This window comes from Nesoenas mayeri (genome assembly GCF_963082525.1).
Source record: "Nesoenas mayeri genome assembly, chromosome: 3".
Lineage (NCBI taxonomy): Eukaryota > Metazoa > Chordata > Aves > Columbiformes > Columbidae > Nesoenas > Nesoenas mayeri.
The window spans coordinates 39,246,278-39,390,456 of record NC_137544.1 but is presented as its reverse complement, the minus strand read 5'-3'; the positions used below and the strand labels follow the sequence as shown (position 1 = coordinate 39,390,456).

The following is a 144,179-nucleotide window of genomic DNA, read 5'->3' as shown; positions in this document are numbered from 1 at the left end:
ACTTCATATACTGTTTTACTGCAATTCTGATTAGCTAGGTACACTGTATTTCCTTTGCCTTGGAAGTAATTCAATATACTGAAGAAGAATGTGAGAGGGTAGGCTTACAGGGTTCTATTTTAGTACTATTTTATGACATTTTTATCTAGTTTCTCCTTTGTTTTAATGTCATTTACTATTCTTTTTCTCAAAACGTGTATTCAGCTAACAGATAGTTTTCCTCCAAAGCAGATACTATACCCGTTATAGAACTACTTGAATATGAAGAAAACCATTGAAAAATTTTATATTGGATTTGTGATTCTGTGGGGTGATCTTTTCACATTTCTGCAATAACAATTATATGCTGCTTTGAAATTATCCATTTCTTTCACTTTCATATCCAGCTACTCTTAGTTACCCAGCTCTGTAGTCATGCTAGGTTATCTTTGTTAACCAAAAAAAAAAAAAATCATAATAATAATAATAATTTGGGAGTATAGCAGTAGATTTGGTGATCTTCATGTCCTCATTGTGCCTGGTGAGCCTCGATTCTGTTTTTCTTGTTCATCTCCATACACAGTTAAATTAATAACCTCTGACTATTTTCTATAATATACTTTGCAAGGTTTACTTCAGCTAGATGTTCTGAAATTCATGGTTAATTCCTATGTTTTTTGAGCTCCAAGATCTCTTTCTTTGCAGATGACCTTTTTTTAGTCATCTGGATGACACGATGTAGGAGAAGAGAGGGAGAAGTGGGTTCGTTTAGCCTTAAGAGAAGGCTGAGGGAGAGAATCTTATTGCTAGGAGAGTTACCCAGATTGGTTATGGGATCTCTGTTCCTGGAGATATTCAAACTCAACTGCACAAGGTCCTGAGCAACCTCCTCTAGCTGATCATGCTCTGAGAGAGGGCTGGACTAGGTGACCTCTAGAAGTCATGGCACTATGAGTCCATTGTTCCTTAGAAGATATTTGACATTCCTAGGGTACCCCTTACAGTGAATAACACAGCTGCGCTTGCAATGTATTTTCCCCTCTTGTGTGGGACTGACATTCTAAACTTATTTTCCGTGCTCAACCTATTTCCAAGTTTCCTCCACAGACAAGTCTATGAATATCTTACTCTGCTGCTCTCCCTGACCAAATCCCTTTTATTGAAAGAGCTTTTCTCTCATTCAGACTGAGAAACCTACAGGTTTTCTTTTGTCTGTCCTTTTATTCAGACTGAAAGACAGCAGAGCTCTTCAATTCAAAGTAATTTTCTATTAAACTTCTTTCTCAATCATTTTCCCTTCATGCAAAATCAAGCTTAAAATAGTATCAGCATTTGCTGGTTCAGTGATGATTTGGGAATAAATTAGGAAGACCACTCAGAAATAAGGTAGTGATTGACTTTTTCACAGCTTTTGTTCTCTAATTTATCCTGGAGAAGTTAAGATTTAGTTAAATAAATACATTTCCCGTGCTATTTATCTTTCCAAAATCAATACTGAATCCGCAGCTACCACCACATCCAGCCCTGAGGGTCCTTTTCCAATATTATAGCTTTTTTCTTTTTTCTTCAAAATAATTTTGTCTCCGAGATTGCTTTATCCATTTTATTTTGGTTTGGTTTGTTTTTTTCTTTATTTAGAGTTGATCACGTGGGTAAATACTAAGTGAAGGTAATTTCTTTAAATCTAACTTTTCTGATAATTTAGACCTTTCTTATCTTTCACTAGTCCAGCCATGGCCACCACTTTCCTTTCTATGATATGCAATTTCATTCTGTATATTAGCAGCTCTAACGCCTCCATTTTTTGGCCCACATTCCTTGTATACCAATTTCACTTATTTCCTTGTGGTCAGCCCCAAGCCAGTGCCTATCTCCTCAAAGTTCCTTTTCCTTTTCTTTGTTTTCACACTTAATGATATCCATTTATCCATATAGAAAACTTGTAACATTATTCTAGTTACAATAATCTTGTATAAAGTTTATACAAGTTTCTTGGAATCATCTTCATCCATCATTTTAAAGTTTCAAAATCCTTTCTACCATTTTTGCAGGTCAGAAGCTAAGTACTCCAGTCGCTCATGTGAAATCCATCTACAAAGAAAAGTATTTTTCTGTGAATGTCTTCTTGGGGCTGAGCTTAACAAAGCTTCTTAAAACACCTACCTTTGATCCATGACTTGATATTTGTTACCTTGTCATGCTTTGAGCTCCTTTCAGGGAAATGAAACATTTCACTGAACATCACCCATGTCTTCTCTTTTTTATAGTTTTGATCCATTCCAGCCTGAATTTGGATACACCATACTGTGGTAGTAGATTCTGCCCTACTTCTGTGTGGAGGCTGTTCAGCATGGTGTGGAGAGCTTAAGCCAGATTTTCAGAAGAGCTTGAAATTGTAGCTTCGACCATGTTTGAAAACTGTCCAGAAGAACCATATGTGACACTGTTGAACGCAGTTTCAAAAATTTGTCCCTTACTTTAATATCTAGACAGAAGTTGGCTTATTTTTAAAATCTGCCTTTTTTTTTTTTTTTATGGTGTCTGCTGAACACTATAAAACTTGAAAATCCTGACGCAATTACTAGCGTTCATCTATAATGATAAAAATAAACCTCTCCAGTATACTCACTTCTCTGTGGCTTTATATTTTTCCAGCAAGCATTCGCTTCAGTAAGTCTCACATTATTTAATATTGCAGTTTCAGAGGCATTCCCATCCTGTTCATGTGACCAACAGATACAGTAAGTGGATACATCTGTAGTTTTAACGAAAAATTCCAGAGTTCCATGAAAGTGTCTGAAGTGCAAATGGCAAAATCTTTTGCAAGAGTCAACAAATTATAGCCAGTTTTACATTTATAAAAATACATATAAGAACTAAAAGGTTATGCACTAAGACTTAGTAATTAGCTCCAATCCATCAGTATTCATTGCCAATGACATCTCCACCAAGGGACCCACTTAAAACAAACAGCCTTTCTTCTGGCAGACACTTCTGCAGAACCACCAGCCTTAGCAGCCAACATATTCAGGTTTCACCAGACCAGAGCCAGGGGGAATATGACACAGGAGTTCTTCACTGAGAATGAGTTTTCACAAGAGTGCTGAGCTGGCCTAACAGCTTCCTACCACTAAAAATATGGTTCAGCTTTCCCCTTTTTCTCCTTCCCAGCTGTGTGTACTTACCACTTCCTTTGTGCTAGCTCCAACAGTTTGATGAGTCAATTCAGCTCACTCAGCAAGCCAAAAAGGGAAATAATTTTCTGCCTGTCGAATAAGCCAAAATGTCTCATCAAGGGGTCAGACTGGCTTCAGAGGCAGCAGAAGAAAACAGGCAGGATCATACAGCCAGAGTGCAATGGGAAAAGCAGGCACAGGATCTCCTGTGCTGACAAATGAACACAACCGTCTTCTGAAACGCACATTTCTTGTCATCCACATCCCGACATTAAAAAAGGGACTGATAAAAGAGGCATCTTCAGATATGTTCCAGGTACTCCACTCTCCAGACACCACCTTGCTAAACTCAGGCAGACACCTCAAGAGCTTGATTATCTGAATGCAAACAAAACTCTATTGTCTAATTAGTAACTGAGATACTCATAATTCTCACATCTCTGTTTCAGACAGGATAGTCAGATATAAGCGTTCACTTAATAATTTTCTTTCAGTTGAAATCCACAATCTCTGATGGTCTGTGAAGAATTTGACTAATCCCATCACACAAGACCCTCTTTCTTAGCTGCACAGATCATTAGAAATATTTGAAATGTCTGCCTAATGTTGTCTTATCTGTGTAAGCAATGGATGTATTTGTCACAAGGACAGCACAGATCGCACCTTGCAGTGCAGATATTAAGCTAGTATCCTCTTTGAAATGTGTACCCCACACAAAAACATCAAGAAATCTAGTGAGTTAGTTTGAAAAAACAGTATTTTCAAAATACATCCTTTGATCCTTACTGCAGCATCTATTACACAAAACAGGAAAGCTGGTCCCAATATTTGAGGCCACACCTTGAACACTCATTCAGTTTTGATATACTGGTTCAGTTTTGAGCCCCTCACTACAAGAAAGACATTGAGGCACTGGAGCATGTACGAAGAAGAGCAGTGAAGCTGGTGAGGGATCTGGAGAACAAGTCTGATGAGGAACAGCTGAGGGAACTAGAGCTGTTCAGCCTGGAGAAAAGAAGGCTCAAGGTAGACCTTATCACTATGTATAACCATGTGAAAGGAGGCTGTAACAAGGTGGATGTTGGTCTTTTCTCCCAAGTAACAAGTGATGAGAATAGAGGAAATGGCCTCAAGTTGCACCAGGGAAGGTACAGATTGGATATTAGGAAACATTTCTCCACAGAAAGGGTTGTCTCGCACTGGAACAGGCTGCCCAGGGAAGTGGTTGAGTCACCATCCCTGGAGGTGTTTAAAAGACATGAAGATGTGGTGCATGGGGGAGTGGTGGACTTGGCAGTGCTAGATGAATGGTTGGACTTGATGATCTTAAAGGTATTTTCCAACCTAAATGATTCTGTGATTCTATTTTATCTGTTGTTCCACAGCTTACTGACTGTTTCCAGCTTTGCTTATTAGCAAGCTGGAGGGGAAGGCTGTCCACTTGGTTTGTGTGAGGAGGTGCTCTTTGGGTCAAACAAAACCCTCTCAAAGGAGTGGGGGTCTGTCCCTGAGCACACTGAGCTGGGAAAACTTTCTAGATCTCAGGATGGAGAAAACAGGGACCCTGAAGAGCAGGGGCAGGCACATGACCAGGGGTCAGGCTGAAGACCAGACTTTTTATATAGTGTTTGCTGTGACCTGTGAAGCCACTAAAACTGAGAGCAGAGCCAGAGGAAAAGACCCATCCTCCAAGGAACAATGGTTAAGAGAAATAGTAGTTCTCAAAGCTTTTCATTTTTGTTATGTATCAGACTGGAATTATCTCAGTTTCAAAACTATTATAACTGAAGCAGTGTTCCAGTAAACTGAAACTGATACTCTATGCCCTTTTGCGCTCACTGGAGGAGAAAGATGCAGGCAGGTCTACCTCAGTGCTCTGGCTCTGAATCCCGTAACACTTAAATCAGCAGGCTGTGCCTGTCACTAACCACCCATGCTATCCTCACCCTAAATCCTGATATGCGATCCTTGCCCCTGCAGACCAGCTTCTGCCATGTCTCACTACCACCGCAAGCGGTCAGCTTCCTCCAGCAAAAAACCTACCTATGAGGAGTAACTTTGTCCTTATTCCCTGGAAGCAGTTCTAGTGTTGTCCTGCATTCTGCAGGTAAATCACCAGCCTCTCTGCACGAAATAATCTGATATTTCATTCCAGTCTGGGAAGCAGACATAGCATTTATCTCTGCATTAAACACAACAGCTTTATTTTTTTTTAAATAAAGAATCCTAAAATATTGATTCACTTCAAACAAAACTGCAACAGGCACATTTTAAAATTAATTAAAATATTATTAGAAGAGTAAAAACTTTTTTCATGAATAAGCTTTCTGTACACTTGAGAGCAAAATATGACATACTGAATGGGAAAATAATACTAATCTTTGAGAAAGACAGTTTTCCTAGTCAGCAAAAATTTGCTGAAGTTGTATACTTTTACAAAGAAATTAATTAATTGAGCTACTTGGAATCCTTTATAGCTAATAATTAAAAATCTAAGATCTTATTTTCATTCTGTAATAAACACAGTGAACAATCAAGATAGATGAGACAAAACTAGAAAGGTCTGTTGGATGATTTAAGTTGAAAAAGTTGCTACATCAATATATTGTACTCTAAAAAGGGCATGCATCATTAAAAAAGAAGGCTCTATAATTAATATGTTTTCATACAACCTACTTTATTTCCCCTGAGATCACTAACCAAACCCTTTTAAAAATCGATTAGTTCAAGCACTTAGCCTAGCACTACTCTAGATAGGAGCAATACAGATACTAGCTGAATTTAAAATTACAGCAATTTTATTTTTAATTACTTCCCAAAATGCCAAATTTACATATTATTAAATACATTTCAGTGGCAGAACTGACCACTAAGCAATTTTTGGACAGGGCTAGAAAAATTAATTATATTCTTTATAAAAAATTCACTTAGCATTCAGAACATCTGCATTGTTGTCAGGGATAATAAATGTGATTAAGCTTGTATAAATTTCACTATATTAACGTGCACAATAACTCAATAGCTTTGCTGAACTGAGCTGATGCTATATATTGCAATATTGAAATACCTAAGTATAATGTAAGGGAGTTCTAAAAAAATATACGAAATCTGGAGGGAAGAACTTTGTCCTTTCAAGGACTAATTCACCTTCTTAAACTGTCAGCACAAGGGAAATTTCTGAAACTGGGGATTTTAACAGAAAATGTTTAATCACAGTTCATATACTGTTAAGGCTTAGCAATACAATTGTCTCACTAGTGTTAATATGCAGTTCTCAGGGTTTGGCTGTTTTCATTAAGAATAAATACTTGTAGGAGAATACAGTTTATGGTTTTGAGGCATTATGGTTGGCTGAACCTGGGGTAGTTGTGTAGTATCCCTGTGCCATTCTACAGGAAGCTGATGGAACAGCAATGATGTTTGGCCCACACGATGAAGATATACTGCTGATACTCAACCCCTGCATCCTGAACAAAGAAAAGTAGCAAGATTTCCAGGTAAAAAATATTTTTCTCTTAATGAGGTGAAGCTCCAGGCTCCAGAGCACTGTCTAGCTCAGGCAATAAAGCACCCCAAACATGTCTCAGAAACCTGATACCTGGTGCGTGCCACTGGTGAGACAGGAGGAGCTGAGCCTGGAGCAGAGATCCCAGTCTTGCTGCCCCCTTACATTCAGTGAGGATTTGTTCAGTGTAAGAAAAGGAGATAGTGAAGGCATAGGCCTGACATGTCTTTAAAGTTAGGCTGTCCGATCTAGACATCGCAGTTCCCCCAGATGCAAAGGAAGGACTATGGGTACCTGCAGAAGACAAATTTCTCCTATTCAACTTAAACTCCTCTTTTAGGAAAAAATGATCCACTTTCTGTGGGATCTGTATCTCTGTCTATTGACTACAGATGAAGTTCAAATAACAAGATGAGTTGCCTGTATTTAAATAATATTAAAGATGTCCCCATCCTTGTATTAGTTTTGCCTTATTCCAAAAGATTATGCAAAACCAGAGCAAGAGTCTGTGGAATGACACGCAAACTCTCCAACTTAAAAATACAGCCCCTAATAATTAGAAAAGGGTACTTGAGAACCTCACTGCTCAAGTGCAGAGTAATTGGTGTGTGAACAACAGGTAAGAATGGGGATATGTGGTCTTTGTGGTTGGCTCAGTCAACAAGGATGGATGATATAGAAACAGCACCATACAGTGGAGTTAAAACTGAGGAAGGAAAATCAAGTTACAGGTGTATTAGAATGAGAAAATATCTTGTCAAGCTTGGCATATCCTATTAGTCACTAATAGATAATGTTGTCTCTTTGAAAGTTAGCAATGTCATGAATGGAGAAAAACACCCAGGGACCTCCAGTCAGCTGATACAAAAAGGGTAAATCACTGAACAAGGGTTGCAAGTAGAAGAGCATATTCATTGATGCCATACAGTTCAGAGGATGAGGCAAAGGCTGAAGTGTAAAGAAACATTTATAGGAATCTAAAAGAATATTTGAAAGCTTCTTATCCTCTTAAAAAATCCATCTCAATTAGTATAAAACCCCTTTGAAGTGTCACAACACAGAACATTTTGTGGTTAGGCAGCTCCCTGCTGCTGTGTGGGGCAAGTATTGGCTGATTTCTTTTCCTATGTCATGGCCATGAGGAAGTAAATCAAAAATGTTTCCATTCACAGGTACCATCTCTCATATGAAGTTGTAACACAGCCATTTCTGAGGCAAAACTTTCAAACTGTCTTGCAAGACATGTTGATGCTCTATGGTAATTCACTAATTGAAATTCCAGGGATAACTGGAATAAATTATTCCAGATATTAGTAAAGCTATAGGGAACTGGTAAGAAAAGCAGAGATTAACTCTTGTATCAGTTTACCTAGGCAGAGGTCCCTCCACTCTGTTTTATCTGGAATACTGACATATATTGTACCCATGAGTGTCATAGCTAAGCACTGTTGTACATACAGAACTTGAATACAATACAAAACACTGCCTAGTAGGTATTGTTTCCTGCAGCACATGGGCTCAAACTGTTATCACCAAATCTTAGCTTTGTCCTGCAGCTAGGACAAGGAAGGTCCTGGCTTAGTTTCTAGATAAATCCAGGGACTGTGGTCCCAGTTCAAAACTTGTTGCATTCACCATGTACTTCCCCACCTCTGAGGAAAGGAAAGCCAAGGAAATAACCTTTCTCTCCTGAATGGCAAATAAAGGAAGAGGCAAAATGAGACTCAAAGCCCATGATAGTCATCCCTTCCCCCCATGCGAGAAGTCTCTCTCTGTTCCTTTTTCCCATCTCTTTCCCTTCCAGGCCTGGGAAGAAAAACACACAACACTGCAATTTGTCCCCTTGTCAAGGAGTGAATAACATGAGGTACTACAGAAAGATCAGAGAACTAACAGTTCTTTCAGGCACTTAAAGGAAAGGGGGTAGACAGGAACGAGAGTAGGGAGCAGCACTGCCTTATCCTAAGCATATGGCGAAGAAGTAGCATTATTAGTAGAATTACAGCAGCATACACACATGCACATACACACGCATGCACACACAAACTGTGGCAAGGAGCAGAGGGAGCTGAAAAATTAAAAACAATCCCGAAACATAATATACTCTTTTTAAAAGCAAACAGTAACATTTGGGCCAGTCTCAAATCATAAGGCCTGAGTCATGATTTTTTGAACCTTTAGTATTACCAACACAGCTCTTTCTGCTGTAATTATAGCACTCTTAATTAGATTGAGAGGTTGCTCCAAGTTTCCTGAGACACCTTCTGCAACAAATATAGACACCTTCGGGGCAGTCATACCCATTTATGGAAAAAGCAATTTAAATAACAGCTATAAACACATCAAGTGGGTCTGGTGACATAACCACAATGAAAAAATGATTTTTGACAGCACTAGATGAAAAATTATTTTAAAAGGGAGTCATCCTCTTTTTTTTTTTTTTTTTTAACTACATCAAAATGCACTGATATCATTTAAAAATGCAATTGAGGAAAGCAAATGCTCTTCTTTCTCACCAGCTACGTGTTTTCCGCTTCTTTCCTAGTCTTTTCTTTGCTAGCCAAATCTGGTTTGGTTTTAACAGACAGGAGACAAAAATTGCATTGACTTGACAAATTCCCTCCTACCAAATTACTGAATTACAGAAGGCAATCCCTATTTCAGTAGACCTTGGTTGCTTTGCTTGACCTCCAGTAGGTGTCCAATTAAGTCTGAACAATTTATATGATATTCCCTTTCCGTTGATACTTCTAGAATTGAACTGATGAGATCTCTAGAGAAGGATCATCAGTGTTACACCTTTCATTTTTAATTACACTGGTTGAAGATGAATGAATGTACCAGAAATATCCCAGCTGGGAAGTAGCACACTTATTAGGTAGTTGATAATTTAATATACACTCTGAATTCTGATTATTTCCTTTAAATATCTGAAGAGCCTTCAACATATCTTATGACAAAATCTTAGCACTTATTCAGTTGGACACTGACTGCATTCTATTGTTTCAAAAAAGAAAAATAAACAGTGCACAGATGCAGGCAAAGAACTGTGACTGGCACTAGAGAACAAAGACTTTTAGACAAGGTGAGTGAAACAGTCTTGGTTAATGCATCCAATCTGCTGTTTCTAAGAAATGCATATACATCATCTAAGAGAGTATGTAGAGGAGCAGAGTAGAAGACCCTGAGAGGACTCCCACAGAAGACTCATTCCCTCTGCTCCAGCACTGTAGCTCCAGCTCCTCTTTATGTATTTTACTTTTAAGAATGTTTTATTGGGAATGAAACTCTAGATGAGTTCAAAATCAAGAGTGAGTCACAGCAAAATGGACTTGCTAGGTAGAGCCCATAAAGTAGACACCGAACAGTAGGTCTCAGTAACTAGACATGTACATCTGAGCTATTTGTCTGGACTCTTTATAGACTGTTGAAAGAAACAGGCATGGATGCAATTCCTCTCATCTTCAGGAAGAGGTATAAAAGAGGTCAGATAATACTGCAGAAGTACCATTCTCAGAAGTCAGCATGAATGCTGCGGAATTATTTTTGCACCTAAAATTGCCCACCTAAAAATTATTAGGCCTTGCCCAAAGCCAACTGAAGTCAAGAATTAGGTTTTCTTCAGATATCTCAAGCTAAATAGGAACACACTGACCTATTTTGCTCAAGTAAATTCATTGACATAGGAATGGTGTCTTCGTTCAGTCCTCCAGGGCTTCCCCTGGAAAAGTTAGATATCATGGCCTAGTGCCTGTGCTCCTTCCTTCCAGAGTCCAGTGCAACCAAAGTGAACTGCTGAAGAAAGCATAGCCTCTGCACCAGAATCTAAAACTCAGATCTACTCACACACTTATTTTGCAGGCAAGCACAATTCAGAAAAGGGATGTTTTGGTAAGATCGTGTGAGAAGCTTGATTAATCCTTCCACTGGGCATATTTTTATGCTGTTTTCTGATGTTCTTATTGATTTGCTGTTTCGCCATTGTCCAAAAACAAGTTGAGTGGCTCACAAAAACAGACAAAAATCTTCTCAAAGATCACATACATTGAAATGACATGGTACAGGAGAAAGACTCAAACATAGCCATTGAGAACTGAAAAGAAAGTCGTGGATGATAGCACTAAGGCACTAAGGCACAACTTTTTTGATCAGTTGCACAATCCCGTAAACAGAAAATCCACCCATAATATTCTTTTACTTCTGTTGTACAGAGATTATCGTCTTTTGTACCAAATGGCAGTATTTGCTAGTACTGAAAAAAATGAACCAGAAAATAAGAATTCTTTCTGCCTCTGGAAATCAGTCAGTATTATGACATTTCAGAGAAATACTGTGATGGTTGCTTCATTTAAGCTGTAAAGAACTTGAAGAGCCATCATTTCAAACTAGATATTGTCCAGTGTCATGTCCAAAGTAATCAGTAACAATACTCATAGTTACACTGAGGAGCGTGAAATAAGGCCTCTACATAGATGCACAGTAAGTTTTACAGAAATGCACACATAGTTACAAGTGCCTTATACTATTTTTTTGTATTCCTCTATACACAAAAGAATTCATTCTTCTATTTCAGCTTCACTCTGTTATCAATTATAAATGTTTTACAGCTCAAGTACAAGATCAGTCAACCAAGGGGCTTAGTAAATGTGTTATTTATACAGTTATTTATTAAAATAAGCTTCATTGCATTACAGAATGTTAAGACAAATTGTTGTGCCCTTTAGACTCATTATAGATGACAAAATACTAAATAAAACTTAAATGGATATTCACCTTTCATCACACAGGAACACAAATGGTTAGATCTTATCAACAGGGGAGTCTTTTTAATCTTCTTCCATTACTAACCACAGAAAAAAAATCATTGTTGTTTTTCCTGTCTTTGTCTTTAAAAAGTCTTATAATCCTTGTTGGAGGGTCAAAGTAGATCTTCTTTCAAGTAAGGAACAAATCAATCTCTAGTGAAGGAAAGCCTAACTATCTTTACTGACTCTGACCTGCCAGGTACTATTTCACCGTGGGACATTAGTAAAGCTTCAAAGGCAAGCTAGCTTTTTATAAGGGTACTTTATTGTTCACAAGCAAGGAGTGTATTATCTTATCATCTGGTCTTGTAACTTCTTGCTTCATTGTGCTGCTACAGATTAAAAAAAATACTTTGGACACTAATGCCATCTTCTGTGTCATTAACCCAAAATCTATTACAATTTTATTAGAAAATAAGTATTGAGACAGCACAGCTACAGTTCCTCCCTTATGCTGTGCTAAATTGCTTGTAAAAGTGATATATTATGATTCTAACACTGCATTCATTGCAAAACATGGAAGACAAGACCACATACTGTGTACATTAAATGGTAATGTTAAATCAGCAACAAAGCTATGAATATCTCCCTAAATCTCCAAGCACAATCTACAAATTTCCCTTTTGTAGGATACTAATAAATAAAGAAATTTATTCTATCTTGGACAAGCAAATGGTACCAGCAAGCTGCCTTCTTGATATATCCAGGTCACAAGCTATTAACCTTTTTTTTAGATACCAGGTTTTAACGAATAACCACCAAAAAAGAAAGTGTTGCTCTATTTCTCTGCTTGGGGCAGTCAGTGCCTTCATTATTAAAAGTCAGAGAAGTCTTCAGAAAGAAAATACATTTCTGAGCCAAGAATTTAAAGGCTATGAAATGTTATTAAGGATTCTGCAAAACAGAAAAGGTCTCAGTTCATTTAGGTTTTTAAAAAACACATATTGGAAAGCAGAAGTCAGGAGGGATTCAATTTATACCTGTGTAACTGGTCAGCACAAGGTTAAATAAAGACGTAAATTATGCATGGGCTTTAGGCTTCCTCCTTAGAGGTCAGTTTTACCCAGAACAGAGCACATAAAGAAACTGAAAAAGGTAGACCCAAAAAGGCAAAACATTGAATCAGTAAGTAGCAAGCTTAGGCCTCTCTAGGGAGCTCTTTGCTTGCAGGAAGACTTGGCACTGCTGAATTTTCTGAATTAGTGAAAAGAACACCTCAAATTCTTGTAAGATTAAATCAAACCTAAGTCCTGCCCTTCAGGACAACTGCCGCAAGTCCCAAGCTTCACCTCCACAGCAACCGTCAGAGGTCTGGAGCAGTTTCCAGACACAGGCAGCAAATGTCTCTCCTCCACCTTGAAATTATCGCATTCTCTTAGCAGGACTCAGGTAGCCTCCGTAAAGAGCCCATTTCTAATTCTCCTGCTCCCACGGCTGCGGATGGTGATGATAGTCCACGAAGCTTTCAATCTGCACAAAATAGCACTAGGAGAAATTAAAGCTCTTCAGGCTGGAACTGCTGCTGCAGAATATAATCAACCCATCCAACACTGGCAGCTGCTTTCCAGCCTTTGGAGATTTGAGTGTGTGTAGAAGGACACAGATTTCAGAAACTATAACAGTCTGTGGGTGGGAGCTGAACCAGCAGGTTTTCAATCCAGTCTTAGTTCAGTTTAAACTGGGACTAAAGTCCTTCTAGTTTGAATCCCACTTCAGGCCCGTAACATATCATGATCAGGTCCAGCAATCCCTCGAAGCATTTAATACTGAAGAATACTGTATTTAAAAATAGGAATGGGTGTGTGACAAAGGCAAAATCTCAGGGTGCAGTTCAGCCAGAGGGACGGTCCAAGCTCCCCCAGCAGTCCTGGCACCCCTTGCACTTGCAGCACAATGCTGCAGTCCTCCTTACTCCTTACATCTAGCTTGAGAAGATGGATAGAAATTGCAGTGCTGTGCAGGTGCTGCTGTGCTGTGTACGTCAAGCAGAAGAGAGAGGAAAAAATAACCCCTCTGCCATACGCTTACATCCTGGACATACAGAAACTCACACACATTTATTCAGTGATGTACCCCACAGGACTGCAAAGGTCCAAAAGACATACTAAAAAATGCATTGCTCTCTATTTTAGGAGAGGTGAGATGAAAAAATATAGCTAGGTGAGTACAAAAAGTACCTGCATTGACAAGGACCCACTAGAATCTGCCAAGCAGCACAGCCCTGTATCATGGTACAGAAATTAGGTTTCTTCTTCCCACACTGAAGAAACCCAGGGTTGAGGAGAGTCAGAGGAGGGGTAGGACCAGGAGAGGCTCAAGGTGATATGGCCTTGCATACCATATAAGGTACAGAGAGACCCACACCAAATCGGTTCCCAGCAAAGATGTCACTTTATGATCAACTCAGTATTCTGAAGCAGTAACTATGTGCTGATTCAGTCCCAAACTGGGTATAACAATGACTTCAAAATGATGGTCCAGTATAATTTCCTCTTCCAGCAAAAAATGAGGCTTTGAACCAGTACAAGCTCAGAGTTAGTGCTAGGTTTTGCTGCCTGATTTTGAAGAAATGAGGGCATAAAACACACCCATGTATGGAAAATGAGATCCATTTTCCTTCATAGTTAATAAATTGTACCTGATTCTCTTTGTCCAGAGACAGAAAAAATAACTGGAGCTTCAAAGGTACCGGCATTGCTGTCATTGTCAGAAAGGCTGTTTGTGAGTACGCTTCATCAAAGGACATTTCATCTCTGCATACACACCCTTCACATTCTTCTGCCAAAGTAATGTCAGGCTGGGTCATATGCCTTCAAGGCAACTTTAACTTGGGCACCTTTCTTCAAAAGACATTAGAAATGATTTACATTTTTCCTTCCTAAATCAGCATTTTTGGTATCATTTGTGTCAGTGCCAAGTTCCCTCATTCTTCACCTCTCTTCTGGCCTGCCTTTCCCCTTTCTCATGTGCTCCTGAATACCACCTGCGTGCCAAGAAACCCATATTGATGAATGCAAAGTTTGTTCACTTTAGGAGAGGAAACTTTATTGTACAGCCTTCTATGTAACCTACACTAAAAATCTACCTGGTGTTGGCTTAAATCTTTCATGAATAGGAGTCATTTTTCTGAATAGGATACTTTTGTTACAAATAGCACATACCCAAACTTGGACTTCAGCCACTTTTTTCTCATTACATTTCTTAACTCATATTATGCAGTTTATGCCAAGATGACAGAAAGTGACACACTGTGACCTCTATCCTGCCAGGAGGAGAATGAGACTTGATGCAGATTTTTGGCTTTTGCACAAGCACTTAGGTACTGTGGTGATTATTTCACATTGATTACTGTTTTTTAATGCTGATAGTATTTTCCCTGATGGGTTAATTTTATCCCATCCATGTGCCTCTTTCACCAAGGTAAATTGTTAAACAATTCATTTATTTGGTTTGAGGGCTGTTGTTTGGGGGGGATTGTTTTTCCTTTCTCAGAAATACATTTAATTTACCAAGCATTAAAGTATGCAGCAGAAATCACAGTACAATTTCAGGAGAAATTATGCAGGGAACAGGCAAGAACTGCATGTTATTCATACTGCACACAACTTGATTATAAGTTATTATTCCTCATTCTCAGAGGAGAAAGCTGAGCCATGAGAAGTGATTGCTGAGATATTCTGATGCTTCTGCAGGCACAATGGTGTGAATGTTTCCAGTATGGCTCAGTATACTGTCTTCACTTACATTTAATGCCGATGCCAAGCACACGACATGAGAGCACTAAAGTCCTTTCAGATGCTGATGACTCACACTCTTTAAATATGTCACATGCTTGGACAAATCCACCTTCCCATAGAAGGCACCAAATGCCATTGGATGAAGCAGATGTTCCCAGCCAACCTGACCATGACCACAAAGTGACCTTCATCTATTTTGGATTTATCAAATCATCAAAGGCTCCTGCTCCTGCCAATGAGACTTGGGCCAGGTGATTCAAAAAGGTCTTTATAGAATGATCAGCTGCTTTAGCCACCTGAGGCAGAAAATACTGTCTTTGGGGAAGCTGGATTCTTCCTGAGGGAAGAGGAGCCCATGGGAACCAAGGGGATCACAGTACAGGCAGTGGCCTCTCCTGCCAGGGTGCTGAGCCACCACATCTGAGAAGAAGGAGCCCCATGACTGTGACAGCCATCAACCAGCTGGTGATCATCAGACAAGGTGAAAGAGTCAGACCTGAGGTCCATCCAGGAAGACCTTTTGGGAACAATGGGAGGCAGGAATGGGCTTCTAACTGGAGCATAGTCTGGGGTCCTTCAAGAAAGTCCCATCAGGAAGCCAAGACAGGACAAGACAGAGCTGTACCCCCAACATGTCTCAGCCATAACTGGGGATCTGTGCTGAAATGGGGCTCTTTGTCCATGGGCAGGAAGTGCACGGGTAGAGGCCTTTGAGTGCCCTTGTGGCTCTGACAGTGTCCTTCCCCTTTCAAAGTGCAGTAAATATAAAACATTAAAAAACAAAACCAAACAAAAAAACACAAACAAAAACACACACCACCAAAAAAAAAAAAAAAAAAAAAAAAAAAAAAAAAGGTTAGCCAGCCAGCTTCCAGCTTCCAGAGCTTCCAGGATGCTTTCTTAGTGTCCATACATCAGAACACAGGTAGTCACAAACATCTGGAGGGTAGGACCTTCAGTCAACCATGTAGCACATCATACCAAATAATCACATATCAGATATCAACCACATCTTCAAGAAGAGAAAGTAAAGCAAAGAATAAGTTCATTCATTGTTTACAGTTTTGTTCCAGAAAAATCCCAGAATCCCAAAGCTTAGCAAAACAGATTTTACTGTAATTGACCCATAGCTCACTTACTAAGAAAAAATGCTAGAGCTGCAGTCACATAAGCACTAATAATGTTAAAACATGGAATACAGGGGAGGTTGTACTCCCAGACATTTACTCAGTAACCTTTCAGGATATTTACATGTGAATTACTTCATGAAACAAGAGGTTGGTAATGAATAAAACTAGTTGATAAATATGGTAGCAGTTTATTAGAAATGCAGACTATGTCAAGCCCTTTATTGTAATCATGAATGGAATAACTTCTGTAGCTATGAGAGAGCAATTGGAGCAGATCACTGAACAGAAAAGACCCTCTCTATGGAGTGGTCAGGTGCTAAGAACCACTGAGCCAACAGTCCTTTCTGCTTGGGTGCCAACTCCAAGTGCTTAGTATTTTGCTGTCAGAGACTTAAACAATCAAAGCCTAAGCTGAAGATGATGGTGTCTGTTCCACATGAGGTAAGTGCCTAAATGTGGTTTCCAATCCCTATATTTAGGCACATTCTTTTTCAAAATTTGTTCCTCATCTAGTTTACCAAATACTCACCTCAAACACCTCCAGGTTACCAGTAGTGAGAAAAATACTTCTATATTTCACATCTCCTGTTACCTTTGAGAGTTCTACAGTACCATAGTACCTCACCAATTCTGGTGTAGATAGGGACAGCTTCAGACAAAGACAAAATCAGCGATTATGTAGAGCAACCGACCTCTGAAAAGTGCAAATTTCCTATGAGTGCCTTGCCCCCTCTGCCAAAGCCAGGGGCTGATGCTGTTGCTGTGGGGAGAATGGGGCTGCCCAGGGTAGGCAGCTCCATAACATCAGTTGCCAATTGCTCCCAAGCTCAGGTCTGCATCTCCCCCCTGCTTCCTCACCTTGCCTTCCCCATCCCCACTGCAGAAGCAATTTGTCCTCCCGGGGGAAAATCCTGCTGCTGCCAATGCTGCCCAAGGCACTGAAGTGGGTTCTTGGGTCTACAGGCAAGGACACTGAGCTTGGTGGAAATCTGCTGATGCAGAAGAGGTCTTCAGTGATACCATGCTGCTGTAACCCCAGTAATAACTGACTTGGCAAATTTCTTTTCCAGACAATCTAGTTCGAAAATGGCAAACAGACTCTCTTTCTCTATTGTTTGCCTGTTAGGGAGCAAGGAATAAATGAAGCATGCACATGCATGTGCACAACTTTTGTATATTGGGAAAGTTACCTGTCCTTCACTTTCTCATTTATTAAACTCTTATTTTGACAGGTTCTTGCACACATGCTTGGACAATTTTTAGAAGTATCATCAATCTAACTGCAGTTGAGTTGCTCTCTCGCCCCCCTGTTCAGACTGTGACTGAACAGTTTCTTTTAATAAATGAGTGATACGGCTGGGTGTTATCAACCTGCTGTAACATTTAATAGATATTCATAACATATATTAATCATGAGCAGGTTTACAAAGGATTCAATGCTGCAAGGTGGGGAGAACGCTTGACTCTCCTTGAAGTCAGTGAAAGCAAAAAGAATGCTGTCCTCTCAGGTACTGCATTACAACTGTCAGGTCTTCCTTCTGGACATTAAAAAGCTGAGCACAGTTTTCTGAAAAAGTGCATATGCTTTATGGTCGGTTTCTTTTACCAGTACCCTGTTTCTTGTGGACTGGAAAAATTATTTTTGTTTTAAAAGCTGAACTAGAAAAATAAGCCTGCTCTTAAACAGAACTTTCTGCATTTTCTCTGTCTGCTTCAGATCAGAGAGGTGTTGCTTGGCATACAAACACCCATATAGAAAGAGAAAATGTTCGCATTCCTTTTCCAGATGCAGAAGTCAGAAAAACTTTGTGAACTGAAAATTAACCAAGTATATAAGAACAATAACACAGCTTCCTAAAATTTAGCAACCTATTAAAGTGAAATAAGGAATTACAATTAAGATTAATGGGAGCCAACTAGAATGAATTTCAATCAGTTTTATTTTGAAAGTGTGTGGGCCCCTTTTCACCATTTATGTGAAATTACCAAATCTAACATCGTTATTGTTGTTCCTTCCTTATCACATCAAATATAACGTATGCACACAGAAAAGAACACGCTGTTCCCAGAAGCACAACGCACCCTTTCTGACTTCTCACAAAAGCAAATACTAAAGAAAATACTCTGCTATGCAAGTGTTTGAATACGAATTACCACAGAACATTTCAGATAAATTAGTCTGTACTGTGCTATTAAAATTCTTGGATCAATTATTTAGTATGGAATTTTAAGAATAAAGTTCAAATTCCTAACATATAATAAAAGGGAAAACAAGTCAAAATGTTTAATTCTATGGAAATATTGGATTTACTTCTTTCACAACAGGAAGGTGGCACAGCTGAAATACACATAGCTCTGTTCACTAAATATACACTGATTTGTCTGGTCTGTTTATACATATATTCATGCTCTGCCTGGTGTTCAGTCACTTCTTAACATCAAGTAGTAACATTAGATATTTCACGAAAGATTACAAAAGATGCCACCTAGATTCTATACGCCACAAGAGATGAAATTCTTTTCACTCCATCAGTGATGCTCCTGTCATCCCATCAGCATCTCAGTTCTGTAGTTCATTTTCATCTTAAGAAAGTGATTTTCCGTACCATCTGCAGCCCTGCAGCTTGTGTTTGGTAATCTGCTTCAAACTGAAGAGGTTACAGGTAAGGTCTTATGTCTCCGTAGATTATATTGAACAACAAGATTGTATTTACTTTTTTCCTGAGATGGAAGTCTTGACTAGCAAGAATCTTCTTCATAAGCAGTACTGAAATTCATGGGGCTGGTTTTCCAGTCACTCCATTCTCCTGAACATTTCCACAAGAATTTAAACATGATAAAAAGTATATACTTTCTCTTACGTCACCAAAGTTAGTGAAAAATCACTGGAAACCAGTACATTTTTTTTTCCAGAAAGCAGTAAATCAAGCCTAGAACTGGATACAGGCCTAGGAATGAGATACTTGGGCAGCTGAGGAGGTTACACCATGTCCCCTGACCACTGTGAATAATAATATTCAAAACCACCTTCCCTTTTGCTTCTTCTGTATTTATATTTTGAGCTTATTTGTTTGTAATGTCCTATGCTATAATTGTTTTGCCTCCGTAGTCCATAATTAAATGTCATATCAGATGATACTGTAAACTTGCAGAATATTTAACTGCCATGAAAAAGCTATTCTTCACTGTCTTCTGACTTCTATATGTTAATGTCGCCGTCTCTCCTTCAACATAATCTAGGTTATTTTAGGGATTCTTTACCTCTGGACATGCTTTCAAATCTCATTATGCAAATCCAGGACATGACACATATGCAAAAAGAATATATTCAAGTTATTAAATGAGAAATCTGAGTTCTTTTCAAAGAGGAGATAGATACACAGTGATAGAAATTAGAACTGTCAACTGGGAATCCATTTTCCAGTTGTCAGTTTAACAAACAACAATAAAAAGGTTTTTAATCAATTCAGTTGGCTACCTGATGTTTCCTTCAACACGAGGCATTTTTCATAGGATAGGTTCTTGGGAGAAGAGATGACGAAGGCCCTATACATGGACAGAATGCCTGTAATGGGAGATACCCTGATAACGAGAGCCCCCTGTAAGATCCCAGCTCTGACACCCTGCAAGAGTGTCAAGCAGCAAGTGGAAGGTGTCCAGGGCTGAGTGAGAAGAGGAAATGGGGGAAGTATAGTTGTAGTGAGCAGAAAAAAGCAGACGGTGCCAGAAGGCTGTAGGGTTGTTGATTTTGGTTTGTAATTACAACTGGCAATCATTTTGAACCACTGCTGCTTTTTTTAATTATTCAGCTTTGATTGCAATTACAAGCCAAAAGCAACAATCCTAATAACAGAGCTCCGAGTCTTCTGATGAAACAGAAAGGCTCCCAAGTGCTTGGAACCTAACCTTACAACCCTGAAATTTAACAGGAAAACTTATTAACAAGAAAACCTTTTGGATTGTAGGTTGAGTGCAAATGTGCTCACAGCCTACAACTGGAAGTGTAAGAAGGTTACAGTGAGGACAGCTGAATTTTTCCCTTGGAAGCTGAACTACAGTGAGCAAAGCCAGCATTTACCAAAGTGGCAACCAATTTCATGCATCATTTTGCTGAAGAGCCTAGTTTAAGGCAACTGGATGTCTCAAGATCAAACAAAGCATGAGGCTTTCTAAAATAGTGAACATTTTTGAAAAGAGTATGTCTGACTTCTAACTCATTGAGAACTGTCTCATGGCTGCAACAAAACTTGTCAGTCTTGTTAAGCATTTACAAGTAGGTGAAGAGTATTTTGAAATCTACCTGCCAGGTTAATCCAGTACCACAATCTCATACAGGATGCAAAAAGCCCATTTTGAGCTTGTGAGATGTGGTAACAAGCACATATTTGAGTACCTAAGTGGATATTAAGTCAATTTAGTATTTTTCTGCTAAATAACATGTTTCACTTCACAGTCACTCCTGAGGATCAACCTTATCTTGAAAGGAAAACAAAAATAAACTCAGCAAAATGTAGAAAATTGGACAGGAAGTGACCTCAAAAGTACATCTAATCCTTCTCCCCACTGAACTATATCCAAGCCATACCTGACAGAGCAGGTCCTCAGGTGGAGTTCCCACAGTCTTTCACAGTTTTTGCTACAGTTTTTCTGTCTTTTCTTTCATTACATTATTCCCAACTCTCAACATAAAAACCCATTCCTTTAGTTAAAGACTGTTATCTCTAATTCTGTCAACAGAAGATGAAGGGAACACTGTACCCCCTCCTTTCAGTTGTGCAAAGACTGTTGTATTTCCCTCTGATATTCTCCTTTCTTTACTTAACTATCCCAATTTCTGAAGCCTTTCTTTATACATTACATTTTCTACTCCTACAACTACTGTTTTCAGCAATCTCACCAGTTGAGACAGGTCTTTCTCAAAAGTTTGTCCCGAAAGCTGGGCATAATATTCCAAACAAGCCTTTACCCAAACTTTATAATAGAGCAGGAGATGATTCCACATAGCCTACAGGTAATACTCCTGTGTAACTATCCTATTAACTCACAACAAAATTACACTTTTTAATCTTGTTCAGTATGTGATTTACTGTGACGGGAGATCCAGCCTAACCTCTTATTCTCCAGTAAGGAGAATACTCAATTCTCCAGCCTCTTATTCTCTCTGTGTGTTTGTATAAGAAGATTATTCCTGTCCAAGCCTAATATCTTGAAATTCTTCTCGTTGAACTGCGTTGCACTGCCTTAGACTGCATCTTCAACTTGTCAAACTCATTCTGAAGTCTAGCTGTTCTCCAATATGCTCCTTAAATCTTGGTATCATCTCAAAGTTCATGAAAATACTTAAAAGTGACAGTGAGCTAATTTCTACCTACAGTTTTCCAAACAGTGTCACACTAGTCTTATAATAATTAAGTCTATAGAGTGCTTTCTTAGCTAGTTTATGAAAGAGAGATAACACCAGAATTTATCAGGAGAAAGCCACATGTCGTTTACCTCTTTCTTCCCTTTCCATAAGGGCAGTTATTAGTTAGGTCCAGAAATAAATTACATGATTGACATAAATGGTTCTTGGCAAATCTATTATGGCTGTTAACTCATTCTCTTATTGTCTTCCAGGTGTTTAAAAATACTTTGAATATTTGTTGCGATATTATTCCAGAAATCAAAGCTAAGCAGACCACTCTATGATTTTTAGTTATTCATGTTGCCCTTTTTCAAAGGCGGACATCCTGGTTTCTCTTTTCCAGTCTCCTGGAAGCCTACGCATCTTCCAAGAATTATCAAAGATAACCACTAATAGCTCTAAGATTGCTTCACCTTACAGTGAATTTCCTGAGACATGAAACCTCTTTTCTTTCTGAAAACATCCAAGACCTAAATATCCTCTAACTGACCTGTTTCCTTTCTTATTACTTTCTTCTGAGGTTAGCTTTGTTAAATTTATGAGCACAGCTGACCACTTTAGTGAAGAATGACACAAAAAAAAAAAGCCACTAAACATGTCAGCCATCTTAATTTCATCTTTTGGCTGCTTATTTTATTATTCTTTTAATAGTGAAGTCAGTTTTCTCCTTGGTCTTTATCTTGCTTCTAACATACATGAAAAGTTTTCTTATTAGCCTTTCTGTCCCTTGCTACTTTAACATGATGATTATTGAGAATGTGATAACTCAAGCACTAATTCAAACAGCTGGTCTAAGAAGTACAAGGTATGTTTTGGTACTTCCAAGTGCAATTCCAGTTGGCTGGAGCAAGTAGCTGCACAGCAGTCTGCCTTGCAGCAACCACTGGTGCATTGAAGCTGGTGATTGTAAATGTTCACAAGCAGAATGAGAGTTGACATCAAGTCATGTGCCAAGAAGAAGCACCATCAAAGAGATCAGAAGAGCAGATAGCACTCTAATGTAGGCCACAGTGTTATCTCCCTCCTTCTCCTCATCGGGCACACTGGAGGTCAAATGTAAGACTGGAAAGTGGGATAATTATGCATTCAGTGGGCTTACTGCACCTTGTGAGACATCCCACCCTGTCGTACTTACCTATAGCTGCCCTTGCTGCTCCTAGTGATGAGAGCAAGCACTGTTAGTCTGCTTCTGCCCTAAGCCTCAGGCAGACTGAGAGGTGGACCGACAGGCTCAATTTCTCCCAGTTTTCTTGTCAGATCCTCTGTCTGTAAATAGTGGAAAATCTCTCTCCACCATGCCTCCCCCTTCTCTGATCAATGCAATTGGAGCTGTGTCAGGGCAGCCAGTTCTTTCTTTGCTCTGATTGCACAATAATGAAAGGATGGGAAACAAAGACTAACAACTTCTGAGATTAATCCCCCTTCTGTTCTCAGCTGTCAGACTTACTTATTTTTTCCTTTTTTCAGCTAAATCAGGTCATTATACTACAAATCTTTACTCTGAATGAGAGATTAGACTCAGGTATTTTATTTTCATCAGGGCATAATATGCAGCACAGAATAATTGACTATAGTTTCATCTGGATATTTGTGTGGGGCCTCCTATCAAATTCCACTAAACCCTTACTGACCCTTTCCATTTTGTTGAATTTCTTAGGATCTTTACTGTAGTAGACTCCTGGCAAACAGAACTTTGCACTCAATTATACCTATGTCCACATCTGAGATGTCATGTTTTCATGAAGCCTCTTTAAACAATCATGAGAATTAAAAGGTCTTCAGGGCTGCTTTATAATAAAAATAGTAATAGAAAAAAAAAATCCATAACCTAAGTGTTTGTCCTTGACATAGTATTTTTTCTACAATGAGAAGAAAAATAGGAGGAAAAAAAAAAAGGCATCAGGAAATAAGACAAGGCTTTCAGACTATGTTTAACTGCTTCAAAGCCAACATTAAAAGTACTGCAGTTAAACCAGAAGACCAAAAAGGCATAAGGTCATCAAAACCAAGGGTCATTGAGCCAGTGTATTTGGATAGATGTCATTTCCACTTTGTCTGTACAAAGAGTGCTATAGAGTATATAGAGAGCAGAGCTCATGCTGACATAAAACCAAAACCAAAAAATATCCAAAGTCTATTATGGTGGTGTTATGAGAAGCAGACAGGTTTCTTATACATGAACAGACTCTCTGGTGTGACTATTGGATCTCCCTTGATGTTTCTTACTTTACTGATTACTTTACTGCTATTGTCTTTTTAAAAAAGACACTATCACAGAGGGAACGTATTTTCTCAACCAAGAAAAACTGGCTTTATGCCATTTCTGCTCTACCAGAAATTGACCCAACATTAGCTTTGGGACTTCATTTAAACAGGGAGAGACAAAGCATGATAAAAGCATGGAACATAACAGCCCAACATGGGCCTCTATTAAAGCATAGGAGGCCCTTGCTGTTGCAACAAATTAGAATATTTCCAGACTTAGTGTTTTTGTTCATGTTTTGCTTTGTTTTCTCTTAAAAAATATTGTCAATTCAGAAGTAAAACACTACTATAAAATTATATTTTAGAGGTAATAAAAGGCAATGGAACTGGCTGATGTTTGGAGCCCTTGAAAAGTTATGCCACTTATATTAATGCCTAAAAATGTTTATGGAACATTTTGGGTAATTTCTCTTAGAAGTTACAGATTTTCATGACATAAAGGTCACAGGATGAGTTCATATCAGACTAAGTTCTGAACAGGCTATTTTGTTGATTCCTTTGCTCTCTTAAGAATGGGTAGCATTTCAGTCACGTTTTTAGCATACACAGCACAAAGGTGGGTTTAGTCCTTGTGCTGTGTGATATAGTCAGCACATCGACTTTGGGCAGGCAGGCCCTAATGAGAATTGCCAGAAATACTGCTTGAATCAGCAGCTGCACTAACAAGTTTGAAAGGTACAAGGCAAGCAGTGTCCTCTGCATGTGGATATCTACAAGTCACTTCTTCTTCACGTTACTCATTTCTTCACTGATAGATACCATTGAGTGTTTTTTCAGTTTTCTCCTTTGGCTCAGCTTTGAGTTTGTCTTGCATGTACCACAGCTGGAAAACTAAGTACTTCATCATGGGGAACAGATAAAAAGAAACAGAACCAGTACCATGTCCCAGTAACAGTAACAGCAAAATGTTGCTCAAAACCTGCTGCTAGGCAGGGGTTGGAGATTCAGTCATGGCACCTCAATGTATGTATGTATGTATGACACCAAAACCATACTGCTCAGGTAGGACCAGGGAAAGCCTTTCACATAGACTATCATTATGGACAATCCTAAAAAGCCAAACCACAATTTACACTCTATGTAATAAGGGGCTTCATCACCAGCAAGTGGGTGAACCATAGGAATAAGTAAGGAAATCAGCATAGGTAAAAAATATTTGCAAATATGACTCAGAAATTACTTGGTGTTCTAGAAATTTTGAATTCCACTCCTCTGTATTTACTTGCTGAAGAGGCCTGAAAGGCAGGCCTCTTTTCTTATATAGCATGAGTAAGGGAAACTCTATTTTCCTGAGCAGAAAGGTGGGAAAAGGAAAAAGGATAAAGTTCGTGCTGCCTCATGGTAGCTCAGATGGAGCATGGAGAGGGCTAAGAAAGGGTGATCACCAGGAAGAACCATCCTAGCACCTATGTATGACACCAAACCCCTGTCCTGCCACTTTAACCTGCATAAGAGGTCTTCCACTGAAGGCAACAGGAGTTGCCATGGATGTACAGGGAATCTGTCATGCAGGTTGGTTCACTGCCATACCAGATGTGCTCAAAATGGAGTGCGCATTTGGCCCGAATTAATTTGAATTAATCTGCCTTGATCACATTATGTGCAGTTCCCTGTTGTATGTAAACTGATGGTCTCAAAGTGTCAGCGATGCTCATTAGCTCATGCCAAACTATTTTTTCCAATTGGGTCAGCTCTGATTTGAGTCTCATCCTGCTACTATGGGACTCTGCACCAAGCACCCTATGAACTTCCATTCTTGGCGAATGTAGGAGGCACTGCCTATCTGCCCCTACACTCCTAAACATCAAATTGCAACATTAAAAAAAATGCACAAGACTCAGACAAAGTAACTGCAAGACAGTTTAGGAGCCAGGGGTGCTATTTGCAGAGGCAACTTTTAACCCTTCTTGTTACTGCTGTTATGGCCATTGCCAGGATCACCACTGAAAAGCTCCTGTGGCTTGTCAGAGCAAATAATTAACTTTAGCTCATTTAAATATACAGGTCTGAAAACAAAGGCAGTTAAGAGTTGTTTAACATGCAATGCACTAATCACTGTCACAGAAGTGCAAACTCTGAAAGAGGCCTGGGGCAGCAAAGCCTCACCCATTTCAGTTGACTCTCACACCCCGAGTCACGTTTCGAAAGTGATTTAGGCACCTGCGGGATCCAATGTTTCTTGATCCCAGAACTCCTTATTAGAATCATAGAATCACAGAATCATTTCAGTTGGAAGAGACCTGCAGGATCATTGAGTCCTACCATAACCTAACTCTAGCACTAAACCATGTCTCTAAGAACCTCATCTAAACACCTTTTAAACACCTCCAGGGATGGTGACTCCACCACTTCCCTGGGCAGTCTGTTCCAATGTCTGAGAACCCTTTCTGTGAAGATTTTTTTCCTAATATCCAATCTAAATCTCCCCTGGCACAGCCTGAGGCCATTTCCTGTCATCCTGTCCTTGTTACTTGGGAGAAGAGACCAACATCCTCCATGTTACAACCTCCTTTCAGGCAGTTGTAGACAGTGATAAGGTCTCCCTTCAGCCTCCTCTTCTCCAGGCTAAACAGCCCAAATTCCCTCAGCTGCATCTCATCAGACTTGTGCTCCAGGCTCCTCACCAGCTTTGTTGCCCTTCTCTGAACTCTCTCCAGCACCTCAATGTCTTTCTTGTAGTGAGGGACCCAATACTGAACACAGGATTCTAGGGGCAGCGCCACCAGCGCCGAATACAGTGGCACAGTCTCTTTAGTCCTGCTGGCCACACTATTCCTGATACAAGCCAGGATGCTGTTGGCCTTTTTGGCCACCTGGGCACACTGCTGGCTCATATTCTGCCGGCTGTCAATCAACACCCCCAGATCCCTCTCTGCCAGGCAGCTTTTCAGCCACTCTTCCCTGAGCCTGTAGCACTGCCCGGGGTTGTTACGACCCAAGTGCAGGACCTGGCACGTGGCCTTGTTGAGCCTCATACAATTGGCCTCAGCCCAATGAGCCAGCCTGTCCATCCCACCCAATTTGCTGTCATCTGCAAACTTACTAAGGGTGCACTCAATCCCCTCATCCAGATCATTGATAAAGAGATAAAACAGAACTGTCCGCAATACTGAGCCCTGGGGAACACCACTCATGACCGGCTGCCAACTGGATTTGGCTCTGTTCACCACAACTCTCTGGGCCCAGCCCTCCAGCCAGTTCTTTATCCACTGCAGAGTACACTCATCCAGGCCGTGAGCTGCCAGCTTCTCCAGGAGAATGCCGTGGGATACGGTGTCAAAGGCTTTACTGAAGTCTAAGTACACAACATCCACAGCCTGAAAACTGCACTCACCCCCTGTATCACCTCCTGCCTTGAAGCCAAAAGGTGCTCACAGAAGAGAGTCAGTTCTCAGCTCTTTCACTGGTGAGTGCAAGAAGGCATCTGCAGACCACAGAAAAAAACTAAGTTAAAAGGAATAATAATGGATTTATAATTAATGTCTATTTTTTTACTGAAAAAGTTTCCCTCCCTTCCTTCCAATTGATTTAAACAGAAGGCAAGAAAGTGATAATAATGTTGATCTCAGATATCTAGTAAGGAGAGGTCATTCCCTGACATTGTCCAACAGGCTCCTTCAAGTGAAATTAAATATATCTCTTATGCTAAGCATTTCACTAGCATTCAGAGACCCTCATTCTATGAATATTAAAAAGATATGAAAGTATCTTTAATGATCTTTCTTCTGAGCCTCAGTTTCTTATCTGTAAACTTCTGATTACAGTAGTTCCTTACCTCATTATGAGTAACAGTGTAACATTCAGAGTCGTACATGTTATACACTGCTAGTGGCTTCTATACTTATAGCCAGTGACATTGGTGTCTTAAGTAAGTGAGGGCAGTCAGACACAACTTTATGCTGCCTAATACTCTGAGCTGGCTAAAAGCTACACAAGCTGCCCTGAACCTGAGCGAGTAATCTTCCGTTAAAGTAAGAGCAGGTTGGCCTGTTTCCACCCCATAGGGACGCGTAGGGAGACTCCTGACATAGGTTTCAAAGCAAGTACAGTTTCAAATGTACCCTGGAGAGCGGTGGATTGCAGTGAAGTTACCAAACAGCCCAGCAAGATGCTGAAGTCTTTCAGAGGCTTGAGGGATTTGGGAACCGAACAAACTTGCTTGCCTTAGAATGTCTCAGGCAGGCAGACAAACACCACACCACTATCAGAAATGCTGAATTAAATCAAAACACTACTGAAAACTTCATAAAAGTCAGTGAGGAAATCCTTTTTCTGCTTATTATTGATGGCTGCAAGATAACATTCATTTATAGTTCCCTGGGGACTTATTCAATAGGATGTAGTGACACTGACGAGGAGGATTATTTATTGTTTATACAGTTGCTTAAAGATGTAAGGCACTGCATAAATACTCTAGAAAGTATCATTCCATGAAAAAGCTCTCCATTATGCATCAAAATCCTTCCTGTATCAAAGTTATTTTGGACTTAGTCTTCACACCACAAGACACAGTTGAAATGCTCAGAAGTTCTGACTGCAACCATTATTTCACAGTAGCTGATATGCAGTCAATGTAAGAATATTATTGTTTCTACCTTGTATTCACATAATACCAACAACCTGCAAGGCATATTGATAACCGTCTTCATACACCTAGAAGTTAAAAACAACAAGGAAACTGCAGGCTTATTTGACAGAATTAAAAAGAAGAAAAAAAATTAAAACCAACGTTAACAAACCATGGAAATTGCATTCAGAAACTATAATATGGTACGGTAAGGACTGCATGAGCAACAATAACCCGGTCATTTTGTCTAAACATATTAAAATACAGCATGTAATTAGTAGGCTGTGTATGCTCTCAGAAATCTCTAAAGTAATAAAAGACACAGTTGTGTCCATAATTTCAGAAACAGATGTAAAAGAAGCTTTATGTACCCTAGAGGCTGGTCAGACAGCACAGAACAGAGTGCAAAACCTCTGGTGATCATCTTCAGTTCTTTTACTTTCATTATTGTCACTGGCACACCAAGTAAATATATTAATCAAGGGCTAGTTTCCACCACTTCCTTCTCTCAGAGAGTAGCTCCTCCCTTTACACTAAGATCAGAAACAATATTGATTTAGTGATGAGTTAGACATACGAATTAGTCATATGACCTATAACAGAGCAATTCACACCAATAACTGTTCACACTGGAAGGACCTGCTGTTTGCCTCATGAAGCTTTTCAGCTTGTACTCTGTGCATCAAGCTTGTATGAAAACTTGAGGGTTTCCATTTTTTATGTCTACCGAATATGAATTTTTATATATTTTAAGCCTGTTAAATCAAATATAACCAAAATAATTCTATATCATGCTGCCTTATTTTCTAAGCGCCAGGTCCCAGGATCTAACTTTTCCCAGAGGAAGCTGGGACATCCGGGACATCAATAACCTCCAATCCATAGAGCAGGAAAAACACTTCTAGAGGTTGATTTTAAACAAATTCTACAGGGTAAAATAAATCTTTCTTAGGAGGTACTCAACCAACCTCTTGTGTGAACTACAGAGCTGGCCACTCAGACCAGACACCTGATTTCTGTTGAGGAACATCAGGGACACCAAGTGCCACCATCCTTGGGTTCAACTGAACAAAGCTATAGCAGAGTTGTACTTATCCCATCAACTATTAACAAGACACTGTTTAGGAAACTAAAAGTCTGGGAAGCTGAAGTGCTGTCTTTCTGAAACCAGTAATCTAATTATTTCTGTTTAATGGGGGGTGGGGAGAGAGAGAAATAATATATTTATCTTGTGGGAGACATGGGAATAGAACAAAGGGCCTTTTTTCCTGCAGTTGCAGAAAGCATCGTCAGTGGTTTAACTCCGCAGAAAGATTTCGTAGTCCTGAAAACATTTTCCATGAAACTCTTGTGGGAAAACTCATCTGGGGTGTATTAAGACAAATCCAGTTATACTGATCTATTACTTCTGTCTGAGCACTTAGTTTTCTTCAATTTAGTAACAACATAAGTGAGTAAGAAAATGTTTAAGCAATGAGACATGACATACTATACCACGCTGTACTGTTGATTAATGTGTATCCTGGGTGGATGAAGAGTAAGACAAGAGCCTACACCATATGTGGCGAGTGCATTAATCAATATTAACGTGTATTAACAGGTACAGAGAGAGGGTGGTGAAGATAAGCTGGTTTTGGAGCTGAATCCTGCTGTGATGGCAATGGGGGACTGAATCCTGTTGACAAAAGGAGTCAGTATGACCTCTGAGGCTGTGACCTTAGAAAAGAATGTGCATTTGTTGAACTCCATGCCATAGGATGTTGCAGATACTAAAAGCTTATACGGATTCAACGAGGGACAGGGCAAGTTCACAGATCAAAAATACTCTCAGCCTATAAATTCAAAGAAATATCTCCAGGTCAGGAAGTCTCTGAGCTGCAAATTATTGGAACCAGGAAGAGAACCCAGTGAGGTATCATGTATCATGCACCCTGTTCTTGTACTCTTTCCTAGGCCTCTCCTTTTGACAGCCACCGGGGACAGGACCCCATTCAGCGCACTTAAAGTCTGTGATTTTATGTCCTAACTTTACAACGTACAACTGGTCCCCATCATGTCTATGCAAGTCTATGCATCTATGTGCATGCCTCCATTGATAAACTGAACAGCATCGAGACTTTTATTTAACCAGCTCACTGCAAACACCAGCTGCAATTCAGCATGATCTTCCACCGCAGAGACCAGACACCACCAAGCACTTGCTGCTGGTGATGCAGCAGCTCTCATTTCAAAGCTCTGGTGAAGCACAGTGCCTTGTGAGCTACTGTCTGCCCAAAGGTGAGAAACCAGCCAAGTGCATAACTCAGTACAGTATGAGGCACTTCAGGAACCCCACAGCATCACTGCTCCAGATGCAGGAGAGGAGTGGTACCGCCTTTGGTAAAAGGCAGCAGCTCTTGCCCTCCCCTGAGTTCAGAAACATCCCCTTTTTTTATTCTGCAGGGCAGAGACCTTATAAAGCAACTGCCATGTTAAGGAAACCAAAGAAATAACAATAACACATTGCCTATTGGAGCGTATTAACATGCCCCACAGCAGTCTCATTATGACTGTTAAACATTTACTCAAGATACCGAAATCTATTTTTTATTCGTGGCCTTCCCTTCAGCCCTTCTGTTACTTCCAGTCCCTCCTACCAGCACAGGAACCAGAGTGGTTCAATAGTCCAACAGCCAAACAATGCTGTCAGCTGCCTACTTTCAAATTAAATTAAGCTCTCTAATGATTCTAATTTAACGTACTAATGCATATGACAAAAGAAAAGCTTTTGGGTTGGCTTTTCTCTGATTCATGTGGTTCTGTGCTTCAAAATATTTTCTGCGAGGCTGAGATGCCTTTTACACTATACTTTCAACTGATAAATAAACGGACTTGAATACTGATCATTTTCCAGCACCATAACTTTTCATTTTCCTTTTGAATTTAAATAAACTACTATTTTAAAGGTGACTGGCTAAAGGCAAGGAACTTTAAAAACTGGACATGTCAGTAAAACATCTCAGCTAAGCCTCATCTTTTGTCTCAGTTTTAGACAACATGAGGGACCATCTGTAACTTACATCACACTATTAGGATCTGGCCCTGTGAGGATCAATAAAGACCACATGACTTTACTCCACACTCCAGTCCAAAGCTTTAACTACTCATTAGACAGCCTGTAATTTCAGCAAGGAAAGACAGTGCCTGCAGGTGTTGAATTAATGCACCATGAAAGCAGAACTCCGCTGTGTTGTGAAGGAGCTAAAATCAGGCTTCTCTGGTTTTGTTGACAGTATTCAGTTCCCAGTGTATTTCTGACTTTGGATACATAGGCTACCCAGTAATTTTGTCACATCTTGAAAATAGAGCAGAGGAAAAAATCCATTTACACTCTTACAGCCATAGGTCATATTTACTATTCACTAACAGAATGGAGCCTGCTTCTTCAGTCTCACAACAGAGAAAGTTTCTTTTGCATCATTAAAACTATCAGAAAGGAACTCAGTAACAAAAAAGTCAGTGATTTCTAAGAAAAATAATCTCAATTGGGATGTTAACTAAAAGTATCATCAGTAAGAGTCAAACTTTTGAAAAAAAAAAACTGTATTTTGAAAGATGTTTTAGTTATAATAGTTTTAATTTTAAAACCAGAGCTGAAACAATGTACTCAAGTACTTTCAATGCCACTGATCCCATTGACTTTGGATGAAAAAAGTGACATAGGCAGTGGAGAAAAACCATCACCCAAGCAGCTGCTTTTTAAGCAGACACCTGCTTGGCTATGCCTCTGTGGCTAACATCTAGTTGCTGTGCCATATGTGTGACATTTCTGAGGCCAGCTTGTGGCTTTATCTCCCAGTATCTCAGTAAAGCTGTGAAAATTTAGATTTCTGACTAAGGCCATGCTGACACCTGTCTCTGCTCCTAACCTGTACCACTGAGTCACCCCACAGGGAGGAACAGGCAAGCCTTCAGTATGGAGGTGAAGGCAAAGACGTCTGCTCAATATTTTGAGTACAGCTGCTCTGCTCCCTAGAGCAAGTTTGCAAGTCTTGATCAGAGCTAGTCATCAAGGTGAGGTGATGTAGGGAGATGCCTCAGGCAGCAGGCTGCTGGGGTGGAAAGCAGCCACTGCTGTCACTATAGCTGGAAGTATGCAGGGCAGCAGCTACTTCTGGGTCGAAGAATGAGAGGTCTCATTTCAAGAAGTAACTACCATTCCTCCCCTTCCTCTCAGTAATGGTAAGACAGGTTCCCCAAGACTCCTCAGACTCCAAGTCTCACCCTCTGTTTTGTCTTCCCTGGTTTTACCTCTCTACTTGCTAAGAAATCTTACATAAAAAGATAAAGACTCTTATCAGGTGACTTCTAGAGACTTTTGGTGTCACAGGGAGAGATATAGCTTAAGCTACCTGTGACCTTCTGCAAAGCTAGGGCAGGACAAATGTTATAGTTGACAAATCCACTTGTCATGCCATTCCTCTAATATGTACTTAAGCCTGGTTTGCAGACTTCTGCAGTCCTAACAGTGTTGGTTGGAAAGGACCTCTAGAGGTCACCTTGCCCAAAATCCCACTTGAAGCAGATCCACCAGAAGCACTAGATCAGCTTTACCCCACCATGCCTTTAAAATACCCAACATTAAAGACTAGACATTTTTCTAAATAACCTGCTCCAGTGCTGCACTTACAGCAAAAACTTTTTCATAATGACAAACCTGAATAGTCTCTGACTGTTGCCCCTTGTATCATCTGCCACCACTGTGAAGTGCTGCAGTTGTGTCATCTTTGTGACTGGCCTGCAAATTCTTCTAGGTACAACTTCACCTGCATGCTGTGAGGAAGAGTAACTTTCCTCAGGTCACTGGCCATGCTCCTCCCCCCATATGCATGTGCCTCTCTTTTGATAAGGGTGCACTGCCAGCTCCTATTCAGTTTGGCGTCCACCTGGTCCTCTTCAACAGAGTTGCCACTCGGGCAATCAGTTCCCAGGATTATTGGTGTGAGAGTTTATTTTAGGCAGAGGACCAGAGAAAGGATAAAAAACAAAGCCTTGCATGTTCATAGAAGCTTGAAAATACCATATTCAGTTCCCACTATGCCCTTAGTTCCCCCTTCTGCACTCAGTGTGAGTGCTAGGATTTGCGCCATGTTATTATTATAAATTCAGCTATTGGAACAATCAGTACAAGAGCATCCAAACATGGTTTTAAAATACAGCTTAAAATAATTATTTTCTCTGACATAATTAGGACAATTGTTACTGGCTGGGTCAATATTTATGCACGTTGGGTGCATGGGTAACAGCATAGATGTGGGGCAGGTGAAGGAGGTCCCAGTACATTTCACCTGCTATGTCCACACAAGCAAGCAGTGAGGACCAAGATATGTGGATTTGTTGAGTGAAGTAGTTAGTGCTGAGGACTTGCTATACACTCAGGGGCATTTCAGGACATTTTATTTCTGACTACCTCCAGTCTGCTCCTACAGACTGGACCAGCCATGAACAGAATGAGTTTGGCACAAGGTGGGACCATATATTTCAGTTTACTGTCACATCCTCCAAGACCTCTCTACAATGTGAACCAAAGTATTCTAAACTGGAAAGATTAAGATTTGTGCTTCAGAAGTACTCTCCTGATTTGAACTAAAATGCTACTGCAGAGGTACCTGTAGAGTTTCTTCTTTGCGCACTTCCTCATCCTGCGTCTTGTCTCCCAATAGCATATAAAGTGCCTTACTCTGAGACCCTGAGAACCAACATATTCCTGCCATTACAAGAGGATTTCAGGTGTTCAGTACCATTTTTCTTTATCTCATACCTACAGTTCAAGAATCATTATTGTTTCCTTCTATGCCTCACATCTCTCATTACCTCTTTTTTATGGCACGTACTAGTGCAAGCCTACATCCTTCCTGAGGCATTTGAAGGTTGCTCAGTTTATTTACATCCAGTAGCACATTAATACTTTCCACTGTGGCACATTAATACTTCTCACCATGCAAAATGAGCTCTTAGATATTCCTTGGACATTAATTTAGTTGAATATGATAGTCAGAACTCTCTGACATTGTTAAGGTTAATGATCTGATACTTTACAAGACAAGAGACATTTCAAATCAAATTTATCGTATTAATAGTTTTATTGAGCAACATTAACAGAAGTGTGTTGTTCCACAATGTCCTCAAGCAAAGCTTTTATTGGCACATTAATGGTGACAGAATGTCCAAATCTGAAGTAAGAGACACTTTTTATTTCTATAACATACAATTACAGATAGCCTAAAATTCTAGATTAGAAACTGATAACCACGTGGCTCTTCTTGAAAGCTCTATCTTCTGTTGAAATGTATGGATAACTGCTGTGCACAAATCACCTCACTTTATTGACAGATTCTCTGTGTTTCCAGCTGCCTGTGCCAGTGAAGAGGAATACCTGGTGGAAATGGGATGAATAAATTTGTCTCTGAGGTATGGAAGTATATAGGAGTGCATTTGATGTTAAAAGGAGGGAAAGGCACACTTCATCTTGAAAAATAAAACTTTTTCTAAGCAGTACAATATGACAGCACTTCAGGTCTATGTGATGGATGGTAAAGAAAACCTGCTAAGGACAGCAAGAGGGAGGAGAGCTGGAAAGAGCAGGTATACTGTACCTGATCTAAGTAAAATAAGCCCATTTCACAGGTATGATATAAAGCTGCTGAGAAACCATTCACACTGTACTTACTATCCCAGTCTACTAGACTTAAAAGGACTTATTCAATCCAAAGGTTTTATCAGCCACAGGAATGCCGCACTGGCCCTCATACACATGATCAAATGAGCAGTTTCTCACACAAATCACAGGCCCAGTTCAACAAATTTTCTTCTCACAATGGCCATGTCATTTCGGTCAAGCTGAATGCCCAGTATCAATAAAATATTGCAGAATTTTCAATTTTTAGAACTTTCTACATGTCAGATTGCCAAGTGATGTTTCCAACACAGATATACAGATACCCTCTCTAAAGCATGGTATCTATGTAAACAACTATGATCAATCAACTAATGCCACATACCTTGGAGCCAGTATATTATCTGACAGTTTAAGGTGTTTTAATGAAGAAAGACTTTCAGCATCCAAACAGCTGAAAGCTGGAGAAAGCACAGTTCAATAAAATCTTCTACCTCCATCCTTCCTTCCCATCAGGTGTGTTTGCCTAACGTGGCACATCCAGAGAAGAAAACTGTTACCCTAAGTAACAGGGGTCATATATGATATAATATAATAATTATCTCATCCTGCAAAGTACTTTGTCCAGACCACCAACTGAGAGGGGCCTACCTTGCATGCTCTTGCTGTTTCTCTCTACCAATGGCATTAGGCAGAAAGCAACCTGAATTGCACATCGCTCCCTTGGTGTTAGACACCGTACTAACCATATGGCTTATGTTAGGCCAATACACTAAGTAGTCTGATTACCATGTCGAAGAGATATTTTGGGTAAGGTTTGAACTTTGTGGCAATGGTCAAAACAGTGGCTTGCAAGTGCTTGTAGTTTTCAGACTGTCTTCTTTCACAGTGCTTTCAACTAGAAATGCAAGGCAATCTTTAAGAAATGGTAAGCATGATCATTGAAGCAAAAGGCTTGGGAGCATTGCCTTAGAAGAGCAAGATCCTATCGAATTGTCTAAGCAGCCTTTAGTCACATAGACTTTTGGCACCCTGCTAGATCAACACATAGAAAAGGCAATAAAGACCATCTCAAATAATAGGGTCAAGAAGTCTATATGGTAAACCCATCTGCCATTTCTTCCATGCTTTACTGCCTTCTCCCCAGGTACAAATGATTTTCTGTACCTACAGTTTTCAAGAGATAGCCTTAGAAACTTTATATGATGCAATGAAGTTTGACAACAATCCAGCAAGGTCTGCAGCTGAAAAAGGAGGCAGCAGCAATCAGGGGAGAGCTGCAGACAATTGTTTCACAGCCACCGCTGCCGAATTGTAAGCCTGCGCTTGTGAACTAAAAAAAATCTATCTCAGATAATTGACATTTATTTGATTGAAACAGCAGGGTGCCCTCCATCAGAATGGGAGGAGACCATATGGAATAACAGTATGAGTGGAGATAATGTTTGTCTGCTGAGTGTGTCAATGTGTTTAGAGATTATTCATAGGGCTCTAGGGATTACAGTATGGTAATGTTTCAGCTAAATTAGAATCAGATTAATTGCTCTAATCTAATGGAAAGACAATGTTTATCAAATTATTGCTCCTTCACCACATGATATTGCAGTGTCATTACTCTTTGAGTTAAAAAAAAAAAATCAAAAGGCTTTCTTGTATCACATCTGCTCAAGAGCTCCATAACAGTGCTGATTTCTGCACAGGAGAGTTAATGCAGTTTATAACTCTATGAAGGAACTAACAAATTAGAGTGGAAGCTTTGTACAAGATAAATCTTCCATATTGTGGGCAGGCCTTAAACAATATTAATCAGAATGACTTTGCTGTGTTTTGGGCTTGAGCATTTTTGGAGGGAGCACTTCAATTTTGCTCAAAATTTGCTACTTTTTTGCTTGTTTAAAATTTTATTTCAGTGGAATGAGGGTCTTTTTCATAGTAAGTAGCACCTCACCAATACAAGAGCAAGTCAATGTTTCCTTCATTTGTTCTCACCTTCTTTAATTTTCTTTTCATCTGAAAATTGCAATGAAATGATCAAAAGCTGAATGTACAGATAAGATTACTACAACCCTTCAGATATACTTTACATTATTTAATGCTTAGGATCATTTTAGATCATTTATCAAATGCCAACAGTGAGACACAGAGCTGTTCAGCTCCTTTAAAATGCAACAAAAACATGCAGTTTTGGTAGCACTGAACTGCAAGTGTTGAGCACCTCAGAGAGTCAGACATTCCTTTAATCATTCAGTGGCTTGAATGGTGCAAGATTGGGCTCTAAGGATGTCTTTTAAAAGCTGATCCAGGGGTATTTTCCCTCTTGGTATTTTAGATTACCAGTTTATGTTGTACACAGTAAAGCCCAACTTTAAAATATTATTTTTTTAAACCAGGACCCAGTACACATGATCCTCAAAAGGAGGTGAAGCATGACCTCTTCTCAAAAGGGCTAATAAGCCAGCCAGAAATATCCCTCCAATCCAGTTTTCCACTGTGTTACACTGACGTGATACTACTGAAAAGCCTTGGAGTTCACAGAACATTTTGCAACAAACTGGAACGACAGAAGACAGTCAGGCACTTTGTCTCTGCTTAATTTATAATGGTGACACTGTGTTTGTGAGGCATCCAGGCTGCATGCTTAAGAGAGCATTGAACAAATATTTTCTAGGCTTCTATAGTAACTAATAGTTGCTCCTGCCTTAAAAGGGTCATTTATCCTCTCAAGACATACTTCACTGAAATTCTATTTAAGAAAAGCGAATGCCTTTGTTAGTGGAGTGTCTACAATGCATATTATAACACACAGTTTACAGAAGTGGGTCAAACAACTGCAAAACTGATTCAATGCTGAGCAGAAAGCAGTGCTTACACATTCTGTCTCCCGTAGCTTTCTCTCCCAGGTACAAGCTGGCACAAAGATGCTAAGTTTTTAAGACAATTGCCCTGTGGTGGCAAGGTATGTGTTATGCTAGTATTTTAAGATTCATGGTTTCCATAACCCATTCCCCCATGCATTTTCCTCAGACACATGTGACTGGCTTTTCTGGCACTTCTGGAGAGACAAACCCTCCCTTAAGCTTTTTTATTTGTGAGACATTAAAAGTTCATGTCAACTCTTCCACCTAAGGCTTTAAGTTTTAAGATCAAAGTTAAAGTGGCATACTCAATTCAGATTGGGCTGCATAAACCAGATGTGCTCTGAAGCCATGCTAACAAAGCCCTAGCTGCTTGCTCTTTCCTGAGTTTTGTAACAAAGCTATTGTTAAGCCCTTTTTGGCTACCCATTTTTTTATACATCTGTTTGAAACTAATGTGAACATCTTTCCTGGAGTTTTTCCACTACTTTTGAAGGAAGTAAGGCTCCAGAAAGAGCCGTGGTCTATAGCAGAGAGACACTTAGTCTGTCATCAGTCAGTGCTTGGATCTAACTTCACACCTTTTGTTCTGAGAGCTCCAGCAAGAGCTTCCCCGTTGTTTTCCCTGCCGTAGGAGCTGTGAACCGCCAGCCCAGCCACTTCCTGCTGGGCTCACAAGGTCTGTGCAGCACAAAGATCCACATCCATGTCGTGCCAGGGACGGGAAGACACTTCTTGCAGATATATATAACTTAAGGATGATGTGACTTTCTGAGTAATACTGCGATCCACTGAACAACCCACACCATGAAGACACTGTTCAGGAAAAATATACTGGTTTAGTAGGGATCTATAAGTTTTGAAATACAGGTAGCTAATCTAAATGCTTAATTTACATAAATGACTTATTCATGATCTTTAAACTATTCACTATCATTATTTGGAAATGATTTAAAGTAGCTGTAGTCCCACATGGGAGAAATGGTAACATGCTGTTGGGGAACCTTTGTTGGTAAAATATACAGCTTTATCTGCTTTGAAGTAAAAAAATGTTGCGCACATAGGACACTCCATGTGGCAACGAATTAGAAGATTTGCAAAGCAGCAGCAGGGGATAGTGTTTCTGAAGGAAAGTCCTTTACTAGAATCTGCAGGGTACTTCAAAATTGCTATTATTACTATCTATTAAAAATCACAGTGTTAAAAATGCATAGAATGCTCTACAAAAAGATTAATGCTATGGTTTACTCCTTGCTCCAAAGAATTTAAAATACAGTTCTGCCTCCAGAGATGTTGTTGCCATGCTCATGTAAGCCTGAAGGACCCAACAAAGTCGATAAAAGTTGCAGCATATGATCAAGAGCACAGTTGGGTACTGATTTCATATAGGCAAAGCATGCAAAGAAATGCAAGAAAAGCAAGATATTCAGGTCTGAGAATTTTGACCCTCACTTCTCCTACAGTCTGATTTAATTGCACTGCATGAAATCACATTCTCATTGGGAGTTAATGGAAGTTTTATCGTCTATTTCAATGCAAATTCAATTGACTTCAAGGAAGTTTCCCCTGCTTAGTTGTACATGATACTCCCAATCATCATCATTTGGGCCTGTACATAGGGAGCACTGCAAAATATATAATCTCAGCTGTTCTTCAGGTTATTTAACAAGGCAGCGTAGCTCTAAATGCTGCTTTCATTATTTTTGTGAATGTGTGGCATACATGTGTATGTATGTATGCATGTATCCATATATTTGAAAGAAAGTAAGTGAGTAAATTTTGGAGAAAAACAAACAAACAAACAAACAAAAACCAAACAATAAATCAAAAAACAGGAAAATAATCCCCCAAAAAAACAAATGAAAAACAAAACACAACAAAAATAACAAACAAACAAACAAACAAAACTGCTTGCTTTTTTAATTTTGGCAGAACAGTTTTCTGGAACCCCATCATTGTCCAGACTGGTATGTGCTAAGAAATGAAACAAAAGAACTTATACCTCTTTGGTTTATATACCCAAGTAACAGGATAAAAGGAAGATTCCCAGAGAATTAATTTTGATTACAGTTTCGTTCTAAGTTCTTGTTCACACATGTATACAAAATTCATAAAGATATGTAGTCTTCTATACAGAAAATCAGAGGCAGCTTTAGACAGAGTAATGGCTGCAGTGAGAGGAGAATAAGAAGTGTCACTCTACTTATTTTACTGTAGTATTTCTTCATTATTTTTGAGCTGTACCAGCAGAGCAGAAGCCTGTGCTGGCATGACTGGGTAAATATCTGACTAGTTCAATACTCAATCATGACATCTGCGGGGCCATCACAAACTCTTGCATCAATAGATATGTACATATTTACTTGCATTTTAACTACATAAAACCCTTCTGATCTCTAACATAAATATGCAATGTACTAAGGGCACAGGCAATATACATGATAAACAGGCAGCAGAGTAGTGTTGCAGCACAATGGCAGGTTTCCACTGTTCAATAACTCAATTTTTATCTAATTATCACAAATTATAACATAATTTCTGAGCCAACAACATTGTTGTAACTGATTCTCTGCTTGAGCTGTGCAAACACAAAAAAACACCTGAAACTGGCAAGCTCATGTGTAATTGGAGAAAAAAAAGGAAAAAAACAAACAACAAAACAGTTTGTGGTAAACAAAATGTGCCAAGGTTTTTCACCTGGAGCAAACTATTACAGCTGTTCATAAAACTTATTTAAATAGCTTTCATAATACATGAGCAACTGCTCGAATAGCTCTGGATATGGCTCTTTAGCTTTGTCTCTGGGCAGTAACCCAGTGACTGCACTAAAGTAACCACAGAATTCAGTATTGCAGGACTGGTGGCTCCTGTAAAGGGATAAACATACTGCTGTTTTTCACAGTTGCAGGCTCTGAAAGACATATATGTGCTTTGCATCTATGTCTCAAAAAAAAAAAAAAAAAAAAGGAAAAAAGAGCCCACAGCACTTCTTCAATTGATTTGCCCTTTGTCACTGTCACAGATATGTTTTCCCTATTTTGACAGGTAGTTGTAATTCTATTAGCAGCCCATCGACATCCCCATGAAATCGATCTGTGCTGGGCTAGCTGGGTCTCCTTAAACTAGCTGATTTATTGCTTCTGCCCGCTAAAAAAAAAAAAAAAAGGGGGGGTGGCAGGGAGAGAAAAAGAAGGTGCTTTCAGCCTCCATGGTGAAATAAGTACCTAAACAATGCCTGAAAATGAATAAATTTTAGCCTGGCTGCTGGTCAGATCAGTGGCAGATGAGCTGTGACCTTTCACCAGCAGTTTTGCTGAGACACCTGCTGATGCTGGCATCTATAAATGATTGTCTATTTCCCTTATTAATTTACCTGGCTGCCTGATATATAAACTGGAAGATCTCATTCACCCTAAATGTCCTCAGCATCAATCTATTGTGTTTACCTAATTTTGTGATTTCACAGTGGGACACCCAACAGCCTGAAACTGGAGAACCACTTGAAACACATTCATTGCCTATTCACTCATGCAGATGGAAAAAGGAAGCAGAATTTACAGTTGTTGGAGTTCTAGTTTAGGTCAGAGAAACAGGTTATCATCGTACTCTTCTTTTGCAGTGGCATCTGAAGAACTTCAATTATTCACTTGCATCTAAAATGATGTCCTGAAATTTTAAATTATGTCCTGGTATCTGTCTTGGTTGCTGTCACGAAGGCACCCCGAAGTTAGATCTAGGCAGACAAGGTCCAAAACAAGCTTTTATTCTGGTCAAAAAGGTGCAGCAAATTAACCAGTAAAGAATGGGGTTTTAGCACTCCAATAACATAAATACAGGTTCGCATATCAGTTAAGGAAATTATTGGGGTGCAGCAGATAACAATGGAGACCCACAGTGTGCATATATGTGGCTCACAAATACAACATCAGAGCTGTCCCTGACTTCAGGAAACAAATACACGTGCTCATATTTAAGCACAGAATGCCCTCAGTTTGTCTAGTGAGGAAAAACACCCACAAATTCTGTGAGGAAATCAGCATGGAAAATACACTTGCTTATGCAGTGAGGAACTATTAAGTAGGTTATCACTCACCCACATGGTGTGGTGAGGTAGTCCCAGTCCCGGGAGATTACTTTAGGCAGCAATCCTGCCTAAGGGAAGGGCTCTCGACGACCGCATTCTAGCCCTGCTGCTCCAAGAGGACACGCCAAGTGCATGCCTCGGCGAGGGTGCCGTTTATATAGCTGTGTCAGATCTGACTGTGGGCATTCCAGAAGCTTCTCTGCAACCCCACTCTGGCTATGGGGTGCCCTGCAACTTCTCGGCTCCTTGGCACCTCTGCGCCCCCTCCTCCCCTCTCTTAACAACCCTAGCCAACAGGGTCTGGGGTCAAATAAAATAAGCTGTTAACCCCATTATAGGAGAGGAGGGAGGGAGGCGATGTGTTGAGGGAGAGTGGGATGTATCAAGGGTTCCTCGATATCGAAGGAAGGGGAGCGGGGAGGGGGAAGAGAGGGGGTTGTGCAACTGCCACAGTTGCATTAATCCTTTCTGCTTTCCTCTGGGTCAGAAAAATAAATTACTTTTCTACTGGTCAAAAAGCAAACCTATGTAGTTGTGGGTTCCTGTGGGGAGCTTTTCTATTATCTGTAAATATTAATTTTTGACTGTGGATACAAAGAGATAAAGAATATTTTTGTGTACTTGGTTATCATAACCAAAAGTCAGTTTCTCGATGTTTTTTTTTTAAGAGGCTGAGGAATCAAAGTAAAAATTGAGAGGAATAACTTCTGCTTGTAAAATTGCATACCTCTTCTTTTTAAAGAGTGGTAAGGTTATTCGTTTTTTCATTAAACATATGAAATTGGCTAACCAATCCTCATTTATACTTCTATGTACTTGAAAAGGTTACAAGGGTACGTACATAAGAAGGAAGGTGGCTACCCAAAATGTTGCAGTAGTGAGTTCAGTTTCCTTTCCTTCAACACAATTCAAGATCTATTATGGATCTTAAAGAGCACCTTAAGGCTGACTCAGAAGGTCCAAGAGGAAAAAGGAAAACAATCCAGCAGTTATATGACTTTAGAAAAGGAGGAAGATTCATAGAAGAAAGTACACAAGTCTGCACTGTAGAAAGAGGAAGACAATTCAATATTGTCCACTTAAAAATAGAGTTAAATAGTATTGCTGGAGGTGGATATTAAGGTTGATAGACTATGCTTAGTGGAGAAAAAAAAAAAAACATCAAACCAAAGCGAGACTGAGACCAGCAGGCAACAGAGTTATCTTGCAATACCTACTACAGAAAAAGCATCCAGAAGATCTGGGGCTCTACTTAGTCCTTTCAAATATCTTAAGTCAAAAGTCTTAAGAAAAATATGTCAGACCACTGCTCAAGCCAACAGCTGTTAGGAAGAGACTGGTGGAAAGAGTTAAAACAAACTGGAAGGAATTTTGCAGGTAGAATTCCAGGGCACGTGACAGATAAGGGTGCATAAACAAGATAAACATTACAAGTGGAAAAAAACACAGCCTGAAAAAAAAAGCACTGGGCAAAAAGAAGGGGTGATTTCAGTGCAGCTTTTGGACAGGAGCATGCCACCAACCTCCATTCCAATAACCGAGCTCCCTGACGGTGAGGCACCCTCAAAGGCCTCAAATAAGTTGGTAAAACAACCCCCTGCAGAGACAACAATGGGATCTAGACCTGATAACTTCCCACTTCTGTGTTTTTTCTACCTTCATCACAGGTTTTTTTTTTTCTGTAGGTGTGACTCAAGCTAAGATTTTGTCAAAAGACAGGAAGATATTTCCCATCAGAACTTGCGACGGGGATGGGGGTGGCAGGGGAGAGAGTCTTCAAAACCCTACTTATTTTAAAACAAAGCATTCATCTTCTCACTTGATTTTTTTGGTGTTAGATGTAACAGCAGGTTTGCTACACAATGTGATGAATGCCACAGAACAGCCAGTGGGATCTTCTGGATAAAACTGAATTGGGTTACTCATTACTACAGGAGGAGCTGTCCTTTTCAGAATCTATGAAATCCAACGTTACTTGCAGAAAAAGTCTTTTTTCATTCTGATAAATGATAACCATTTTTGGGACTCTCCACAGAAATCAAGGACTTTCCAGTCCTGGCAGTTGCCCAGCTACAGCATTTGACACTGAGTTCAGCTGAGTATAAATACAGAATAGTGCATAATGGACATTGGCCTCCAACAGCATGGAGACATTGAATTGAATTCAGTTACAGAAAAACAGGTTCTGGGAGGGATTGTGCTGCTGCTGAAAGGTCATAAAAAATGTTCTCCCTGCCCTCTCTTTTCCAAAAAGATTGTACCAGAAATCAAACCTTGGTATTTCTTTTCTTGGAGATGCATGTAAGGATGTAAGACTGGAGAAATCCAGTGAAGAAAACATGAATGTCCAGATAGCAGCAGAGCTTGTCAGTCCTGGGGATGGATGGAAGACATTATACACCAACTTTACAGAATTTAAAAAGGCAGCAGGTTCAGAATGAGTAAAAGGGCATGTGACAACATCAGCAAACTCCATGAGTACCTGAGACACCTCTTTCCCACCTGAGCCATTCATCATATATCCCTTAACAATAGACTTCCTCTTACAACGGTGAAGTTTAAAGATCAAGTCTACCTAAGTTTGGTATCTGACTTCCACGTACATTTTAGGCTGCAAAAGTGTGTTCATCTCATATTTAGGTCTTTACAGTATAGACGTGTACATCTGAGTTTAACAGTGACATCCAGAAAGCAACTTGTTTGGCCTTCATTTAGTCAGGTGAATAAACTCCATTGACATTCTTAGTTAGACTGGCAGTGACCACAACAGGAAACTAGTCATCTACTCAGCAGTGGACACCCTCACCTAAAATCAGGTAAAAGTAGTGAAGTAGTCCTCTTAAAGAAAGTGTCCAAGCTCTCAGAGTAGCGGAGACGTGTCCTCTTGATGGATTTTATAGGCTTATTTTAAAAGTCCTAGAGAAAAAAAGACTTGTTAGGACTGGTAAGGAAACAATGCAGAAAGTGATTAATGGGGAGCTATGATCACAGTGTGCTTGATTTGTTTTGCAACACAGAACAAATCTTCAAGTTGAGACTGCAGTAAACCTCATCCAGCTTTTGAAGGGAATACAGCCTGTTTGCCTTCACTGAACTGAATCCTCAACATGCAACAGCTAATTAAAGACTCCAAAAGTCTGTAAATATTTTGATGAATATTGAATATATCAGCCTGAGATCCTCACTTGACTAGTTGGCTAAGTCTTGTCTCATTTACTTTGGTGATGCTTAGAATGACTGTGGTGATTTCATCATCTTCAGCTCCTATTAAAATAGCTATTAAAAGATTTATAAAGAGAATCTTGCTGATATATAAACCAAAAAATTTACTTCTGAGAAAAGAAGGAAAATGGAAGCTCTCACTGTACATGTCTACGGCTGTAAGACATCTGGGAAGAATATTTCCCAAAGTCCTTTTCATTAAAATTAACAGTAAAACAAAGGATCAAATTCAGAACTGACTTCCAGCAGAGAAATATTATGAAGAATTTAACTCTGCTAGAGTCAAACTATTTACACCACTTGGACCAACCTGGCATAAAATACTGAAAAATATGGTGGGTTGGATGCTTAGGGTCTGAGTCCTCACATTATCATGCAAGATTTACATGCTGAGGAATATTTTTTCTATCCATTTTCCTAATTCACTGTGCCACTGGCAGCAAAGACCTAGATACCAATAATTTTTTAAATTACTACTAAAGTCTAACTATGGCATTAGTTTTTATTATTTTCCTATCCGCCTGATGCTAAACCTACCCAAAGGTTATAAACATAATGCAAGCTGGCAAGCACAGGTACGTAATTAAGATGCATACAAAATATCCTGTGCAGCAAGAAAATATTTTCTTTTTAATTATATTATTACCTGGGTTTATGTGACTAAATTGCTACACAATTTCATATATAATTGATTTTCCAATAAAAATATTATCAAAGTGTTTCTGTAGTTCAAAACAGCATGAACTTAATAATATACAAACAATTTTTATCTCACAACCTATAGTGCTACATGGGATTTAGTATTCCTTCATATTAACAGTAATTTTGAATATAACATAAAAACTCAATGACTTTTCTTCTCTGTATTTCTTAAGAAGAATACTAACAGTGCCTCCTGTGAGGATATCTTTCGTAGGTGCTTTTGCAGATTATGAAAATAGTTGTGAAGAAATATTTGGATAAAGGAAGACAAAGCTCCAGGTAGCAATAGGTTTCATACTGAGTTGATAAATGCAATTAGGGATCAGAAGGGCGAACAATTACTTCAGGGGAGTTTTGATACCAGAATGCAATATCAGATGATTAGAAAACTGGAAAAATATTATCTTTTTCCTATTGCAGAAGCACCCAGCAGCCTCAGCACAAGTTAGAAAACCACTGCGCTAGGGCAATGGATATTGCATGCCCTGAAGTATTCACAGGCTCAGTAATCAAATATGAGGAAGGAAAACCTGCCTGATCTTGAGAAACTATAAAGCTACCTTACCTGAGCACAACACAAAGAGTACTGTGAAGAGTTAAAACGAACGAAATCTGAGGGATATCCTTCTTGTCCCAGAGGGTTTGAGATGGGTGGAAACATTTCCCCCCGTCCCGTGCAGCAACCCAGAACCCACCACTACAGTTCTGATGAAGAGGTAGAATCATTTCACAGCCAATTTCAATGAAGGAACTATGAATTTACCAATGTTAATATCTTGCCAAACCAATCACAGCAATATCACAGGGTTTGTGTTATTAATTGCCAGAATTTCTTGTGTAACTGATTCTCAGAGAACAATATTGCTGGCATCGCTCCACCGCTGCTGTCGGATGCTGAGCAGCCCAGTCTTCTGCTGATTGCATTGAGCTCCCATCAGCTACAGAGGACACACAGCCAGCCGAAGACTGCCAGGCATGGCACAGGTCTTCACAGGCCTTCAGAGGTGAAGCTTTTGTTGGAGAAAAATTAAACTGAACATGGTAACTTAACCTCTGATTTGGTCTCTTAGAACTTGGAGGAAAAAAGCAATGGGATAATAAAACGTGCTGATTAGCTGAGCAATTCTAACTCAGTTATTGTTTCCATTATGTGGCTAATAGCCTCCTCTGAACAGGCTTGATTTTTGTATCTGTTTGCATTAGAGTCAATTTGTGGTATGAGATTGATATTATTTATTGAATGCTACAGCCAGCTGCAAAGTCAAAAGTATGACAAGCTTCTATGAATTCAATTACACTACTGTGAGACACAGGTTTGTATAGATGCTATAAACTAAGTTTAGCAAATATATCTGATGTAGTGAATGGTTAAATGGAGGTTACCAGCTCCTTGAAGTTACTTCAGCTATTTCAAAAGCTTTATGGATTGTTGTTTTGACCTGAGTTGACCAGACTTCTGGGACTTGCTTATTCTGTGCAGGTAAACATTCAAAATCAAGTCAACTTTATCTAAATACGTAAGGCTAATCTGAGCCTGAATATGTTCAAACTTGGAGGCAAGTTAGGATTCAGTTCATTCACTGAGCAATGTGACTGCACTGGTGATTCTTTAATATATTTGAAGCTGCAGAATTTTTTTCATTACTAAAAATACTTAGTATTCTGAAAGGCAGAATAAATTTGATAGCAATAAACATTAGCACCTTTTTCTATTTGGCTAAACCCTTCTGCTCTAAACACTACAGACAGTTTCTCTCTTTTCTTGTTCCAATACATAATTGACAGCTCTGCCCTATGTCCTTCTCTACCTTTTGATTTTTTTTCCCTAGCTGCTAATAGCATACACCATTTTATACAGCTTCAGTCTATTAACCAAGTGCCTGACCTTGTGGGATGCTGAACACCTGCTGGGATACACTCAACACCCGTAATTCTCATTGATTTCATTAGGAGGAGAGAGAACTTGCTCTCTCCCAGGTCATTTGGGCTGATGAACAAAACCTCACTAGTAAAGACATAGCTCTTGGTGGAACCTTGCGGTTCCAGAAAGTGAGACCAACAAGAGAGGTAGCTGTTTCCATAGCATCCAGCCTGGGACTGACGCCAGACATTATTAATTGTCAAGAAATACAAATTAAGAGCACAACTACTTGCCATTCCTTACACAACCAGTGGAGGGAAATGTTAAGACATGCCTCACTGGATCTCACCAGTGATCCACCTAGCCCAGTACCATGCTTCTAACTCACACAAGAAGAAAGTCACTCCTAAGGACAGCCCAGGACCCAGGCTGCTTTCTACAATCTCTTCTTCGTGTACCCCAGCATCCACAGCTCTTGTTGTAGGTGTGATGGAAGGAACGTTCCTGCCTCTGATACTGTCCTCTAGATCCAACAGCACAGGGTTTGGTGAAGAGCAGCAGTTCTGCCTTTACCTTAAACGGCACCTGGGTGACTTTGAAAACTTTAGTCATATCCTTCCTCAGTCTTCTCCTCTCCAGCTGAAGTGTCCCACATCTGTTAAAACCTCCTCATCAGGCAGCTCCTTCATCCTATTAATTACTCCACTTGCCCTTCTGCATCTCCTCTAGTTCCCCTATGTCATTCTTGACACAGGGCCAGAACAGCTCACAAATGTGGCACACTCAAGGTATAAGAGCAAAATGGTGCCTTCTGTCTTGTTCTGAGTGATGGAGGATCTGAGCCGCAGAGCTTTGTTTTCCTACACCAGGAGCTGTCACACCTATAGCAGCCACACGCATCCAAGCCAGTCACCCCAATCTCCTTTTAGGGAGAGGGCCTCTTCAAACATGAGTCATCCAATTTATTTTTTTCATCTATGTTAAGATAAAATAAACAGCACTTTCTAGGTGCCTGCTCTTTCTTGCTGCCTTTAAATGTGGACTACACAGCTTAGGGCAGGTATAAATGCCTGGGCTGTGGCTGTGTACAGCTGACCAGAAGAATCGCTCCCAGCACATCTCTGATTTCCATAACCACTCCCTGCCTCCTTGCATTGGGATTTGTGGAGAAAAAATCTAAGAAGGGGAGTCCTTAAGCATCATGCAGCGAACTAAGAGTTCTTTTGACCTAGGAAGAAGTTTGCAAGGAAAGGAAAATGTTCTCAATGTAGGTTCATCCAGGCAGGTTTTCTGGGCAGGTGTAGCTTGGGCTGGGCTTAGTTAAAAGGGAGCTTCTTTAGCAAAAAAAAGGAGCATTTGAAGCATTAAGTTTGCACAGTGATGTGAATGAAGCTATAAACTAGTGATAAAGGAATATTGAAATATGCTCTAGAAGACTGGGACTAAGAAAGAACAGTGAAAGACTGATGGAAAAATACCACTTTCTTTTGCTTTGCCCTTTCCTGGAGAGTGTGTTTTTCATTTCAGGAATATGATTAGTTTATAATCAATTGTGGGAAGTGACAGAAGAAAAGATTTAGTGCTAACTGCTACCCCACTATGATTTTTTGCCCCAGTCACTACAAGAGTGACTCCTTCTGTTTCAGTTTACATGCAGAAATTTGGCACTACTCAAGAAAATAATTTTGAGGGTTCAGTTAAAAAAAGAGAAGGTGAGTAGATGAAGTGATAAAATCCTACCACTGAACTCCAGTCCAGCCTTGTTTTGAGTATCCTCAAAGTTTGCACAGTGAATTAAACTCCAGCAAGACATTTCATGTGTGATTTATCAGGCATCTTGTTTTGGTTTTAGTGAACTTTCCTGTGAGGAGGCATGTTATAAACAACTTTGAAACACAGAGTTAGTCACAACCTTTAAGTATGGAGACACAACCATCTCTCCATAATATTTACTTACTGGTTTATTTATTTGCAATTCTCCTGGTAGTAAACTAAAAATAAGCTCCCACTAAGTCACTGCAAGTGATAATATCCTTTCACTGGCATCACTAAAACATATAATCATCGAGTATAACAGTTTAAAAACCTGAAAACTACAAAGATCAAAGGTGAAAGCTAAGAAATAAATATTAGAAATAACAACAGATTGGCCCAGAAGGAAAACAAATGAACTCATTCCTGGAGGTCTGATGCCATTTGTAAGCCATTTACACTGGGAGTTTGTAATTTATGACTTAACTGTGCCCTTCTAGAGAAATAAAATCTCATGTTCACTATGGAGCTATCATTTGTATAAAATTATTTCCATAATTTTTATCAAATTCTAAATGTAACAAATATTGGTAAATTTATGTTTTGTATTTTAAGATGTATTTACCAGCAACCATTTGCTCTCACTTTTTTTGTTAGGTACAAATCTGCAGAACAGCATTTGCATCATAATACGTGTATGCAGTCAGAAATGCAGTGCTGACACTTCTCACAGGCTCCTTTGCTGTACAGTGCTCCTGCTTATCGGGTCCAGCCAAGCCTGCTGCACCCTTCCCAGGGGATGTGAAATAAGCAATGAAGAATGGAGTACACCTTATGCCAACTGCTATCCTTTATGCTCTTTTCTCTTCCATTTGTAAATGAATAAGTAAAACCAAAGATCAACATACGCAGTACAGCTGTCCATATGCACTGTTTACTTTGCTGTTCCTTTGGTTCTTTTTTATTCCTCATCTTCTCTTTCAGACTATTTAGCTAGAGCTGTGGTCCTCCTCTTCCACCTTCTCACCAGAAGAACTCCAGTCTACAAGGGAAGAGGAACAAGCAGAACAAACAATTGTCAATGCAAAACTCAGACCTGAAATATGAAGACTACTGGAGCATATTAGCTTGGTCCTACCAGCCCTGGGCCTTTATTAAAAAAGACATTTCTGAACTTCCACTCTTGCCATTATCAGTGTATGCAAAGTGTTTAATACCTTTCAGGCGCATACAGTGCCTCACAGGAACAATGTGACTGTAGCATTTACAAAACCATCTACAAAGTCATTCTAACTCAAGCATCACACACTTTGTAGTTCCTTAGGCCAAGCCCATGGTACATAAGGGAGACTTCTTGCCACCTCCTTTCCCCACCTATATCAGGAGGTCCTGTATGTCTTCCTCCCAACCACCTTCATTCAAATGCATTTTGGAAAATTCCTGCCATGTCACCATCAACATTTTTTCCTGTCTTTTTGACTGAGGAATAAGTATTTCAGGGAGTCAGCTCTTCAAACTGTTTTGGGAGGACAAGCAAAGCTGACATGGACAGTATAATTATTTTGGAATAAGTGAGCAGTTGCTATCAACCTGTCCTTTGGTCTACAAACAATTAGGTAAGTGAATGAAGCTGCTGAATCTGCTAATCATATGCCAGGTATTCACATTTTCTCTTCTCTTGTTTTCTTTTTTTTCCCCCTCCAACTGTTACCTGGAATCAATAGTGTTTTTCCACCGACAATTGAGAATATTCCCTGAAATGCCCTGAGTTGCTTTGCAGAAGTTTCTTGTTACAGAGAAAGGAGAAAAATACCAAGCTGAGTAAAGCAGCTTATTTTGTTCAGAGAAGAAACAAAGTGTACTTTTTACTCCCTTAAACAAAGAAATTTTAAGAGCAGGATGGAGGATGCTTAAATCAACACCCATTAAAAGGCACAAAGCTGCTAAAAGAATATATCTTTGGAGAAGAAATTATCAGGTTTGATGTAGAAATTACTGGGTGAAAATCTATATATTCAGGAGGGGTCCAAATTAGATGGTCCAAATAAGCCTTTTTGGCATTGCAGTCTGATAAACTACAAAACATGAGAGCAAATAAAATAAATATTGCTCATCCCTGTCACAGCTTTTACAGAATGCTTCCCCAGTGGCACAAAATTTCATTCATTCACTTACTGCGTTGAATTTACTTTTGTTTTACACACAGTTTATTAGATGAAGGTTTTCATATTGTCAAAATCATAGGTTTGATGACTTAAATTCTAAGTACTTTTGTTCTTTCCAAAGGGAAATAGAGAAGTCAGAAAACGCAGCAGCTGTATCAGCTGACAGCATTGTCAAAGAGCACGTAAGGGCAGGAAGGGCAAGTAATGTTCTGGGGCTGGGAGATGCTCAATAGCCATTAGGGTAACCATCAGGAGCTGGAAGCTGCCTTACAGGAATCAAGAGCCACATATGACTGAGAGCACCCAAGGAATAGGAGGCAATAACCCGATCCTATGGACACCCATGGGAGTTTTGCCATTCATTGAGGTGAGCTTTATATAATCAAATACTGAATAACTACTTTAATTGCCACAAGAAAAGTGTCACAAATATGCAATTGGATGCTGCTTAGGTCAAAACTGAAGGATATTCGGTCATGGAAATATAGAGTCTCAAATAACCGGAAATCTCTCTGCATTCCCTAACAACAAGATCTTGGGGAAAACCCTATTCCTCTGCAAAAGATAGAGGGACCATCCCCTGCTGTCCCTCCATGGTCAGGTAACACTCCCCTTCCTAGAGCTGGTGTGACAGCTGTGGCACCTTACAGCTTGCCCTGTAGAAGAAGGTAATGCATAAAAGGTCAGTGTGGTTGCTGTGCACCATTCATTCGTTCCCCTGCTCCCACCCCAGTGGGCTACTGTGCGCTTGCCCTGGAGCTCATCAAATACTCACACGCCTGGCCCAGAAAGGCCATTTCCCTTCCTGCAAATGAGCCTCAGGGGCTGCACAAACACTCCGTGCTGCTACTAGAACAGTTTGGGGGTTTTAAGTTTTCCAGGAAACTCACTGTGCTGTGCTTCTGCATAGCTGACCAAGCAGCAGAAGACATATAAATGTTCACAGCTATCGGTCTGGCTTCTCTAAGTGCCTCTACATCTTAGGGTTAAGAGCAGTATGACATATGCCTTGCATTTCTTCTCAAATTCCATAAAGGATATCTGAATACGTGTAATCCCTCTGTAACATGATGACACAGGAGATATTTCTGTGCCCAGAGTGTAACAATATATTGCTTCTCTTCTTGGTGATATTTTAAAGCCTTTAGAATTAGAAATATCTCTACTTTCTTCCATTTTTCCTCCTTGTTTTAGGTAAAGGATTACTTGCAAGTCAAAAATTATGTTTTAGCCATTTGGAAAGGACCGTTCTGGACCATAGCATTTTCAAGCTATAAATTGCACTCCACATGAAAATGAAGCTGAGATTTCCTCACAAATAAGAGCACTGTGATGTGAATGCATTCATCACAGATGGAGGCTGGTTCAAGATCTTGCAAGCATAATTTTTAGTGTAAAATCGACTATTGGAATTTCATTAAGCTTAAAATTAACACAATTTACTTTCAAATAGTATTAATCATAGTTACCAGAGTTGCAGCTTGAAGCGATAAAAACAATATTATAGTCAATATGTCACACATGGTTGAAAAACCTGGCTGATTACATAAAGTTATCTTATCAGAGTGCAAAGCAGAGGCATGAGGATACAAACAGCATCTAATCCCTCTGTGGATTCACTTCAATAAACTTCACTGTAGTTATACCACTGCCAGGATTAGCCCACAAACTTTGAATTAAAGTATGAACCATGGTCTGACAACATGATTGTAATTTTGTCATTATTTTAATCCTTGATGACAGAAAGAAATTGTTCAGACTCCAGGAGCAGAAAAATAATTGTTACATTTATGAGTCTCCAGTTATGGCTTATGGGCACTGATTCTCAGCCACCTCTTTACTCCCATGAAGAGCTTTTGAATAAAACAAGTGTTTTCAATAGCACCAGCAACATAATGACATAGCTTTGCAAAGGAGGTATTTTCATTTTGCTTTGATTCATGTCTCAACTTATGGAGAATCAGCCTTCTATTTGTTCAGATAGCTTAATCCTCACTTACATTCTTGGTTTAAGTGGATACAAATAAAAAACTCTCCCAAGATTGGTCTTTTCTATTTACTCTCCTCTCTTGTAGTATTGTTCGAAAGAAGACATACTTTAAATGGAATAGAGAAGAAAAGCAAATCCCTTTGTATATTCTACTCAGCCTGAACTACTCTCATAGGGGTCCAGGCTGAGCAAAAATGTCTTCTTTGCATCTCTACGTAGGCTGAGGGAGTGGATTCCGAAACCAGCCTCAAGATATCATATGCCAGTTGACCACTTGGTCAGGTCAAAAGGAAGGGATGGCTAAGGGTTTCAAGGTCCATTTGCTTTACAGTTGATGTTCATTGCTTTGGAAAAGCAGAAAAATTCTCCTTTCACAAATTTTCCCAAAAAAGGTTGCTGACCCTCTCCCTGATTTTATAGACTATTGTGCACAAAGCTTATATATCCAAACTTAGGTCAGCTAAAAACAGGAATCAAAATGTAGAGCTGGCCAAGATGACATAATTGATTAATAAATCACAAGGCTAGAAGATATGATATATTATATGATTTTGATTGATACAAGATAATACGATACGATCAGTTAGTCTGACCTTTCCTTTCTCCACAGAACTTTAACAACTGGCTCCTGCATCAAGTCTATAATGTCTTGGTGAGCTATAGCCCATCTCTGAGAAAAATGCCCACTATTGATTCAAAGACATCAGGCAATTGAAAAGCCATCATCTTCCAAGTTAAATTGTTTTCTAGATTAATCACCCTCAATACTAAAAACACACATCTTATTTGTTCATCTTATTTTCTGACTATTGGACCTTATTATGGCTTTCCACTGCGTTAAAGACTCACCTCCACAAGCATCTTATGTAAGTGTAAATCATAATCAGTTCACCTCTTCATCTCCTCTTGAAGAATCAAAATACATCAAGCTGCTTACATCTCTGAATTTATGCTATACTTATAGACTTGAAACCATCTTTGTTAAATCTTGGTGAAAGATTTGTGACGAGGGCAGTAACATCTCCCTGGTTTTCAGAATCCTTCTTGAAGACATTCTGGCCTGATTTATTATAGTTCTGGTATATCTCTCCCCAGCACTGAACAATGTGGAACATTGGTTTCCATTTCATACTCGATATTCCTTCATTACACACCAGAACATCGTGGCTGTCCTCTGCCCTTAGCACCTCCCAATGAGTTCCCTGCTCAGTGGCTAAGCATATCATGAACCCTAGCCTTCTGCAGTCACACTGCCTTTTAGGATATAACACTTGATTTTTCATACCTTAACCGGCCCAGTTTTGCTAATTTTACTCATAGAAATCTGTGCAAAGCTACATTGATTAAATCCATAAAATTCTGCTGTCTAAGGAGGCACAAGTCAAAGAGCCAGGTCCCAGCCAGCATCAATGAACAGAGTCCTCCTTGCCAACCCAATGGCATGACACCAGCTAAAACAAATGCAAGATGTGGCTTCATGCATTCATCATAAGGGCAATAAGGTAAGGGCAGCCATTCATATAGTCATTTCTCCCTGAATCTTTCACATCCTCTTCTACCGGATAGGACAGATAGAGGGGCAAGAGTTAAGCTGAGTTTCCTCCAAACACAGTGGAAAATTAGGTAGAGGACCTGCCTGTCAACATCTATGAGACCTGACCTGCTGACTTGAAGGCTCAGCCAAGTGCTATGTAAGCAGGATACTGCACAGAGTTGATGCCCTTTAGTGAAGTAAAACTTAAATGCTTCTGCCTAACACTTCGTCCCATTGTACCAGAAAATATACTAAGAAAAGAATCTGTTAACTTATGGCATACTTATCTTTATCTTTATGCAGCCCGGTGCAGCCCCACAGGCTTTTCTTTCTTTATCCTGATCGTTACTTTACATTCTAACAAAAACACATTTTTGTAACATGCCCCTTTCTAACCTGATAAGCTTTTCAGCTCTAGAAATCCTTCTGGTTAATAAGGGTCATCAGCAGGGACTAAGGAGGGACAAAGAGGGATTTTAATGTGAAATCAGAGACACCAGTGAGAAGCAGGACACTTGAGAAGTCTGCCAGTGTTCGTGCCATAGAAAATAACGGATACACATTTAAAAATTATAGCCCTATTAAGGCAGGGAGATATTGCACTAAAGGTGTTAAAATAACCAATTAAACATGCAGTTTTACTCCTGCAAAAATACAGAGCATTTCTATGGAAAAAAATACCACTGACAAGAATTCACCGTGACTGCTAGAAATCAAAATAAATAAATAGCTTTAATTGAAAAAGGAATACTTCAGACCACAGTGCACAGTTCTGTGGGCAAAGCAAATCTCTTAGCTGGCCTTTTAATAAGCCCACATTGTACTGGATTCAATTTAGCTTTTCTGTGAACATGGACGTAACCTGTTAATAATTTAACACACCTCTGGTAAAGCAGGAATGCTGTAGATAAAATGTAAACAAAGAAAACAAAAGCAGTGCTTTGTTTTTGCAACTAGATGGCAAATTAATGGAAAATATTGCTACCACTACACAAAGCCTGAAATGCTAAATACACAGAAATCATGAGATCTGAAACTTAAGATGCCAAGAGAGGTATTAACTTTATCATATTGCATAATATATATTACACAGTTTTTCTTCTGGAATGGTTTTTATGTTAAGTGTGTGCTCTCGGTCCTGCTCAGCAACATTGCTGTGGGAATTTCACTTTATGAAATCCTTTATTGCATTTCGCCACAATTCTTTCTCTACATATATTTTTTATGTAGACAAAAGAAATGCATATGTGGTATGTGCCCTAACACATGATCAAGGAACATGAATGCACAAACAAACCAGAGTTTTCGTACAGCATATGTAGGTATTACGTTAGTGGGGGGAAAAAAAAAAAAAAAAAAAAAAGGTATTTATTTAAATGAATAACTAGCAATAGCTCATAATTGCATTGAGGTGGAAAAGCGCTTTGCATTAGCTAGCCTATTTCAGCATTTTACAGGTTTTACCTGTTGATTATTCCAAGCTTTGCCCTGAGTGAAGTCAATGGAGGCCACTGAGCATCAGCCCATGCAGGCATGAACACCCAGCTGCCAGAGTCACTCACTGTCCCCCCAGATTTCACTGTCTGAGTGGGCTCCTAAGGCTAACCCAGGCCACAGTGCTGGCAATCTGCTCTGAAAACAATTGCTACGTTAGGCTCATACCAGCTAGAGAGGGATAAACAACATATGTGGTGTGTCAGTGTGGGAGCATGTTCACTTCCTCCCTGTCCGCTGAGGCTGGCTGGGCTGTGAGCAGCTCCATCCACCTTCCCTAAGGCTCCTGGGGACAGCAGCTCAGATTCATCAGGACATCAGACCTGCTCCCTCCTTTCCACCCATGGAGACTCAGCCCCGCCTGAGCAAGGCCATCTGCTGGCTGGCACGTTTCCTTGTGGTGGGATCACCTCCCTGGGTTTCTTCCATACCCAGCATTGAGGGTGCAGCCAGCCCAGGTGCCTCCTTCATCTGAAATTCTCCCAAAATGATTTCCTTTGCCTTTCCAACTGACTCTTCTCCGGCTAGAAGCGGCTTACAGACCCAGGGAGGTCTCAGCTGCCAGCACATTTCTGGCTGCATTTGTCATGCTCCTGCAGCACTGCGGCTTTGCAGACCCTTTTTGAACAGCTTTGGAGGCCAGCACTGCTCTGGCTCTGAGGAAAGCAGTCTGAGGATTCTCTATGGGATAATTCCCCCATTTGTCAAGCTCTTGTTACCTTCCTTCCATAAATCTTTCCAGTTTCCTTTCCACACACATGTGGCTCCCTGCCTCAGTCGTTAAACTTCCACGGAAGGTAAAACTTCAGGTTTACTTATATTCTGCTACTTGGAGGAAAGCAAAGATTTGATTACTAAATAGAGCCCCGTAAGCCATAACCATGTAATTGTACGTTATGCCAATGACTTCTGTTAACAACTGAACTCAGGCAGTGGCGCCGGGCTGACACGGAGACAGAGGCTGCAGCCGCTGGGAAAATGGGGGGAAAAAAAGCACAGCGAGGAGGGGAGGGAGAGTGAGGAGAGAGGAGCAGCACTGAGAAATTTGTGAGTCTGGGAAAAGCAGTAATGACCAGCTGCTGGGAAAGCAAGGGGTGACGACAGAGGTGAAGAAGGCTTTGTGGCAGTGCTGCAATGGGAATCCCGGCAGAGCCTGCCAGAGTAGGTGGCTGGTGTCAAGGCACCCAGAGAGACCACAGTAGGGAAGGAACTACAAGGCACTGGTTTGGTTGCCTGTTCCCCTGAAAAATGGAGGGAATCTGGGAAGTCCAAAAACAACACTCAAGTGTCTCATGCCCTTTTAGTGGGATGCACGCCTCTAGCAGATGTGGAAGAGTTTTAGACAACCAGCAGTCCAGGGGCACATGTAGGCAAAAGGCAGATAAACCTTTTGTTGAGGAACTAGAGAAGAAGCAGGAAAGAGATCAAGAGCTGCTGCCTCCTGGCCTATCTAGTCCTCCAGAGCCCATGCAGGCCTGTGATGGGTCCATCTACACCAGAAGAGACGTGCTGTGGGAAGATGGAGAGGCCAGATGTGAAGACCAAGCAGGACAGGCAGGATTTGTCTGCAGTGTTGTGAGCCTTGCCAGACATTTGGGCTGAGCTTTGTTACAGGGTTGAAGATTTTGTGTTCCCTGTGTGGTAATAAGCTCACACAAGTAGCAGTGAAGGCACTGAAATATGTCTGCTCCTCTTATTTCCTTTATACTGTATGTCCCTTCCCATTAGACATGAAAGGATCCTTTTTCCAGCTTAGGATGCATGAGTGAGAACAAGGACAGAAAGATAAGAGAATTGTGCAAAGCCTCATCCCTCTAGTTTTTATTACCCTTGTCATCTATCAAGAGACTGACTGCTTCTCTTGCTTTTGCTTTTTGCTTTTTTTTTTTCCCCCTCCAGCATATTTGTAAATGTTATTTACTTATTGTCACTAGCTCCTTTGGGCTGTCTACTTTAATCTTATATCACAAATTGTGACCAGCAGCATTTCGTTGCTGCTGCTTTCTTTATTAATTTGTATCTTACTGCTCCAGCAACAATAAACATTGTCTTCAGCCCTCCCGTAACTCGTGCTCCTTTTTGGAACAAAATCTCACAGGAATGTTTATAGTATTCCAACACCAGTAGGGTTGGGAAGCAACTGTGGACATTGCTATGGCATACTCACGCTTCCAATTCACATCCTGGTCCCTTTTGCATAGAAGAAGAAATTATGCAAGAATCTCATTATCAGCACTTTCACATTTCTCTTTGCATCACTAAGCATCACCATCGGCCCGTTACTAAAAGATACTTACATTTTGCTAGCATTTAGAGTGTCCATAGTTCAGTATGTTATATACACCTAAAAATAATACTTCACCCTTAAAGCACTTCAGACCCAATCTTTTTCTGAGTCTCGGGCAGTTCAGAAACCCTTTCCTGAGCCAATTTTATATACAGAATTTCTGCCATCAGAATTAATATTCTTCTCGTGTGAATGGCCTCGCCAAGTTTCTCTAGAGTCAACATGCCAGTGTTTTATGGGCCACTGAATTTGCTATTTTTCATCTGTGAATATTGTAATGGAATTAGAGGCTTGACTCTTTCCCTATTTAATACTCCTTTACTGACAGTTATCATTCTCAATTCTCTTAATTTGGACCATCACACTATCTCCAACCAGACTGTAAACCTGAATGTGATGGTCTGATTATTAAAAATTATTGAAATCTCTCTCCACACTTGTTCTTCTTTAAATACCCACATCTTGCCTTAAATAAAATTGTTAAAAACAATTCTTAGTCTGGTCTTTGAGCAATAATGCAATAAAGCAATAAAAAGTATTTTTTCTGTCATGACAAACTTGTTTGTGTGTGCAGAATAGGTATTTAACTACATTATAGGATATTTAATCATGTCTCTTACTAGGGATGATGCTGGAGCTATATCCTATGAAGGGAAGTTCTCCAGACACATTTGGCTACAGGGATCCCCAGAAGGCACATGGTATTGCAGCAGTTCTGGGTTTCTATTCTTTTTCATGAGCATGAATTGAAACTACTGCCTCTACAGTACAATATATTACATTAAAATGTAAAACAGATATAACTGAGGGGAATAAGAGGAAGGAAAGCCAGAAATCTGTGATATTAACCAAGATGAATTAACTTGTTTTCAAATGTGTTTAATTCCTGTAGACTTGAGTTACCACGTTGTAAAGCACAACTGATATTATTAAAGGTGTTAGTTGGGGTACAGGAACTGCAAGATAAAAATCAGGTTGGATAAATATGTGTCTGCGACTCAGATCAACATTGGTTAAGCAAGAACCTGCCTGTCATTGTGTCTGCTTTGTATGCCATCGCTGTGGATCGCTGAGTGCAAGGATTCATGGCATTATCACAGCTTCCTTCTCTAGACCTAAATGCTGGCTTCACCACCATTTGTTTTTTTATTATTACATAGTAGGAAAATTGAATGACTCACACTGCCTACACACACTGGCTCATGCATTTGTACGCAGCGGTCAGAGCCAAGGGTTGTCTAAATGGTACACAGAGCGATGCTTTGAAAATTCACGTTCAAATGAGATCCCCCTCTCGTTTCTAAATTACTGTTCTTCCTACTTGCAAATGCATATGAGGCATCCATACTAGGAAAGAAACAAGCTTTTTTGATACACCGGGGCTGATTTTCTGAGTGCGGATTTTTTTTTCCCCATCACATCATCAATTTAAAGAGAAATATATCCCTCTCTGTAGGATTTGTTGCTCTAGAAATACATAGCAAAAACATCATTAAAAGGCTATTAGTGACTTTTGTTTAATTCTTAGGGGTTTTAGAGTTATTTATGTAAAATGCTATTACATTTTTATTGAACTTGTTCAGGTTTTTTAATAGACTTTAAGGCTAGAAGGCACTACTGAATCATTTAATCTAACCTCCTGTATTGCTTATAAAATAGCATTGTTAGTCCTGTCCATTGCATTTGTTTGAGTAACACACATATTTCAGTTTCAGCTCATTCATTCTACGGAATCCCTGGGTACAATTTTCTTCCAAAAATATGGATGGAAGTCACCTTTGAATTGAAAAGAAAGGAATCCTGGCACTTCTCTCCCAAAGAGATAGAAAGAGGAATTATGAGAAATAAAACTCCTGTAAAGTACTTCAAAACAGGGGAATACTGATTACCAAGGTTCTTCTTAATATTAATAAATAAAAGTATAGTCATCTCTTGTCCCCTAAGACTAAACAGCCTGTCCCCTGCCCAAACTAATTTTAGCAACCTAATTAAGTCACTGATTTTGAAACTTCCAGGTCTCAACACCTCTTGTATGTTTGAGCTATCTACTGTGGTATAAAATAAATTACATCTCAGGAGTGTCTAGTTTTCTTCATTAATGAAGGAAGGTGATTAGCTCAGCTGCAGACAGCTGCATTTGGGTAGATGAGTCTCATTCACAATGACTTGATATTTAGCTGTCAAAAGAAACAAAACTTAGAAGACCATTAAGTAACATTTTCTCTGCTTCACATAAAGCTCATAGAATCTTGAGTATAGTGAGTATGATATCCTGGGTTAAGCTGCAAAAATAACCTGTTAAAGAGTCTGACAGGTATTGCTGTCCTGCCTAGAAACGAAAGTCATAATGAGGATTAGGCTAAAATAGTTGCTTATTTCAGGGTTAGAAGCAACTAGCAAGTACTAACAAGAAAAGCACTTGTCTCTCAACAGACTTCTTAAACAACAGAGTCCTGCAAGAAGCAATTCTCCCTCAAGACCTTGTCAGCATCTACGTGCAGCCATGAAATGGTGGGGTCAGACAATATGGACTAAAACACCAACAATCCAGCAACGACACACAGCACTGTGTAGCCTACATTATCCACACCTTTGCTCAAATCACAGCTGCACCAGTGATGGCTGAGCACACTGATCATATCCTCAAACTGGTAATGGGCCACACCACCACAAAGTATAAAAGACACTAGTGGTTACACCTTTGCTATCAGTAAGGAAAAAGCGTAGGACATGGTGGGGGGAGGACAAATATACTGGAATCACCACACAAGCCAAAAGTAGCTCATATTTGAAAAACGACTGGACAACCTGGAACTTGAGGGGCACACAAGTCATGTGGGAGGCTGTGCAGCATGCTCCAAAAAGTTTGTAGTCACTGTGCAATATCCTTTCTTTGACACTGCATGCCCAAGGTATTTCATTTAGATTTTGATTTCTCATTCACACCAAGCTCCCAAAGAGCCGTATCCATCGATAATGCTGTGTTTTATCTCAAATTGGTTAAAAGGCACCATCTTAAGCAAGTCCATCTTAGTTATATATGCCACCATTAACTCCCATCTGGATCGTAACAGTGAAGCAATCAGACCTTCAGAGACACCTACTAGCTGATTACAGTGAACAAATCATATTACTTTCTCCACTGACTCCACAAAATATTGAATTAAGCTCAAGATTGCAGTGTTTATATTCAAAGTACTCCCTGGACCTTGGAAAGTTCTGTCACAATGAAGCCTTACAGGATAAGAAAAAAGTTATTTGTCTAAGAAAATTGTGATCTAGTCTGTGGCTCTACAGTCCCACAGAGCATCCCACCATCTCCTCCAAGGTGCATTTTATGCCTATGTAAAAATTTAAAATTCTACAAAAAACAAAGCTCATGAGGACTTACCTCTCTTTCCCAGGGGTAATCTGGGAGAACAAAACCAAGGTGATGAATGTTACTCATGGCAGTAAATACTTCATTATTTCGATGGCAGGAAAAGTGCCACTATAGTGGACACATTCTAGGTATTGCCATCGCTGAGAGAAATCGTCATGTTCAGATTGACTAATAATCATAGAAATTACAATAATTCTTCTGCCTTTGCTGCATATTATTCAGGTACTCTTTTCCTAACTTTTATTGCAGTTCTAGCTATGGCATGGACCAGGGAAAGTATATGCAGAGTTTCCCCTTCTTCCCATAATGAAATAAAAAGACAATATATACTGTGACTAACCTGCTTCTATCAGAAATCATAATTCTTCAGGAAGACACATGAAAGGCAGATTGTGCCCAGTTTACCTCTGCTCAGGAAGGACTCACTTCTCCCCTTCCTCTGCCAGACCACTCCTGAGGTTTATTACTAACTGAAAGATTATATCTCTAATAATATTATTTTTCTACAAGGTAGTGCCCACCAGGAATAACAGATTAAATGGTGTCTAGCTTAGACAATTGTTAACACACACCACATGAATTCTTTCCTGCCAGCTTCAATGATTCTGCCTGAGTGTTTACAGACCCTGTTTCATCGAAGTGCTTACTTGCTTTGCAAGCTTTTCACATATAGGCAACTGACATGGAGGAAGCAGGGGGGGAGAAAGAAAAAAAATAAAATAAAAGACATAGCGAAAAAATAATTTGCCTCAAACAGAAGGATGAATAAAGACATACAAACTTTAATCTCTCTAAGGGACTAGTACTAGTTGTGAATAGCGACTTTTGACAGATATCAGGGATTTGCAGGATCCCCTCACTCAAAACAGATTGTATGCTCTCCTCTTGTATTTTGACCACCTCTAGGAGAGTGATAGCTCCGAAGGCTGGATGTCAAATTGTTGAGTGATGAGGGTCACAGCAGAACTCTCTGAGCATCTCTCCGATGGGGAGGACGGTGAGAGGTGGCCCTGACACTTCTCGGGGCACAGGAGCCATTAACGGTGCTTCACAAGAAGCCAGGGCAGGGAAAGAGCAAACACTGCTCCTGAAACCAAATACATCAATGTCAGTGTCGTCCTTGCTAGCTCAGATGCATAGCTTTCAGCTGGCATATTTATTATTAATTATTATTAAATTTATTTATTTAAGTGTGCTTTGCATAGATAGACACATTGTCAGTCACCAAGGACTTAATATCTAAATTAGCTAGGACAAACGTACGTAAGATGAAACAACACTGTAGCAAAGAGCATGTGAGGGGATTACTAATGAAGCATGAGAGAGAAGTAATTGTTTGAAGTGGTGGGTTATTTAAGTGAGCTTTTAATGAAGAACACACGGATTTTAAAACCAGCCAATACGATCATTATGATAGCCTAGGCCAACCATTTTATACAATGCAAAAAGCAGGCTCTAATGTCAAAATGGATACTCACTGAAATATTCCAACCTAGGTCTTGAATGCATCACACCAGTGGGATTCAATTCCAAATCTTACTGCCTATTTCGCTGATCTTTTGCTTCCTAATGAATGGTTAAAAAATAAATAAATAAATCAGGAAATGATGACAAAGTGGTTTTCCTGATATAGGAGAAGAAGGGATGCAAATAGTGAAGCACAGCAAGAAGGGAGAAGACAAGGAAACAGAGCAAGAAGAGGATGGTGCAAATGGGCCGCTCAGAGGGAATCAGAATATGCACACTCAGGTGAGAAACACGCAGGGTATTCCTACGGTGTACAGCCTTAAGGATTCTAGTGAGCTTACTATTAAAAGGGCTAGAGGTAGAAAGCCAGTTGTAGAATTAAAAATATATGTTTAGAGTAGCTGAAAAGGATAATAACTGTATCAGCAAAGCACCACTAGATAAAGAAAGAAGGAATGAGCAGGGCATGAAGGCCAAATGAGATCTAAAATGTCTTTGGCTTTTTAATAAAGAAAGGCTTTTATCTGAGGTCTTTTTCATTTCTTTTGTCCAGATAGAACGGACCAGCAATTTATATCATTTATTAGATAAACCAGAATCCATTCTTCAGTGGGTGACTAGAATATGTGTTTGAATTCTTCCAAAAATGATAAAACAGTAAAAGAGGAAAGTACACACTCTCAAGCTTTGAGGATCAGCTACTTCACCCTGGAGCATTGTGTAGACATACCTTGCAAAAACAACTGACAAAGAAATTACAGAATAAGAGACTTTCCAAAGGTCATTTTCTTGGATCTATTAACTCTTAAGTGCATTCTTAAAAGACGTCTTACCATCTTGATCCTCCTGTCCCCCTTGGTGGCCATCTCAAATTGGGAACACTCTATTTTCTTTCTGTAATACTAAAGCTGTGCTTCAGTATAGGTTCCCTAAAGCCCAAAATGGCTCATAAAACACCAGGGTTTCTGGTTGCCTTATGTCAGAGCCTGCAGATGTTTGAGAGTGCATGTGAGCTAAGTCTGGCCTGTGAAAGGGTGAGTCCAGCTTAACAGTTTTCTTAGGCTTTAGAGAAGGAGCATTTAGGAACATAAACCAAAGCTGGAAGCCACAGGGCAAATATTTTCAGCATCTGCTACTCTTAGTGTGCTATTCCTCTGCTTTCAGAAGTATGATTCTTAAAACTGTCTTGTATGGCTTCAATTCAATGTCTGCAGTGCATTTTTATAACAAAGAAATACTGTTATCGGGATCCAGTGTCATGGGAAACAAGATTCCCAGTTTATAGGGGATATGCACACCTCCCTTTCCTGCTTGTAGCTATGTAGCTCATTTTTCTCCTTGCAAAGATGACTTGTGGCACTGACAGCAAATTCTGACATGGAAAAATGATGTCAGAGAAGCATTTAATCTCTTTCCACCCATTTTTTATGAACTCTAAGTCCTAGAAATCAGAACCATACCCATGTTACTAAATATCCCTACCAGCAATCCTATGTATGTACTACTGGCAGACCACTTCAGTGCGATTCCTTTAAGTGAATTTCTCCCATCCTACAGTCTCAAGAGCCTGTCTAGGACACATGCTTATTCTTCTTTGTTAGATATCATTCAAACACATTTGAGACAATGTCTCTAGGTCCAGAACACTGTTCCAGGGTATTGCATAAATTTTTATCTCATGTAGAATTAATATTCTTAATTACCTCAATCAAGAAAAACTGGAAATCTAAACCCACAGAAAATGTGATTTTTAGCACGCACATTTGCAGGAAAGTCCCAGGATTCGAGGGACTCCTTTTAATGGGGGAAACCAGTAGGAAAAAATAAGCCTTTATCAACAATAATAGACGGATATTGTCCAAAAGGGGAGCCTAAAGATGAAGACGCATCATTCTGTTCAGTCATTTTCCAGGTAAGCTGTACAGGCATTCAACAGACTTTATGCTTAAGAAGATACGATCATAGAGAAATTTTCTGCTTGGGATCTGATGCCTAAAGAAAGGGTTCCCATTTGTAGAGTGTACAGAGTGTCTGAGTAGAAGTATCCCACGTAGCTCTTACTATCCTGTTCTCATGTTACCTCCAGCATAATCATACAATCACAATATTGACAACAGACCCTACTGATCAGCTTTGCAAGCATTACTTCCCAGGGGACTAGTGGCCCTTCAGCTCCTCTTTTAATCCCCATCTGCTGTTCCCATGCCTCCCACTTCCTTGCATCAGTGTTGGGAAGTCACACATTCCTAAAAAGAGTATCTTCTGTTCCATTTTCACCCCAGCAGGACCAGCTCTGTCCTCTGACCTACAGGTCATGAAGGGCGGGCTGTGGACCTTGGCAAACAAGGTGTGCTAGGCTGCTTGTGGACACAAGACATTCACTCTGAATTCATAAAGTATTTTATGGTGCCACATGGATGCACCCCCTTAACTTGGGACCTGTCTGAGGGCGCTGTCACTTGCCTGAAGCACATTGTAGTGCCTGGCCTGCCAAGAACCCGGAGTGGGATGCTATTTGAAAGCAAGGTTTGAAAGATATTAGCCATGCTCAGCTCTCAAATATATTTCTTCCGCTCATGAAGAATATACAAAGACCCTATAGAAAACTAAATAACTTATTTTTTTAACAAGCTATTAAATATCACTAAATAAGGCATACATCACTGTTTTCTAATATCTCATACAACCAGCATCCATGGAGTAACTGCTTTTTCAAGGTATCTATGGTGCATCCATGTACGTGAGGTGAATAGAAACAGACCACACACAGAAAGATAAAGCTAGATCATAAAAATAGGAGCTCACATTTCAGGAACTGAGCAGCCCCAAACCTATGTAAGTACACACTCAGCTTTGAGCACAAGCATGACTCAGTGGGCTCTAGGGGCTACATTGATAATGGTTAATAAAGTGGACTGGGGCCTGTCCTCTGGTCTTGAGACAAATAATCACTACACAGGACATATCAATATAGCTTAACTCTCTTCCCCATAAAGCACAGGCTATGGTTCGACCCAGATAATCTCTGTCTAGGGGAGTATTTGGTGTCCTGGGCCAAAGCCCTGCCAAGGACTACCCTCACCTTTTAACAGCATGCAAACCACTCGACTAGTGCCCAGGCCTCTACCCTAGCCTTAGTCCACTTTCTAACGTAAGTTATAAACTACAGTAGTGTAGGAGTAGAGACAAAACCATGGAAGTTATGCAAGTGCTCAAATGCAATAGTGGGTGCACAAACACACGGAGCTGCTCACAATAGATCTTACAGACCTCCACAAGCAACTGGACTAACCCCATGTACTGCCACAGAGGTTGATTTGAGCAGTTATGTTTTGGTTTTGTACTTGATAGTGGTTGGGTCTGGTTTCAGAGGGAAAACTGCATTCTCCTGAGTTTTTAATGTTTTTAATTTATTTTCATTTTTGTAATTAATTGTAGGTGCCTCTTTACATTCATGTAAGTAAAGGAAAAAAATAATTTCTGAATAAACTTACAAGAGCTATTGTTTGAGTTTGAAAAACAAGGGAGTCTGAAATAGGCTGATTAGATTTAAAATTGCAATAAAAGGAGAAAAAGTCCAAACAGCAATAATGGAGTTGTTCTGACAATCACAATTTGCAATGAAATCCATTTTTAATGAGACAAAGAGTTAGGAAAAGAAAGCATACCAAAAAAGTCTTAAGAACATTCTGCTAAGAAATTTGATTCTAACACTGAAACTGACAAAAATCTGTCTTTAAAACATCTGCAGAAGGGTTACAGAAATAAATCAGCTATAGCCAAAGCAAGAGTTCTATAGTCAGTACCACAGTACCACCTTGTGGGGAGATAACAATAGTTTCAGTATTGACTTCCAATGCACAGTTTCAGGAAACACCATCATATAAACATAAAATTCTAAGACAAATGAAACAGACTCAGGCACCAGCAATGTATGCGATGCATGATTTCTCCCAGTGTCAAATTACTTTTTTGAAGAATCCATGTTCCAGTCAAAATCTTTCAGAAGCCTAATGTAAAAACTTCCCGGAAGAAAAATGTCTCATTTTACATTTGCTTGCATTCCTTTCTTGACTCCCATTTGCTGCAAATTTATTTCTCTAGCTACACTGAATCAAGAGAACAATTGCACCAGGCATGTCAAATTCCACCCCCACAAAACGCTTCATAAAGTTAAAGGCTATGACATAAACAAACTAATGCCAGGATCTTTGAAATTACTTTTTTTATTGCTCTTCTGTAACTGATGTAGAGATTAGAGACAGTAATATTCCTGAGTACATTTGAAGAAATAAGGTTATCAAATCCCCAGATGCCCAAAGAGAACTATCACCTGCTTTTCTCCATTTCTTTCACATCATGAAAGAAATTTGTATGATTAAGTAATTGCTAGCTGTCAGAAGAAACAGTCGCCCGGTCGTCATATTTTAAGAAGTCTATTAAATGTAATTTTCACACTTTCAAATATAACTGCTTAGAAGCATCTCTGAATTTAATGCCCCTAATAAAGCAGATAAACTAGTTCTTTCTTTCCTAAGTCATTTGTTGGCCAAACTAAAAGGCAAGCTTCCTTCTGCATTTTACCAATGGGCAGCACTCTTAACATCAGCTCTTCCTGACATTTCATTTTGGGGTATTCTTTGCTGGAGAGCAATAATCAGGCGAAATTAGGATAAACTGTGCCAAAGCATGTATAACGATCTTTAATGTAATGTTGTCTTGGGGAAAGTGTGAGTATTCTTTTGAGGGATCTCATGGTGGGTTTTATTAATTATTTTTTTTTCCAATATAAAAATAAAGTTTAAACCTGATTGCCTTCATGCTGTGGAAAACCATTCATGGAAACAGTGCAGGATCAAACCCATCAGAACCAGAATAAAACTATATTCAGGTTTATTCTTCGCACAAAGCTAGGCTGTGAATTTAGACATCTAGAGTTTGGGAGCTGATCCACCTGCAGCTATATTCTACTGAGACTGACAGTGGCTTTAGCTGGGCGAAGGTCAGATCCTGATGGTGGGATTCCTCTCATCTCACTTTAAGTAACAAGAAATTAGGCAATCAGTCCAGTTGTGCACACATACCTATCTAGTGTCATCTCAGATTCCCCAAGATATACACCTCAGGCCTTCAACTGGTGGCCTATATCATATTTACCAGCCTCAAGAGGAGGTCTCAGAAGTCTTTGGGGGCCTCCAAAGTCACTAGATGGCTAGGAGTGGAAAGCTGAAACAAGCCCTAGGTGTCTAATCAAAGTTTGTCACAGAGGCTGCATCTACAATCAGAAGAAAAAGAGACATCTCCAAACATACATGTCCTAACACACATGTCTACAATAGATGGTAAGAAATACCTTCTGAAGATGCCTGTCTCTTCTTATTGACCAAAGAAGGGCCTTGAAAACCAGATGTTTAACTTTCAGGTGATCACATTCTGCTGAGATTAATCCAAATCCTAACGTACAACGGATTAGACTTTCTCCCTGCTTTTGCATCCTGATAATACACTCCAAGTTGCACAGTATATAATTCGGATAATGTGATCTGAACTATAATGTACACATTATGCCACAAGCTTCAGAGGAAGGATACTAGTCAGCTCAGGTCCCGTCATTAGCAGTGGCAGTGAGTGTGTCCTTAATCATCATCAGCAGCAACTGCAGCCCAGTTGCCAAGGAGTGTTCACACACAGGAGCAATGGCTCTGCGCTCACCTGCTCTTTTAGGAACCCATGCTCTGTGGTTGCACCTTCCCTCTGTGCTCCCTTTCCAACACAGGACTGCAGCTCTGGCCCCCAGCACCTCTCTTCTCCAAATATGCATTTCAGCTGGCAGAAAGCCTCCTGTGTGGCTCCCTTGTCTTCTGCTCTCCACCTCCCCAAAACAATACCTCAAAGTCATGGCCTCCCCAAAATCCTCCAAGTTCAATCTCCACATCCCCAGCCTCCACGAGGGTGGATCTGTCACGCAGTACAGGAGTAGATGTTCTAGAAAATGCAGAGCTATGGGTGCTGCCGTCATAAGGCACACTTACCTTGGCGTGCCTGCTGTGCCACTAGCTGTATATGCCCCAGAATCTGGGAAGTCAAGTGAATCCCAGAGAAAAAAATATGCAAGTCTTGAACTTACTGTTTCAGGATGGCTGTAAACCTAGACACCAGATAGGCTTGGAGTTTCTCCCCACAGTCATGAGATCTACATGTTAAATTTTTTTTGCAAAAGTTTGCATTCCTTCTTATTCATGTGTAGGGGCCAACTGGCACAGATTCAGATTCCTAAGAGCGCACAAGCCTCCAGGTCTCGTGAAGGTAAACAAATTAGACAACGAAATGCCTTTGAGAATCCAATCTACCAGACCCCAGAAGGAAATGATGTGGGCAGTGGTTATCTCTTTGCATTTCAGTGCAGACTCTCCCTAGATGCAAGAGTAGACTGGCTGCAGAGCGCCATGCAACCACAGCAGTGGTGAAGGGGCTTTGCAGCTGCACATCTACTCCTCTGACACACAACACAGTACAGGCTTCAAAACTTGACAAATTAGCCACTGATCTGAAACATTTGCATGCTGTGTTATTTTCTGCTTTTTAATTGCTCCTCTTTAATGTTCTGGTTTCAGGCTTTTGCAAGAAAATCAAACCAAATTCTGTGCTGGATTGAACAACAGGAGACAGAAGAGAAGCAAGGATCACTGTTACGAGTCCTTCTTATCTAATATTATAACAATGAGTTCTTTAGGTTCCTTCCCTTGCTCCAGTAAACAGTGGATCCCATGGGGTGGAATAGCATAAGGGGAATGACTGTGAGCACCTCCCATGTAAAACACTCAGTGTCTTTGGAGATGGATTCTCCACTAGAAGGTGGCATCTGTAGGTTAAAATTATCTCAAATTTTAAAGAAATTGAGCCTTGTTGTAGGGAGTACATTCATGAAGTACTAGGCATAAAAAAGAATAAAGATTTTACATTCAGCAGCTTGACCTTCACTGAGAAGAAATTCTCTCAAGTGTTATTAACACCTAACGTACTGATCTGATACCAAGAGATAGATATATTTGTGCTCACTGAAGAATTATATGCTTAGATACTAGAACTTGTTTAGGTTATGCCAAAAAAAAATAGGCCTTAGCAAGCTAATTGGCTCAGCACTTGTGTTACATAGATCTGGCTGTTGAAGGAATGGCTACAGTAATCGCCTGAGGAACCACTCAGTTACTGACAGTGGTTAAGTTCCACCTATCTGGAAGTTTCTAGAAAGGACAGGAAAATTTCTGATGATTTGCCACATTCAGTTTTACTTTGACTTTTGTTCTCATTTAATTGGGAGCATTATGTGTCTTGTGCTCCCAGTAAATCAGAAGACAACATCCATATTTCATTACCAAACAAGTGATACAATGGCACAAACCACTTAGTTCCTTCTTTTGTGATTATATTTCCTTTATTATTCCACTGGTGAGAACATGTTATCTTGATTACAGATGGTTTTAACTGATTATTTTTCAAGATTCCTTCTAGAAAGATGTACCATCCCAGTGACATATGGTAAAGCACATTAAAACGAGCCAGATCTTTGTGATTTTTATTGTACATTACAAAACACTGACTTTCAGCATACTGGTTATATAGCATGTGAATCAAATTGTAGGTAAAAATATGACAATTTGGTGGCATCTTTGGGTCCTCCATGTGCATACATAGGCTGTTTGCCAAACATGCATTCACAAGTGCCCAGAAAGTAGAGCCACTCAGAAGGAACCCCTGTACACAGAACCAGGCCGGAGCTGCAGGCCTGTGTTTGGCACTGATGCCATCAGCTCTTGTGAACTGCACAGGAATCAGGCTGTCTTCCACTCAGATGTTTCTAGCCTGCTAGCATATTGCCTAGAAATATAGAACAGCCCATGTTGGAAGGGACCTCAAAAGGTCATCTGGTCCAACCTTGTGTGGGAAAGGGAAGCTAAATGAGACTATCTAGCACTCTGTTCAGTTAAGTCTTGAAAACCTCCAGTGATGGGGACTGTACCATGTCCCTAGGGAGGTTGTTCCAGTCAATTATTGCTTTCACCGTAAAAAAATTCTTTCTTGTATCAACATGAAACCTCTCCTGGTAAAACTTGTACCCATTGCTGTCTACACGTGGCTCTTTATGAAGAGAGGGACTCCATCTTCTTTGTATCTACCCTTTAAGCACTGGAATACTGTGATGTGGTCCTCTCCTGAGCACTCACTTCTCCAGGGAGAAAAGACCTATCTGCTTCAGACTTTCCCCATAGGGCAGGTCCTCCATTTGACTTACAGCTCTACAAGTTCCTTGTTTCTGTCAGTTCTAGCTGGTATGAAACCAGAAAGTAAGTACACAGAGCTTCTATTCCTGTTTCTCATTTAAAGAGAAGACTAGATCTTCTAGAATGGAAAGATTTCGAAGACAAATTCCTTACCCACAGAAGCCTCAGTGTCCATGCACTGAAGCTACATTAGTCTTTAACCTTATTATGTGATGAGCAGCCTCCCCTCCTACCTCCGGCACAGTGCTCCAGTGCTTTGTGGTACTCCACCCACTTGTGTGTCTTGTGTAAAACACACAAGGCAATCATCTCCCTTTTCTAATATTGCTTAAAAATCATACCTGCAAGAATTCCTTCCACTTACTCTGATTCATGAGTATGAAGCTCTAAAAGATGAAAAAGAGACTGATATTCTTTCTCCAAGAAATAAATAAAAGTTCCCCATCCCTGCGAACTTCATTTCATACTTCAGAACAATGCCTTACAAACTTCTATAATTTCTATTTCATCTTAAGAACGTACCAGTTCATTTCCATCTATACTCAGCTAAAGAAATACCATGATAAGAATTCATTATATTATTTACACTTTTAATAGCACTTGTTTGGCCAATATGATTGGAAGAGACCTTCTTAGGCAATGAATACAGCACTCTGCTCTCACACATAGTTATGACACATAGATGATTTCACTCATCAGGCACCATGCAGTGAAGTGACTTTTGCCCTGACAGCAAGAAACCTTTTTCACATTTCCGATCTGCATCCATAACAGGATTCTTCTGCCAAAATAAGTTTAATTTGGCATGAGCATCACTTTTCCATCAGTACTGTTTACTTCCCCAATATCTTTATCTTTCCAATCTCTTTTAAATGAGGCAACATATATCCTCTCTGTTTTGCAGGATTAAACATGCCAAGTTGTTTTATTTTCCCTTCTGTGGTAAGCCCCCTCTTATCTTCACCATCTTTGTAGCTTTTCTCTGCAACTAGTTAGGTCTCAACTCATTTTTTTCTTGGAAAGCAGATAGCCAACACTGTAGAGTTGTTCAGATGAGGTCTGCATAACCTTGTATAGCTTTACTGGATATATCATAGAGAATATATAAGCTTGCACTTTTTTCTAGGCACGTTATCTACAAGATGCATAGTCCTCCTAAAACCAGTTAAAACATGCAACATTCTTCTTCATCTCTTCCCAGTAAGTCTACTATAGGACAACAAGATATTATGAGTTCTCAAATTAATTCATGAACTTGCACTCTAATATTTTTAATATTAGTCACTTCATTTCTCTTGTCCTTGGAGTCATCTAATTTTTCCTGTTCGATATTCTTATCCTCCTCTCCATTAACTATGCTATCTAAACTTGTGTCACCAGAATGCCTGTCAGTCTCCTAATTCTCTTATCAACATCATTAGAGAAATTATTAACCAGGTTGCTCTCAAAATTGAATCTTATAAAAAAAAGAAAATCTATTAGTAACTTCATTTCAGTGCTTCCTTTTTGATAGTCCTCATTGTCTTCTGACTACTTCCCTACCCTCCTTACACACTTTTCAGTTCTTTTAATGATTCTTATCATGTCCAGCTTAATTACTAATTTCCCACAAGGCAATATATCAAATACAATCAAGATAGTTCTATCCATTCCTTTTGCCTAAAAATATCACAGAATTTATAAAAAATGATCTTTTGTTAATCTGAGATAATCTACCTTTGATTAAAAAGATGTGACATTTCATTCCATTTACCTCCATGTTCTTTATTATTTTCTCCTTCACATTTTATTTTAAAGCCTACTGAGAGCAGACCAACACATGCTTAAATGCCTGGATCCCTTTTTGCACCTTTCTAAAATACCTTTGCCACTTTTATAGTTACCTGGTAACATTTCTGCCTTTCTGTAACACAACTTCTATCAGAAATTTTATGTACCATGTCTTTCAGACCCCTCAGTCACAGATTAGCCATTCCATTGCCACCTGTCTGTCCTTCTTCTCCATGTGCTAAATTTTTTAGTATCTTTTTTCCCACTAGTCACTTGGTCAGCCAACCCCAGCTGCTGATAGCTGCAACAGGGCAAACGCATCAGTTTGGTTTCACAACTGCATCTAGATAACCTCTCACCTTTACTTTGCCCTTACTGGACAGTGGCTGCATTACACCTCTTTCGAAGCTCTCTTAGTGGAAAACTTTGAGAGATCTAATGTGCCTCAGATTAGGAGGCAAAATAAGGTTCAGAAGCAATAGTGACCATGTGAGTTTCTGCAACATTCACACAAGAGAACTTCTTTTTCCTTTTACCGAAGTTAATACAGTTCCTTGCGCATACAGTTGTGTTTGGTATTTAGAAAAGCAGCTCACACATTTATTTTGCAAGGCTTTTTCTTTTTAATATATGCATTTTACTACAAATTATAAGGGACAGCACAACTGAAGGAATTCATAGCTTTTTAGAAGACTTTACATGACGTGGGGAAGCCTTCCCAGAAAGGGCAAAAGTAATAACAAAACGTGAAGCGCATTGGGGCTGCTGTCTCAGTGTACTTGACAGAAGACACCCTTGTGCTGCTTTGCAAGAGTTTGCAAACCACTAATGCAAGACAGAATTGGTGAAATCATTGAGATTCATAGTGAAATCTGACACACAAAATGTTGCAAGCTGCTCTTGGGAAACCTTCACACTAGAGCCAAAGGAGCTACATGAGAAGAGTGGATTAGGCAACAACTCTGCCATGCTGAGCAACAAAAATCTTTCAGTATAATCATGGTGATTTGTCCTCAGATTTTTTCCTTGTACCTGTGCAAGAATAAGACGTGGGCTTCTCTGTAGTCCCTCCCGGCTGGGATCTGAATGCGTTTCATGGTGTGTCCAACACTACTGATCACCAGGGACCTGCTCTAGCCTCGCACTTGCAAGGAAAAGCACAAGACAGGTCATCCACCAGCTCCTGTCAGTCATCCAGGCCAGTTCCTCTCCTTTGAATTCCTTCAGGTTTCCTATGAATACTGTGCATCCAGACACTTTCTGACACAGGTGAGATGAGGCTGATGACTCACAATCAGTTCTACAGCTGATGTCAAGGTCTTTAAACAAACAGGGTTCCTATGAACTGAAATGACATAACTTTGTATTTACAAAACAACAGTCAACAAGAAAAAAATAAAGTCAATCTGAACCTGCTCTATGACAGGAGCTACAAACAGCTCCACAGCAGTTATCTCAGGTTTAAGCTTTTGTGCGCACTCTGACCATGGTATCCTGAGACTTTCAACCATCTCTACATGGTCACCTATCCAGCAGCGTAACCTCTTTCCCATGCTAGAGACAGGTGATTGAGATCCAAAGCATGGGCTCCCCAGGTTCCAGGTTTTTCTTTTAAACACAAGAGCAGCTTTTCTCCAAGATAAACACAGCCTGTGGTGGATGTAGCTTTTCTTTTCCTTCACCCTTCAAATATGTTTCTTGAATAAATACACAAATATTCTATTTTGGGGGTGTACAAGTTATACCCAGTCCCCAACAGAGCTAATTAAGACTGTGTCAGTCAGAAAACAAAAAGAAGTAACATCAAAATTAGCACATCCTTAAAACTCCACCTGATCTTCACAACAGTGACATTTTGATAATGATGATGACTCTGTCTTCATAAAGAGAGAGCTCATTAATTTTGAAATATGTATTTCTACATCAATTTCTGAAAAGAAATGAACCTTACAAGCAACTATAATTGGAATGCTCTCTTCTACACTCTTAATTCTCATCAACAAAAAAAATAAAGGTAACAGAAAAATCTCACCACTAAAATAAAAAAACCTGCAGCTACCACTTGCCTAGTATATATCCTCAAGAGAGGTCTGTGAAACATAACAAAAAGACAAATATTCAGTTACTTCTACTAGAGATCACCAACTGCCACCTGAAGTACCACCACCCATCTGGCCATCTTTCCAAAAAGCACTGACGTAGTTCACCTTCCCCAATGTATAATATGCGTGTCCAAAAAAATTAAGAAGTTTAAAGTTCAGAATTCTGCCTGACACCACACTTGAAATTGCAACTAGGTATCGGGACCAGCAGTAACAGATTTTGAAACATCTATTTTGTTCATCCACTCCTGCTTCTCAGCTTCAGTTGACTTTATGTATTGGCTGCCTTGAATCCCAGTCTTAAAAGAGTTTAGAGAACTGAAGTAATTTATCTAGCACTATGAATTTACCTGAGGAGTCTGGTTTTGATATGATCTGCAGTTTCTCAATAACTCAGAAATACATATTCTTCATCTTCCAAAAACCAACATATGGCACACTCAGCAGTTGAGACAGTGGTAGCTGTTTATACAAGTGTGATACGCTTTCCTTTAAGGTGTTGTCAGGTCCAGGTACAAACTTTCTGACTGCATGTCACAGTATGATGAAGATGTGCACTAACGGTGGCTTTGATGAAAACAAAACTCAAATACACCTCTAAGAACAAGTGGGTGCTAGAACAAATCATCCAGTGACTATGTATCTGGAGACCACCAGGGTCAACATGAACACCAAAACATATACATAACCCCTGAGAAACTTAGGGCTCTGAAAAATCCCATTGCTGGATGAAGTAGATATTAGCCAGATTTTGCAGTACCTGGAACCTTCCCATGTCTAGCAGAAGCCTCCTTATAATTTTCTAGACAAAATCAAAAGCAACATCAACTAAACACATTCAGGATATGAGTCTGCTCCCCACGAACACAGAAATCGCTTGAATAATGTAGTCACACTGACCCAACCTGTTCTGGAGGCTTGTTTCATCTCACATGCAACACAGTCAACCAGCACAGTCACCATAACTGCTTGTCTGGGATTTCTGGATTGCTACAAATCTGGAAACCCTGGACAAATTACTAAATCTGACTGTCTAGAGAAAGGCAAGAGCAGAGTAAACAAGCTAAATGACAGTCTGTCACGTGGTGCAGTAGCTGTTGCATAGGTGCTCTCACTTTAGTTTTTCTAACAACAGCTGAAAGCAGGTCACTGCCCATCTTCATCCCTGATCTTCGCTCTCCTAGTAAATTGCTTAAACAGTTTTTGCAGCCTAGCTCTGTAAACCAGCTCTTATTTAAGAGAATTCACTGTGAAGCACAGCAATTCATTAGCATTTTAGCAGAAGATGATCGAGGAAAGCTTACTAGATCTACTAAAATTACATACTATTAATAGTATTGTACAATAACATAACTTTTTATATATAGCACCGAGGCTAAACATATCGAAATGAAGCACAGCTGTCTCAGTGAAACACAGCAGCTACACCCACTCATCCCAGCATGGATTTCACACCGTGGGTCACCCTGAAGACTCTGCCAGGGAGATTTACCACCAAAACACTGATGTGTTGTTTCAGCCACAAGTGGAAGCAGCCACCAGCTGCTGGCAGAGTGGGATGAGATTCCCATGAGCTGGGGACTGGAGAGGGAGCAGTTAAGGTCTATGTTCATTCCAGAGTCCTATCCCTTTACTGCTATGTGTTTACATCGTTCACTTAATTACTCTCCGCTCCCCAGCTACCCTCCTACACACATGCTTCCCCTTGAGAAAAAGCCGCTAAACAGCACAAGCCACGCAATGCTGCACTTCTGCCTTCAGAGCGAACGCGTCCCCAGAGGCATGGTCCCCCCACAGATACCTCTTCCCCTTAGGAAATACATACATACATACATATATATATATATGTATATATAAGGAAAAGGTACATTCAGCACTGCCCCGCCCTCGCACGGCGGTAACGCGCGGCGGGCGGCTGCCTCAGCCCGGCCGGGGCCCTGTGTCCCGCCGGCCTCCTACAGAGCAGAGACAGCGTGCGGCCCCGGGGAACAGCCGAGGCCCTGGGGTACGCGGGACCGGGCAGCTGTCTGCGGGACCGGGAGGACCCCCTGCCTCCGGCCCTCCGGCTCTGGCAAAGACTTGCCGCCAAGACAGCGACGTCCCTCCCGCCCAGGAGCAGCCAGCGCTGCCCGCCAGCGCCCAGCCCGCTCCTGCCGGCCAAGGCCGCGGCTGCTCCCCCTGGCGGAGGCGGGCGACGGGGCGGGGCGGCGGTGGGCGTGGCGTGGCAGGGGCCGTGGCCCCGCCGCGGCCGCCTGAGGTGGAGCCGCTGCCGGCGCGTTTCCCCTTCCCGCCCCCTCCGTCGGCGCTCCCTCCTCCGCCTGCCCGGCCGGGGCAGCAGGAAGCGGCTCTGATGTCAGCGGCGGCGGCCGCGGCGCGGCTCTGAGCGGCTCCCCCACCCTCGCCGCGGCCCCCTGCCCCGCTGGTGCTGCCGGAGGCGGCCAGTTTAGGCCCCGGGGGTGCCCCCTTCCTTCCTCGGGGGACGCGCGGCCGAGGAGGTCCCCAGGCTCCGCAGAGGCCGCGGCCTAGGGCAGTCAGCGCGGCGCTCCGCGGGGGTGCGGGCAGGCGCGGGATGCGGAGCGGCGGCGCTGCCGCCGGCGGGGCCTCCGCCCGTCGCCACTGAGGCCCGCGGCCGCCGCGGATGCGGCCTCGCCCCGCGCGGAGGCCCAGGCGGCGCCTCGGCCAGGCCCTCCCCGACCTGCGCCCGCGAGGAGGGCGGGAGCCGCCGCCTCGCCCCGCGTAGCCCCGGCCGCGGCCCAGGCCCTCGGCTGCCCGGCGCCGAGCCCTCCGCTGCCGGCCTGCCCTGGCCTCTACTCCCCCAGGTGAAAGAGGAGGGATGTCCGCTGCCGCCTCCGCTGAAATGATTGAAACCCCCCCGGTCCTCAACTTCGAAGAAATCGACTACAAAGAGATCGAGGTGGAAGAGGTGAGTGAGGGCCCCGCCGCCGGGCGGCCTCCCCCCGCACCCCCCCCGGGCGCGGCCTGCTGGCGGGCCGGAGGGGCCAGCCTGGCCCCCGCCGTGGCGCCTGCCGCGGCGCTGCCCCCGACGGCCCCCGGGCTTGCCCTCTCCGGCGCCGTCCCCGCTGGCGGAGGGGCCCTGGAGGCTTCCCGGGTGCTTGCGGCTGCCGGGACGCCCCCGTACCTACCCGGGGGTTCCCTTCTTCTCTGGATGCTGCAGCGGTTGGCACTGGAGAACAAAGGCGGTGTCCCTGGGAGCGGAGGTGCCAGCTCGCTTACACCAAACCTGGCACTAAGCGCTCCACTGTGGAGCGGTATAGACTTACTCAGGACCTAAAACTTAAAGTTTTGCCACCCACTTTATTATGGGTGGCAAATACAGTTGTCAAATTTTGTCACAAGAGGGAAGTGTTAATTCTGATGTTTCTTTCAGATCTCTATTTCTGTATGCCCTGTTCTCCTTCTGCCACCTAACTGAACCATTGTGTATATAATCATCATACCAGTGTTAATTGTATGCTAAATTTCAAGCTCTGTCAGCTATAAGGATGTACATATCTGTTATTATTTTTTCTTAACACAGGCTAGTGATGTTGCTCTCATGGGTCTGTAACATTTCATTTGTGACTTGTGTTATCCAGGAAGTGACATTTAGTTATCATATAACATAGCTGAAAGTAAGTATTTTTATTTTTTCTGTAGAAGTTTAATAGTAAAATTATTGGCTTAAATTCTTTGAGGCTGAAATGAGATGGATAAAGTACAGAATTTCATATGTACTTTTCATCTGTCTGGATTTCCTGTGAAAGTAGGATAGGTGTGATCTAGGATCGTTTATATGCTTTACTAAAGGGCTTAGTAGTATGTGGATAACACAATGTTGTTTAACTCTCAGAATCAGACAAAAATATTGCTGCTGTTAGATTTTTTTTTTTTTCCTTCCTCCCTTGCTGAGGTCTCTACAGGAATGAAGTTGCTTCACGCAGGTCCATACGGAATTTAATAAGGCCAGCTTGTAGAGTCTGGACGTAGAGACTCCTGAAACAATTTTTGTGTTTTTATTCATAGCTTAACGTTCTCCAGTAATACCTTCTTTTTCTTAAAAAGTTCACGTGGAAGTTAATTTAATTTTGTGTAGTAGCTTTTATAGATATGACAGCCAGTGTTTCACATTTTAACAGGTTTGATAGATACTGACTTGTTCATAATCATTATTACGCTGGGCTCATGTGGCCATAGAAGAGTTCACAGAACATAAAATCTGCAATATTTCCATAGGACACCGGGGCACTTTCTGCTGTATTCAGATAGTGTTGTGGTAACTTTGGCTTTTACTATAGCAGACGCTGGAAATTCTCACAAGACGATATCTTCCAAAAGACTGTATTTTCCCCTTTCTATGAATATGGCAAGCATGATGTTTTTTGACGCTGTAAGTCTGATAGTTCCTCTTCCCTTTATGCATTTAACTGAAGTGAGACAATTTTATGACATTTGGGAACTGCAAGTATTTTTGTGTTTGATAATATGTGGACATCTTTGCATCACCTACTAATGGACATGCTTTGGGAGAAATGGCTTTTCTCACCCAAAGAAGAAAATCAAAGTTGATAGGAATGTATCCACCATAAAAAAGGTGCCTTGTGATGGCTCACAGAAGTGAGTAGCGCTTCTAATATGTTACATATAGCACTTCAAATTAATAAAATGCCATACAAATCTTTAATCTTCACAACACCCTTGGGAAGGCTGTTAGCAAGGATTATATCGCCCTTTTGCATGTAGGAAATATGGAGCTGCATGATGTGTGATTCGTTTAACTAGAATTCATCATTCTAAGGCTTAGCGTTCAGAGCGTGTCGATGCTCTACGTACTTGCCTAACACCTGTGGAGACAGGACTATATGCACGAAAATGTATGCAGAGATTATACCTAAGCAGTAATTTGTGCTCTATTTAGTGTGATTGTTGCATTATCCTCAAAGTAATATCTCTATTGGAGATAACAAAACTCATGTGATATAAACAAGGGAGCTCTGTTGAAAGTGTTCTCTTCATGAGAAAATCTGATGACAGCTGGTGTAGCATTTGGGGTTACGTTCTGTGTACCTGTCCTACTAGAAATTCTTACAGGCAATGAGGAAACCATAGTGCTGAGCACAGTCTGAACGTCACTGTATAGAGAAAGAAATAAGATCTACTTTGCAATGAGAGAGGTGAATTGGCAACTGTACTTAGACCTTGCTTTTCTCAACTGTGGATGTTGACCTCTTACTCGTGATGCAGTTCCAGCACAAATAGTCAACTTTGCAGTCATAACATTACATATATCCTTACTGAGGATTTCCTTTGCTCTCACTTCAGGCTCAAGAGTTTTCAAGGATTTTTAAATGGCTGTAAAGACACAAAATGTTCAAATTTTAATATGCTTGGTTTCAAAATAGAGTATCAACAGATCTGCAATGGAAACTCAAATGAGTGCTTATATAATCATAGCTTTGCTGTTGTATTATCAAGGCTGTCTTGTCAGCAGATAGCAGTCCCACTCTGCCACTGGTTTATTAATAGATAGATATTGAAGTTCTGGAATACTTGCAGGCCCTGAGTCCTTGCTAATAAATGTGAGATCTATAAGTGGTCTTTCATGTAGGTTTGGCTCAACTACTGGATAATATCAAGAGTATACTTTTTTTGTTTTTTAGCTATCGTGCCCATGACTACAATCTAACTGTACTGTAATGTTACTTCCTACCAGTCGAACATGTCTCCAACTTCAAGCTGCATTTTCGTTATTTAAAGTGCTTGGATTCAGGTAAAATATAGACATAATTACTATGAGTGAGTTGGAGTCAAATCAAAATTGATGTGGCACAGTGTGAGCACCTTTGGAACTACCACAGGTAAAACAACGCAAAACTTGGGTTGAACATAAGTGTTCCTTCCTTTACCATGCAAATTATTGACTTTGATAATGTGTTAGATAGACAAATCATTAGAAAGTGAATAAATAAAACTATAGTATTTATCTGAAAATTTAATATAACTGAAATCAAGGTAACAATAAAAAGCCTGAGAGCCCTATTAAAATCTCCTATTTAAATCTAGCCTAAATACTGCTGTTTCTTCTTCTCAGAGAAGAAACACATCACATCTAAGCAATGAACAGACTTTGGTTTTGAATTGTTCTGGCGACCTGCTCCCTGCCACTCTTTGCTGAAAATCCCCTAGCCCTTCCTCCATCACGTAACCTGATAACAGTCCCATACCTGACCAAACTGCCAACATCTTCCTCACAGGATGCGTATGTGCCTTAGATTGCACAGCCAAAGGATGCATGTCTGGTCACGCATGATGTGGCCCTGCCCCATCACTGGCTGATGTTGCCAGGTTGAAAATCATTGCCATATTTGTGGAGTTGCAAGTTACTTCTGAACAGTCTAAGAGCGTAAATTATTTGAAAACTGCTGTTTAACAATCAGCTGAAACACTGTGTCATACCCTGGAGTTTATTTTGAAGAATCTATGTGGGCAACAGTAGTAAATTCTGAGGAGATTTAGGGTAATGTTTTCTTTTAGGTGAACAGGTAAGCTTTCTAAATATTTATTTTAGGAAACCTACTTAAGGTGGCAGCAACTAAGGAGCTGCAATTTATGGCATGTTCACCTACCTTAGACATTTTTGAAACAGTTGAATAATTTCATTAACTGCCTGAGAAGTGTGCTGAGAACTACATGTTTTCTTTGCAATTATAGTGCAGAGCAGTTCAGAGACAAGAGAATGAGAAATACAGTATGACAACTGGGTTTTGCTCCCCTATATTGTAGTTAACTTTTTGAAAATTAACGAGATGTGGTAACCGATTATGTCCATTACACTACATGGTAAAGCGGATTTATGTAAACTACTGCAGAACGTGGTATTGTTAGTACCTCCATGTATAAGACTTCATAGTTTTTATGTCTTGGGGGATTGTGTCCAGTTGTGGAATACCCATTCTAAAATCGTGCAAAATTGGGAGGTGTTTGGATGAGAACCACAGGTATGACTTAAGATCTGAATAATATTATTTGATACCTGATGTGAGTACAAAAGGCTTGGTTCTCAAGAGCTGAGGGTGATAGTTAGGAATCCATTTGAAGTCAGTTGCATCTTCAATTTCTCAGCCTCTTTCAGAAAGTGAGCCTTCAACCTGCAAAATTTGGCATCCAGAAGCAAAGGTGAAAAACATGGTGAAAACATAAACCAGAATTTCTGTGATTTCACTCTAAATACATTTCTGATTTAATTCAAATTACTATTTTAATTTGTTTAGTTATGCTAGTGGAAGACTATCTTCATTCATCCACATAAGAAAATAGCTGAAGTATCAGCTGGAGTGTTAATTTATAGCAGAAGTTACATAATGCTGATTTCATGTGGATGAAATTTAGTGTGCAGTAAGTGTTAGAAAATGGCTAATAAACTAATTAAACTGCCTTTACACTTATTTCTACACATGCAGATTTATTGAATGAATCAATTTGTGTCCTGTAAAATAAACTTGGATTTTACTCTCAGAAATAATACATGGGAAAGAAACCTCACAGCCTCTTCTATTCCAGTGATGAAACCAAGATGTGTATTTATGAGATAATAATAAAGTTCCATGTCTAATGCAGCAGCTAAGGTCACAACTGCATGACAGTGTAAGCACTATCAGAAATTGGGTTGGAGGGGAGGCCTTTCCCTAGGAAAAAAACTAAAACAACAGAACACCCTTCACATGTACCTTATTCATCCCACCCAGTATATTCTAGCAGTACCTTACTGCCTGCAAAATGGTTATTTTTTCCAAAGACCAGTAATTTTAGACTGCATAGCCCAACAAGCCCAACTCAGGTTGTAGTCTTTCACATTGAGTGCCTCATTACCCAGCATTTTGTGCCTAAAACTAGAATCTCCTGTCTGGGCTGCTGTAACAGAACAAATTGATTCATATTAGAACATCAGAAAAGTGTTTTGTTAATGGTTTTAAATTACTAGTCATTAAAGAGTTCTCAAGAGTTCGCTTCTTGAGACAGATCTGTAAAAGTCTATCCGTATGTAAAAAGCTGGAGTGAAAGTGTAACCTGATAAACCGTTATCTTTGCTTGAGATGCATGCGTTTCTTGGAATGACTGAGCTATCGAAATGCAAAAAGTGTTGGTTGTGTCTTTAGAGCAAAAGAAGAATTTCTGGAAATGCGCATAATTTTAGGAACATCTATGATGGTACTTTGATTCTTCATAAATTTGTTCTGGGGAAGTTGAAAAAGAGAATGATTTCTTAAAACACAACTAAATTCAGACAGCTGAGTCCCTAAATAATAGCTGTTCAATGTTGTGCAGCTCTAACAGATGATGTCCTAAATATGGACCAACTGCATTAGTTTCTGGCAAGCTGAAGTTATGTATATTTATTGAGAATATAAATTGATTTTTAATAACCAAATTTTTCATTAAGAAATATTTTTTCTTATGGTGTTTTATGTAACTTTAATTGAAAACTGAAATTTGGAAACTAAATCTAAACTACATCTAAACTAAATTGCTTAGTTTACTTAGAATTAGTGTGATTCTGTACCAGGGGTTTTTGGGGGGGGTGAGTGGGCAGGGAGGGAGGTTTGGAATTTTTTTTTTGCTGCCCTATGAATCCCAGAAAGGGAATATAACATTTAGAATTTCGTTGGGCACTAATAGAAGTAAACTTAACCAGTCAAAGAATGTAGCTGTAAGAATTGGCATATCTGAACTACTTTTGAAAAGTACTGCTAGGGTATTGGCCACAGTCATTTGAGGCATGGGGCTGATTTGCTTCAACCTGCTTAATAAAGCATAGCACACACACAGGAACCAAAGTGGGAATTTGAGACTGGTTGAATGAATGATAGAAAATGTAGGCATGTATTTTAGGGGCTGTATACTGCTGTCTGTGTGGAAGCATGGACTTTTTGTGGTGTTTGTTTTAATTGCTTGTCTTGCTTCCCAAAATCATAAACAAACATGTCATGTAGATACTGCAAATTATGAAGACAATTCTCCAAAGAACACTGCATCTGCTACCCAGGGAGCTATTATGTTTTATTGCTGTCTTATATATCCAGCAAGGTTTTTTTAGAAAGAAAAGCACTAAGTATCCAGCATGCAGAGCTAACTAATGTGGAAACCTCATGGGTAGAGAGGAACATTTGTTATCTTTGTATTTTTGAGTGAATGAAAAAAAATCTGTGCAGTTAATGCAAAACTGAAATTAATTCTCCTGGAGTTTTGACATTTGATAGGGGAATAAGGTACATCTGAATAAACAGAGATGCATTTTTCTTGTTTTACTTTGGGGGGAAAAATTATTGGTCATATATATCCCTTATGAGAAAATGCATCCTTGAGGGCTTAACATATCTGCAGTCTCTATTTCCTGCATGATTTCTGGTCTACATACTTACCAGTCAGTATAGTCTACATACTTACAAGTCAGTATCATGTATCTTTGTTTATGTAGAGCATCTGATACTATTTGTACACAGAGGCAATGTTTGTTCCAGGGCTCTTGTATGGTTCATATTCTTTAAATAAGACTCTAAATACATTATCTGGAAAACATGCAGATGCCACTGTCTTTTGCCATGTCATTTTGTCACACAGTAAAACTGTTTTTTACTAGTTGGAATTTTATAGGGAGAAGAATAAATGTGTATATACTTCTTAATCTTTAAAGCTCTTTAGGCATTTCTGCAAGTTTAAAATGTGTCTGTGCTGTGTACTATCTGAGTGATACTCCACAAATTTATTTCTATTTTGTGGTAAAGTAGAAGCCCTTGTGTTCTATTTCTAAACATGTCATCTGTCCTATATTTCTCTTTTTTCTCCCAGAAGATATTTAGATAGCCAAAATCTTTTACCAAAAGAATGTGTTTATTTTTAGATCATTTTCCAAACATGCAGTGCTACAGATCAACTGCTGTTTATTGATTTGTTGTGTCAATAATTCCATTAACTGTGCTTCATATAATTCAGAATATGCACTACTGCCCAAACATATGGTGTGGCACCAACAGCAGGGGACAAGAAGGAATGAGCGTGAAGAAACTAAAGTTCAGGCAGTGCCTCCCTCCTGTGCTATTAAGTTACTTAGTTCCAGCACACGGTGCTGAAAGAAACTACGTAGTGTTTAAACTATTCTGACAAATTGTAAGACTCACTCCTTTAAAGAATAATTTAAGTGAAAACTTAAAGGAAGAAAATTAAATGTAAGTGGAATCTACCACGAAAACTCGTTCTGTCAATTATAAAGGATGTTTTTACAATGAGTAAGATATTTTTTCCAGATTAAGTAGGAAAAACATACTGGGCTTTCACATATGGTAAACTTCAAGTTTGTATCGGATCCGTTGTTGTTTCTGACAGTTGGTGCTTTCGTATGCTGTCCAAGAGGCTGAGCTGCTCTTCTCTGTTTTCCCTGTATCCTAGGTAAATAGCCAGTGCATTCATGTCCTCTTCTCAAGTTCAACCCTCTGCCTAAGCAGGCACCAAGTCACCGGTAAACTGTTATGAAACCTTGACTGCATAGTCATTTATCAAACTCTTTTCACCAGCCATCAAATTTGTGTATCTGATGGTCTCTCACAGCTTTCTATTACATAATTAAGATTTAGATTGCCTGGTAAAACTCTTCCTGTTGGTACCTGACACTGATTTTTAGATTTTTAATTTTTTTTTTTAGTCATCTTAAAGTGCATCTGTTTCTTAGAATTCATTCTACTTTTCAAGTAGAGCCCAAGTATTGTGACATTCATGGCACAATGTAAAACGTCACACTGGTGGTGCATTCGTTTATGTTAGTTTCTCCATTGAATAGAAATGTTATTTAAAAATGGAAAAATTGACAAATAATGGTTTCTCTAGTATGTGAACTGGAAATACCTGTGCCAATTCTTGGTATTAAACTTGCAAATAGTCATGGATTTATCTTTGGGGAACAGTATGCAATTGTATTGGCTTACGGGTTGAATTTGACCATGTGGAATGAAATGCAAGAGACTGTTGGGGTTTCTTTTTTTTTGGTTATACATGTAATTTTATTTTTATATACATGTGAAAACTAAATATATGTAGTATATATTGCATATATATGCCCTCCAAAGGGACCTGGACAAGCTTGAGAAGTGGGCCCATGAGAAACTCATGAGGTTCAACAAGGCCAAGTGCAAGGTCCTGCACCTGGGCTGGGGCAACTCCTAGTATCAATACAGGCTGGGGGATGAAGGGATTGAGAGCAGCCCTGTGGAGAAGGACTTGGGGGTACTGGTGGATGAAAGATTGGACATGAGCCAGCAGTGTGCCTTTGCAGCCCAGAAGGCAAATCGTATCTTGGGCTGCATCAAAAGAGCGTGGCCAGCAGGTCAAGGGAGGTGATTCTGCCCCTCTGCTCTGGTGAGACCCCACCTGGAGCCCTGCATTCACCTCTGGAGCCCTCAGTAGAGGAAAGACATGGACCTGTTGGAGAGGGTCCAAAGGAGGCCACAAAAATCATCAGAGTGCTGGAACACCTCTGCTGTGAGGACAGGCTGTTAGAGTTGGAGTGTTCAGCCTAGTGAAGAGAAGGCTCTGGGGAGACCTTATTGTGGCCTTTCAGCACTTAAAAGGGTGACAGATTTTTTAGCAGGCCCTGTTGCAATAGGACTAAGGGTAATGGTTTTAAATTACAATGGGAGATTCAGGCTAGACATGAGGAAGAATTTTTTTTACAAGGATGTTGGTGAAACACTGGCCCAGGTTGCCCAGAGAGATGGTAGATGGTTCCTGGAAACATTAAAGGCCAGTCTGGACGGGGCTCTGAGCAAACTGATCTAGTTGAAGATGTCCCTGCTCATTGCAGGGGGGGTCAGAATTGATGACCTTTGAAGGTCCCTTCCAACCCAAACTGTTCTATGATAAGCATAATATTAAAATTATACCTGTAATACATATAATAAATTTGTACATATGGGCATATACAAGTCTTTTCAGCAAGGAAGGATATGACTATCCAAAAAAAGTAAGCACAATCCACCAGAAACTGTTGTAAATTATTAAATCAAATTGCTTCATTTTATCCGATGTATCTGAGATGTATCTTTTAACTGACCTATATGCACTGTTTTCAAATAGCAACTTATTTTTTATGTCACTGGATTAAATGTAACAGCCGTGGTCAAAAAACATGGAAGAATGTGAGAAAAGGTACAGTGAGGAAAGGAGCATTCTAAAAGGAGTCTCAGTCTTGTGCCATAAGGCCAATTGTATCCACCTAGGAAAAATTATACGTGCATCTCCTTTTCCCGAAGTGGAAGCAAGCATTCTTTCCAGTTACTTGACCAGTTTGGGTTCTTCCATATCATAAGGGAGCACCAGACCTTGAATTGCTGCTGCCAGTGCAGTTTGTCCTGCCAGAGTTGCTCTGTGACATCTTTCTCTCCTTAACTATCTGTCCTTAGTACTTCTCAGGTGAGAAAAGGCTGATCTCTGAGTTACATGACAGTGGGCAACTTCCATGTGTTCAGTAAATCAGTAGTTGTGACATGCAGACTTATGGCACACACGCAGTCTAATGAGATTTTTCTTAAACTGGAGGTTTAAGAAATGCATGGTCATGTACCATGCAAGTTGGGTAGAGGGGCTATTATGGACAACTCTCATGCCAGTAGAAGAGGGTGGGGTCTTGCCAATAAGTTCGGCGATTTAATTCAAAATGTGGTCTGAGAGAGGAGGAAATATCAAGGGAGACTGTTTGGGACTTTTAGATCTTCTGGTGACTCACTGTTTCCAGTTCGTTTATGTGTACTATTTTAGTAGACTGCTTGACTATCATTCATATAGCTTGGTGTTTCCAGTCTCAGTTGTGGACTGCAAGAAAATAGCTGATGTGTGATATATGGAGAGTCAAGGCCCTATATGGTAGCTGTGGGAGGAGGTTACAATCCAGAGATCCCTTTATTGGGTCTGTGAACCACTGTTGTGGAGGGTGAGAAGCCAGGAGACCCTGAAAGGCTAAGAGCAAAATGAGAGAAAGAAAATGCTTCTTTGTGTGTATTAAGGAAACCAGAAGAGGAAAATGCCATTGATCACCATTCTGGGGCAGTCATCTCTCACAGCCATATGTAACCTTACAAAAATAGTAAGCATACTTCTCCTTTCCTCATTTTTCTTAATGCAAAATCTTGATTTTTTTTTTAATTTATATTTTTCCCCTCTTCAAATTGTGCCTTTGATTGCAGACTCACTCATATTCAACATTAATGTTTAACAGGTCTTGAGCTGTGCACCTGCAGCCTTGTCTACCCCATTCTCAGGGGAAATCAGCTTCAGTATTTATTTATTTATTCAGAAAGCATGTAGAGAGAACCTAACCCAAGCGTGGCTTACATACATGGTAGTCAGTTTGCTTTGACATGGAGCCTTGACAAGTACAGTCTGGTGCTTGTACATTCCTGGCTACTGAGTTGCCTTCTCCAGATTAGCACTCTTAATTTACATTCCAGATTATTACTATACTGGGGGGCATCTCAAAAAACAAAGAGGTAAATTTATTAAAATCATTTTCTCAAAGTATGAGCATTCAGGCAGCAGGCAGTTCACGTTGTTTCAGCACTGGGAATATGTGGTTATATACTAATCTACAAATCACATTTTTAGGAAACCATCCCAGTAAGGAGTGAATTCACTAGTGAACTTAAAATTAATTATATTGTATCTCTATATTTTAATTTTGAATATTCCTTCCTCCCTTTCTATCCCTAGCTCCCCCCTTCTAAGAATATTTTCCTTCTTTATTGGATAAAGTCATAAATAACTGTGATTTTCTGGTGAAGAGCTTTGTAATTTTGGAAGGTGGAGTTTTCCATCCAAAAACAATATTCATATTGCGTGCATTACCCATATAAGGAAGAGAGTAAAATTAAATTCTGCCATAATAAACTGCTGTGATAATCACATTTGTAGATGCTTTCTGTCCATTCTCTCCCTACTTTTCTTCCTTTCCCTTCTCATTCACCTCCCAAAGAAGTGTTTATTTCATTAGAAGTATCTGTGGTGTTCTTCAGGATACATTACTTGAAATTAAGGACTAAGAACACGAGCACAGAATGCCATTAAAGCCAACAGTGAAGAAAAGCTGCTAGGGCCAAATACAGAATGTGAGACCAGCCCACTTAGCTCCTTGCCCATTTCTTGCCCCCCACCTCATCCTTCTCATCTGCCCTGCCTTGCATTTTTTGAAGTTGGAGGAATGGAGGAACTCCTGTCCTTTAGCTTCTGGGCCTTTGTGTACCCTCCATTCCCTCCTCTTCTTTCCACCTTTCTTTGGGGCATATGTGTTTGTCTGTGGTTTCCTGTAGCAGCTGGAGTCACTGTTTTGGTGACCCTCTAGTTTCAACTTTACATTGCATATGCATGTTTTGTTGTTATTTCTGAATGTTGCCATTTTTCCCCTGAAGAACACAAAAGAAGTGAAATTTTCATTTACCATAATTTATAGCTCACCAGTAACTGAATGTGATCTCATAGAAAAAGGACACTTGTCTCTATCCTGCTTTCGTTTTCATGCGTTGTTTCAAAGAACTTCTCCAAATAATACTGGTGTTAGAGCTTCTTTACAGCAAATGTTAAAGGATTCGTGAATAATATAGTCTGCAGAAGCTGCCACGACTGCTTTTGTGAAGTTACAGTGAAGACTTATGACTCTTGGCTAGTTTTGTATGTTTTTAGGCAATGTTAATTCCAAGTAAACTAGAAAGCAGACTTCAACAAATAGAGAAAGCATAGTTTGTACAGATGCTGTGTTTGTTTAGAGGAGTCTCAGAAGAGTTTACCGTTCTCACACTATTGAGGCATCTGTAAGAAGATGAAAGGATAACTTGGAGCACATTGAATACCTTATCCAGACTTCAGCATAGGCCTGTGCAATTGTTTGCATATGCATGTACATTTCAGAAGTTTGAATTCGTGTTACTAGCAAGCATAAATGAATACAACAGATAGATATAATTTCACTGGTCATATCTGGAGACATTCAGAACCCGCCTAGATGCGTTCCTATGCGATCCACTCTAGGTGAACCTGCTTTAGCCAGGTGGGTTGGACTAGATGATCTTCAGAGTTCCCTTCTAACCCCAGCCAGTCTGTGATTCTGTGATCTATAAAAATAAATTTGCCATCTTTCCTCCAATTTTCTTCTGAGTTAAGAAGAAAATAGTTAAGATCACATTTTTCCAAAATACTATTACTGCATGTTAATAATAAAAAGTTTTGTATGTGTTTTTTCCAATTCTTCTGTAAATGATCTCTGGAGGAAGCTTAGCTAAGCACCTGTTGTGCTTTTATGGCATCATATTAAATTGCTTCTGCAAAATTCAATTCTTTGTGTCTTCAGTTTTCTAAGTTAAATTTCTTTTTTTGTTTGCGAAGTCCTGCCCAGCGAACGAATCCACTTCAAGTTTTAACTCTTGTGTTTTGTATTGTCTTGTTCTAGGTTGTTGGAAGAGGAGCCTTTGGTGTGGTCTGCAAGGCAAAATGGCGAGCTAAAGACGTAGCCATTAAACAAATAGAAAGTGAATCTGAAAGAAAAGCCTTCATTGTAGAGGTACAGTAAGTTTTCTGGAAAACATGGGATTTGGTAGAGATTGTTCATGAGTGCATTTAGTGTACTGACAGCTGTGTCTGTATTACGAGGTAAATGCAGCTTGTGGTACCCAGTACAGGTCTGAACCCCTTGTCATGCAGAACAGAACACCTGTCAGGGCACACAGGTCAGGGAAAAACCAGTTCCTGGATTCTGTCCTGATGTCTAGGCAGTGCGCAGCGGAAATATCCATCCAATATCCTGGAGCCGATTAACGCTTCAGGGGCTCCAGCGTAGGTTCTTCACACCATCAGATCCATGCTTGAAACAGTTGCTTAGTTTTTTCAGTAGTTCAAATAATTACATGTAAGAAAAAAAGAATGAAAGTTTATTAATATGTGTAAATCACTTAAAGGCAATCACTCCATTCAGTGTCTAACTTCTTCAGAAAGATCTTGAATAGTTCAGAAACACTGATAAACTTTCCGAGATACACAACATATTGTAGAATCAAAAGTTAGCCATGTAGTTTAAGTGAGATACATTATGACATGCTGCTTAGTATTTAGTCAGTAGGAATCTAGGATGTTAAAGATATACAAGATATGTTAAAAATAAATCCTCATAATTTTGGAACTAAAAATGTAACACACTGAAGGGTTAAAGGAAGCATATTTGTATTATAATAGGCCTCTCTATATAAATATCTATATATAGTTTATTACTGTGGAAAGTTCTTAATGTTACTACTTTGAGTCTGATTTAATACTGCGTACATCTGATTGGACTCTTTAGAATTTTTGTATTTGAAAGACGTCTGAGAAAATAATCCCAGAAATACTTCAGTAGTTACTGAGATTCAGGAAAGCATCAGTTGTAATAACTCCATTCTGTTTTTTCAGAACTTCTGAAGTTTATAGAAGAACTAACATTAGCTCCCTAGATGATGAACAGCATAAACTGCTTCAGAAGTCTGTGTAAATGGAAAAGAAATCCTTTTTTACTTCTACTACCTCCCAGTAAAGAAAAATTTCAGTGCAAAATACTCTGATTGTCATAGTATAATCAGCAGTAGGTTCTTGGAACTATGTTACATTAATATTAAACCAGCTGGCTTCTTGTATAGGGTTGTGAGTAGTTTTGTTTGGATTTTTGTTTTGTTTTGTTTTTAGAACAGTAGTTATCTACATTGTGAATAAAGCCATTATGATTCAGATTGTTTATGTAGTCAGACAATAGGGATGCCAAAACTGGAGGCTCTAGGAAGAGCACCAGACCTGTAGAGGTCATAGTTGCACAGTGCTTATGACTTGAGTGTTTTTACAACACCATGAAAAAAAATACATTCTTTAAATTTAATTTCATTAAAATTTATTTTAAATACAACTCCAGTTAGACACGAACCTAATTACATAAATTAAAATGCACACAGGGACATCAGTCTTACAATTCCTAAAGTCACCACCCAACATTACACAGATGTATAGAGGTGTAATTGCTGTTGTGTTGTATGAATTATAGATGTGAAAAGAAAGCATGAGCCCTTTTTTCCTGTGGTTTGAAATAAAGTGTGATTTGTTTTGCAGCTTCGACAACTGTCACGAGTAAACCATCCCAACATTGTCAAGTTATATGGAGCCTGTCTAAACCCAGTAAGTTACAGCTTTATCAGGACCACAAAAGGTGACTAGCTTAACATGTGCAAGCACCAATGCACAAAGTGTGTATTTTATATACAAAAATGTATATTTTATATTGATTTTGTATGTTGTAACCATAATAAGAAAGTATACAGATATGTAGGTCGGTTGATATTTTCAGGTTTTGGGGGTTTTTTTGTTTGGTTTTGGTGTGGTTTGGGTTTTTTGTTTTGTTTTGGTTTGGGTTTTTTGTTATCCCCTATGAGAAATAAATTCAAGAAAACCACAAAGCTATTTCTAAATGTCTATTATACTTCAGTTTGCCAGAGTGGCATCTGGTGCATTAAGTATATGGTGTCATTCATATCTACGGTCCTATTAATTGCAAATCAGAAGTATGAAAAGAAAATACGTTAGCAACACATGATTCACAGCTTGTAAATCAGTTCCTATTCTCACATGCAATTTTCTGGATAAGTAAATCCTTTCTGCCACAGCTGCGAACAGTCCCACAAATTCTCAAATCAGAAAAGCAAGTATCATTGACAGGACAGACATATCCTTAGCTAATTCCAATATGGGCTATTTAATTGGTTAAAATAATGCTGCATCCCTTTTTTTCTTCATACTAGTGAAATTATTTTGACATGGTATTTTACATTTTTTATAAGTCACTTTAAAAAAAGTAAAGGCACGTGAATTGCAGTTTGAAGACAGCATTTGCTTTTCAAGATTGTGGGGGGAGGCAGGTCATTCTCTTTTTACTAACTTACAGAGGGAACTAAGTATAAAACTGGTTTTTGGTGTTTATTCTTAAAAATGTACCATTCGAATTAAGTCTTCATAGATAGATTTTCCATTAGCTTAGGTACAGAGACTTTGCAGTTCCTCTCAAAGAACTTTCCTTTCAGTTTACAAAAGCTATTTTTGGCCCCTACATTTAAACCATCCCTATTTTTTTTCTCCTCCCTCCCCCAAAGGTGTGTCTTGTTATGGAGTATGCTGAAGGAGGTTCCCTGTACAATGGTGAGTATCATTTCAACACAGCGTCTTTCTGGAGGTAAAGTGTTAGAGAAAATATGATCTAATATATAACTATAGATCCACACCTGAAAGGAAGTTGTAGGATGGAGGCTGTTGGTCTCTTCTGCCAAGTAGCAAGTGATAGGACAAGAGGAAATGGCCTCAGGTTGCACCAGGGGAGGTTTAGATTGGATATTAGGAAACATTTCTTCACAGAAAGGCTTGTCAGGCATTGGAACAGGCTGCCCAGGGAAGTGATGGAGTCACCATCCCTGAAGGTGTTTAAAAGACGTGTAGATGAGGTTTTAAGTGACATGGTTTAGTGCCAGAGTTAGGTTAATGGTTGGATGCAATGATCTTGAGGGTCTTTTCCAACCAAAATGGTTCTGATTTGAAGTTGTTTCATACATACCTCCATGCTTTGAGATACACAGAAGTCACCTGGACAAAAAGAATTTTAAGGAGAAAGGAGTGTACTTTTAAAAAAAACACTTTTCAGTCGACTGGTTTGTTTCTTTATATTAGTTTCTTATATTTTATACCGGTCGTCTAAGGTTTTCTAGTGGAACATCTGAAAAGATTCTCCCTTAACTTGTAAAATCCCTGAACGTTTTGTTTAAGGATCTATTCCCTAACACTTTGTTTAACATAGACTTGAGCAGGGCTAGCTGAGAACAAGCAACACCTTTCATATTGAATTTTAATATTTAGAATTATGAAAAGCATGCTAAAAATTGGAAAATATTTTGACATTTCCATTATTGTGACAGTCTGCAGAAGGATATTTTCAGTTGCAGTGCTGAGGCATTGATAATTACTTAGATTCCGTAGCGCTTTCTGACTGGTATGTTGTTAACTCCTTTGTATCTGTTGTAATATGCAATAAAGTTCTTTTTAGTTTGTGCCTTTGTTTTGCAGTGCTGCATGGTGCTGAACCTCTGCCTCATTATACTGCTGCACATGCCATGAGTTGGTGTTTACAGTGTTCCCAAGGAGTGGCATATCTCCACAGTATGAAACCAAAGGCTCTAATTCACAGAGACCTGAAACCACCAAAGTAGGTTTATGGCTCATAATTCTATGTGTTCTTGCAATGGCAGTTTAACATCATTTACAAAAATTTCTCCTTTTTTGAAAGAAATGCCTTTAATTGTTACTAACTGTATTGGATGTACTGTATTCTAAATGAAAGCTGTGCATTCGAAACTACAGTTACAGAATGAGGGTGCATATTACAGGAAATGGACTGTGCTCAGTTACTTTCCATTGAACTGGAACTGCTCCTGCCCTGCATCATGGAAGAGGATTTTTATAGGGATTGGATTTCTAATTACAGGCATTTAAAATGCCCTGATTTTACAGTGGGTTGTGGTGTTGAATAAGAGAACATTAGGTGAGGGGCTTGTTTGGTTGCTTGATTTTAACAGCATATTTAATCTGATACATTAGAGCTCTTTCCCGACATGACCATCTCTGTCTCCTCCTTCTGCTTGTTCCACTACCACCACCAGAATCTCCCATCACTTCCCACTGAAACAAAAATGGGTAGTTTTCTGCCTGGTCAATTTCTTGATCTCACTCATTTTACAGCTTCAGATGTGGCTTCACAGATGAGGTGGAAACAGAGATTTGGGGATCAGCAGGGGGATTTTGGTGGTAGCCTGCAGTTATTAGCAGATAAAATTACAGCTCGAAGCCACACGTTATATCTTGAATTCTTTATTGTAATCCCAGTGTTGATTTAGAGAGCTGTTAACATGTCACTTTAAATGCTTTCATTTAAATAAATAGCTACATTGACTGACATTAATGGCAGTCTTCTGTGGTAAAATTGTTACAGCACTTGTTTTTCAGACTCTGCTTAGTAGTTTACTATGGCTAAAGACATTTATCTAAAATCTAGCATGTAGAAATGTTAATGCATTACAATATATATTGGATTATTTTAAAATATTTCATATGTTCAGATTTGGCACAAGTGACGTTATTTCTCAAATTATAAAACTAAAGCACTGAGAAGCAAAGCCTCAGATACTCAACTATATTAAAATTACAGTTGTTGTGATAAAAATATCAGTGGTTTATTACCAGACTGTTTCCTCCTACAATTTTAATTTGGTTTTGGTTGGTTTTGTTCTTGGTTTTGTTTTTGTTTTTTTTTTCCTTTGACAGCTTGCTCTTGGTAGCTGGGGGGACAGTTCTAAAAATCTGTGATTTTGGTACAGCCTGTGATATTCAAACACACATGACCAACAATAAGGGAAGTGCTGCTTGGATGGCACCTGAAGTTTTTGAAGGTAACAATAATTTACAGTGTCAATATTATGTGATCTTTCTAGATATGCAACTGCAAATTAATTTGGTATAGGAAGTAAGAGCATCATGTAATCTTACTTTATTTATTTCAATCAGTGTGCTGAAGTTTGAGGTGAAAAAGTCTTGGCGGAAGTCTGACTTTTATTTAAAAATCTGCGTGATTGTATATTGCCAAATGGTATTGCAGAGTTTTGAACAGCAGCACTGAATTGACTCTCATTTTAGTATCAGACAGTTAATTACATGAAGATGTTGAACCTTTGTTTGTGTCACTGCTGAGATTTACGTAAGGAGTACCTTTAGACAGCTGCTGTTTCTTATTTTATAAGCAAGTAAAACACTGCCAGAGGGCAATTTCCCCATGATTGTTCTGTTTCTGAGATCCTTATGTCATTTCAAACTGTTCTGACATTTAAATACAGTCGTTACTTTCACTCCCTATTCTGATCAGCTTTTATCTTTAGAATCTGCCTGTTAGTGTCTCTAAATTGAACATAATTGCCTTCATTTCCAGTCCTCCACTTTCTTGTAACTCCATTTTTGTTTGCTTTTTGTGTAATCTAGAGTTTTGATGTACTTCCTCTTTGCTACATACTGAGGAACTTGTTATTAACAGTTAATTTAGTTAAGTGGGAAAACAAGCTATTTCTTGGAGCGTAGCTGGGGAGGACTGATACTTGATAATTGGATAGGTATAATTGCTGTGTGTTTTTCAGATACATAAGCCAGTGAATATTAGATTCCAAATTGAACACCTTTTAGCCAGTCAGTAATTCAAATTATTATTGCAATTAGCAGAGTGGGCTGGAGAAGTCATCTTCCTGCTTTAGGAAGCAGATGGTCCTGGTTTTGATCTATTTGGCAAGTGCCTATGTGCAGCAGTTGCTTCCCAGATTCTGGATCCAAGTGGCCTCTTCTCTTTTACTGATCTTGTTCCATAGAGAAGCAACAAATTATATGTGGTTATATGCATTTTTAGGAGGTGTTTCCCGTCCCACACACCACTTGTGGAACTTTTGTTTTGAAGTTACCTTTTTTCCCCGCATATTGCTTGGAGGACCCACCCAAGAGTGATCTGTTGCACTTTGGTGCCTAAAAATTTCCCATTGTGTCCCTTTATATTGAGGCACCTATTCTATTTCTTTAAGTCTATCTAGGAATGCTTCTTTCCTTAACACTTGTTTACTATTAAATTAACTTGTATCAATAAGAGATATTTTTTTTCTTCTAGAAATAATCAATGGGACAATCAATGTTAAAGCTAGATTTTTTTAGCAAAGAAATCTTAATAGAAAGCAGATTTTGAAAGAAGTATATTGTAGTAGGAGTTTACAGTGCATATCCCGATTCCTCTGGTGTAGGTAGTCAGCAAGGCAAAACGAAGAAATCTTTTACTGCAAATTTATTGTTGAACAGCAACAAAAGCCTTCTCTTTGCAGTTGGTTTTATATACTTTGACCTGGAAGCGTTTATTGATAATGACACAAATCTTTATAAGAGTATCAAGAAAAGAAAGGAGTAGAGTAGCTTCTATGATGCAGCATACCGATTACTGTTGAAACAGTCATTAAACTACTAAAATTATCATGTCAAATGTCAAAATTATTAAAAATTTGCTTATGCTACTGCATCAGAATTCACCAATGGAATAAGTGCTAATATTATTTGATTACTGTTCTACTACTAACATTTTTAGATTAGAACAATGAAGGCACAAGATAGTGTAGATAGCAGAGTGCTTATAGAAGTAATTGTTCTAATGTTAAGATTTTTTTTTCCCCCTATTTTAAACATTAGAGCACCAAAAGCCTTGTACAGACCAAACCATCTAAATGAAATAATCATTTAGATCAGTATAAAGCAAAAGAGAGCGAACACTCTAACCTCAGAACTCCCATTAGAAGAAACAATTTTTAAATTGCTTTGGGATAATTGGATAAATCAAGGAATTATTGTGTCAATCTGTTATCCTACCTTGGTCCGATACATAATGAAACGATACAGAAAACTCTCACTGCTTTTCAGAATTAGTCCAAGACTTCCAGGCCACAAAACAGAATTTCCTTGCTCAAACAGGAGAAGAACACTTCTTCCCTGTCATACACTGTGTGTCACCAAAGTGCTGTGGCTGCATAGCTGAGAGAGACTGTTTCACTTCCCTTAGCAATCTGCCATTATTTACAGATACTCTTTTTTCCAGGCACCTTTGAAAATAAGCTGACAGATAAAGCTGAATTTGTTATTCCCCTTCAGTAATTTTTGAACTCGTTAGCCATGTTTGGCTACTTTGATAGAGGCACAAAGACTTTTGGAGATGCCAAGTTCTTAGAGAGTTTTGTAAAATCAGTATCTGGGAGAAATCCACGTTAGTACCTCTCAGTTCGAGGGGACTTGCGGTTTGTGCTGCAGCCTGGCTCTCCTGTCTGCCTTGCACACTGACTGGGGCTGCAAGAACTAGAGTGAGAATGCCCTGCTCTCCCTGCACAGTTCCTCAGAGGTCTGGCAGCAGAGGAAGATTGCTCATAAAGAGAGTGGAGACTGTTGTGATTGGATGTGATGTGATGAGTACCCACATGAAAATAAGCTTCTTCAGTTGCTCTGTTTATGAAATTATTTATCTCAGTGATGCTTTCTGATTACATGTTAACAAAATAATCTCTTGGCTATTCCATGCCGATTTTGATACTTGTTCAGAGACAGATAAGCAAATCTCTATAATGTATGTTCACACATTTATTCTCATGTCATTAGCCATTCACATTTATTTTTAGTATTTCCAGGAGTTATGGTTACAGAGCATACATTATTTATTTACAGTCTCTGAAAATTTTTATTCATTATTATATATCACCTACGCATCTTCTGCACCTTTGACAGGAGTCTTAGAAATATTGAATTTGCGGTCAAAGAACTTTTAAGTAATGACATGACAAGAAGTAAGAATAATAAACAGGAAGGAAATAAGATGGTGAGGAATTGAGGAATCTAATAATTTGTTCATATAGTAACTTACTAGTTCTGCTAAAGACCTCTAATTAATAAAGAGGAATGGATATGACAGAAATGTTAATGGCTGGCATATTGTGACTAACGTGGAAGAAGTGAGTTGAAGAAAATTTAGAGGAAGTAAGCGTAGTGAGTTAAATCCTGAATGCAGGAGATCTTTGCAACTTTATAAATTGCATTTTATATTATTTAAGAAAACTGACACATTCCAGGATGCCTCCAAGTGAAATAATTTATTTCCGGAGAGAGGAATTCTTAACAGTCTCACAGTTAAATGATTTCAGTCTTAAGTTAGCATAAATCGGCCAGCTTTATATAACTCTTTTTTCTCAGCAAAACAAATGTGAAGTGAAAGGAAGCATATAGAGCTATTTATCAGCTCAAGCTGTACTTCATTTTAATGCATTATATAGAAAAGAGGCAAATTATGTTGATGGCTTTCTTCCAGGTAGCAATTACAGTGAAAAATGTGACGTTTTCAGTTGGGGTATTATTCTCTGGGAGGTAATCACGCGTAGGAAACCTTTTGATGAGATTGGTGGTCCAGCTTTCCGTATAATGTGGGCAGTTCACAATGGTAAGTTGAAAATACTTTATTGCATTTGAAGTTGTGTATTTGACCTATAAATTTACTGAACACACTTAACTATGCAGCTTTAAATTACTAGTTTTTCCATTTTACGCTTCATTAAATATGCATTTTTGTCATAAAGACTTAATATATAGACACTACCACTTCTGTGTCAGTGTGGGGTTTGTGTTATTTGGCTGCTAAAGTGTTTGCATCTCCCGCTACGTATAACTAGCATGTGAACAAACAAGGGAAAAGAGCCACATTCTTTTTGTTATGACACTACATTCTAAAAGTGATCCAAATCAGGTGTTACAAAACACTCCACAACCTCTCTGTCTGGATGAATGACAATTTTATTAGCCAAGTTGTTTGTTGTGGGTTGTCTTGTTTTGTTTTGTGTTCCTTTAACTGGGCATCTATAGTAAATGTATGAGTTTAAGTAACTTGACCTGTCTTTAGAAATGCCAGAAACTGTCAGATTCCTGCCAGGACCATTAGGCATTAAACATATTACTTTGTTTTTCATCTGTTTCTTTGTTGTTGTTCTGCTGTTTGAATTGTTTTACCTGTGTGTCTATGTACCTGCAGTCATGGAGCAGGACTCTACTGTACTAGGTACTATGCAGAACAGATTCTCAGGAGCATAGAATATAAGCAGGAGACAGTGGTTGAGTTCAAACAGACAAAAGAAAGCAGTGGTAAAACACTGGTCAGAATCATAGACAGTAGTATCTTCATGCTAGTGGTGTAATATTTTTAACAGTGTGTATTTGAAGTACCATGCCAAAGCAGAGTTTTAAGAAGAATAAGGTAGTGATAGTGAAGCAGTTCAGTGAATTTCTGCAAAGAGTTTCTGCCATTTGTGAAAGACAACACCAAAGAAAGCACAAACTTGTTTGTAAGATGTAGCTAACAAAGAATCACTGAAGGCTGGTGCTCTGCCCGAGTGTCATTGCTTCCATACTAAATGATAGAAGCTTAAGGTGAGCACAGGCATCCTGTTCAATGAAGAAAGAAAGGGATAGACAGTGACAGGATGGATGAGCATTACAGTCTTAATAATGCATGAAGACAGACGTTTGCAAATGGCATTTTTGAATGAAGAAAGAGATTCCCATGTCCGTTTTTCAGGGACACAAGTTATTGAGATTGGGAGTGATGATTGCCTTGCATAAAAGCATTAACTGTAAAAGTAAGTGTAAAAGTAATAGTTATAAATCAGAAAGCCTCAATAAGGTGCAAAAGTGTCCTTTAGAGGAAGACAAATTCCCTATCTGTCCCAATTTTTGCTCTAAGAACTTGTCCCTTTTTCTCTTCTTCCTTTTTCCCCTTTGCTTTTCTTTTTTAGGAAGGAAGTGTTAGTGTACTTCATCACACATGAAATCATTGTGGCACTTCATGTATTACTTGTTATAGTTAATACATTTTTAAATACTTGCTGCTTTCTATGCAAAATGTCCCTGCATCTTATGTATCAAACACAATTGAATGTCAGTTAATTGTACTTACTCTTGAAATAGTAAGAAGAATAGAAACTTGAACAAAAAGACAGCTAAACAGTTATGCAGTAGTTGAAGTAAAATACATAATTAAAAATGTGTATAGGCCATGAAAAAGTCACGTGAAATTGGTACTTCCAGTGCTTAGTAATTTTTCAGGAAGTTCTTAGGAGCAATATGAGCCCTCAAAAATACTTTTTTCCTTTTTTTTGTTTTCTTGTTAGTACAGTGGTAGAAACCAAAGACTGTCACTGCTTGCTTTGTAGTTTGTTCTAGAGCTTTATTCTTCAGAAAGCGGTAACATATTCATTAGCCATTGTATTACGTTGTATTGGGTCAGTCAGTTAATTTATTCAAACAACTACTACAGGAAAAGTTTAATTTTCTTTCTACTTGTTCGTATGTAATTGTAACTTGTATGTAGTGCAGAGGAACTTTTTTGGTCATTTTTGTGTTTGTAAGAGAGAAAATCAAGTACATGCTAGTTCTTTCAGTTGACACCTAACAGTACCTTTTTCCTGCATGTATTTAGCAAAATGCCAGAAATAGATCGGTCGATGTCAGTTGTCCTTTAGTCTGTTTAACAAATTAAGGGGTTTTTTCTAATTCCAATCATAGGTACTCGACCACCACTGATCAAAAACTTACCTAAACCAATTGAGAGTCTAATGACCCGTTGTTGGTCCAAGGATCCCTCGCAACGACCATCCATGGAGGAAATTGTTAAAATAATGACACACTTGATGCGGGTATTTAAATATATTTTAGTATCTTAATAATTTCATAAGCTATTAAGTTTGGAAATTGAGGGAGTGCAGTCTGGACAACCGAGTAGTGAGGTGGACTGTGAAATGGCTGAAGGAAAGAAACCAGAGAGTCATGGTCAATGGGGCGGTGTCTAGTTGGAGGCCTGTATCTAGTGGAGTGCCTCAAGGGTCAGTACTGGGGCCTGTATTATTCAATATATTCATCAACAATTTGGACGAGGGAATAGAGTGTACTATCAGCAAGTTTGCTGATGACACCAAGCTGGAAGGAGTGGCTGACACACCAGAAGGCTGTTCTGCCATCCAGCGGGACCTGGACAGGCTGGAGAGTTGGGCAAGGAAAAATTTAATGAAATATAACAAGGGCAAGTGTAGAGTCCTGCATCTCGGTAGGAACAACCCCAGGTTCCAGTATAAGTTGGGGAATGACCTATTAGAGAGCAGTGTAGGGGAAAGGGACCTGGGGCTCTTGGGGAACAGCAGGATGACCATGAACCAGCACTGTGCCCTTGTGGCCAGGAAGGCCAATGGCATCCTGGGGTGTATTACAAGGGAGGTGGTTAGTAGGTCAAGAGAGGTTCTCCTTCCCCTCTACTCTGCCCTGGTGAGACCCCATCTGGAATATTGTGTCCAGTTCTGGGCCCCTCAGTTCAAGAAGGACAGGGAACTGCTGGAGAGAGTCCAGCGCAGGGCAACAAAGATGATTAAGGGAGTGGAGCACCTCCCTTATGAGGAAAGGCTGAGGGAGCTGGGTCTCTTTAGCTTGGAGGAGACTGAGGGGTGACCTTATTAATGTTTACAAATATATAAAGGGTGAGTGTCACGAGGATGGAGCCAGGCTCTTCTCGATGACAGCCAACGGTAGGACAAGGGGTAATGGGTTCAAAGTGAAACACGAGAGGTTCCACTTAAATTTGAGAAGAAACTTCTTCTCTGTAAGGGTAACATAACACTGGAACAGGCTGCCCAGGGGGGTTGTGGAGTCTCCTTCTCTGGAGACATTCAAAACCCGCCTGGACACCTTCCTGTGTAACCTCATCTAGGTATTCCTGCTCCGGCAGGGGGATTGGACTAGATGATCTTTCGAGGTCCCTTCCAATCCCTGACATTCTGTGATTCTGTATGCCTTTTATCACACTTCAAAGATGACCTTGCATGTTTTCTCTCTCTCTTTGATATGAATTATCAAATTATTGCAGTAGAGAAAGGAAATCATTCCTCCCCTTATGGGAGAGGTACACTAACTCATAACACATTTAGGGAAATTAATAAAAATGGTTACAGGTGTAATTTAGTGTATCACTAAAATAATTGCATTTACTACTCAAATATATTATTATAAACTTAACATATAATTTATATTTATAAATTATGAGGTACTATTTCAATAATTTTAAAGCAATTGCTAATTACTTTTTAATCAAATTATTGTTGTTTTTTCACAGTACTTTCCAGGAGCTGATGAACCTCTGCAGTATCCTTGCCAGTATTCAGATGAAGGCCAAAGTAACTCCGCCACTAGTACAGGTACACTTGTATAAATAAAAGAACAGCAACATGAAATGATGCAGATAGATTATAAAGCACATTCTCATATCGATTTTGAACTCAAATTGGGAAAGGTAACCTTTCCAAAACCTTAAGCATTGGCAGGAGTCTATTTTGTTTTGTTTTTTTTTTTTAAAGATCTTGTACCACTTCATATTTTGTGTTCTCAGCCAAATTATTTTCCTGAAGTGAACCTTTAATGAAGAACAAGCATATAATAAAAGCTGTCTCTGAATGTCCAAGTTTAAGGTCTCCTCCTTTTTTCCACAGGAAGGTTGCTACCAATTTACACTTTTTGACTCATATTTAATGTTTAGGAGTTGAGCATTTTAATTTTTTTTATTATTCTTGAAAGCTGCACCTGCTTTCATTTATGATGTCTGCAATTTAAACTTGCAGTTGTTCTATGTTAAGATGCAGCAAATGCAGTAATTTAAATGAAGTGCACAGAAATCACTAGAAAGGTGAATGGAACTAAACATGGGTTAGGCTTTCAGGTAGTGTTGCCCTCAGATAAATCATTTTAATAACAGAGAATAAAGATTGTTTGGTCTTCTCATTTTTTAGAGTACAGTTTTCCCACTTCAGTTGTTTTAAATCTTAGGTGTCTTCACCTTCCACTGCTTGGCTGGTTTGTTTTCTGTCTCCAAACAAATTGCTGTTACTTTGGATAAAGTTTTCCTGGCTACTTTGCAACTTAGTGACCTGTATACTACAAAATCTTTTCAGCTGCGGCATTGTACTGACTTCACTAGCTGTTCTTCACCCCTCAGCACATGATTTTAAGATATTTATCACTTCAAACTGTGAATATACATTATCTGTTATTTTTCAGGTATTTCTGCTGCTCTATGGTTTATGATGGACTTAGTCATTAATTGTGAATGAGGTTGCTGGTTGTGTTGTTAATATAACATGTACCTCAACAATTTCAGAGCATGCTGATGATTGACTTCCTCATAGTACTTCGTCATGTATTCTGTCTTTTTCACTCCTTTTACTTTTTACATTAAGGGATCTGTTGTGATCTTGCAGTTCGCTTTTCATTAAAGTTGCTTTAAAGCAAGGTTAGGCTTCTGAGAATGCTCAAGTGAAGAGATGCACTTTAGTATTTTTAATGGAAATTCTCAAATATTTTCCTTGTTATTAATTTCTAGGTTCATTCATGGACATCACTTCTACAAACACAAGTAACAAGAGTGATGCTAACATGGAACCAAGTGATTTCCAAGGAGCTTCTACCAATGACACTATAAAACGCTTAGAGTCAAAATTGGCGCAGCAAATGAAAAACACAGCAAAGCAGCCGGTAAGCCACCATAAGCAATTTTGAACCATAATAATGAAATTATCAAAAGTGTTGTAACTATTACAAAACATTAGTGTCTTCTTTCAGAAAGAGTACAAAACTGGAACCAGTTAATTATAGGAAAAGAACATGAAAGGGTATGGAAAAATATTGAGTGATTCCAAAAAGGTAAACTGGAAGGCTCTAAAAAGATCGCCAATTAAATAAGAAAAAAGTTCATTTAAAAGTATTCATAAGGTTAAAATAAATAAATAAATAAATGAAATTTGCTGCCTTAATTTAGAACCAAAATATTGGCATGACATGAAAGGATGAAACATTTATATGAATTTTTAAAATACTGTGTTTTATTTCAAAATACAAATATTCTCTTGTGACAGTATTGGCCTAATTCTACTCATTTTTCATCTGGTAAAGTTAGATTCTTTTGATAGTTGCAGGTATTTGCTTCTTCTATGCCAATAGTAGCTAAATTATTACCATTTTTGAATTATAAATTTTAAATCTTGTCATTTTTAAGATGCACATTGTAAAAATATATTTTAACCTACATACTGTGCATATCACGGAGGGGCTCCTGCAGATTTTTTTGCTTTTTTAAAAATGTGACTGTTGAAACAGGGTGATCCTGGCCGTTTGAGTTTACCCCCCTCTCGTGGGAGCAGCGTGGAGAGCTTGTCAGATGCTCGTGCACGACCACCGTCAGCCCTTGTTTCGGGAGAAGCCAAGAGGATGAGTGCTGACATGTCTGAAATAGAAGCAAGAATAGCATCCATCACAGGTAAAATTAAAGCATGTTTGGGAGTTAGACTAAAGAATTGGAAGGAAGGTGTAAAACATGCATAGTCTTATAGAGAGTTAATGCCATCAGCCATGTGAAAATACTTTAACTTTTCACATAGTCTTAATTAATTGTGCGGGAAAATGGCTTCATTCACTGTTGTACACTCAACAAAGTTGAGTATTTTAATTGGGTACTTTTAAGGTTGCAGAAGAGATCACTTTTGTTAAATGAGACTTTTACCTTTTAAAAAAATCTTTATGAAACTTTTAAATATGAGTATTATTCCAAATGCACAACTTTCTCCTTTGAATCTGAAATAATGTTATTCCATCTCTGACAGCATAATTATTTCTAAAATAACATTTCCTTCAAGGTTATTCCTACAATATTCTGAAATTAAAAGGTGTTTTTAAACTTCAGCATGTTCCCAAATATATTTTAAAATCCACTTTGACAGATTGCAGAAACAAACTTAGATTTTTATTTATCAGATAATTAAAGCCTTGGTATATTTTGTTTAAAACAAACAAAAAGCTACAGCTGTTTTGCCAGGTTTACTTCAGGTAACTATAAACTGTTCTGTCTAACCATTGAATCCTTAAGTGAATTGGAATTTATGTGTAAGTAAAAATACATAATTTTATGGTGAAAGCAATCTTTATTCTTCCCAGAAGAGCAAATTAATAAAAATGTGTATACTTGGCAAACATTTTCTTGTCTCTTTTCTTCATCCAATATATTGTTTGTTAATCTATGCAAACTTAAGGTTTTAAGTTTCATATGTGAAACTTTTGTTACGGTATATAACCACAGATATATATAATCAGGCAAAATTACTTTGGTTAGTCCAGGGTTCTCATATTTTTCTACCGATCTGAAAATCAGGGTAATCAAGTAACTGCAATTAATAATGAAATACGCATCATATTCTGGCTTTCTTGTGCACCATGGCTATTTCATTTTTGTTCTCCATTGTATTATGATTACTCCAGGATTTTGTTTTACTAAATACTGAAGTTACTCATTATATTTATCTTGCCCTAAACACTTTTTACTTTGTGTTCCTATTTCAAAGCCTTATTTCAAGATTTGTCTTTTGTATTGTCAGTCCTTGACTGGATGGTTGTGTAGCACATCTCACCATGAATATCTCTAAAGGTTTCCTAACACAGAAGACAGCTGTGTACTTACCTGATCATAACAACATACTGGTTTTATTTTAAAATACGTCAGGACTCACTTTGGTCACTGATACTCTAAAGTCAATGTATATTTTTTACATTAGTGGAGATAACCCGGACCTCCTTTGTGTGAGTTTTTAATTTTCCTGGTTTGTACATTGCTCTGAGTACTAATTATTATTTCAAAATATTCTAAGACTTTTTTTAATGACTGGAGGGTTTCTTTTTCTTGAAACAAAAGTATATATTGAACATACTAGTTACTTTTTTTAAGAAATCACTTCAGGCAATAGTGGACTACTAGAAATAAGATCAAACCCATCTGACTGTAACTCTTTCAAAAAGAGCTGAAACCGCACTGTATTGGTTTTGCTTTGTTTTTTTTACTCTTTTTAACTGTGTGACAGAAATAATATGTTGTGAACCTGAACAAAAAAGTGTGGCTGGGTGAGAATTGGGCTGTTGTTAAGAGCAAATCAGGTCAATAATTATTTAATCTTCTTGTTCCATCTGTTGCAAGATTAAGTGTAAATCACATAATGCACATCACCATTGCTTTTTAAGTTTGAGATGGATATGCTGCAGTGCTCTACCTTTGAGAGATGTATTCAGACTTTTCTCTGAATGGGAACTATTTATCTTAAACTAAACAAGTACTAAAATAAAAATTTAAAATGTATTATTAGATTTTATTCCAAAGTATATAGTGTTTCTTGAACATTGTTCAAAAATTAAAAGGTTGGTAGTGATATCCAGTTTCTAAAACAGAAAATCTTCACTAATAGGACAAAAGAATGAAAGGCAGGAATGATTGTCAAATGTGGTAAGAGTAAGCATTTTTCCAGAAACAAATGAGGTTTCCTTTAAAAGGACATGATTCAAAGAAACGGAAGTACCCAACTGTTAATCTTGTTTATAAGATAGTTTGTACCCCACACTAAAGATAAAACGTTGTCTAAGTTCAGGCAATCAGGAATTTATTCTGAGTATACAGGTGATCTGAAATAATTTAATTTGTTCTCTGTTTCGATAATTACATTTGATTTTTTCCCTTCCTTGTTGCCATGCTGCTTTCTGTGTTTGACTTTTGTGTTGCTAACTATAACTAATTACACGGTGTTGTAATGACGGCTAGTTCTGCATTTTTTGCTTTTTAACAGTTGCTTTACTATGTGTAAGCATGAGTGGAAGGCAATGCAGTTTATTCTGCATGACACATTTTTGCATGAACTATAGTTAACCAAGTTTATGAAAAATGCAATATTAGAAGTTTAATAATTTTGCTATTGCCATTTTAGTGTTTTGCATGTGTATTGTATATGTGTATTTTTTCAGCCTATTCCAAGCCTAAACGAGGCCATCGTAAAACTGCTTCATTTGGCAACATTCTGGATGTCCCTGAGATCATCATACCAGGTATCGCAGACCAGGTGAACGGGTCAGTTGGTTAAGATGCCGGAATAATGATCAGACTGCTAAAAATACTTCTTGCTCCAGTTGCTCTAGGACAGAACTAGAAATTATCCCAATAATTTTTTCATAATGTCTCTGTAAAGAGCAGTGTGATATTTTAGGATAAACTTACTTTTATCAGTAAATAATTCCATCTTCTAGTTCAAACTTACTTCTCTCGATAAAGGACTTTTTCCTTTATGAACTTAAGAGTCGTCTTATAGAGGAAAACTATATATGTAGTTGTCTATTACAATACCTCATTTGGTGAAAATGGACTTAAGTTGAAGAATTCCTGTCTAGGTAATTATCTTGCTTTAATCTTTGTTGTGTTTGAGCACCCATTTTTAATGTAATCAAGTATTAGTAGAAAAAAAACCCAAACACTTGACCACATTATGCACAGAACTTCAAATCCATGTGATATTTGTGATTAAAAAAAATTAACACTTAATCTATGTAATTCTTATATCTGACTCTGCTTTTCTAGAGCTAAAATGTGTCTGCATGAGGTATTTACGTTGTGTTTAAGTCAATGCAGGCTAAAATTATTGTTATAGAAGAGGCTTCTGACAGGAAGAAAATCAGTAATCAGGCACCATAGCTGGTAATTTCAGCTTGGACTTTAATGAACAATTCTCATCTATCCCAAGCCTATATTTACTTAACAGCATATTGTTTCCCTTTGCCATTCCTGTTTTTTTGCAGTCAGAGTGGATTTCTCTGTTTTAAAGTTGAAGGCAAAAGATTATTCTGTACAAAAGTTTAATTCAAATAACTATATTGAAGTTTACTTATAAAAACACAGAATGCCAACAAGTAGATTCCAAAGAACAATAGCACTACCCATGAAAAGAAAACCTGTTTGGCATTGAGGCAAACAAATCAGCAAGGAAGTTTTCTACTGTAGCTTTGCACTGACCTGGCCTGCCATGACATAAATGAAATCCTTAGAAATCCTCAGACAGCATGGGAAAAGAAAGTAAAGAGATCCCCCAAGTTCCGCAGTGTCAACATGTGATGAGAGCCTGGTAAACAAGCTCTAGAAACTGAGAGCCTCTACTGGCTGCATGCAGCAGCACTGAGGCGTCCAGGAAACCTCTAAACTTTTAGAGAACTGTTAAAAAGTCAGTGAAATAAAAGGACATGGGATTTTCCCCAAAATAAATTGTACCAGTCTAATGGTTTTACTTGCTTAGGTAGAGCAAGTCATTTAGATAGTCTTCAGCTGGACTATTTTAATTGAACTTGACAGGATGGGAATTCCAAGGTGAATTTGGAATAGATACGAGAGAAATAGCAACCTGTAGAAATGAAAGAAGGTGTAGGGTTGAGTAAGCATATTAATGAATTTTCTCAAAATTTACTCATAAGGTATTTAGGTCTTAAAAGGCACAACAATGAAATTCACTGTTAATGCTTTAGCAGAAGTGACTACTCATAAAAAGGAGGATTAGTGTATCACATAGGATGAGTTTTGTTGTGACTGGGGAGGTAAAAATAGAAATAGGTTAAAATCCAGGGTCGTACACTGTGGGTCATACACTAGCAACAGTTTAATAAGATGACTGTAAAGGAGCAAAGGAGCATAGCAGATGCATGCAGATTAATCTAAGGTAGTATAAGCCACAAATGCAAAGCGGTTGTGAAAAACCATTTGAAATCTTAATGTTCATTTCTGTGAAGGATAAGGAGGCACTAACACTATTTTACAAGTCCTTGTTGAGGTTTAATCAGGAATTCAGGGCAGCCACAGAAAAGAAACATACATGGGCTCTGAAATAACAGCAAGAAGAGTTACTTGCATGGTATGGAGTCTATGAAGAAGAATCTATAAGCATGGCTTTTTAGCCCACAAGATGTAAGCAGAGAAATTAATAATTGCTTTCTATAGATGAATCTGCAGCTGAAGACTAGGAAGAGAGCACTATTTAAGCTAAAAGACAGTATGTGCACAATGGAAAAAGGATATAAGTTGTCTGCACTTAAGCCTGGGCTTTAATGGGTTTTCTGGTCATCAGAACAGATTTCCCATAAGAATCATAGGGCTGGAAAAAAGAGATTAATCATTACATGACAGGGATGTGATCATCTGCCCAGTAAACTAATTATCTGTATACTTAAAACAGTTATTCAAAAGTACCATGCTTATTCTTTTAAAGACAATATAACATGGCCTATTTCTCACCTGTTTCCTTACTGTCTCAGCATGTGGATTTCAATCCTGGCCTCTTAACACACTTTTCCCCTTCTAGTATATACTTCTGAAATACCCAAATTGGCATATGAGTCTCTATCCTGCCCCATTACATTCCTTAGCATTTCTGCCACATACCTGGCTTCTCCAAACTTCCCTGGGCACGTCCGTCTGTCTGCAGGGCGAGCAACCCTTCTGTCCTGCGACCCACCGTGTGCTGCTGCCGGTGGTTCTGCTGAGCACATGGAGAGACAGCTGCTACCCAGCAAGGGGAGGCCGCGGGCAGGCAGTGCAGGCAGGGGACGCAGCGGGCAGGAGTGTTACCGTGAGTCAGCTGCTTTGGGGCAGGGCTATTTTAGAAGTATGAGTACTACATCTGCTGTCACTGGGGTTTTTTGTAATGTGTTGCCTCGGCTGCCTTTCGTCCGTGAACTGATTATGCTGCCGAGGTCGTGAAATACAAGTGTTTATCAATTGAAGGTAAAATGTTGGCAGAAGTGGAAGCTTTTAATATATATTTGCTCTTTTGTCTAAATATGTTTAAATAAGTGTGAACAGATCTTTCATTTAAGATGTTATTTTGTGTGACGAGCTTACAAAACTTGAAAAATGGATCAACTAGTTCCTTTTTGGTGTAACAACCTGGCAAAGTAGTTTTCAGTGGTGGTATCTTGCAACCAGATATCCAAGTGAAGTAACCATTTTTTCTTCTCAAATTTATAGTATATACAATATATATAGCATATATATAATAAGTGTCAACATTTTATGAAAAACAAAAACCCAAGCAAGTATAAAAGGCTTAAGCAGTTACATGTTTAAAGAAACAATCAGAAAAATCTAAGTATAGTGTATAATATGATCAAGAACACCTTTTTGCTACAAACCAGTCAAGCAGCATCTAGCAAATATACCTTCAAGTACAGCCTTTTCTTCACTGACAACATTAGACATCCCATATATATAGCATGTGTGCATTTGGCTTTGTAATTTTGTCATCTGAAACTGTGCCACAGCATTCAGATTTTTATAGCATTTACACTGCATAAATGATTACTCAAGAGAGACACATTTTGTTGAGTGTCTTTAGAAAGTGGATTGGAGTTAGATTCTATAGCTCTGTAATTTTTCCATCTACTTCTAAAACCAGTATAAGCCAGAAATCCCACTCTTGTCTCCTCAGATCACTTCGTTCTTCTGGAATTCAGATCGATGTTTTAACTTCTTTAAAATGTCCTCTAGCCCTGTTACATCCACTGATCATCCAATACTGTGAGGGAGGTTTGGGTCTTGTAGGTGTGTAAGGAAGAGAGAGTACTGTGCACAAATAAGAGACTGTAAAAGGAGACGTAAGTATCTGCTGAAGGGCAGGGAGAAGAGTTCATAGCCGGTCTGGATGCTTGAGGAGGTGATCAAAAGCCTTAATAAGTTGTATAATTTGATTTTGCTGGAGTATGTGAGGCAGCACATGATGGAAGTTTCCTGTACCTTTTGAATTTCAGTTTAGAAAAGAACAATATGAGAAATTGGGTTTTTTGAGACCAGGGAGTATATTTGTGATGTTTGATTTTTAATCTTAAAATCCCATAAGCCATTGTAATCCTGACATAGTACATCAAGCCACTGTATATTAACTTATTTGCTTTTACATAAATCTTAGTTTTTATAATGAGAAAAAAATAGTTTTAAATGGAGGTAGAGGTAAGAACAAGATCAAAACTGTAAGAGGAGAGCATAGAGAAGTAGCACTGATAATTTCAAATAAAGATTGTGTGTTGTATATTACATTTTTCAATTGACATTTGTCTTGAATCTGGAGCAATAAGTATTTGTTGATTCGTAGTCTCTTTCAGCTTTGTCCAAGCTATTTGCCAGATGTCTGCAGTAGTTACACTAATTAAAATGGCATTGCCTAGTAGAGCTTGCTCTTCCCTCATGCTACTAACTTGAAGATATTTCATTTAAAGGTGTCTTTTATTACAACACAACACTTTTGGCCCCTCCTTCTCCCCCCAAGGCATTTTCTTTGCTTTCTTGCACCCCACCCTGATTATTTTAACATTTTGGCAGCCATGTTCTAATATTTCAGCAACACATGTGCTGGGTTCTTTAAATTCACGAATGTTGCTAATCTGAAATTAGAATTTCAGATATTTTTGCAAGCCTATTTCAGCTGAGCTAATTTTAGAACAGTGTTGTTGAATGAAATGTGCGCATAATTTTGTATCGGCCGTGGGTGGATCGCCCATATCTTGAGATGAGCTGTGTCAGCCAGATAAAGTATCCACAGTACAGAATTCTATTAAATGAATAATCTTGTTTGTTAAATGATTAGGTATTGAAAAAGTTCACTGCAAGTGAACAAGTTCAGAAATTTTGACATAGATTTGTCATTCACATGATCTCTAATATCGAAGTATTAAACATAATATAGCCATTATTGCTTAGGTAAGTATATACTTCCCCTGAATTTCAGAAGCAAATGATCAAGATTGCAATTCAGATTAATGTGTAGTCAGAGTAAAGAATATATTCCCATTCTGTAATGCTTCTTGATTTTCCTACATGCTTGTTTCTCATAGTACTATAAGACTATAAGATGTCATGACAAATGGTAAAGTGACACTGAGAATTTTTTATTGTTGTTTTGTGGTAATGTGTTCCTACATGTAATAATACCCTTATTTAAAAAATTAAAATATGACACCATTAAATGTATTGATTCAACATTAAATAGTCTTACGTTTTTGTAGTAACTGTTGCAAATCAAAACACCTGTCAAGATAGGCCATGGAGTTATGTGGAGGAGATGATGCTGAATGAGAAGTATCTAAAAGGTTAAAAATGTGATGCCTGGGAGGGAGCTGGGCTGGCGGGTGCTGCGGGCGAGGGGCTGCGGCTGCAGGACATGTTTCAGATGCTCCCCTCCATTAGCAAAGTTACGTAATGCGCAGCTAAGACCAAGAATTTTGAGCATTGTCAGCTGTTACTCGGGACAATTTGGTGTTTCCTTTTGGACAGCTGACCTGCTCTCAAAAGGCAATATAAACAATCAGTGTAATAAAAATCAAAGTAGCCAGGGAGATTCCGTTGCATAATCTCCTTTTATTTTTAAGGAGACTTGGTTTCCTGGAAATGCCTTTGATTGCATGTCAGTGTTAACATTTAAACTGTTTTATGTAGCTGTCAGTGGTGGATAATTGCTAACAGGTGGAAGGAGAGGAGGAAAAGATTACAGCATTGTGTTCAGGAGGTTGGTGGTGAGATGTGATTTAGCTGAACAGTCCCCTTTTCACACTTCTCAGAGCATGAGAACAGGACATAGTTCTGTTCATCTGAAGGAGACAAAGCCCAGAAGGAAGCACTTTTGCTTCTAAATTTTCACGCGGGGAGCGGCGCACGGGCAGAAGTCCTTGCCGTGTTCCTTGAGCGCGCCAAAGAGCAACAGGTTAAAGCTGGCAGCCTGTTATCTTCGCCGTCTAGCTTTTAGAAATCCCCATAACGTAACGCACTTGAAATAGTTGTCGTCATCAGCTCCTGCCCCGAGTACTAAGCCTGATCAAATACATGTGACAGAACATGGTGGAGTAGAGTGCAGCAGCAATTCATGTGGTAGGAGTGGTTATTGTATTAGGGTGTACTTTTTGTTGACAGGCCAGCATGTTTTGAGTTAAAATTCTGCAGCTGTCTCTCTCTCCCCCTCTCTCACTTTCTCTCTGTGGATTTGTACAAATTCCAAGCTCCTTTGCAACAGTCGCACCCTTCCTATTTTGTTCTGAATAGATTTCACTGGTTTGTTTTTGTTTTGTTTTTTTCCCAGCAGGAAACGGACAGCAGAGGCGCAGATCCATTCAAGATCTTAGTGTTGCTGGAACAGAGTCCAGTCAGGTAACATCTTTCTCGTCTCTTTATCTTTCAGTAAAGTGAACACCGAATCTGTACAGGGAAACTTGGTCTGGAAATCTTCACCTTTGATGCTTTCATAGAAATGATGTGGAAGCTTGGCAGGCTGTGGTGGCATCTGTATTGCATTTAAATTAGATTCCTTGAGGGTAGACAGTCTATGAATGAGCTCTAGGTGATAAGTGTTTTGTGTATAGCTCATGCAGCATTTGTCACTTTTATGTACACTTAGTTTTTGTGTACCATTTAATTTGGCTGGGGGCAGATGTCATACAGGAAATCCTTTTCATCTCTCTACACATAGAAAAGAATTGTAATTACTACTTCTGATTGTCTGAAGCAGTTATACATACATTAGGCTCACGTTCTGCATGAAAATAAAAAGCACATACCACAGTATTATAAACGTCTTTATTAGTAATGTCTGAATCCTGAATAGTAACTTATAGTATCACTCCATTTCTTGTGAAAGGTTTACAGGGGGGTGCTATCACAAAGTTTTGTTTAAAATGAAGGCTGTCTCAATAAGGTATTTTATAATACCAAGGATTTTTATCTGGTACTGTAAGTGCCATGGTAACAGATGCGGTGGTATGCTACATAAAATTTAAATTAAACTAAGAATATCTTAAATGAGAAAAGTACAGCTAATGCTACATTTGGATATGTTTATTTTGTGGTTTTAATTTCTTCATTGTCTTTGTCAATAATTCATGGAGGCTATTTGATCATTAGTGTGAACTTGCAATTCTGAAATCTCTACTATTATTTGCATGTGGGAAAACAGAGTTTAGCATATTCATCAGATTAAACAGGTTTCCATATTAAACAGCCTACTGCAGTAATCTAAAATAGGTGGTAATTCCAGGGTTGTGTATTTATCAGGGAGGTCAACATTTGATCCTCCTTCAATTCCATGGCGTGTGCTAAGCCACAGAAACCTCATCAATTCCGCAGGTATTACTAACTTAATTTATTCTGGATATCTAGCAGAAATTATTAGAATGACTCTTAAATCCATCCCAATATCTTCACAGTTGGTAGGTTTTTTTTAAGAAAGAAATGAATCTGCAAAATTTAATAAAGGAATAGATTAGCCTATTCCTTAATTGTGGAACTAAAATTATGCAAGACTTGGGAAAAATTGTGACAGTACATCAGTATCAAATTGCACTGACTGATGTATAAATATATTTAATTATAGCTTTTGTATTTAAAATTTTTCATTCTGCTCATTTTAAGGAATGGTACATATTTGAAAACATAGAATTTCAGCATTTTCTTCATATCTAATAACTACTGTAAGACCTTTTTTTGAAAGCTGTGCTACTGCTTGTATGGATGTTGTAGCTAAATTGTCTTTTTGATCGGAGGTGGGGGTTACAGAAAAGGGTTTTTTTGTTTACCTCCCCAATTTCTGATGAGGGTCTACAGAAATACCAGAACTGCGTTGTACTTTCTTGTTTCAGATAGTGTACATATTTGGAAATCCAAGTGGAAGAATTACATTTGTCTGCTTCTATCTTGCAGTTTTTGGAAAGGTTATGATAAAATCTGGAAAACATAATATTTTAACAGGTGTGAAAAATTCACTTTGGAATAAATTTTTGCACTGTCCATATAAACAGATAGTTAATTTTCATCCCCTTTTTGGTGTGAGAAAGAAAAGTCTACTGAAATTAACAATAACTTTTGACATACATACTGTATATTTAAAAAAAAAATCAATCTGAAAGCAATGAAGAAAGCAAGCAGAGTGTAATTATGGCAAAAGACTTAAGATTACTCTTTATGGGTTTCTATAGTTCTGGACCTTACTGCTTTGAATTTTCATTACAAATCTTGGACTGCTATCTATACAAGCAATCTACCAGCCAAAGCAGAAAAAACACCAATGACTCGCGTAGTTCTGGTCAGTTTATCATATCTCCCCATATACATTATATCATAGATAGGTGATCCTTCCTAATGTTGAAATCCCCTTCCCCCTCCCTCTCTTCATTGCAAACATCCTTCTTCCCCACATGCCATTCTCTCGTACACCCGCCCTGCAGCACAGCCTTTGTCACCAAGCTGCTGTGGCACCATGTGCCTCCGCTCCCAGCCCTGGTGAGCCCCTGTGCCACTCAAAATTGAAAGATTATCACAGTCTTGCCTTTTTTTTTAATTGTGTCATTGGACAGAGTAAAGCTGATTAAAAACTCTTTTTATTATACAACTTTTTCCTGATAACTGCCACTCTGTCAATAGCAAACGATTTTGTTATGACTGTATTTTTTTCTAATTAGGAAGGTTTTTCCAATTCAGAATGGATTTTTTGTTAAGGTGAAGGAAAACACTGGAGTTGATAATGACAAATATACTGAAGTTTGGGGTGCTTAACAGAAAGGGTAGACCAAGACTCTTGTCTTCCTGCTTAAATGCTTGTCTGTTTTAATCTGACCTTCTTTTACGTTTTATGATTGTATGTATATTTTCTTTCTCTGGACTGGTAGAATTTTCATGTAGTTTGTATGGCTGATCATTATTTTTATTTTGTTGAGACACTTAAGGCATTTTGGGTATTGCTTTTACTGAGGTTATCAACAGCAGACAGTAATAGTGCTTTGCAGATGATTTTACTACTCAACTGACCTTTTTATATCAACAGTTTAAATTAGAAGATATACTAAGCCAAAGACTTTCCCATCATTGGATCAGTTGTTGAAGTGATTCGGTGTTGAGAACATGTGTTTAATCTGCTTTTTCTCAGATTTCTCTGGTGCTTGGTGACCTTAGACTGGCCTTACTCCAAGTGACATGAGAAGCACTGATGCAACTCTCTCTGTACCGTCAAATGCTACATTTCCATCTGTTTTCATGCGTATATCGTGATGCTCTATTCATTTTTCCATGTGTTTTGGTTTTTTTGCACAGAACTGATTCTTCATTTTCCTCTACATGCATTTTAAAATATTGTATGGTGCCGTCTGTCCAGCACTGCTGCTCTTGCCTGAACACTTTCGTAACACAGAAACAGATGTGCAGACTCTGAACTGCAGCCATAAAAACTTTCAGGGGCTCTTTACACAGGACAGAATCTTTGTAGAATTTGATACTTTCTACAGATAGACTGAGAAACATATTTGGCATAATCACTCAGGAACTTCAGGTTGTGATCAAGTGTCTAGTGAGATAGTGAGGTGTCCTTGCCTATGTATATTTTATTGGATTGCTTGTTTTGGTACATCATAGTTCCCTCACAGTGCCATCATAATATCAAAACTACCTCCCTCTTACAAACCTTTTTTTTAAACAACTGTTGCTGGACCTTAGAGTTACTACAGTTGACTTTGAAGTAGAAAAAAATTAATATACTAAAGAAAACCGTGTACTATATTGAAGAGTTGAAAAGCAAGGTCGGAATGTATGTGTTCACATGCATGCAGGCTAAGTGTGATAATTTGTGAGATCTGGTATTATATAGGTGAATCATTCTGTCCGTGAGATTGTGAAATTGGTCCTCCCCTCTCGCAGCAAGATCAAATCTGTGAATGAGGAGACAGGGCTAGTAACAATGACTACTTTAAACTGGGTTGTCCATTTAAATTAAGCTTGAAGGGAGGGATTATTCCTTAGAGCACACCAGCTTTACAGGCCTGATTTGAGAGTAACCCAGTGACAAGTCTGTTGAGTGCAGTGAGATACCTGGAATAAACAAGGATGAAGGGATCCCTGTTGAAAGGGGAGCAGAAACTCATTGCTAGAGAGCAGTCACCGGCTTACCTGTCAGAGGATCTGCTGTCCAGGAGGCCTAATAATCTATAATGCTATAATCTAACAGGTGTTCAGTTTGGGGAACTTCCCTTGTAATGCTTTTTAGATGTGCCTCAGATACGAATCCTTCATTTCTTCCTAGTAATTTTGTCTGAACAATGCTATCAAGGAAATGTTGTTTGGTTGTTTTTTCTGTTGATGGATGAAAACAATCTGGTACAGCAAGCAATGTGGTACAGCATTGAAAAGTTACTGTACCTAGAGTACTTCTTAGGTGCCCTTTTCAATCAGCTGTAGATACTCAGCACATCTCTTTCTGCTTAAAGGACTTACTGTGAAAAGCACTTGCTCTGTCTTTTGACCTTGCACATCAGGGTGTGTTTATCATATCTGAGGACACTGACAGTAAGCTCAGCAAGTTAAACCTTGCTTAATGTCAACAAAGACTCCGACACTAAAGCTTTTTCAGAATGTCTAATGCCGTCATCCTGATAATATAATCCATCGGATTATTTGTACAGTAGTTCATTGTCCTCATCCTGGTTACTGCCATAAGACACTAAATGGTTAGTAAAAATGAAACTACTCCTGTTAATGCTGCTTGCGTGAAGAAATACAAGGCTCACAGATAAATGTTGGTCCCAGTTTGGCAATTCCTTTGTTCTTACGAAGTTTCGTGTCGTTCTCTGTTTATGAATATACTTCCTTTGATAGGGCAGAATGTACTCTCATATGAGTTTCTTCAACATCTGAAGACTGAAATAATTTGTGAAAATTAGACAGGTTAAGCAAAAATATAATTACATGTAAAATAAATTTCATTTTTTAATTAATAATTACTTGCACTAAAGCCACCTACTTCTTTTGCAAACATTTTTCCATTGCTTAAGCAAATAAGACTGAAATGTTCAGCATAGGAACAGTGTTAAGTGCTGCAAAATAAGGTTTGCTTTTTAAAGTTTTTCAACTAATAATTGAGCTGTGTTTGACTTCCCCGTTGTACCCAGCAGACTTGAACTATTGTTCTTTAAAGGATGTTTCATTTTAGAAAGCATGGGCATTTACCATTATAGGTCTCGTGTGCAATTTAACAGTATGCTCTCCTAGCCTCTTAAACTGAAGCAATTACAGGAGAAACATAATGCAGTTGAAATAATGGATATTTCTGTGTTTAGAATCTTGTTACTCTGGATTGTTACTTGACTGACGGAAATCCTGGCTTTTAAAAATTAAATTGATATTTGGAAATTAGGGTCATAAAGAAATAGTTTTCAGGTAATATATATTCGAGTGCTTCTTTTGAAAAATAGGGGCATTTAATTACTTTGTGATAAATACACCACATGGAAAATGGTTGTATACTTCATTTTTTTCCCTGCAAAACTTGCTGGGGTTTATGGTCTTAAGTCCTGTAGTATGTTAATTTTATGTCAGTGAGGGACTATATGAAATACAAGAATATGTAGTGCAAATAATAATTCTGAAAAAGAAATTCAGTAGAATAATGAAGTCTGCGTTATGTTTTTGCGCTTTGGTAAACAAAAGGATTGGAGGTGTCAAGCTGTATATATGGGAACTTCCTACAGAATTTTGCTTTAGTTCTTAATTTGCTTTGTGAGAGATGTACTAATTTTCTAGTTGCTTTGGTTTAATTGATTGATCCTTTTTGATGAAGCAGTGTTTTCATGTTTTCTGAATATGAATCACATAACCTCTGAGTTAACATAAGAACCATAAGAAAACTAGATTAATACACCACAGGCCAGTGCAGTTACTAAGCTGCATTCCATTAGCTTAATGTCATCTCATTCATTGATTAAATATTCAAAACAAACTTTATTTCTTCCTTATGTTATTTCACTGAATGATGGTGTGAAAATTACTAGACAAACTGTCACGCTTTTGTATAAAGGTCTTGAATGCATTGTTGAGTGCTGCTTCTTATTACACTGAATAGTCAAATTATGTCCATTTCTTTTTATATGGTAATGGTAGAGTAGAAATGGGGATGAAATTATCACTGTAATGCATGTAAAGTTTATCAGACGATCTGGAGAGACATCAGAGTAAAAGCTTGGGGAGGAACGTATTTGGAAGGATTATAGGTTCAGGTTTCTTCACATGTATTTTTCTTTTGAATAATGTTATTTAAAATTAACTTTTGAAAAAATCTTCTATTAACTTTTCTTGTAATTTTATTTTGTTTTCTTTTATAATTTCAGGAGAGTAGAAACAGCAGTAGATCATCTAGTCCTAGTGTAAGAATGATCACTCCATCGGGACCAACCTCTGAAAAGCCAGCTCGTAATCCATGGACACCTGATGATGCAGGTAATCCTTTGTTTGTTAGTTAACTTATTGCTTATAAAAAATAGAAAATATTGATTTTATTATGGTGTGGGATGTGTACCTAGACGTTAACAAAATTAAGCAGTGAAAGTCACAGTCCATTTCAGTTCTGCTTAGATTAAATCATTATGTTACTGCTTTGTTTTGCACACTGGCTTAAAGAACTTTTTGATATAGATTATATTAAGTTACATAAACTTGTAAGCATTTTGCTGGTAAGAAAGTGCTATACAGATGCAGAGATAGTAGTATTTAATGCAGATCTTTCAGCACCAGTTTTTTACTGTAGTGTGGTTTTGGGCAATTATGGAAATGGACATTTTAGAGTATTCTAGTCTTGTGCATTTGTATTATGAATGCACAGTCAAAGCTTTCATTGCTCCGACATGTGGAATGATGCTATGTAGGTGAGTATCAGCTGGAATACAATTGGTTTTTTATCTGTAATTTTGCTTATGCAGAATGTACATGTGCACACAATCTTACAGTTTTCAGATGAACTAATGAGTGTCTGAAGAAGTCTTGTAATTATTTCTGTTGTAGCATCACTGTTCTTTTATTATGAAATAGAATTTAGATTGAACATGATTTAATAGTTGAATTCAATTTTAAAAGTCATAATGCACTCCATTATGAAAAGAACCAATACTGGGCTGCATGAAAACAATGGATTCCCCCAAATTGCTTTTTAGAATATAAGTAAAAACTACATTTTTGTTACCAAAATGTACATGTTGAATCTTAAACTTAGTCTCAAGCTGGTACCTCAGAGTGCCTCATATTCTGAAATATTTTCCTTGTGATACATTTCATCTGTGGCTGATCAGACTCTTTCATACTTTTCCTGTAACCATCTGAAAAATTAAAACTGACTCTTGCACAAGCATGTATTTATGTATATATATATATATATATATATATATATATAAATATGCACTCTTGTATTTTACCAAATATAAGGTGATTCTGTATGGAAGATGTGTACTTTTCCCCACCCCCTGTTTTAGTGGAAGGAGGGCAACATACTCTTTTGTTTTGCTTCTATACTTTCTGCTTTCCATTGTCACGTTGCCTAATCACACTCTCTGCCTCGTCACTCATCATTTCCCAAAGCCCTTGCCCACTGCCACAGTCCACCCTGTGCCCTCTTTTGTGTTGAGTGGGCCCTAAATTGCTTCAGGCAGTGAGCACTTAGGGGAATTGCCGCCTCACACAGAAGCAAGCTCTTCTCAACCAATAGTTAATCAGGAACTGAAATTTGCTGAATGTATGTCAGTGCAAAGATAGTTTGTCCAAAGTCTTTGGCCTTATATTAAGCACAGCACTAGAGCTAAAAGTCAGGTCCGTTGTCTGACCCACAGAAATCCCTCACCTTATACTCCGGTAAATACAGAATGTACCACCTGTATGTTTTGTCTTGTCAGGTTTATGCTGTCCATGAACAAAAAATGGTTTAGAGTTCTAAAGAAAGGAACAATTTTGGTTTTCTGTAAAAGAGGGTACTTTATTAAGTTAATGAGGTAAAATGAAAAAATGAGGATGCAGCTGAATCTGGTCAGTCACAGGAAAAGCTGCAGTTCGGTGACACGGTGCTGAAATGCTCAGGAATGTGATCTGAAGTGTTTTGCATGTATTGATGTATTTGAAACATTGCAATAATTTCATTGCTGTAGCAGTATTCCGTATATGGCAATAGTCTAAGGCAGGGAAGGGCTTTTTATATTGTTCTCATGTAAGGTACTGTGGTGATTAAGTCTCTGGTTTTAGGGTTGTTGGGGTTTTTTTCTTCTCTTTTTTCTTTTTTTAACCACCTTCCAGTTTCCTTACAAGCATACACTTAACCACTTTTTCTCCATTCCCACCCTCTTATTTCTGTTTCCTTTTGAAGCTGCTCTTGGAGATAGCATAGTCTTTGAGGGCAACACCTTAGTTTCTCTACCACGACTACTCTGTGGCAGGTGCTTTTGGGGTATGGGTAAGCAGCCCCTTTTTTTTCCCCACTTACCCTCCTCCATATAATCCTCTAGTAGCAATAATGCAGCTATAAAATCAGTAGTTTCTCCATGTGTCTTTACTCCTGTGTCTCTTAAAGCTTAACAGTAACCTTGCGATCCCCAGATTGTGGGCTCCCAAAAGATAGGATCTGTAAGCATTCAGAAACATGTTAAATCTGAAATGAAAGCACTAGAGAAATCCAGAGTAACTGCAGTCTAAGAAGAGAGCAGTCCAGCCCAGGAGATAGGTTGGTTGTTGGGTTCCTTGCTACCCACAAAGTATCTCTACGGAACAGAGGAGATGCCCGAGTGCATGTTGTGAGGAACATACTTAGAGACCTCACTGGGAGCAGGTTTCAAAACTGCCCAGGAGGTTGTGCTTATTTTATTTTGGCAGAGCTGGTTTGCACAGCTTCTAATTTTAAAATCATTAGATGCATGGGCTGGCTGGCTGGCTGATCCTTCATAAACAAGAATGAAATGGCAACTTTTTTATAAATAGACAATGTGATTGCAAACTGTACAAAAATAGGGTTTTTTTAATCTGTATGCTGCTACATGGCTTCTAGAAGTGTAGGATGATACCCTTAATACTTATTTCTTCTTGGTGTGATAGGCCGTAATTTGAAGTTCTTAATTTTATCAGAAAAACAAAATGATTCGTCTGCCTTGGTATTGGAACGCTGCTAATTCCATTTGCCTTTCCACATTCAATTGTGTATTGTGAAATGACTTAGAATTCTTGGTTTTGCCCGATAAGAGTAGAATTAACTCTGAAAATACATTAACATTTTCTTGGTATTGTTACAGAGACCAATGGGTCAGATAACTCCATCCCAATGGCATATCTTACATTAGATCATCAGTTGCAGGTAATAAATACATGCTTTATTAGTTTCTTTATCTTGCATTTCATTCCAATGTGTGAGTTTTGGGCTGTAAAATATAGTGCTACATATTTACCTGTGTTTATATTCAGTCTAACTTTTGACTAAGGCTAAAAAAACATATTATGTAATCTGAGATTGGTTGACTCAGATTTGATCAAGCTATTAAAAACAAGTCCTGGGAAACACGATCTGTAAAACCAAATGTAAGTGGAGTTTGACTGTTAAAATAAGGCATGATTTGCTTGTCTATTACTGGGTTAAATTGTTGCATTCACTTTATTTGTTGTGTAGGGGACTAAATGCTACTTTGATTTTTGTGACAGAGAGAATATCAGATTAATAACTGCAGCTTTGAGGTTTGAGTCAACTTTGACATCAGTGCAGTGACATTTTCCAGGGCATGGTTTAACACTTATTTTTAAAACCTTACTGGTTTTTAAAAGACATTATAAATACACTACAGAGACATTCTAGCACACTTTATACTAACATATCAGTTCATTAGTTTTTAACATGTCTGATTTATTTTCAGCCTCTAGCACCATGCCCAAACTCCAAAGAATCTATGGCTGTGTTTGAACAGCACTGCAAAATGGCACAGGAATATATGAAAGTTCAGACAGAAATTGCATTGCTGTTGCAGAGGAAGTAAGTGAAATGTGTTTAACCTTTTCTGTTCTTCTGTTATCTGTGACTATTATTTCTGGCTTTATGAAGTAACATTTCATAGAGCATAAATATTTTCCAGCCTTAATCTCAAAAATACTGAGCTGCTCAATACAGGTGAGATATCCAGAGCAGGTAATTGAAGGTTTTAATCAATATCTGGACAAGTCCTACTTTAATGTGTGTGGCACATCTGTGTGTGACATACTAATAATGTGTACTTGTATCATCTCAAGTAAAAGACCTGGACTGTTGAGGAGCCTTGGAATTTTGATTCCAACACTGTCCAGTAGAAGATTTTCAGTTGTAACGTGTAGATAATCTTTTGGATAATGGATTATGGAACTTTGACTAATATGTCAATGTTACTCATTTGGCAGTTAGTTTTTATCTCATGTCTGACTTTTGTCAAGCGTCAAATTTACAACAGTATTATCAACACACATCTTGTGTTTTTCTACCAGGGGTTTAGGACCTAATGCTTGAAAGCCGTTATCCTCATGCACTAGAAATAAATGCTTTCCTGTTACGTTGTAACTGCACGTATTGTTGGATGAGGGCCAAAGTTATTACTCATTCAGAACTTCAGTTTGCAATAGGTTCTCTTGTGTTCTGCATCTCAGCATTTCTGTTTCCTGACGCTGGGGAGCAGGTCTGAGAGGCCACATACGCTCCTGTGCTACACCAAGGAACCAGCTTGTTACCCACTGCAGGCAACAGCTGTTAATTAGAGCTTGCCCTTGGTGTTTGTGGAATAGCTAATGAGAAAAATGTGTGTATAAACCTCCTGCACAGTAGAAATAGCATACAGAATGGGGGAAAAAAGCTACTGTAAGCTTGACTTCCTATCATCTATTCACTTCTGGCTTAGCATCCAGAGACCAATTTTTTTTCAAGTGCAACTAGAATTTTTAGACTTTGTGAGGAGATGCTGAAGCTTGTATGGAGATATTAATTTTGGTTTTGTTTTTGTTGTCTCTAAATGTCAATAGATTACATGAAAATGTGTTTCTGTTTTAAAACTGTTAATTCTGTACGGTTAGCTTCCTACTTTTATCTTTTTTTCTAATAAGTCTGCATACACGTTTCTCCCAAACTGTTTTTTTCTTAGAACATAATTGCACATGGATGTTAAAACAAAAAATAGTATTGTGGTTGATGAATTTAATGCTGGTTAAGGTAGTTATTAATTCAGCCTTTAATGAATGATTAAATTTTCTTTAACTGTAATTATAAACCATATGGCAACAATTAATTAACATGAACTTTCTCCTCTACTGTTTTGTTGCTAAAATATTGCTGGCAGCTTGCCTTCTTGTCACCTCATAAACAAATAGAAAAACAAACTGCTACATCAGTTTTGCTGGATAATTTATAGCAAGTTTATCTATGTGTTTGTTCCTCTAAAATTGTTGGTAAAAAACATATTGAACACTTATGGCATAAATTAAGTGGTGACAGTTACAAAAATAATTTGCTTGATTCTGCCTTTCCACTTCTTTAAGAAGTTCAAGTCTATAAGAGAACAGCACTTCACTAAAATTTACCAAAATTATTGCAATCTTGTGTCTTAAGTTGTCTTTTGAGTTTTTAAATATACATATTGTTAAGCAAAATAAGAGTTTAATATATTTATGAAATTCTGTGTGGAACCTTAGATATTTTACTGTGACCTGTGGAGCTATGCTTGAAACACATCATATAAGGGACAGTTTTAGAGATCGAGGCTATGACTTGCAGCTATTTTAAAGCTTAAATGTGAATTTGATTTGGAAGGTAATTTTTCCCCAGAATACAGTAAAGAATAAGATTTTTTTGTTGTGGGCAACTTTTGTTTTGCACAAAATATCACCAGCCATGAATTCAGACAGATAAGCAGATACTGATTTGAAATATACAAAGTCATATACACACAAATCAAAGTAGATTATAAATGACAAATTTTTCTTTTTTTTAATTTTAGACAAGAACTAATAGCAGAACTGGACCAGGATGAGAAAGACCAGCAAAACACATCCCGTCTGGTACAAGAACATAAAAAGCTGTTAGATGAAAACAAAAGTCTCTCAACTTACTATCAACAATGCAAAAAACAATTAGAGGTCATCAGAAATCAGCAACAGAAACGGCCAGGCACATCATGATTTCCTGGGACCTTTCAAATGAAAAATATGCACAGAAAAGACTGATTTATTTTTTTTTTTTAAATTTTATTTTATTGTTGTTATTATTATCCCTTATTATGACAACTCATGAGTGTTAGCTTCTTGCTGTGATCTGTATTTGTCTACTACACTTAACATCATTTAATTTCCTTTTTCCTATGGTGGACATCCAGTTCAACAGGTTGATCGAATAAGGTGAGGAAACAGTGGCTTGAGTTAACCAACGGCACTCAATTGAAAGCCAGACAGTGGCTGTATGCATGCTCCTGGTGTGAAGGCTGGCCTAACAAGTGTTAAAGTGGCTGCTACATTGTAAGATCTTATTTTTAGGTTTTGGTGTTACCTCAATAAGAGCAAAACAAAAACTTTCCTGTTTAAGAATGGTTTTGTTCCAGTGTCTCATCTCAAACTGTTAATACGACAATTATTTGCAGGACTTAAACAAGCACCAGACTGCAGAAGTTACATTGACTTGACCAGAGTAATTCATGGTGCATTAGCGATACCTTTTACCTGTAGACATAGTGTATTTTTTCCACATGCAAAATGGTAGGCAAACTGATGCCAGCATCCTTGGTTCAGTGCTTGATAGCCCTGCATTTTGACTAATACATTTCTTGTAATCTTGGATTCATAAAATATTTGAAGTAAAAGGCTGTATTTTCTTTACTTTCTCGGGGGAATGGCCTGCAATTTCATTTAGTTGCTGGGCAGAAGTTCTGAAGGTAATTCACTGGGCAAAGTTGGTCCCTTATATAAAACAGAGAAACTAATGAAACTGTGTTTTAAACCTTTAAAGCTTTTTTCCCTTTTGTCCTTTGGAAGGAAATTCAGAATGCAGAGTAATACGAAAGTTGAAATACTTGCTCCCTTCATACCACCTCTTGGATTTTTGGGTTTTTTTCTTACAACTTATTTGCTGAAAACCATTTACCATAAATGTAAATAAGTTTGTTTTAGATAGGGAAGAAAAGGTTTGGGGAAATGAATTGATTTTAAATAGCGAATTAAAAAATGGAGTTGAGTATGCAAATAGCGGAAGCTATTAAAAAAAAAAAATGAAGGAAATGTCTTAAATATTCATCAGGAATCTCAGTTATTCCACTCATTTGAACATGGTTCAAAGGAAGTCCATCCACAGAATGCCTGCTGCCTTTGTGACTAAAGAATTGCATTTAATGAACTCAAGCAGAATATGTAATGATCAGTGTCATTATTTACCATTATTACATGGGAGAAAATAGCTACTTGTTTACATTGCAGATTGATTATTTGGATTATGAAGTAACTTTCAACTGGTACAAAAATAAGGCACTTACAAATATAATGAGAAATTATTCCTTACATAAGCTCTTGGTGTACTCAGTTTTGGGCAGGGCTTTAATAACATTCTTTTACAAAAGGAAATCAGAAAACGGAAGTTTAGCTGCTGAACCCTCAAAATAAAAGAGAACTAATCTGAAATTCGAGTTATGCTAATTTCAAAGGAGTAATTATTCGTAAGAGCTAATGAGAAGAACTTGGAAAAACATTAAGGGTAAAAACCTCACAGGGTTTTTCCCTTCCTGCCTACCTGACAACTAACATTAATATTATTGTGCTTATCTGTGAACAACAAAGGTGACAAACCGTTTACTGAACGGTGTCATCCTGTCTTGAAAATAAATCCGTTGTTGGCAAACCTTTGGGAGTTACAAACCCTTCCCTCGTTTTATTTAAATAAAGGAAGGGTTATCATTCCCAGAACCTTAGCAGATAATTTGATTAGTTAGCTGAAACTGATATTGGGATCAAGTTAAGGGCACACATATTTATAGCAAAATGTAATTGGCAGAGAAAATAACTGTAGTATTAGGAATAGCACAAGTTATCCAAAGCATTGCCGTTCACATACATCTGTCCATCTACCGAAATGGGCATGTTCTGTGATCAGCAGCTTGCTTGGCATATGCTGAAGCATGAAGTAGAGCAGCATAAAATACTAATGCTCAACTTCAGATGCATGGTTGATAATTACATACACAAAATCATTTCCCAGGACAGTTTTTTACAATTTGCCTTGTCACCAAACAGATACACTTAAGGTAAATCAGTATTTTATACGAGAAGTTGCTTTATGGCAAAGTTTGAATAGTGAGTGCAATGCTAACTTAATGGTACATGATACAAAAGTCTGTTCTAACAGTTGCTTCTGACTTTTCAGGGTTTACATTAAAAAGGATCTCAGATCGTAATATAAGTGCTCTGCTTCCATGCACCGTTGAACTCGGCTCCATTCAACAGTTGGGTTATATTGCTCCTGTAACTTACAAAGGGAATTTGGAGTTTGACCTTTTGCCTTCCAATTGTCCCTTTCTTCCAGCAAAAATTTAAGAAGTATGTGCGCAGATTTCTCAGTGCGGTGTTCTGTGTGGCAAAATCTGTGTTTTCATTTTAAAAACACCTGTAAGGATAGAATATAGTGGTTTTGGATAAAAAGAGTTTAACAGCTTAACTTTCAGTGACCTTTATTATTTTCATAAGGCTCTTGTTTTAAAGTTGTTTACAAACGTATTTTTATTTTTCTGTTAAACTGTCTGGAGTGTTCGGGATTTTTTTCATGTACTCTTTTATCCAGTTAAAGCTATTCCTCTAATAATGGAGGTTGAACATCTAGTTTTGTCTGGGCACTGCCTTCTCAAAAAAAGGTAACAGGCTCTGCTTTTTGTTACAGTATGTGTTCTGTAAGATACTGTGTAATTGAAAGTATGCTTCTGTACACTGTGCAGTTCTACCAAAAATGCTTTTTTTAGCCTTTTTGGTTTTTTTCTGATGAGAAGTTGAAGATTGTAATTCAAAACTTGTACATAAATTGGTGAATGATTTCATATGATTCAGGAATGAGCAGTGTGGCTTTCTGCTACAGGGTTTTATTGCGTTGTCAGGAATCTAATGAATAAAAGCTGAGAGACTTCCACAAACATGTAGTAATACCCCAACACTTGCCAGGGCATCCTTGATCTCCGATGGAATCCCAGAAGGGGTGGGGAATAGTCATCATGCAGTTGTTCCCACCGCCGAAAGAAAATTCTTCTGCTATTAGCTCTTCCCTTCCTGCGTGCAGAAGTAGGATGTGGGATGAATAGTCCCGCTCATAACTGAACATCAAGATATTTTAAGAATGCCACATCTTTCACACAGGTGTTCCACAGAATGATTAGCGCTGGTCTTCTGTTGTTCAGCTCAGACAGATTGCATTCCCTGGAACTTGTCTATTTTGTTCATAATGGATTTTACTGCCTAAGAGTTTCTGTTGCAGTACCACAGACAGAAACAACCCCTGAACCGTTCCCTGCCTATGAAGAACACACAGTCTTGCTTCAGATCTGGTCGAACTGTTTTGAACAATGCGGCCGTTTCAGGTGGCCTGCTCAAACCTGCAGGAAAGTTTGAAAGGATAGGGGCAAAAAAAAGTGCAGCACACTCCACCTCTCAAAATGCAGATTTCCCTGTGGTGAACTGGTTGAAGAGGAGGATCTTAGGAAAGTAAGCCTGTGTGCATGTATACACACATGTATACACACTTACGTACTCATGTATAGACGTAGACAGCTCCATATATCAAATCAGCATTGGTGTCTTTTTATTTCAAAAATTTGAGTTTTCTGTAGACAGTTTTTATTTACTTTGATCGTGTCACTAGATGAGTGGTGTTCTGAGCCTCTGAGGATTGAGTTCTGTAGAGATAGATAAATACAGGTGTGCGTATATGAGAGGGCATCATTTTCTATGCCTGCATAACCCTTTTATACTTCTCGCAGAGACAGTTCAGATCTCCTCCCACCACACCTGGACAGATCTGCTATAAATGTTTTGACTTTCAACCTACATCCTGACTCTGGTCATGGAGGGGTACTTAATGAAAGAGCAAACCTGAAATTCAGACCAAATACTTTATTTAAAAAATACTGTCTTAAAATACTTAGAACACTGGCAATCCTAGGGCTTTAACCTAATTAATAAAAGGAATATAGCTGTGTGCTTTACACAAAATAGCTAAAAATTAGAGATGCCACCAAGGATAAAATATGCTTGTGTTTGGGTAGTTACATGTGCGTTGTAGACAACTCCCTTCTAACATGGATAATAGCAGCCCAGGTACTCTTAGGCTTGGGAACTGTTGCCATTTATGGATGGAAAGACAGCAGCAGATCTTCATGTTATAAGGAGTTAAGAGCACATCCAGCCTTGTGAAGCAAAAGGCAAGGGGAGAGGCAGACCTGGAAGCGTGTGGGGTGGAGCCCCTGTCTCCTTGGCAAGAGACCACAGTTCTTTGCCAGTTCTGGGGGAAATGGGGTGACCCAGTGCACCCCAGCAGCAGCTCCCCAGCAGCATCCAGACTGCAGCTGTGGGTTTTGGCTTCCCCCAGACCTCATCCTGTCCTGAAGCAGCGGGTGCTCGCTGCAGAAGCACAAATCCGCTAAGGCTGGTACACAGGCTGGTGGAAATGGAAGGGTCTTCCCTTTTCCCAGCCGTGCTTTTCCCTCCCGCTGCTGTTGAAGGGGGGAGGCTGTGGAGCAGCTGCACATAGGCTGCTCTCCTGTGGTATTCAGGCAGAGGACCAAGGAGTGACTTGCATTCATACAGGCTCAGCACGTAGGATGAACACAATTTTAGCTCACTGCAGAATATTAGAAAAAAATCCCTAGTAGTAGGAGACTTGATCATGTGACGAGGTGGTGGGCACACCTAAAAGCTCTGTCTAGGTCTGTTCCTCTTGTTTCTCATGAGGAGCAGCAAGGTGGACTTGAAGCGTTGGGCTGTCTTTGAGAGACATGCGAAGCCAATACTGCTGTCCTGGTAGTTCCTACCATGTGAAAAGGAGGGTGGCCAAAAAGTCACTAAAGAGGAGAGCTGTTAGTACTGAGCCTTTTATGCAGCATAGCTGGTGTCAATACAATATACATTTAGGACTACTCAGACTCCTTTTCAAAACCAGGCAAAGTTGCAAAGATTAGGCTAAGAGAGGGAATAAATTGTCCCATCATCTGAAGATGCCCATATTTGCCCAGCCACCACTGCAGAAGTGTTCCTGTGGACATCTTTGTTCTCCAGGGCCCCAGAGAACAGGGCCCCTGCCTGTGCCCGTCACTGGAGGACTCTCGAACAGCTGTCTCCAAAAAGTTAAACCTGGTACGTGCAAATCAGACTCTTATTAAAGTTTCTTACATCATCATTAGCAATGCGGCTGGGGCATAGCCGGGAATTGTTTGGGAGGTAGGAGGTGAAGCTAATTTAGCTCGTCCTCCGAGTGCTGCCTGGGGTCTGCGGGGCTGCTGGGCGCAGACAGCTTCTGTCGGGAACGTGCTGGGATAGGACCTGAGGGAGGGAGGGAGGTGGCGCACAGAACCATTTTGGTCAGTGCAGCTGTGCTTTGCATCACAGCAAGTGCCACGGCTGAGCGCTGGCAGGTCTGCTGGCCAGAGCTGTGCCACTCATTTTCATCAGACATCTCCAACCACCACTCCAGGTGTCCTTGAGTGTTGCCAGACAGAAAAGGGAGAGGGGAGGGGAAGGGAGGGGAGGGGAGGGGAGGGGAGGGGAGGGGAGGGGGAAAAAGAGAAAAGAAAGGAAAAAGAGAAGAGAAAGGGAAAAGAGAAGAGAAAGAGAAAAAAGAAAAGAGAAAAGAAAAGAAAAATTTTTATTAAAAATGCTGGGGGGTGCAAAGCAAAGTTTGAGGTTTAGGGTGACTTTTTATGCTCACCAGAAGCACTAGGTACCAAAGGGTGGCTGAGGAGGGATTTATTTTATTGTTTTAGGAGGAAAAAATATAAAAACCAAGGGTAAAGGTCATCGAGCGTGCTGTATCCCACATCTTTGGATGAGGGAAACACCTGTAGCCTTGGCACAAGTCCTGCTGTGAGTGCACTGGCAAACGAACCATGCGGTGAAACACGTGGTGTGGTGGGGGCTTTCTGTTTTGTGGTTGCTTTTCTGAGTGCTCTGACTTGAAGTGCAGACAATTAAAAAGTGATTTATAAATGAATATTTAGGAAATCTGCAGTTTAGATCTTTTTTAAAAGAAAAGAGCTGTCCATACGAGCAGCGTAATGCAAAATTATCTGTTGTAGACCTCTGTCTGCCAGGTCCCCCATTGCTTGCAGGATGAATGAGCAGAATGTTTTATAAAAGTGCTTAAAATAAGTTTAGAAGTGCTGATCACATTCTGGTTCAGTGTTCTTCCTGCTGTGTAATGGACAAATATGTGCTACCTCTAAAATATGCCTTAAATACAGAAACATTCAGGCAAGGCATTTATTCATCTGTGTTCAAACCACCGCAGCAGCACTCTTATGTTTTGAAGATTTTTGCAAGATCGTCGCAACAGATTTCTCCATGCTATCAGCTCCATCGTCTGCCTGCGGTCCGGCCTGAGCATGTCAAGAGAAGAAAAGTGGCTGTCTCTACAAGCCAGTCAAAAACTGAATGCAACATAAGTGTTACTGCAGTCAGTTGCATAAAAATATTGCTGTACAGTATGGCAATGAATCACAATCTATGCCGTTCACTTATTAACTTGGCATAAATACAAATCCCTTAAGAATCAGATGATGAACACTAAGCACTTTGAGCTCTACTCAACTTTTATGATCCAATGTCTGGTATTTACTTGGACTAATGCTCCCCATGGTAGCTGCTCAGACCTAATTGCTGCTGTGTGAGCAACGATAATGCACTGATGCCGGTTCCCCTTTCTTTCAGGCACAGCAGAGTTCAAAAATTTTCAATATGATTATGAGTAATCCGTGACCCTGGAGACCTCTTTTGTTTTGTTCTGAAGAGCTGAGGAAAAGGAAACTACAGGTTTCTTTTTATTTTCAAGAGCTGAGTGTGCTTGTCAGGGTTGCCAAGCCTACCCCAGTGTATCGGGGCAGCAGTGAGTGGAAGAAGTTCCTGTTGTTGTGAGCTTGAAGACACACAAAATTCTCTGTAATAAGGTTCAGGGTTGTAGAGGGATGATGCTGTCTCTACTCAGTATATGGTTATTCTTCCCATACTGACCATTTTCTCAGAGCTCAGCCTAAGAGCACGTAACTGAAGGGGTGGTAGAAGTATTCACAAAGACACTTCTCCTGCTTGCTTTACAGTCAAGGGGGAGATGCGTTCCTCCACAGTAATTCAAGCCATGAGCTTGAATTTAGGCTCCTGAAGTGGACAGTGCAGAACATATATCTCTGCCTTGCAAGTCAGTAGCCCCATAGACTACATAGGTGGGTCTGGGAGAGATTACTCTCAGATGCCTGAAGTCTAGTGTTTGCAAATATCCCAAGAACTCCCCATTTGTCAGCATCTGCCCATCTGTTGTGCTTACACTGCTGAACACGTTCTAGAATTTAAAATCATTTAATAGCCAAATATATAATTGACCTGCAATTTTCACAGTAAGAGCACGTAGGATAACTTACCCTGTTATTTGGACCAAGGGTAATGTTTGACATATAATAACCAAGTTATCTAATTATCCCTAGAATTAGTACTATCAGGAGCAGCACAGGCCATGTGCATCCTTGGTGTGTCTGCAGGAGGACCTGTGATACAAGAAGTCTTGTAGCCACCACAACTCTTCACCTCAAAGAGCAAGAGAGATGTCAAATCATGGCAGTGGTTTTGCAAGGTGAATGCCTGTAATCTAGGCTAACGTGGCTGATTTGCTCTGTGTTTGCCACCCAGCAGACAAATTAATGGCATGAGTCATTGTCAACTCCTGCTAAATAAACCAGTGACCTAGAGATGAAAGGCCCTATATGCAAATTGTTTGTATTAATTACACTGTGGGCGAGGATAGATTTAATTTCAAGGACAGGAATATTAACCTCAATTCCTTTCCTTAATTGAGTGTGGAGAAACAAGAGGCGTAAGCAGAAGCAGCAGAGAACAAGGACATGGATCATTAACACTGTCATCTGGTCTCACAGGCAGCAGCATCTTGTGAAAAACGACATCGCAGCAACCAAGAGGCAAAAGCTTATTTGACAATGTACAGAGCTTGGATAAAAAGATAATTTACAGCAGTGATTGAATTTTCACCAGTATTTAGATGCACAAGTCTCAGTACAGGCTTACAATGGTAAACCAGTAGCTGGAGCCCATCTCCCAACAATCCATAAGGCAAAAACACCAACAAAATGCTGCAGAAATGCCTCCACGAGTGATGCTGGCCCCATTGGAAGCCTTTAAGGGAAAAAGATGTGGTCTTTAGGGCTATTTTTATTACTCATATATAATACTTGCAAAGCATTTCTCACCTCAGTGCTTCTAATTACTTTCCAAAAGGCATGATTACAGAAAAATAGAGGTCCAAGAGAGTGTAGCTGCCCTCCTGGAAGGTCCATACCTGATTTGGGAATAAGATTCAAGTTTTCTGCCTGTCCGTCTAGTAACACACCTAGTGGGCTCCAGTGATTCTGTCCCTGATTAAATACCAGTTAAAGCAGCACAATTCAGGAGAGGTTTCTTGTATCTACCTTGGCTAGAGAGTACAGCCTTTTAGTCAGCCAAGAGTGGGGTGTTGGTTTTTTTGTTTTGTTTGTTTGTTGTTTTTTTGGTTTGGTTTTCTTACTGCTGTTTGCAGCTAAGTTGATTAGACTGATACAAATCGTAGTAAACCAATTACAAACCAGGTCAACTGTTGTTGCGAATGTGAGATAGCAATGAATGAATGGGTACAGCTTTTGGATACACAACAGGCTGATGAAATTACATCTTAATGTGAGATAATATGTCTCCTACATATGAAAGATTTTAATTAAAGACAGTGGGGTTTGGGCTTGCTGATTCTGCTTAATTTGCTGAGGGTCATAATTATTAATGAAATAATTCAATCCAAGGGACAACTTCCTGATAGTGCTCTAAAGAACCTGAAATTCAGGGAGAGAGTAAAATATTCTAAACCAAACACATTGTTACATGTTAAAAATGCTCTATAAGCACTGAAAAATTACGGTATCATTTTTTGTTGAAATAAGATGTTGATGGGGATCTATTTATGTTATACCCTTCAAGATCTTCCTTACAAACGACTGTGCTTAACTACATTAAAATGCTGTGCAGTTAGGAAAGAATGTGCCTAAAGCTGCACCTCCATATGCAGTGTTCATAAGAAGAAAGAATTTCTCACCAGGCTCAAATTCTTTCATTTCTACTATTTAGAGGATGGGAAATGCAAGATCGTCTTCCTTTTACAAATCCAGCAGTGACTGCAAAGCTGTAAATAAAAAATGCATTACCTTCTTGGGACACCAGTGAAGGAGCAAACAAAAATTAAATAAATACATGTTTCTCTTTTATCTGGAGAAAATCCTTAAGGCTCTACAAAATAATAAATGTTGCTAGTCTCCTAGCTCAGTTACTTTTGCTGCCCTGGAGGCCTGTCATTTTGAGACTGTGGCCTACTTGGCTTGAGAAACCAGGCCAAACTCTTTTAAGAAAAAAAATAATAATAATAATGCCAGAGTTGATTGAAAGGACCCAGAAAATACAGCTGAATTCAGGAGTATACAGCCAAAATGCAGCACACCTGACCCAGGTTTCTTTTTCCCATGTTCTTCATCACTGAAGTTTAGGCAAATACAGAGGTCTTACACAGTCACCTTCTACTTGTAATCTCTGTTCTAAGACTGGACATGTGCACAGTTAGATTTCAATCTCCCTAATTATTGACCTTATTTGCCGATATATAGAAATAAATATGATAGACACAAATTAGCCTCTAAATCCAAGCAGAGTGAAAAGGAAAAACGTGTTATCCCTCTATTGTGCATACTAGTAGATAAAAGCAATGTATTTTCACTGTGCAAGCGGTAATAAATACATGTAGTTTTTCTGCAGGATTTCTCAGCGTCAGCTTTGCAGTAGCCAAGGCACAGCATTTACGCTGGATCTGCAAGAAATCCCAATAAATTTGAAGAAGTTAATTAAACAATATTGAGACTGCCAGCAGGGCCTAAATCACGTCATGCTATAACCTGGGTTTCCTAGAGGTGAGAGAGACTTCTGCTGGAGGAGGGCTGAGCGGTGGGGAAAAGCGCCTTTTTTGAGCTATATTGCTCATGGAGCCCTTCAAACCGTGATGCTCTGCTCCGTAATTGTGATGAAACCCCGAACAAAGTCCTGGCAACAGAAAAATGGTGCCAAATAGCCCTCGTAATCTCTTTTGTGCAAGGCAATTTTCTCCTTGCATTAACGTGTCAGAGCATTAAGGGCTTTGTACTTACTAAGACTTTTTGTTTTGCAATTTCCCACAGAGCCATGAATTTTATATTCCTGAAAGCTGTGATTATGCAAAAATATGGCTGGGTCTTTTTAGTTTTGCTTTTTTTTTTTCCTTTGCCCCTTGAGGAATATTGCTGCTTTTGAAGAAGAGTCTCTGCTCTATAGAGAGAACTCGGCAGGCCTGATGACTTAAAAATTTGATTGCCAATGAGTGAGTTTTCAGTTGCATGCACATTTCATTTTGACGCAGTGGCTTGGGAACCTTCCCGAGCTAATTAAAATGCACTAAGTAGTCAGCTGGTGGTGCTGAAAGCTGCTTTACAGCTTGGAAATGGGAATTGCAGCGGTTTCCTCCTTCTGGTTTGGAATTGTTGGGAAGAATTGTCACGTGGAGCCTGTTCAATGCACAAAGCCTCTCTAATGGATGCAAAATGGTTTTGTGTCTCAAATTAGACATTGTTAATAATTTAAGAGCAAAGAAAATGTGCGCCTGGATAGAGACTGGCGTTTGCGGCTATTGCAAAGAGCCTACTTCAAGCCCAGGCTGACCTTGATGGCAGCTGGACAGGCTTGGGCATGAAAAAGAAGTTGGATTATAGTGGTTAACAAGACGTTATTTTAGAAGGATCTGAAATCAGCCTTTGTTTTTCATAAACAACTTGGATGCTACTTTTGGTTTAGGATTTCCCACATTAATTCCAAAAAAAAAAAAAAAAAAAAAAAAAATAAAATAAATAACACCCAGTACCTAAGTTATGCAGATGAGTTAACAGAGTAGCCTTTGAAATTACTCAAGCAGCCAAAGGATGCTGCAGTATTTGCAGCTGCCACTAAAGAGCAGAAGGACAAGCGCAGGGCTCTCCTGCTCGGGGTGGTGACTGCCCTGGGTAAACCCTGGCGTAAGCCTCATACCCATAGTGGCTTCTTATCTTTAACCCCGAAAAGCTTTAAAAAGTCCTTGCTGGAGTCCAGCTTCTGCTTCTGCAGCAGGCAGGGCTCTTTTGGAGGCAGAAATGTGGCATTTGTACCGCTCTTATCCTTCTACCTGGCATAAAAGTTGACAACAAAGCACTTAGAGATGAGGCATCTCTGTGTTCAACTATGTGGTCCCCCTGACCATGTATTTTTTTCAGCAGTGCAACCTATCCAGACTTACTGGTGATTTACCTGACTGAGCGTGACAGAAAGCAAATGAGGTGAGTTTTTGCATTTCCTTCTGCCAAATGAGCATGTAGACTCACAATCACCTACGGAAACTGGAGAGGTAGAAAGGTGAATTTTCCTCTTCTCGTTGCAATTTAAAGAAAGTCTGTGGAAACTATTTTGGTGGATCTGCAGTCTGTATCTTATTTAAAATTAAAATTGTCCATTGAGCAGATTTCCACTTACTCTAGCAGAGCTCTGGTGATTTACATCAGCTAAGAATCAGCTCATCATTTCCTTTACAGCTACTTATGTCATTCTGTGGTTATGAGCACTCAACAGAGTGTTTAAGCTGCATTTTTAAAGAGAAGAAACCCTCAACAAGCTTTCTTTTGCAAATACAAATTTGAAGGAGTATTTCACCATGAAAGCATAGCTAATTTTCCTCTTCCAGAGACTTTAGTGCTGAGGTTCAGCACTATTTTAGGTATAATAATCTGTTTAAGAAAATGGAAACGTTTCATCCTGTTGCTCTCTGTGTCAGTATTGGTACTTTATATTGTTTTACAAAAAAAATCAGTATCACAAGTCATTTTATTTAAACTGAGCATGTTAAACATGGCTGTCCTGAAGCTCTGATGTACTATCAATTATTCAATAAGCATGAAGTTTACAACTTAGCTAAAGGTTATCATCTATAATAGATATATCTGCTTGGGTTTTCCTGAAAGCCAGGCATTTTGACCTTTTTGCTATAACAAAGAGTAAACTGTTTCTGTGTCTGTACAAATTATGATGAGACTGTGGTTTTCCTCTTGATTTTGCACTGCTCATTTTATACGATCTTGAATTTTAAAAAGTGTTAAGTTACAGCAGGTTTATAACAAAAGATGAATGCAAACACTGCTGTACTCTCTTGAACAGTCTCATTACAATATGATGTAAAACTTCATACTAAAAACAATTTTGGGTGCTGTCAGACTGGAACTCAGAATGTACTTCTGAGGACAATGCTCCTTTTAGGAGCAATTCAAGTTTTCTTGCAAATGAGGCCATTTCTAGTGAGATAATATTTTTCAAAAGAGCCAGATGGTTTAGCTATGTGTGTTGCATGCTCAGAAAGATTTTTGGCACCTTGAAGCCCACGTGAAGTGAAGTCTATGGGACTTAGTTTCCTAAAAGTTTGAGTTGCTTTTGAAGATGGGCACTAGTTGGCCAAATCATTCTGATCTGGTATCACAGTCCTGTAAAAAAAACCAAACAAATGCACAGCCTTTTTGGCATTTATCAGCAAGGACAAGGCCACCTTATTTTTAGCCCTTCTGTAGTAACTTGCACCCCTGAAATTTAAGCCCCTGAACTTGGGTGACACAGACTACAGAAATTGGGCACTTAAACCTTCCAGATACAAAAGTGGGCATTGCTGAAGAGTGGGCCAGCAATCCAGGCACTGCTGAATGTGTCCAAGTCACCATCAGTGGCTGAAGAGATCAGTCTTCCAAGTGCAATGTTTACTCACTTTAAATGGGACATAGGCTCTGAATTCATTGGATACATGTAAAATTTTTAACGTGGTCCTACCAGAATCGCAATTTCAAAGACACACAGAGAAGTTTTGTGTTTGTAGTGAAACCCCAGAGCTGCTGCATTTTAGTATTTGGGGGTATTTTCGCCCCCTCATTATTCATGACATGAGGAGGAACCTCCCCATTGGGAAAGAAATTTTCTGGAGTAATACTCAGTGCTGTGGTACCTTGCAGTTACTTTTCGTATGTGTTTGGCTGAGATGTTGTTCCTCTGGTTTACTCCTAAAGGAAGACATAGTTGAGGCTTTGTAGGAGAACTCTGTGCCTTCCATGAACCTCTACTGAAGCAGGTAGAAAACATTAAGTAATCCATTACTTTAAAAGAAGTATTGTTTAAACCAGAATGCCTGGAAGCACCTTAATTCTAGACAACTGGAAATCATTTTCTAAAACCTCTTATTCAGTAAGAATCATTTAATTCTTTGAAATGTAGGCCATTTTTAAGTCATTTTCTACAACAAATGGGACCAGCTCAATCTGTTCCTCACATTTTAGTGATTTAAAAGGACATAACTGAATTTTATTTTAATGGTAATTGCAAACTCATGCAGAAAATATAAATGCACACTTCCCGATTAGCTTGCAGCATAAACCATGGCTTCTATTAATGTATTCCAATTTGTAATTCTTTGCACAGTATGAGATCTGAAAGCTGTGATTAAAATTAATTAGGTTAAGTAAAGTTTATCCCCCCTGAGCACTGCTATTTGAAGAAAGAAATAGTAAAACACTAGCTACATCTGGCACCGCAGGAGGCTAAAACATCACAAGGAGTAGTGGCGTTGCTTTTTCAGAGGAGTTGCATGCTGCTTTTTTAGCATACCTTAAGCACTGTGTAATCTTTTCTATAAGCTAATGGGAGCTGTTAAGTTACTCTTTGCCTCTTGTAAATGCTCTGGAGCTACAACATCTGCATGAGCATGTGACGAACAAATCTTTGTAATACAGTCGATGACGTAAATTTGCCGGTGGCATCATCGCTACCAAGCTAGACATCAGAGTGCTGCCCCACCGCTGTGGGAAATGAGTCTCCCAAGTTCAGGAGGCAACAGAAATGTCCTGAGGGATCTCCTGGAGTTTCTGCTTGCTAGTTTATTTGGTTGTTGTTGGTTGGTTTTTGGCCAAATCATTTTTAAAGGATATTTTCTAGAAAGGATTTTTTTACATTTGGATTAAAAGGAGTATAAGTGTTGGGAACATTGAACTTGCTGGGATGGAAAGGCCTTTGTGAAAGAAAAGATTGTCATGCTCTGACCTCCCTGCTCTGGTCTGGAGACCAGGACCCTGGCTGGAAACACTGCATAACTCACCTGGGCAGTGCATTTTACGGTCTCTGATTTCTGTCACTCCAGAAGTGGCAGCCAACACCTCAAAATCTTGTATTTTGCCATTCTCTGTTCCTTCAGAGCAATTCATTGACTAATTGAGCAATTATTTTGCAGGTGAAACTTTTGCAGTCAGCATCTGTCACAGCTGAACCCTTGTATTAGTTACTGAGTATTGAATATACTTGACTCAATAATCAGGTTTGTGCTAGAAGCAGAAAGGTATTTTTGGAGACTTGATGCCATTTGGTGGCCTAAGACGAAGCCTTCGTGCTTCTCTGATGAAAACAGGCTGTGCCCATTGCGGGAAAGTAAGAGTGTTGTGCCAGATATAACTTGAAAATGTTTTGCCCTGCTGGTGAGCCCTCCCTTTGCTGTCTCTTGCAGCCAGATCTCACCATGAGCTGCACCCAACAGAGCCCTCCCTGCTCCCATGAGCCAGGTTCCTATGCTCAGAGCTCCTCTGTCCTTGAACGGTTACTCGTATGCAGCTCAGAAATTCAGCCTGATGGGAGAGTGAGGAATGATAGGAGATGTGGTCTGGGCAGGGAGAACAAAGCATCCTTGTGGAGGGTGAAGCACAATGAGCTTAACTCACAGCACTAACAGGACAGCAGAGAGGCACGCTGACATAGGGCTGGCCCCCAAGTCACTCCAACTCAAAACTGAATGAAACTTTTAGAGTAGAGGAATTTTAAAAAATCTCAAATTGAAATCGAAAGCATACTCCAAGTCAGTAGTGAAGTCTGAAAGGAATTTTTCACGTAACCATCTCTGACACTGCCACAGCATCTTATTAGGAAAGAAACAGACTTCAATTTTGCTGTTGTTACCCTTGTTCTAGTCCAATATTAACAAGCATGGCAATACATGATGTGCGGTGCCTTTCTCACCCAACCAAGCAGCTGCGCTCTCTCACCTCATTTTGCATCGCCTGAAGCCAGGCGCTGTGCAGAAAGCTCAGTCCCTGTGGAAGCATGAGGCCGAGCGCGGCACAGGAACCACCGCAGGCAAAACCGCTTGCTTCTGTTTCTTCGGCGTAAGAGTTGAAAATGAAGAAATGGGAAATCCATTAAAACGAAAATGCTTTACACTGACTCCCTGAGCGTAATTTCTGAACAAGAATTTCTTACTGTCTATGGTATTTCTGGATTAGAAGACAAGACCAGAGAAGATGCAGTTATATGATCCTTTAGCTATGCAGCTGCCTGAGCCAGTAAAAGCACTGCCATTGGGGTGGTAAACAAAAGGAATTAAAAACAAGAGAAGACACTGCAGTACTGTGCAAAGCCACAGGCTTCTCAAGGTGATTCATGGTTTCTCAGGCTCAGGATGAAGCTCTGCAATCCCTAGGTCTATCATCCTTTTAACTCAGGCCAGGGAGTGACACCCAGTAATTTCTGTTGCAGGCCTGTAATTTATCTGAGCTGTGCTTTAGCAAAGTGGCAGGGAGAATGGAGGCAGTAGCGCCAGACTTGGCACGACGGTAAAGCCTTGCTGAGAAAACGGCACGAGGCTACAAAGCCCAGCAGACGTGGTGCCTCCGAGCTGGGTGCAGTGGGAGGGCTGGTGAGGCAGCATCAGGAGATGCTGGTCCAGGTCTGCTGTGCCCAGTTTGAAGAACAACTATCCCACCGGGCACTGAGAGTCTTGTTGTACCCTCCTGTCCTTGGGGCTGCCGTCACCGGAACAGAGCAGGTCTGAGTCTTGCATTCAGTCAATAACAAGGGAGAGACCCTAAATAAACCAGAAGCCCCTTAACTTGCTAGGTGCAAAGTTCTCCTTGTATTTTTAAATATCTTGGTCAATCCTAGTCCTTCCAGCTGTCCCTTTTCCTCCCTCACCTCTCTCCTCGGCACAGCACAACTGCTCTTCTCCTCCTGCCCTTCTGTACTACTCATCCCTGCTGCAGCATACGCAAGCTGAGCAGCACTCCGTTACTTTTTTATTGAAGGAATCTGAGAACAGGGGGAGGAAAAGACATTGTAACTACAGAAATAAGTAAACAAATAGGACACGCTGGCTGGCAGTACTGGCAGCACGTAGGTAACTGGGAGTGGGAGCAGCATGTAATGACGGATAATGATGGGAAAAGGAGAAGCAGCACATTTATATGAGGCTTCAGCAGCTGTGGAACATTCATAGGAGTGTAAAAAGTTAATGCCAGCGTGAGACTTTGGGAAGAGGGGTGTCCACTCCCCAGCATTCATTCACCCATTCATACCCCATTTTAAGGAGCATGAGAATGGCCAGTCTGAGCCTTTACAAAGGTCTCCCAGCCCTTCCAGCCTGTCTTTGAGGGATACTTAGAGAAACAGGGCATAGATGCTGAAATCTTTCTGCTAGCAAAGGGTCCTGGGCTTGGGTGAGCAGCTTGGGTTTCCCTTGAGCTGGAAGTTGCAAAAAAATCATTGTGTTTCATGAAGCTTCATGAACCTTCATAGCTGCTGAAGTACAAAATGAAACCAACCATAAAGAAAACCGAGATCTTCCCATACAACACTTACTCCAGAGGGCTTCATTTTGCCAAGTAGCTAAAGAAGACAGCATGTGGTCAAGAATTAGGTAGAAAAGGCTAGTGAAATTAATTTTGCTATTCCTCCACAGTGCGATATTGTCTCAACAATTACATCTCTTCAGAGGTTTGCCCAATCTATTTCAACTAAGCTTCTTATCCTTCCCTATAGAGGTAACAACACCTAGTGGACCACCCTGCAATCAATATTTGTCACGTTAGGAGTCATTAAGACAAGTCTGGCTGTCCACTTCCTCCCTGAATTTGGGGCATTCCCCTCATAGCTGGTGCAAGAGAGCTTGGCATGAACTGACTGGGCTCCTGGAAAGTCATTTTGCTGGCTACTGGAGTGGAAAGCAGACAGTGGTGGAACTGTCATGGAATTACCAGCAAAAGTACACAGAAAAGGTAAGAGGAGCTCTGCCTTACAGTTTCTGGTGGCAGACTGTTGTTGTAAGAGATAGGTTTCCAACTAGGAGGTCCTGTTCATGCACTCCTGGTGCAGAGCCAGCTTTACAGAGCTAGTTCACAAGTCACTGAGAAGACCACTAACTTGCTGCCTTGTCCAGTGCTCTTAAATGGGCTTTTCCTGTGAGAACT

The 144,179-nt window shown here is 39.3% G+C and overlaps 1 protein-coding gene across 5 annotated transcripts; it reads left to right on the top strand.

The window, feature by feature from the left end:
* The first annotated feature begins 78,405 nt into the window (after positions 1 to 78,405).
* Positions 78,406 to 129,678, top strand: MAP3K7 (mitogen-activated protein kinase kinase kinase 7). Of its 5 annotated transcripts, XR_013921934.1 has the most exons (18): positions 78,406 to 79,095; positions 91,651 to 91,761; positions 93,327 to 93,392; positions 94,361 to 94,406; positions 95,322 to 95,460; positions 96,576 to 96,700; positions 100,174 to 100,302; positions 102,417 to 102,547; positions 104,011 to 104,092; positions 105,271 to 105,422; positions 106,044 to 106,203; positions 108,723 to 108,803; positions 114,857 to 114,924; positions 120,918 to 121,026; positions 123,849 to 123,910; positions 124,461 to 124,576; positions 126,558 to 126,954; positions 128,963 to 129,678. XR_013921934.1 is itself a non-coding variant. In XM_080341097.1 (17 exons), the coding sequence occupies exons 1-17, from the start codon at positions 79,006 to 79,008 to the stop codon at positions 126,736 to 126,738; spliced, it is 1,845 nt and encodes a 614-aa protein (XP_080197223.1). In that variant the 5' UTR covers positions 78,406 to 79,005; the 3' UTR covers positions 126,739 to 129,678. The 5 variants fall into 5 exon arrangements, 4 of the variants coding, with proteins under 4 accessions (XP_080197223.1, XP_080197222.1, XP_080197224.1 ...); XM_080341097.1 differs by having other exon boundaries at positions 114,860 to 114,924; positions 126,558 to 129,678; XM_080341096.1 differs by having other exon boundaries at positions 126,558 to 129,678.
* Positions 129,679 to 144,179: the final 14,501 nt, after the last annotated feature.

Bases quoted from the DNA above. Each gene is read 5' to 3' on its own strand.
- MAP3K7 (XM_080341096.1), top strand. From the start codon at position 79,006: ATGTCCGCTGCCGCCTCCGCTGAAATGATTGAAACCCCCCCGGTCCTC. The intron at 93,393-94,360 runs GTAAGTTACAGC...CCTCCCCCAAAG, and splicing joins ATGGAGCCTGTCTAAACCCA to GTGTGTCTTGTTATGGAGTA. The intron at 95,461-96,575 runs GTAGGTTTATGG...TTCCTTTGACAG, and splicing joins AGAGACCTGAAACCACCAAA to CTTGCTCTTGGTAGCTGGGG.